The sequence below is a fragment of the Pantherophis guttatus genome, chromosome 1, assembly GCF_059756535.1.
Source record: "Pantherophis guttatus breed Tessera chromosome 1, ASM5975653v1, whole genome shotgun sequence".
Taxonomy (NCBI): Eukaryota; Metazoa; Chordata; class Lepidosauria; order Squamata; family Colubridae; genus Pantherophis; species Pantherophis guttatus.
The window spans coordinates 69,460,704-69,574,061 of NC_142063.1; the positions used below are offsets into that span (position 1 = coordinate 69,460,704).

The 113,358-nt window shown below is 38.0% G+C and overlaps 3 protein-coding genes across 3 annotated transcripts in view; all 3 read right to left on the reverse strand.

Annotated features, from left to right (window-relative positions):
• EHD4 (EH domain containing 4) overlaps window positions 1–2,562 on the reverse strand; it is a 26,365-nt gene extending 23,803 nt beyond the window's left edge. The window contains exon 1 of the mRNA XM_034417786.3: window positions 1,821–2,562. Within this exon, the coding sequence (XP_034273677.1) occupies window positions 1,821–2,053 (233 nt within the window). The 5' untranslated portion in view covers window positions 2,054–2,562. The remainder of the gene's footprint in view (window positions 1–1,820) is intronic.
• Window positions 2,563–7,990: 5,428 nt separating this feature from the next.
• LOC117665641 (cytosolic phospholipase A2 epsilon-like) lies at window positions 7,991–67,019 on the reverse strand. Its single transcript, XM_034417782.2, has 21 exons — window positions 66,942–67,019; window positions 66,365–66,439; window positions 59,069–59,141; window positions 43,003–43,139; window positions 41,895–42,023; window positions 39,028–39,068; window positions 33,915–33,957; window positions 32,434–32,506; window positions 29,112–29,281; window positions 28,866–28,961; window positions 23,813–23,850; window positions 22,290–22,425; window positions 20,221–20,357; window positions 19,212–19,437; window positions 17,794–17,908; window positions 14,368–14,505; window positions 13,347–13,454; window positions 11,731–11,916; window positions 11,276–11,442; window positions 9,728–9,911; window positions 7,991–8,774 (listed from the first exon to the last, which is right to left on the reverse strand). The coding sequence occupies exons 1-21, from the start codon at window positions 66,978–66,980 to the stop codon at window positions 8,467–8,469; spliced, it is 2,619 nt and encodes an 872-aa protein (XP_034273673.1). The 5' UTR covers window positions 66,981–67,019; the 3' UTR covers window positions 7,991–8,466.
• Window positions 67,020–79,668: 12,649 nt separating this feature from the next.
• On the reverse strand, window positions 79,669–113,137 carry LOC117666173 (cytosolic phospholipase A2 epsilon-like). Its single transcript, XM_087876031.1, has 19 exons — window positions 113,044–113,137; window positions 110,910–111,046; window positions 109,330–109,458; window positions 107,202–107,242; window positions 106,855–106,897; window positions 105,711–105,768; window positions 103,484–103,641; window positions 102,245–102,331; window positions 100,641–100,678; window positions 100,021–100,156; window positions 95,603–95,739; window positions 94,563–94,785; window positions 90,853–90,967; window positions 89,420–89,557; window positions 88,829–88,936; window positions 87,333–87,524; window positions 86,038–86,207; window positions 81,841–82,024; window positions 79,669–80,583 (listed from the first exon to the last, which is right to left on the reverse strand). Exons 1-19 carry the CDS (start codon window positions 113,120–113,122, stop codon window positions 80,381–80,383), a joined length of 2,376 nt encoding a protein of 791 aa, XP_087732157.1. The 5' UTR covers window positions 113,123–113,137; the 3' UTR covers window positions 79,669–80,380.
• Between the last annotated feature and the right edge of the window lie 221 nt (window positions 113,138–113,358).

The window sequence follows — 113,358 nt, forward strand, 5'->3', positions numbered from 1 at the left end:
ACGGTCACTCATGCCCTCGTCACCTCCCGTCTGGACTACTGTAATGCTCTCTACATGGGGCGCCCCCTGAAGAGCACTCAGAGGCTCCAACTGGTCCAGAATGTGGCCGCGTGGGTGATTATGGGAGCGACACGGCGCACCCATGTAACACCTCTCTTGTGAGCTGCACTGGCTCCCGGTGGTCTTCCGGGTGTGCTTCAAGGTACTGGTTAACATCTTTAAAACGCTCCATGGCTTAGGACCTAGGTACGTAAGAGATTGCCTTCTGCCACCGATAGCCTCCCACTAGCCAATACGCTCCCACAGAGAGGGACTCCTCAGGGTGCCGTCGGTCAAACAATGCCAATTGGCGATACCCAGGGGGAGAGCCTTCTCTGTGGGGGCATCTGCCCTCTGGAATGAATTGCCCCTGGAGATCTGCATGATCCCCGACCTACGTACCTTTCGCCGTGCCCTTAAGACTCTATTGTTTCAACAGGCTGGGCTGGCTTAGAAAATGAATATTAATTGGGTGTTTGTAGTTTTTTAATGTAAGGGCCAAATTTTTAATATATTTTAAACTGTTTTTAAATTTTATGGGTATATGTTGTTTTAGTATGGCTGTACACCACCCTGAGTCCTTCGGGAGAAGGGCGGTATAAAAATTTAAATAAATAAATAAATAAATAGTAAAAAGCAATTAAAAATATTACTCAGCTATCTTGAGACATTGATTCAGATGGAAATGTGTACTAGAAATATCTGTTATATCTGACTAGCTATCTTCAATACATTCTCAATAAGGCTATAAATGGAAAATCATCACGTTTGACATACCTCTATATGCACCACACTACTGATAACCTGTGCTACCAAAAATTCTTACCCTGAAACTGATCTTAAATTTATATAGCCAAACATTTACCAGATACAGTCTACATGGCAGGCTGCAAAGCCTGACCTCCAGACATCATATAATGTTCAATATTATGGAGGTTTTGGGGCTTTGGTTTCCTTATTTTTAACTTTTATTATGCATGAAGTAATATAGTAACCATTTCTTTAAAATGTATACTTTTCTGTGTACAAAGTCATATGCCACGTATCATTTTCTTCATTCAACTGTGGGAAAGATGCCCATTCAATTTATAAAACATTACAAATACTAGTAGATCATGCCCCTAGACAGAAACACTACCATAACAATCTAATCCTATTAAAGTTAAATGCCTCCAAAGGGCATATCCATTCACAAAGGGTGGTCTCCTGCTGCACAAAGCCATAATAGGATTTGCAAATCAAATTTTACAGTTGAGAATGTCATGTAAAAGCACCCAAGGCTAGTTAGTTAAGGAAACTGTAGTCAAACAACCCTGGCCTCACTGCAATACATGATGTCACAGGGGAACACTTTATTGTTTATTCCCTTGATAATGTTCATATACCTGACCACGCATTAAGCTATTGCTGATAAATTTTGATATTTGAATCCATCATCTTCTTGGCCTAGTCATCGTGTTTAATATCGCAGTTGGGATGGGGCAAGTGGAAGTCAAATAGAAAACTTGGTAGGTGTAGGACCATCCTTCACATACATGGTTTTCGGCTTAGCAAGGGAAGATAAACATTGCGGGTAGACCCAACACCTCCTCCCGACCAAAATCCCACCAGGTGAGGAGGGAAGAGAGGTGCGGCAGAGAGTCTTACTCTTGGGTTCTTCCAGAGAGTTACGGGCGGCTATTTACACCTGAAACAGCAGGAAGGCAACTCCCTGGCCCGGGCTAAACGCGCCATAATCGGTCCAGGAGGAAGCCGAGAGCGCGGTTTTTGTTTTTTTTTACCTGATAAAAGTGGTCTTCCCGGTGCTGTACTGACCCACGAGGAGCACCATGGGCTTGTTGTCGAAGTCCGCATCCTCCAGGGCGGGCGAGTGGAACTCATGAAAGCGGTAATGCTCCTCCAGCGGAAACAGCTTCTTCGCGTAAAGCTCTTTCAAACCGCCGGTCACCGTTTCCACCACGTCCTCGTTTTCGCCGGGCTTTTGGCCCCCGCTTTGCTTCAGCCAACTGAACATGGCGATGGTCGCTGTCGGCGGCCGGTCCCCCAACCGTTCGCTAGCTCGCTCGCGTTCCCGCCTGGGCTGCCACCAAGACTGAAAGGCCGAGCCGGCAAGCTGTGAACCCCGCCCTTCCTGCTTCGCTCTGCGGTGGCCTAGCTGAAGGGGAGGGACGTCCCGGGGCGGAGGCTGGAAACGCCACGGCGCTTTGCTCCGTCTGTATTTCTGTCTGTCTGTCTTCCTCCTTCCTTCTGGAAAGCGGATCCGAAGGCGACTTAATCAACCACCAATTTTATAGCATATCATAATTTTGTAGCAAAGCATAAGCGCACCAGCGTGCTTACCGTCCCTCTCCGAATGTTTTCTTTTATTCGTATCCTTTTCATGTATTTATAATTATGTTCTGTCATAAAATACATGCTTGACGAAATAAATAAAATAAAAATAAAACTATCAAGTGATAGGAGCCAGCCCGGGCATTTAGGTTATGGTTCGGTAGGACTTGAAACCAGGAAATTAGGTCAATTGAATTAAACCGTAAATTTAATTTATTAGGCATCCAAATGGAAGAAGGGTGCGCCCTCCTTCCCAAAAGCAGGATTGGCTACATTAGCATTCCCCGGACTATCCGGATATACCGGGAGGCGGGGAAGGTCAATTGGTAGCTTTGCTGCTTCTGCTCAGTGACCCGCGAAAGGGCGACCAGAGGTTCTCTGGAAGCGCCAGCCCTTCCTGTCACAGTAGAAGCGGAGGAAAGGAATCTCAGGTACGCTTTTGGAGCCCAGCTGTCTGAAAGTCTTGGGGAGTGTCGGTCTGAGAAAGGGCGGAGCAAACCAACCTCTTGAAGGGTATCAAGATTGCCATCAACCCAAGTGGGAATTAGTTGACGAATAATGTCACCTTTCAAGGTCTCCCCGGAGTCTTGTGAAGTTATCAAGAATCAAGAGGGAAACCAGAGCTGAGCTAAAATGGCATAAAAAGTACTTTCTGTCATCCTAAATAATCCAACTATAATAATAATAATAATAATAATAATAATAATAATAATAATAATAATAATAATAATAATAATAATAATAATAATAATAATAAGGCTCGGTAAAGGAGTTTCTTGCCAAACTCCATTATGGTGCAAGGATAGATAATTTAGAATAGTCCACTTTGATTAATAGCTAATCTTCAGTTACTGGCAATTATGGCATGTAAGGTGGACCTGATTTTGAATTTTACTGTGGCTTCAATAATTATTAAACTATTATTCATGTCTCTTGTCAATTCTGTGTGCATGCCTATGTTTCTGTAATTCACAGACTTATTTGTAACTTTAATTTTTGTTAACTTTAATGTATATTTTTGTCACTTTTTTGTGTGACCCTGGGCCTGTACTTAGTTTATAGGTGAATATATCAATGGTTAATCTATACCACGGGTGTCAAACTCACGACATCATGTCATTATGTGACGTATCATGACTTTTTTCCCTTTTGCTAAACCAGGGGTGGGCATGGCCAATGCGTGATGCATCCGGCCCTTGGGCTGTGAGTTTTGACACCTCTGATCTATATCATGGGTAAAGTAGAAACTGTAAACACAACTTAATTTGATCCGTATAGCATGGCAGTTTAGATCCCAATATTAGGTAATTTGCTACATATATTTAACATCACTTCTGAAGAGTTTAAAATAATTATATTAAGGACATTATAATAATTTGTATAGTATGCTTACAATCTGGAGTTTTCTATGCCCCTTCTAAACCCATTAGTTTAGAATATCTAGAGACTGTTCCACAAGGAAATACAATAGAAAATACTATTACTATACTATATAAGGAAACAAAATGCTTCCTTATTTCCTCTGCATTTTTATAAAGGGAATATGAGCTATGGTTATGCATGTTAGCATGTTAGTGCTCATTATATTACTACTAAAACCAACACACCTTATGAAAATTACAGAAAATGAAACCTTTCCAATTTAAAGGCTGAGGGCTGTGCCAGTGGCGTTTTCTACCTATTCATTAGGAATGTGTAACCTTTAGGTTCCAATACTTTGGGTTGGGCCTCCACCTCAGTCTACATACTTCCATTCATTATTCTTCTCTCCTTCTTAACATATAATCATCTTTCCTGAGATGAAAGGGAAGAGAGACAACCACTTACTTTTTTTTTTTACCAGTGAAATTATATTTCCTAAAGCATTTAATAAATGGATCTGTGCAGAGAGGCTGAAATAGGAAGAATTTATTTCCTTAAAATTTTTCCCATGTATCATTTTTTATACACTGGCAAAATAAGTGGAAACTAGCTAGTGCTATTACTATTCAGTGATAGGATCACATTTATTTTTATTTATTTATTTATTTATTATTGAATTTATATTGTTGCCTATTCGGACATGGCTATTCAAGGCGGCTTACAGAATATAAAACCTCATTTAAAACAATAAAACTAATAAAAAAGATCAACAAATTAATATAATAAAATCACCCCCCATGCCCCACCCACCCCCGCCCCGGTGACAGCAGATCATATGAGCCATTTAATGGGCTCCATCCCGCTCTGGGTTCCCCAGGCCCGCTGGCAGAACCAGGTCTTCAGTGCCTTCCGGAAGAGAGTTAGAGTTGGGGCCATTCTAATCTCTGGGGGAATGATGTTCCAGAGAGAGGGAGCCACCACGGGAAGGCCCTTCTTTTGGGTCCCACCAGGTGTATCTCCCTAGGGGATGGGACCTACAACATTCCCCGCCTCTCTGCTCTGATGGGCCGTGTAGATGTGACTGGCAAGAGACGGTCCCTCAGATAACCTGGTCCCAAGCCATGAATGGCTTTAAAGGTGGCAACCAGCACCTTGAATTGCACCCTGAAACAAATTGCCAGCCAATGCAGCTCCCGCAGGAGAGGTGATACATGTGCATACCGGGGTCTGCACAAAATCATGCGGGCCGCTGCATTTTGCACCAACTGGAGCTTCTGGATGCTCTTCAAGGGCAGCCCCATGTAGAGCGCCTTGCTTATGTACTTATTTACTAGACTTAATTTGGTGGCTACATCCATATACTGGAAATATATGTTGCTTGATTCAGCAAAAGGCTCCCAATAGAGGCTGGGCTTCACTTACTTTCTCTGCTATATAAATCTGTGAGGACAAAAGTTCAGAACAAAAGAAAGAAGCAAACAGAGCCTGCCTAAAAATGTCTAAACCGAAGGTGGACAGTCTCTTGCTATTCATGTCCTATGATAAATCTTGGATGCCTTTTGAAATCCAGTATTTTATTAAAGCATGTAATATGTAAGTGGTTTATTTAGACTGAGAGAAAAGAACATGGCTGATGTCAGTTCAAACAGCATCTCTGCGTTTTTGTTTTTTTTTCTAAAAGGCTTGGCTGAAAGTGCCTGACGAGCACAGCTGCTATCAACCCAAATGGTCCTCTTTGCTCCAAAAAGTCCGTGTTACAGTGGCCTGATAAGCCCTACCTAATTTCCCATCACCCACCCAATAAACATTAGAACCAAGCAGCTTTGCCAAGGCACAAACCCTTTCCCACAAATGAGCCTTGAATAGGAAAACCATTTTGGATCTTCCAGAAATGATGTTGGCTCTCACGGAGCAGATTCGGTAGCCCAGTCTTACCACACAGGCATCCACATTGATATTTTTAATTGACCATTTGGCTATGTCCAAACTTTGGAGGGATGCAATTGCATCTGGAGCAGTCTGGTTTAATTATACTCTGGCCCTTTCAAGGATGTGCCTAGGATAAGTCATAGATACTGTAAAAAGAGCTGGCTGAGAGTTTTTGTGTGTGAGAAACTAGTAGGAGGAGCAAAAATGATTAACTAAATGATAGAGCAACTTTATCAACCATAGTTACTACTGCTACCACAAGATAGCAAGGCTTACTAGGTCCTAAACAAGTGGCATACTAAGCAATATTGGTGCTTGAAACTTTGCCAAGAACTCAACTTGACACAGCCATTCTCCTTAGAGGTATTTGAAACGTGGTAGCAACCATACTTTATAGCTTGAAGGTAGACTCTGAAATTCCAAAGTGGATAAAAAAAAGCCTGACAGAGATAACAGTTGGGTCTCATATTAATATTGGAGAACCTAATGGGCCAGAAAGGGCTAAGTAAATATTCAGTTCAACTAATATTCAAACACATTTCAAGGTAAACCAAAGCCCAAGTACATATCTGGTCAAATGAGTAATATAAATGCTAGTTCAGATATACTAGACAATCCATTATCCATTGGGTCATCATATCAGAGATACTCCTTACTAAATGGAGAACAGAATCAGCATGGGTAGGCAAAAATGCTATGGGAGCAGGAGCAACTTCCGATTTCCTGCCAGCTTCCCCATTGAATTTACTTGTGCAAAGCTGTCAGGAAGCACCAAAAATCTTCCCTTCCTCCCTGGAAGGACGTTCTGAAGAAGCTTTTGCTCAATGTACTTTGTTCCCAGTATATCAGAACAATCCACTCACAATTCCTTTTTGCAACAAACTTTTTCTCTTTAGAAGTTTGGCTTAATTGTTTTTAGAAGGAAAATTCTCATTACAATCCTCCCAATATGCAAAATTTCAGAGCTTGCACACTTTTTGGTTTAACATTTAGTACCATCTGTATTGCTGCATTAGGTGAGAAGATCCAAAGCTCCTTCCATTTTTCTTAGAGCTCAGCTGAAGAGAACCACCCTCGGTTGAAAGACTAAATTAGGAAGTGTTAATGGGTTCAGCCTAAATGGTAACAGCCTATCATAATTATCTTCCCCATGGAAATTTTGGAAAGAGAAGAGCTGCTTGTAAGATTTACACAATCATCCTCCCCAAGTCATAAAAGGAAGTAAGATGACTTCTATTTTCTTCCAGTGAAGGAAGGACAAATCACTCTATAATCACCAGAAGCAAAGCACTTTTCTGTTCCTTCTCTGATCAGAACCAGGAAGTCCCAGTGAAGAGAAGGGGAAGGTTTTATGTTCCACCCACCACTGGCAGCAGAAACACACCAAAATTGCTTTTAGTTTCATAAAGTGTTTCCCTCTTATGTGGCTACAGTTCATTTCCATTATTTTGATAGTTGCTGAAATTAGCTAAGCAACAGAGAAAAAGAAGACAGCACTACTGAAATCAGAATAGAAAAAAGAAAGAAAAATGTTGCACGGTAGATTAATCCTATAATTAAAGATATTACAAGCTAGTCGAAATTAGAGATAATACAAGCCATTGGAAGTGAAAATCTGTCTTGTGTTTAGCTTTTTAAAATTTGTCAACAGAGATTAGAACAGACGCTTCTTGTAGAACTTTGTTTTTCTTGCTTTGATATGTTTTTTCTGAAAACTATTACACTCTGCCTACCTGCAAGGTTTACGCTTACATTTGTTAATTCTGCAATGAGGGAGTATTCTACTATGGTTTGATAGAACCTTTTGAAAATGTTAATATTCGGGCTATGAATTCTGCATAAATGTCAATGCTGGATTGTTTTACAAAGGAAACTTTGCACTTCATTTTTTAAATTTTATTTTTTATTAATATTGGGAAAAGTGACTTCTATGGATATTAGCTTATCTCTCTTTAGTGAGGAAACACATATTCCTAGGCCCTGTGTGTGTGTGTGTGTGTCTGTGTGTGTGTGTGTGTGTGTGTTATATTGGCTTAGTGGAGTATGTGAACATAGTTTTTGTGATTTGTAAGGTTTATGAATAATTTATTCATCTGACCATGAATAAACAAATCCTGACTTAATGCATGTAGTATGACTCTACTCTAGTCATGGATGATATGCAAATATCTCTCCCTCTTTATGATTGGTTGATGTTTGATAGTTTTGGTTGCTTGTATGCTGGCAGGGAAGGACAGAGCCCAAATTATAATGTTGCAACATGAAAATAATTCCAACCAATAAAACCAACCAGTAGCATGTTTGCAGTTGCCACCTGCCATATGCATGCTTTTAAACTGACATCATTATTTATTTATCAGAAACTGGTGCTAGATTCTTAAAAATTGTTTCTCACCACTCATATGGCACCAGACCAAAATAACTTTTAGGAAAGACATTCTCATATATTCTTCATACCTTTCTTTGTTACAGAAACAAAGAAAAAAATACATATCACATTAGAAATGGAAGTGTTTCAGAGAGAAAACCGTTTTTTTGATAAAATCTATAAACATCAACATTACAAGGTAAAAACAACATTTTTCACAGGGCATTTTTTGTGGTTGTTTAGAGGATCTTCCAAATTTATCAGTGTAGAAAGTTCTGTATCCATGTTTTATTCTGCCACTGTGCCTCTGTTGCCAAAAGACAACTAGAATTCATTAAAACAGCATTTCAGGTTTTACAATGTATTTATTTTCATAAAAGCAGCATTTTTTTTCCTTCATGGCCAGGATCTTAAATTTTTTTATTATTATTATTATTTTATCTTACTTTCCTTCTGGAATGAAATGCTTTGTTTTGTGGTGCAGGAAAAACTGAGGTGCCCTCTCCCCCAAAAGTTTTAGAACTCAGTATATGAAGGCTCTTCTTATACTGTTTTTTCCGTTCCACGGCTAACCGTAAAGCATCAATCAAAGTACTTTTGTTATTTTGGATGTTGTACTGGCTCAGTTTTACCAGTTTCTCAAAATCCTCTTCTGAATATTGCAAAGCATTAATGTTATAAGGACCACAGGTACTAGTCACATCAATATCACCATCATTCATCTCTTCAGGACTACGCTTCACACCTATGATTTTTCAAAATAAAAAGGGAAAAAAAACAAACAATCCAGATTGGTCGGATGCAGAAAATATTGGAGATTAGTCAATTTATTTTAGCATGTTTCTCCCTGATTTAAACTGCATTAGATACACAAATTGCTGCACTTTGACTGCAGATATATATGAGCATGGCAAACTAATCTAGCAGGAAAAAAGGTTTTCTTAGTGAGGGAAAAAGAAAGATTTACGGATTCATTCTAATGAAGAAAGATTTAGCAATTTTTCATTTGAGAGACCACTAAAATGCATATCAGATAAATTTGCTCAAGGCTAATTTGTGAGAATACCATCACTGAGATGGATTTAAAACTGCTGTCTCTATATTTCAATCTTGGAAAGAAATAATTACTTTGCAGGTGAACAAGAGACTCAGGACACCTCAGATTGGTCCTTGAGAACTGAGAAAACAACACAGATAATTTACTTGTCTTCTGAAGTCGTCGAATCCTCTACTTCCTGTACTAATGTATAAGAGACCTATTGATTACCGTCACTGTTTTCAACATATTCTTTACCAGATCTTACACCACAAACATGGACAAGGCTAAATCAAAAAATTGGACATAACTAGCAGAAAAAATATATTGCATCCAATTTAATTATTTAAAACAGTGGTAATAACTAGTTGCCTTGTTTTTTATTCTATCACATTAAATCTTAAAGTTAAAAAAGAAAATAGAATTTTTGAGAGTTCTATCTGCTGCAAAACATTTTATTGGAGAGAAAGGGAAAGCACATTTTTTGTATCCCAACTTTTCACAGTTTGCAAATCAACCGGTCCCTTTAAACCTCAGACCAAATTCTTTTTCTCTTTTGTATTCCATGATTCCTGGATCTCACATTTGGTTCAAACACAACACTAGACATAATTAAAGGGAGTGGGGCAAAGTAAAAAAAAAAAACATTCACACACACTTACCAGGTTCTTTATAAGTTTGGAAGGTATTACAAACCAGGGGATAAAGAAGAACTAATGGAATATTTGGACCTTCTTGATCTAGCAAATAGCATTCCTTTACATCTTTTTCATCTTGTTCCTGTGGGATAATTCTGGGAAAAGGAATTCCTTGTTCTGAGAAATAATTTGAGGCCATTTGCAGAGGCTGTATAGATTGAGGGAGGGGGGAAACAGTCAAACAAGCTTTTATAAGTACTTTATTTTTTAAATAAAAAGTATTAAAACCTTATCATAGCTGTCTCACAAGGGTTCTTATGAGCTACAGTTCGCTTAGTATCTCAATTCTGCAAACTCTAAAGGCTTATAAATGAACAAACAAGATATGAAAGAACACAAAAAAATGCTGATTGTTTCTTTTTAATGAAGAGAAATGGGTTCTCCACAAAACCAATTTTGCTCCTTAATCCTGTCCCCCAAATGGGAAAAAGACCCACCAGATTGAATATTTTGCTTTGTGCATTCCAATAATGTCTCTCTGAATTAGGGGTTTTCCTTTAAAATGTAGACAAGACCCTACTGATTTTAGGTCCTGATCCTGGTCTTTTAGAGGGTAGCTGTCAGCACAATATGTACAATGCGAATTGGCCTTAGAATTGAGGTGTATTGTGTACGTCTGCATACTGGGTAGATTGAAATGTGATTGAATTTTATACCCATTTCTCAGTCTTTATTCAAAGCGCTCTAAAATACCAATAGATTGGGAGCAAACCAGATCTCAGGGAGAAGCTCATTTAAGAGGGCAGGCCTTGCAATAGAGGCAGTGGTGGGATTCAGTCAGTTTGTACCACTTTGGGAGAACTGGTTGTTAACTTTCTGAGCAGTTTGGTGAACTGGTTGTTGGAAGAAATCATTAGGGTAGAGAACCGGTTGTTAAATTATTTGAATCCCACCACTGAATAGAGGTGTGCTCTTGGGGTTCTGATAGATGGCACTGTTTAGTCAAAGGAATGCAAGGCACATCATCCCTGTCAAATTAAATGAGCTGGGCAGATAATATGGGAGGTAGATGGTTCCTCATGTAACATGGAGAACATAATAATTGGGGCGAAAGATGCCCTGATTTAACATTCAGTCATTTTCTGGGCCAGTTAGCATCCTTTGAATAGCAACTTTGTTGGGCCTTTCTTTTATCCCAGAATCTTTTTTGTGTGTGTGTAAACCAGAGGACAAAAGGGGGCACTAGAAGTCAAGAAACTAAGATAGCTTAAACTGTGATTCCATAAGATCAGCAAGACAAAATTTCTTATTTATTAAAGGTGGCAAATAAAGGTTTCAGTAAGTTAATTGGCCCAATTGACAGTGCATCTGTCAACAGTGCTGAAATTTTTTTTTAAAATCAGTTTCTCACTTTCATGTGAGAAATGTCATGTGGCAGAAGAGGAAGCAGCTGCAAGAATAAGATTCTTGCTGAGGAGAAAACTGAGTTCTGACAGTCAACTTCCTCTTCGCATCAGAAAACAACAGGACTTATAAGCACAATTGCTGGGAATGGAGTGTCATGTTTCTCACCCGTAACTGTGAACCTGAGCTATAATTTAAATGTATGAAGACGTCCACTTTTCTCTCCGGCCTCATAAGTGGGGGATAGCTGGTATCGAGGGCAAATGCATTATCCACCAGATACAGATGCTCTTCAGCTCCAGTTAGCTGGTTAGGAAAACTGTCAAGATCACAATCTAAATGAAATATATTTATGGTTAAAAACAGGCCTAAGAAGAATTTAAAAACTAGACACAATCATGTAACTAAAGCTCAGGAGGGACAATAATGTAACTTTTCTTCTATGCAGTGGACAACTAGGCTTCTCTTTTCCAAATATCTGCCTTTCAGTAATTTGATAAAAGAATCTGTTTCATCTATCAATCTAGCTTTTGTAAACAAACAGCAAAGTCTCCAGTACATACTAAGAGTATCACTGGAGTACAAGCTCTCCAAAAGGATCTTGAATTAAAAGGAAACTATACCTTTCCAGTTTGCAAATCCACTCTCTAAATATTTGTCGTGCATTGGGCAACCTCTCAGAAAATTGGGGACCAATGACACAGCAGGTCGCCACATAATAACATCTTGCAAAATGCTGGCAAGGCTTCCTGGAGGATATTGGACTCGAACAGGTAGTTTATATGCTTTTGGACAGCACATAAGCTCTTCTGCAGACAAAATAATATACATTAAATGCATGCAGGGTTTTTTTCACAGCCATACCTATAATAACCTATTGGTATGGGACACTTGAAATGTGAATAGAATAAAATAGAGTAGAGTAGAGTAGAGTAGAGTAGAGTAGAGTAGAGTAGAGTAGAGTAGAGTACAGTAGAGTAGAATCTTTATTGTCACTTTAAATATACATTAGTCAGCTTACATTAAAATGAAGTTATCTTTTGCATTCAGCACTGAAAAGATAACCATTATGCATATAGCCACACACACACATATGACACAGAAAAACATCACAGTCTAGTGATGACTGATTGACTTTTTCTCATTTCATCTGGACTTTGTACTAGTTTATTTTTCTCTCTTATCTGGCCAAATTTTAAATAATCAAAAATAATTTACACAAGGGTTTCATTGCCCCAAAGGAGCTCTGACACACCCATTTTACTTTTTTAAAAAGCAGAATACAGCACAGGTATAATTTAGCATTTTGCTTTCAGCAATGGGATCTTGATGAGTTATGATATTTGTTTGCATGGAAAAAAAGTTTTTTCCTATATCACCTGCATCACCAAGGTTATGTGTTGCAAGTACAGGATTCATTGAACCGTTTCTATGAAACTAAAAACCTGTCTGATCTGTAGGTATGAAATGTATTTATTTATTTATTCAATTTATTGGCCACCCATCTTACCACAGGGTAACTCTGGGTGGTTTACAATATTAAAAAATAAAACTATATAAATAAAATGCTACAAAAGTATATAAAAATACAATAGCTAAAAGATGGAGAGAGAGGGAATAGGATGAATGAGGGGAGGTGGTATTTTGATATTAATCTAACAGCCACCCCCAACATGAAACCCATATAAAACAACTGCATTTATTTATTAAATTTCTACATTGTCCATTTTATCTAAATGACACTAAGTGACACATACTGAAAGTGCTGGACCACCTAATGTTATTTTTGGCAGCTACTGATAACTACTCTTACATTTTTTCAGTTGCACTGAAGGCTTCGGGGACTGAAGTGGGGACCTTCTTCAAAGAAACATTTGTTTTCCTACAGCCCTTGTGATGTATTTTATACAAAGGGAGTGTAGAGAACGGGCACTGTTACTATGTGAGAATAGGAACACAGCATGACAGGACATAACCTGATTGGTGGTTTTGAAAGCCGATCAAAAGGCCAGCAAGACTGGGTCAAACCTTGCTTTTTCTGTTTACTTACCAGAAGTCAAGGCAGTTTCAGTCCTGATACCAGAATGAAAATGGCTTTTTTATAATTATTATTATTAATTCTGGGTATTTTGTACCAGTATCTTAAACTATAAAATATTTATCAGATAAAAATACAGGAAGGATATAGCTTCAGTCCATATTGTCAAACACAGCAGAAGAAGATATAAAAGCAACTCACCAATTTCAGTTATTCTGTCTCGTGTCCAGATCTGCCAAAAATCTTCTGAATTGGTAGCCAGGAACCAGCCATCCATAATGTTCACAGAAAACACACTACTCCAGATTCCTGCAAGAGGCAAGACAGGAGTGTTTTTGTGCGATCTTAAAAACAATTGTGATGAAATGATTCTTTTCCTTTTCTATGTCATTGTTTCATAATATAATTGTTATATTTTATATTAGTGAATCATTTGGCCACGGTTACGTACACTGCCATGTTATTTTAAGGATTAACCCAGAATGTTGTGGGTCATACTCCAGCTGTGAACTGATCTGTGCCTCAGGCAGGATTTTACGCCCTAGAATACTGCATAGTGCTGTGATGGTGAACCTATGGCATGCGTGCCCGAAGTGGCACGTGGAGCCATGTCGCCTGGCATGTGTGGCATCGCCCGTTCCTCTTCCGGGTTTCTGGTGCACATGTGCATGTGACAATCAGCTGGCCTTTGTGCGTGCGGCAGTGCCGGAAACTGGAAGAGCTGGTCTTCCATTTTCCTGCGTCAGCATGCGTGCCGACCAGCTGATTGGCATGTGCACATGCACGGCAGTAACAGGAAAACCTGCTGGCCAGCGTGCATGCCCTCTGGACAGCTCCTTTTCCTGGTTGCAGCTCTGATGAACATGCAAGAAGTGCTCCCTTTTCAGCACTTGGTGACACCTGCGCATGTGCTGCGCTCCCTTCTCATTGGTACAGGTAAAGTAATTTTTTTATTTTATTTAATCTAAGTATTTATTAATTTTTAGATTTACTTCTCATGTAAAATAATGATATGCAACCCTATCTTTTTACACATTACCTTAAAAATGTGCATTGTCTTTGGTTTGGGAACACATTCAATTTATTTACTGTATCTTATTTCTTACGGGAAAAATTTGGTACTCATCAATTTTGGTACTCATTGTGTCTTCCAGAACCAGAGGTACCACTGCATTTGGTAAATTTCAGTGTGAGGCTACATTTTAATTAACAATTCAGATACCTTCTAAAAAGCAGATACGTGATTCTGGGATTTTCTTCATCAAACGACCCATGAAGAATTCGCTACCAAAGTGTTCAGCACGAATGTAGGCACCATATTTTTGGAATCCAACTTCATACGGTGTGAATTCCAACCATTCTAAAAATGGAGACATAAGAGTATAATATCCCAAAAATATTATTCATAACATTTTATATTATGTTCTTAATTATTTATTTAATAGGTTTAAGTATCTGCCCATCATGATATAATTCTATGATTGTATTCAATGTATACATTTAATAGGAGTTATCTTTAACACATGTCGTACATCAGAGAACTGGAGAGAAGCAACCCTAAATATTGGTAAGAAGTAAAGTAGTAGACAATTACAAATTTTCAAACTTTGCTAGAATATGTTGATCAGGGCTGGAGAAGTTTGCATTGGCTGGGAGGTGGGGATCCTGGAAAAAAAAAAAGCTTTGTGGTTTAATTCTATACCTTCCTGTTGAAACAAACTGAAGCAAGTCAAGTATTCTAGATCCTTAGTATCCAAATACACCATAGCCATTCCTGGAATATTTGATTTAGAGAAGCAATACCATCAGTAGGTTGACCAATGCTCACTGAACGTTTTAAAGCACCTTATATAGGGGATGTCTTTATAAGTGGAACTTTTTTTTTCTCTTATAGTGGGGGACTTTTACATCATCCAAACTGCTTCAACCAACTAATCTAGGCTTCTTTTTAAAATCTGTAAACCTGCTTTTAAATTTATTGAGTCTTATGTGGCTATTTATTTATTTATTTATCTATCTTCGGTGCCTTTGAGTCAGTCTTGGCAAGGCCCTGCAGTTTTCTTGACAAGGTTTCTTCAGAAGTGGTTTGTCATTGCCTCCTTCCTAGGATTGAGAGAATGTGACTGGCCTAAGGCCTAATTATTTCTGAATCAGACATTTGCAGCTTTTGGTTATGTATAACTTAAGGTGACCAGACGTCCCGCTTTTGGCGGGACAGTCCCACTTTTGAGCAATTTGTCCCGCGTCCCGCGGCGTTTTAAAAAAGTCCTGATTTTTCATTCTGCCTCCTGGTTCCCGGCTGCCTCCTGAATCCCCGCTGATGGCTAGAGGGAAAAAACCTGTTTAAACTCTTGCCGCGGGGCTTCAAAGGGCCGCCCTACGTTAATTAGCTCGGCTTCCCCCTCTCAGCTGATTTGTACAGGGCTCTGCTCTTGCTAAATTGCTCAGTTTTTTTTTCCTCTTTGTGCAAACCAAGCTCAAAACGAAACTGAAAGTAAAACAGGCTGTTGGCTTTGCGGTTTGCTTGCAACGTTGGAAAATTAGGCAGCAGATTTATTTTCCTTTTCCTCACCAAAAAAGGTAAGTGCAAACAATGGAAAATTATTTAGGGCAAAAGAGGAGAGTTCAAGATTTTAAAACACAAAAGAAAAAAAAGCTCTTTTTAACTAGGGAATTGTAATAATTGAGATATTATTAATTGTATACTGTGTTGAAAGCAGAAATGGTTAAGTTGTGGTTTGGAGGAATATATGGGGGAAATTATTTGGTTTATTATTATTGGTAAGAATAATTAATTGATTTGTAAGAAATTGGATTGCATGGAAATAATTGGAATATTCATGTTCATATTGATTAATATACAAAAAAGATAGTTATATAACTAATTGATTTATATTAAAATGTTGAATTTGTATTAAACAACTGTATTACATAATTACATAATTAACCAATGTGAGGATGAATATAAAAATAGATGACAATGGGAAGGGGTATAAAATAGAATAGAAGGGAAAAATTGAATTTGATTAAGCTTAGAGATGAGGATGAAGGGTAATATTGTTTTTTTAAAAAAATAGATGAGGAATAAATATGGCAAAAAGGAAATATAGAAATTGTAAATTTAATTGAAATGACTAAACACTGTTTAAATTTGTGAACCAGCCAAATATTCTGTTCAAAGAAAATACATTGTATGTATGTGTGTTTCTAATTATTGCTATTTATTCATATTTGTTCTCTTTTATTCTTTAAAGTTTAACAATTCATTCTTTATCTTAATATCTTTATATTTGTTTGGGGTTGGCTTTCTTCCCTTTCATCTTTTTTATTGTACAGCAATCTTTCTCCTCAAACCTACCACCTCTCTTTTCTTTCCTTCTTACTTTCTCTTCCCCCCCTCTTCTTCTCCTCCCTACTTCCTCTTCCTTTCTCCTTCTCCTCCTCTCTTCCTCCCTCTCTTAACCGTCACTCCTACTCTAATTTCCCTTCCCTTCCTTCATCCCTCTCAATTACTGTATCCTTTTATGCATATGGAGTACTCAGAGGGCTGAAAAAGTTATTTTTGACTGGTCCTCGCACTTTTGACCAGTCCTCGAACTTACCACTGTCCTCACATTTTACATTTTTGCCCTATCTTGTCACCATGGTGAAGAGAAGCAGTTGTGAAATGAGTGACATGGTTGTTAAGAATGCTGCACGGGCATAAATGTGAGGATGGTCATAAGTGTGAGGACCAGTCAAAAGTGTGAGGACCTGTCAGAAATGACTTTTTTCAGCCCTCTGGTTAGTCCTTTTGTGCATATGGAGTACTCAGAGGGCTGAAAAAGTTATTTTTGACTGGTCCTCGCACTTTTGACCAGTCCTCGAACTTACCACTGTCCTCACATTTTACGTTTTTGCCCTATCTTATCACCATGGTGAAGAGAAGCAGTTGTGAAATGAGTGACATGGTTGTTAAGAATGCTGCACGGGCATAAATGTGAGGATGGTCATAAGTGTGAGGACCAGTCAAAAGTGTGAGGACCTGTCAGAAATGACTTTTTTCAGCCCTCTGGTTAGTCCTTTTGTGCATATGGACTACTCAGAGGGCTGAAAAAGTTATTTTTGACTGGTCCTCGCACTTTTGACCAGTCCTCGAACTTACGACTGTCCTCACATTTTACATTTTTGCCCTATCTTGTCACCATGGTGAAGAGAAGCAGTTGTGAAATGAGTGACATGGTTGTTAAGAATGCTGCACGGGCATAAATGTGAGGATGGTCATAAGTGTGAGGACCAGTCAAAAGTGTGAGGACCTGTCAGAAATGACTTTCCAGCCCTCTGAGTAGTCCCTATACACATAGCCATGGCCACCCGGTCACATGACCAGCTAGCCACGCCCACCCAGTCACATGGCCTCCAAGCCATGCCCACACAATAAGCCACGCCCACAATGGTGTCCCTCTTACCAATGTTAAAATCTGTTCACCTTACCCTATACACATAGCCATGGCCACTCGGTCACATGACCAGCTAGCCACGCCCACCCAGTCACATGACCAGCTAGCCACGCCCACAAAATAAGCCACGCCCACAATGTCCCTCTTTACCAATGTTAAAATCTGGTCACCTTAGTATAACTCCAAATGTAAGTGCAAGTTACAATTACCTCTGAACCCTCGATTACTTAGTTTCTCTTTCACATTGAGGCAAAGATATATAGGTAGAGGATTCTGTCCATCAGTTAGGGCCTGCTGCTGATCTGAAAGTTTGTGAGGGTTTTCCTTGTTTGTGAAAGAAACAAGAACATAGTTATTGTAGCCGCAAAAGACAAAAAAAATCTCACTTAGCATTTGAAACCTTATTGAGGTGCTTCTTTGAACTGAAGCCCACCAAACATTTCACAGTATGCTAGAATATTTAAAATAATTTTCTATTAATTTGTTCATGCAAAAATTGGACTAAATATACTGAAATGCAGACACGTAATTCAAAGTGAATAAGATTTAAGGATATAGTAAGCTTTCTGAACTGGAACTGTGCTTATATTATTAACATTCATTTTTTTAGAAGCTTGAAACTTATTATTTGGCAGAAGTAATCACAGCAGATTTGTAGCCCTGTTAATGTTTATTCCACATAAAGAGGTTCTACATAATAGAGCCCTGGTGGAGCAGTGGTTAGAATGCAGTATTGCAGGCTAACTTGGCTTACAATCTGGAGTTCAATCCTGACTGGCTCAAGGTTGACTCAGCCTTCCATCCTTCTGAGGTCTGTAAAATGAGGACCCATACTGTTGGGGGCAATATGCTTACACTGTAAATTGCTTACAGTGTAAATTGCTTACATATGAACACCTTTCATAGGCGCTGTCTCTGACGTATTCTTGGCATCACCTGGCAGGACAAAGTTCCAAATAGCGCAGTCTTGGAACGTGCTGGAATTTCTAGCATGTATACACTATTGAAACAGCGACGTCTACGCTGGCTTGGGCATGTCGTGAGAATGGCTGATGGTCAGATTCTGAAAGATCTCCTGTATGGTGAATTAGTGCAGGGAAAGTGCCTCAGAGGGAGACCACAGCTGCGATATAAGGATATCTGCAAGAGGGACCTAAAGGCCCTGGGAATGGACATTAACAACTGGCAAACCTTGACCTCCGATCGTTCAGCTTGGAGGCTAAAGACGCAGCATGGCCTTCTCCAATTTGAAGAGACACTTGTTTGGCAGGCTGAGGCAAAGAGGCAGTCCTGGAACCAGTGAAATCTGGGGGCTGGGCAGGGGACAGAATGTATCTGCCCTCAGTGTGGAAGGGATTGCCACTCTAGAACTGGCCTTTTTAGTCACACTAGATGCTGTTTTAGGACCTCTTTCCAGAGCAAGATACCATAGTCTTTTGAGACAGAAGGTGGACAATAAATAAAATTGCTTAGAGAAGGCTGTAAAGTATATAAGTCTAAGTGCTATTGCTATAATCAACAATATAAATATAATAAATCTGTTGGTCAAACCACTGATTAATCAAATTTAACATGAACCAGGCATTCATTTTAAAAAAACAAAAATGAAAAAAAAATAGTAAAATACCTCACTGTGTAGCATAGCTTCAATGATCAATCCCCATAAGTCTGTAAAAGATACACTGTACCCTTCTTGATAACGTTGCCACAGTTCCTTTGCATAGTACTTCAGCTTTTCTGGGGCAAAACTGGCCAGAAACTTGTTTTTTGTCACATGGTTTTGCACACTCCTGAGTGGCTTTTCTAAATCATTTTGGGACCAGTTGGGATCCTGATACAAGCGTGACATTGTCCTGGAAATTAACACGGACACATTTAGGAACTGAAAAGCAGCAAAACATAAACCTATGAATCACGTTCAGAGGACTGGAAGGGATCTCAGATGCCATTTGATCCACCCTCCTGCTCAGTTTTAGTCAGATGTTTTGGACTCAGGAACCGTTTACACTTTTAAAAGGAGCTTTGGTTTATAGAGGTGAAATTTATGGTATTAGAAATTAAAGTTGAGAAATGTGTAAATATTTATTTGACTTTGTGCACCCCATGAAAGCGTCTGCAGATCACGCTTTGAGAAACACTGTTCTACAGCCTCTTTGACAGCAGGCACTTCGCTCAATTTAGCCTACTTTGAATATTTGTCAGTTTAAAGTCCTCCAATGAAGGAGAAATATTAATTTCACATGCCTACTTGTTTCCACATGTGGGCCTGGCATTTCTCCTGGTATGTAACCTGACCTTACTTTCTTGTGACCTTCCTTGGAAATGATACCGATTCTACAGTAATATGCAGTGGATTTGTGTCTCCTGATTTTAACTATGCTGTAGACTGTTTCATATCCATTGTATCAATGAATAAATTCTACCACAATGTCTCTTATACCAAACATCTCATTATTACTTGCAGAATACAGAATAACAGTGTTGGAAGGGACCTTGGAGGCTTTTTAAGCCAATCTTTGGCTCATGCAGGAGACTCATTCTGTCCAATCTCTTCTTAAAAACCTCCAGCGAAGAAGGTTAATAAAACTTTCATCTTATTGTTTTAGGAACATCTCACTGGATTACATGAAGCTTACCATGTTGTGCCAGACAATCCAGTGATATAGGACACACAGTCCAAAGCACCTAATTTCTGCAATGTCAGTAGGTGAGCATACATTGCTGTAACTGCTCTGATCCCACCGCCTGTTGTCATGATTGCCACCACTGGCACCTGAACACAGGGAAAACACAATTGTTCATCAAAATAGGTAATATATAATCACTGTGAGATGCTTAAACTTTTCAATCACAACACTTTAAATAGATATTCCTATGAAACATGCTCAGGGACCTGGCATACTTAGAGAACCTGGCAGAACCCTTTTTCAAAAGAAGATTCTCTAGGGCAGTGATGGAGAACCTATGGCACACGTGCCACAGGTGGCATGCATAGTCATATCAGTGGGCACGCCAGCTCAGCTCTGGTGCTCATGCGCACACTGGCCAGCTGATTTTTGGGCCTTCTGGGCCCACCAGAAGTAGGGAAACAGGCTGTTTCCTGCCTCCGGAGGGCCTGGGGGGTGAGTGGGGAAGCCCCGTTTTTCTTTCTCACCTGGCTCCAGATCCTCTCTATGCATCTGGGGAGGGTGAAAACAGTCTTTCCCACTCCCTCGGAGGCCCTCCGAAGGCCTGAAACAGCCCATTTCCCAACTCCTGGTGGGACAGGAAGTGAAGTCTCTGGAGGCTGGGGACAGCGAAAAAGTCACTTCCTATCCCACCGGGAGTTGAGAAATGGACCTTCCCCACCCACCCCGCCTGAAAATTAACTGGCTGGTGCGCGCATGTGCACCAGAGCTGAGCTGGCGTGCCCACTGATATGGCTACGCATGCAACCGGTGGCATGCATGCCATAGGTTCACCATCACGGCTCTAGGGAGTCAGAGACGATAATAAATCATTTACAGGTAGTCCTTGAGTTACGACCACAATTGAGCCCAAAATTTATGTTGCTAAATGAAACATTTGTTAAGTGAGTTTTGCCCCATTTTAAGACCTATCTTGCCACTGTTGTTAAGTGAATCATTGCAATTGTTAAGTTAGTAACATGCTTGTTATGTGAATCTGGCTTCCCCATTGGCTTTGCTTTTCAGAAGGCCGTAAAAGGGGATCACGTGACTTTGGGACAATGCAACCATCATAAATATAAGTCAGTTGCCAAGCATCTGAATTTTGATCATGTGACCATGGGGATGTTGCAACGGTTGAAAATGTGAAAAACGGTCATAAGTATTTTTTTTTCAGTGCTGTTGTAAATCGAGGACTACCTGTAATGGGAGAAGCTGATAGAGCATCTTATGCTATGTTAATAAGCCTATAAAGACAAGATGTAGAGCAGGAATGCCAAATGTATGATGCTTATGGACATCATACAGCTTGCCAGGATTCCTGCTGTGACCTCAGTTTCCCCAAATGTTTTGGGCTCAAACATTTCACTTTAAAAAGAAAATATGAGGAAGGGATGTAGGGGGTTGGAGAATAAAATGACTTCTGTAACTCTTGCATTCCTACCTTTGTCCCTGATGGGATCCTGCCACTGTTCACTTTTAGATTGACATGCTGGGCAAAGCTTAATGCTGCCCTTGAGCTAATGGAGGCTGTATGTTCTTGTTTTAGAACGTCTCATACTATGGAATGATGCAGTTCATCCAGGAACCTGAGGAAAAGTAATGGGGCTGTGTGTCTCTTCCTGTTACAAGACTAATAAAGTTAGCCTGATTATGAAGTTGTGTAGAATGAGAGTAAGAATATTAACACAGAAGTATTCTCTGGATCTTCAACCCATCAAATCCTACTTTCTGACCTTCTGGTTTGAACATGGAGCTACAAATCAGGCCTGAGTCTGAATCGGGCCTGAGTCTGACATCACCTCCCTGCATTGGCAATAATAAGGGAGGGGTCTGTTATAAATAGCCCAGACATGAGGGGAAAAAAATAACCCAGAATGGGTTAAGCAAGGACCTGAAACTGCATATGACAGCTTCAGTGCATTTCAAGAAACGAAGCTTGAAAGTTACAAGCATTAAACACTATAAACCTGTTTGTTTCCCAATTAGTAAACTGCTCACAGAAGAATTTCCTTCGATATAAAAACTGAATTCTTAACCTCATCTTCCTGCAGATCATCCTCAAGCTGGAGAATCTTTTTGAAAGCAGCAGCAGTCACTTTCTTCCGTCTTTTCAGGAAAGCCTCTTCTTCTGGACAAAGATCAAACCCTAAGCGTACATCTAAATCTGATGTGCTGGAACACAAATATTTATCAATGAAGGAGAATATTTGTAGCTCAGGGTTGAAATGAGCGGTCTTTGGTGCTCTGTGAGCCTGCTCGTTTTCTTGCAGATGTTTCATTACCCAAGCTAGGTAACATCATTAGATGTTGTTCATTTGGACAATGAAACGTCTGCAAGAAAACAAACAGGCACAGGGAGCACCAAGGACCCCACAAATATTTATCCTGGATCATAACTTATGTTAAAAGGAAGTTTACTCCATAAATAGATCCCAGTTACACAGGAATATTTTCAACACTGCTCTGCAAAAAGCTACAGCCCTGCCCAGATCTCTTCTTGTGCAAACTTTTCTGCTGCAGCATTGTGACACATCATATGGAAGTAGGCAGATCTATTCTTAATGCAATAGCATTCCTCCTCAAAAATCTACACTCCCTCACCTGATGTAATGGCGTGATATTGGATTTTGGTCACAACAATTGAAACCAAGATATTTATCTCGCTAGATCATACCCACATCCTCAGAGGATGAAAACTCAAAGCCATCCCATCCTAAGTTTAGAAAGTTAGGTTCATTAGCAAGAAGATTTCCTTCCACGTACACCAGGGGTCTGCAACCTTAAATACTCAAAGAGCCATTTGGACCCGTTTCCCACAGAAAAGAAAACACCGGGAGCAACAAAACCCTTTCCATGCCTGACTATTTCTTGAGCGGCCACAAAACTAGCATATGTAGTTGAATTAAACGTTCTGTTTTCTTCTGAAACTTTTCTTTTCTTGGATTTATCCATGGTTGGCCTACTGGGGGTTGAAAAGCCCAATAAACTGCATGCCGGCAGGTGTCACACATTGGCGGTTGTGACACATATTTTGAGTGACAGGGAGCCGCAGCAGAGGGGTGAAAGAGCCACATGTGGCTCCAGAGCCACAGGTTGCTGACCCCTGACCTACACCCAGGAAGTAGAGCACAATCTTGACAGAGACTTATACTTCTCAACCTTAGGAACAAATTCAATAAAATTAAACCCTTTTTATTAGCAAACTGCAGTGAAGAGGTGTTAATTTGGGATCACACTGTCGATAGCAAACATATTTTTAGAAATACGTTTTTAAACTGTCCAACAGATGAGAGCACCTAATCATCTCAGGCAGATCTCAAAAAACTAAGCAAGGCTAGACCTATTACTTGGATAGGAAGCCACCCAGAGAGTATCAGCACTGGAAAGTCAAATAAATACAATAAGACAGAAACAGATGGCAAATTAATTCTGTAATGATGACAAGAAAGCAACATGGATATGTTTACATAGTCAGCAGGTTGACTCCAGGGAGAGTTTGTTTTAAAAATATCCAGGACATCAGTAGTTAAATTTATAGAAGGCAGGAAAAGCATCTTACCAGTTCTGTGCTGTGAAGTATAAATTAAATTCTTTATCCTGAAAATCAAGAATGCACAGTACTAATTACTATTAATACTATTAATATCTTTACTGAAATCTCCCTACATTTCTTACAATGATGAGAAAAAAGAATATGTGTTGTAATCAAGGCTTGTATGTACTGGTACCAATGTTAAAGTTAAAGACAGGGCATTAAAACTATGCAGATCAGTGGTGGATTTCAAAATACTTTACTATCGGTTCTGTGGGTGTGGCTTGGTGGGCGTGACATGGCTTGGTGGGTATGGTATGGCGGGCATAGCAGGGGGAAGGATACTGTAAAATCTCCATTCCCACCCCACTCCAGGGGAAGGATACTGTAAAATCTCCATTCCCACCCCAATCCACCCCCAAGGGGAAGGTTACTGCAAAATCCACCTTTCTTCCCGATCAGCTGGGACTTGGGAGGCAGAGAATAGATGGGGGCGGAGCCAGTCAGAATTTTTACTACTGGTTCTCCGAACTACTCAAAGTTTCCACTATCGGTTCTCCAGAACTGGTCAGAATCTGCTGAAACCCACCTCTGATGCAGATGTTTGGATCTTATTAATTGAATTCATAATATCATGGAGATATTAGTTGCATCTAGGATCTTAAAAAATCTCACAGATTTATGCGAAATGCCACGGAGGATTGTCAGTGAGGATAAATGAGGGCAATTCTTTCTCCCTGTTTTAGATGGACATTTTTCTAAAGAAGCTTCAGAACTCCTCACTAACTCACTGTTGTTGAGTTCACATACAATTCTGGCAAAGCCACTTTTTTTCACCCATGGTTTCTTGGATAAATCATATGGTAGTAGCCTGATTCATAGGTGACCTGAGGTCGTAATAGTCTTAATGTCTGGCAAAGCCAAAATTTAAGCAATTAAATTTGTGGCTTAATATTAAGTAAATATTAGCTTATCCCTGTAGTGTATGATATATAAACAGTGCTACTTTGCCCTTAGGATTGACATGTCACAGCTGTTTTGTAATATTATCATATACTTTATCTCCAGTAGGGAAAAGAATATATTCAGAGGATGGGTGTGATATTTCAACCTCTGGGAAACATGCCTAAACGTTGCCCACACAGGAGAGGATCTAAGGTGCACTGCCTACTTTTACTGAAAAGCTATTACAAACAATTAACGTACTCAGTTTTAAGAACCACATGTCATTAAAAAAGTGACTCATGTAATGGCAAAGCTGCACCCCCACAATGGCTTTTCTCAAATGTGAAAAATTAAAGCATCGAAGACTGCATATGCGATGGCACTTAGCAATCAGCATCAACATCACTATCAGTATTAGTATCAGTATCAGTTGGAAGGGAGCTTGGAGGTCTTCTAATCTGATCCTCTGCTCAAGCAGGAGATTTATACATACCCCATATTTGTGGCACAAATTTTGTTTTTGGAGTTATAGCTCCTGTTGGTATCAATTAAGAACATCCTGCATTCAATCTGCTTTTTCCATTTTAGTGACTAGAACCAGGGGCTGACGAATGTCAATAATGCCCTAAGCATAGCCCAACAGTGGTGCCCCTTGGGCTCTTCTATTGCTTAGCTAACAAGATACCAATATTATGACTCAGTATGTGCTGAAAACCAACATCAAGCAATATACAGTATTATGTCAGATCCACTGTTTCATTTTTCCAGTAGTGATTTTTTTTTATAGAAAAGGCTACAGAGAGTCTAACTGGTATGTAGGTGGGAATGGTATCCTTGTTGTACTGCATAATAGCCAAAATATTTCATGTTTGAAATGAAACAGAGCAAGTGAACCAGACAGCACCATTTATGTTGGCACAAGTCAGAAAATACTACTTTAAACATGTTGCAGGGGGAGATAGGTAAAGATTGCCTTCCTTATAGTCTAGGATGACTAAAAGATGACATCAAGGATTTCTTCAAATGGGCGATGGCCAACTTTGGATAAACCTGCCTTTCAGATCAGTCATAAGCCATAGGTTATGTAATAACAATTTAAAATATAGTTGGTTGGTATCATACAACTCAAGGCTATAGTAAAACAATATATTAGGCCTTGAATTCGCAGCATGGCATCCAGGAAGATAAGGTGTCTGCTGATTTGTTATTTGGCATCCGTCAAGTTTCCTGTCCTATCTATTTTGAATTTTGAGTTTCTTTACATACATAGTAATTATGTTATTCCCTTTCAGGGAAAGCAACAAGTAAGGAGTAAGAAATACAAAGCCAAAGGAATTAAAGGCATGAGATATTAAAATGTTAAGGAAATATAGTTTATTGTAATACTTAAAATGTTGGTTTTTCAAATGTGTTGAATGCAGTGCATCAGCACAGTTTAAGAAGTAGAAAAAATGCTTGGTGAAATGATGAAGTGAAAAAGACCGGGGATAAGTAAAATGCAAAAAAGAGGATGATTATTTGGGATGAAGATAAGGTTTTGTATAACGTGTATAAAGAGAGAACAAGTTAGTTGCAAGGAATATAGTTGAAGAGATCAAGGAACACTTAAGATAAAAAGACAGAGAAAATGCAGAGTGAGTTTGATGGAAATAAAATAATTGTTTTGGAAGTGAGTGAAACGGGCTAAATGAGGAGCTTCTGGCAGAGGGAACAGAATTAAAAATACCATTGATGGAACCTTTAAATGGCACACAAATACTATGGTGAATCTACTTGATCATTGTAGGATATAAGAAGAGAATATTGTAATTCTAATAAGAGTTTCCCTATGCCCTCTCTGATTCCACACAGAATCAACTTGCATTTCTTTCTCAAACTCCTCTTCCTGAATGTTTACCTAACATTGAAAAGGAATTCAAAGCACTGTGCTGGAGAGATAGTTGGATAAGAATGGAAAGTTTATAGATGGTGCTATTGACCCTTTTGAGATTGATTTATTCTAATTTGGAAGCTGCCTGACTCCATGGGAGGAGGCATCCAAATTAAAGTGACAATAAAAGAGAACACAGGCAACCAAAGGGACAACACTAAGTACGAAGGGCTCCACAAACACCCTATCCCCAGGTCTGTGGGAATAACCAGATTTTAAATAATTTTTGGAATGTTTTAAGAGTGGAAGCCATATGAATCTCTGCAGGGATATCTTTCCATTAGGAGAAAGAGGAAAAATCATCCCCTGCTCCTAAAAGGCATTTGGACCATGAGTTTGCAGCAGGGATGAGTTCTACTTACCTTTACTACCAGTTTGCAATGGGGCAGTGCGCGCATGCGCAGAAGCTTCCTGATGATGTCGGGGTCAGTGGGTGGAGCCTCCTGCCGGTTTTACTACCGGTTCTAGAGAACCGGTCCGAACCAGGGGCAACCCACCACTGGTTTGCAGCCATTTAATGCCCAGCACAATGTGGACACATAAGAAAGCTCTGACACAAAGTGGCAATAATCCTGTACGATAATTTATTGTCAGTTGCAATGTTGTAGTATACAACTTCACCACTTTGAAGCACCTCCACAAGCATAGGTTTCTCTAATGGCTGTATGGGCCATTTATTAATAATTTAATAATTATTTAAATTATTAAATAATTTAATAAACTTTCTTTTCTTGCAAAAAAATAAATAAATAAACTGTTGCACCAAAGTCTCACCTATGAGATCAATACTTCCTTCAACTTCAATCACCCATCAATTAACACAACATTAGAACAGTTTTTTCTGGTAGGCCTTGCCTCATCAATTCATCTGTTAGCTCATCAGGAAGTACTCAAAAGTCCTCCTCAATCAGAGCCAGATCTTTTCACCCCACATCTCTGGCATATAATATGTAAGTACATATTGTAAAATCCAATATGTACTTACATATTCTGTAGTTGCTCCATTTCATCCTGTGAGTCTCTTGATTTGCTGCTTTCTCCTAGCTAAATTGTCAAATTTAGAGCTAAATTGTCAGCTCTAAATTTTTGTTAGTAATTATCTTGTAATAGTGATTGTCCTCAGTGAGAGGTATGGGTCACTTGGTTATTCTTTCCCTTAGCAGTTTCAGAACAAAAGTCACTCTGGAACAATCTGTGGGAAATTCTACTGGTTGACTCAACATAAAAAACAACCCAAAATCCTTCAAATTTCTCCATCAAACTCCATGACAACAAAGAAATATTAGTTGGCCCATAGGTTGTTGAATCATTTCTGGCCTAGGCAAGCCAGAAATGTCCCAAATATGTTAGTTATATCATGGCATTGGGCAAGTTTGTTATTTGTATATCCACTTGCTGTTGATGTTGTAACAATACTTCAGCAAGGTGTTTTTTGCTGGATTATGGACCTGATACCATCTTCACAATCAAAACCAAGATTGGATGCCGCTCTTAATAGAGAGTAGTGAAGCATTTAAGAATTGTGTCAGCCCTTTGATATAGAGGTCAGGTAAGGAAACAGATACCACAACTAGTCTCTAGAAGACTACTTTAAAAATGAAACAGTGAGTGTCTGCCACTCGTATCTGTCTGTTTTATTAACATATGCATATTTTGTGATTGGCCACATCCACTCTAGCATTATGTGAAAGTGCCATAACCTGCTCTCAAAATTCCAAATATGTCCCCCTCAAAGTTGATGAATCCTGTATTAATTCCATATTACTCCTTACTGTGCTACATCAACCAAACTAGTACCTTATTTCTGCATTTTTAGTGTATTCCTTACTGGTTTTTATTGGGGAGGAGGGTGTTAGGGTAGGAATTTTTGACTTATTTTTTTCCTCATGGAAGAGTATCTTGAATCTCTGATGAAACCTGATTTACATTCATTGTGATATCATCCAGTAAGAGCTGTCTGATGCAATTTTGATTCAAGGGAAAATAACTGCAGGGGTAAACATAAGATGGGTATAATGGTACCAAACTAGGAAAGGCATGGAAATTACCAGAGGTTAATTTAAAGTAACTTGAGGTTTGCTAACTTTAATATCCCAGGAAGTGATTCATTTGCATGCTATTTTATTTGCTCCCTGGGAAATTGATTGAAAGGCCCTTTAAAAAAAAGGTGAGGGGAGGGAATCTGAAAATTAGGCATGTACTCACCTCTTTGATTATTTCCTGATTTAAGGGAAATGAATGTACAGGCAAGGTCAACTTTCTGGTTTTGGCAGAATCAATTCCACATGACATACAAGAGCACTGGAAATAAAGATGCTTTTTTTAAAACAAACAAACAAACAAACAAACAAACAAACAAACAAACAAACTTTTAAACTTTTTAAATAACCCTCCCAACAAAATGACTACACAAAATTATCCAGATTACTACCATGCTTAGCTATGACATACAAAAGAGAGAAATGATCTCTTTCCTGGAAGAAGAATGTCCAGTTCTGCTGGATTATACTTGGCATAGTGGAAAAAGAAAGGTTCGGTGCATTGCAGCTTTTTGGCAGAAGTTAATGAAATGCTTTGAGTTTCTTCAAAGGATCCTTTCAAGGTACATTTAACATCTTGTTCTAAAAATAGAGCGCAAAGCAAAAAAAATTGTAGTATGCAAATTAATATCAATGCCACCTATAGACATGAATTATATACTGCTCAAAAAAATAAAGGGAACACAAGCAGAAGACATCCGAGATCTGAATGAATGAAATAGCTTTATTAAATATTTTGTTCTTTACATACAGTAGTTTATACACTGCTCAAACAACTAAAGGGAATACAAAACTACTGTATGTAAGGAACAAAGTATTTAATAAGGCTATTTCATTCATTCAGATCTCGGATGTCTTCTGCTTGTGTTCCCTTTATTTTTTTGAGCAGTGTATAATTCATTACAATCTTCCTTTTAAAAAAAAAATTATTAATTGCTTTGCACATTGCTGAAAAACGTGATCTGGATAAAGGATATAAATATTGTGATATAAATATTTCTGTGCAGCAGCTTGCGATCAGTGTGGCTTACTCCCAGAGAGAGGTCAATAGAAATCAAACTTATTTCTCAACCAAATAAACTTGGAATGCCTTGAAATTCCCTCATGGCCATGCTTCTTTCCAAAAAATGATTGGCTTTATGCTGATCTTGAGCAATGTACATTCTAGTCATGCAAATTTCTATTCCTGGCTATTTTGTTATTTTGACTCAGTTCCATTTTAATAGAATAACAGAGTTAGTAGTGACCTTGGAAGTCTTCTAGTCCAACCCCTTGCTCAACGAGGAAACCCTATACCAGTGATGGCTAACCTTTTGTGGACCGAGTGCTCAAAGTGTGTGCAAATGTGTGCGCACGTGCCCGAACCCCCAAAATGCAATGTGTGTGCCCCCTGTGCACATGTACGACCCGCCCTGCATGTGTTTCACTCCCCATGCATGCATGAGTGACCCCCCCCACATGCACCCTCCTGCATGTGGCCATGGCCCCCCACACACTCCCTGCCCCCTGCGCATGTGAGGCAGTGACCCAAAGACCAGCTGTTCAGCGGGAGGCACACGCATATGTGTGGCAGAGCTGAACTGGGATAATGGCTCACATGCCATCAGAGAGGGCACTACGTGCCACCTCTGGCACTTGTACCATAGGATCGCCATCATGGCCCTATACCATTTCAGTACTGGTGAAATGTAAAATTTGTTACTACTGGTTCTGTGGGCGTGGCTTGGGGGGGTAATGTGACCAGGTGGGTGTGGCCAACTTTTTTTTTTTTTTACTTTTAAAAGCATTTTTTCTACAACCTCTTCGGCCAAAGAGGCTGTAGAAAAAAATGCTTTTAAAAGGTTCTGACGATCCCAGCTGAGTTGCCTGATCGTCAGAGGCTTTTTTTCTTTTTAAAGCATTTTTTCTACAACCTCTTTGGCCAAAAGCCTCTGATGATCAGGCAACTCAGCTGGGATCGTCAGAGGCTTTTAAAAGCATTTTTTTCTACAGCCTCTTTGGCCGAAGAGGTTGTAGAAAAAATGCTTTTAAAACAAAACAAAACAAAAGCCTCTAATGATCGTGTGGCTCAGCTGCTTTTGGGGGGGGGGCACAGGGATTTTTGCTAGCGGTTCTCCGAACCACCTGCCGCCATCACTACTGGATCGGGTGATCTGGTATGAACTGGGAGCATTTCACCCCTGTATTTCAGACAAATGGTTATCCAATCTCTTCTTAGAAACCTCCAGTGTTGGAGCACCCACAACTTCTGGAGGCAAGTCATTCCACTGATTAATTGTTCTAATTTCCCCTTAGTTCTAGGTTGGTTCTCTCCCTGATTAGTTTCACACATTGCTTCTTGTCCTGCCTTCAGGTGCTTTGGACAATAGGTTGATCGCTTCTCCTTTGAAGCAGCCCTTTAGATATTGGAACACTGCTATCATGTCACCCTCTAGTCCTTCTTTTCATTAAACTAGATATACTCAGTGATGGGTTCAAGTAATTTAACAACTGGTTCTCTGCCCTAATGATTTCTTCCAACAACCAGTTTGCCAAACTGCTCAGAAAGTTAACAACTGGTTCTCCCAAACTAGTGCGAACTGGCTGAATCCCACCACTGGATACACCTAATTTTGAGATACTACAATAAATATAAAAGTATCAATGTTTTAAAATCCTCCTGGATTCACGGCTATCTTTAGAAGATCATTTGACGGCCATGGCCAGGGGTGCCTTTTATCAGGTTCGCCTGATCCGCCAGTTGCGTCCCTTTCTGGATCAGGACGCCTTGCACACGGTCACTCATGCCCTAGTTACCTCCCGTATGGACTACTGTAATGCTCTCTACATGGGGCTCCCCTTGAAAAGCACCCGGAGGCTCCAACTGGTCCAGAACGTAGCCGCGCGGGTGATTATGGGCGCAGCTCATTACGCTCATGTAACACCTCTCCTACGCGAGCTGCACTGGCTCCTGGTGGTTTTCCGGGTGCGATTCAAGGTGTTATTTATCACCTTTAAAGCGCTCTATGGCTTAGGACCTGGGTACCTACGAGACCATCTTTTGCCACCAATAGCCTCCCACCGACCAGTTCGTTCTCACAGGGAGGGACTACTCAGGGTACCGTCAGTCAAATTATGCCAACTGGCGACTCCCAGGGGGAGGGCCTTCTCTGTGAGGGCTCCAACCCTTTGGAATGAACTGCCCCCGGAGATACGGAATATCCCTGATCTCCGTGCTTTCCGCCGTGCCCTCAAGACTCTGATGTTCCAACAGGTGGGGCTAAACATATGAACATGTGAATGATTTTTAAATGTGATCTAATTCTGGGTTTTATTTAATTGACCAAACTAAGTAATAATTTTAATTAGCAATTTTATGATGTTTGTGTGTCTATATTTTTCTTGACTGTACACCGCCTTGAGTCCTACGGGAGAAAGGCGGTATAGAAATATGATAAATAAATAAATAAATAAATAAATAAATAAATAAATAAATAAATAAAGAATTTGAAAGGAAAATAATTTCTTTATTTGGGTATAAATTCTTACGACATTGAACTTGACCTGATCTGGCCCACCTTTTCAATCTTTCAATCAGATATTCAGAGCCCAGTGCTCTGAATACAGCAGTGGTATAATCGGGGTCAACAAGTGCCTGAATAGAAATTCCAGCAATTATACATAAAGCCTTTAGAACACGATACCTGAACCTTTAATCATTTGCTTATGAAGGTTGTAATGCAATATAGCCTCACGTTTAGAATGCTTTTTCTTTTTCTTCCGCTTCTTCCTGTCTACCTGAAACTCCAAGCAGCAGAATTCACGACACTGCAACGAAAGGAATTTCCTCACATTTTCCATCTCTGAGAAAGCTGTACAAGCAGTGAACTTTATTTCTTAGACCAAATGCTGTAAATTGTGTTCTGATGTACTGCTTTAACCAATTGAATGATACTATATAATTTTGAACAGTATATCAAGTTTATAAATTAATTAGCAAGCAATTAAGACATATATAAACTGAAGAGGAAACAGTTTAAAATTAGATATTGCTGGTAGAGGGCCTGTTTTGTAAGGCATGCTTTTACCTATTGTGGCCAACACCATCCTCAAAACCTCCTTTTTAATATTATCTGCTCTCATAGGCAGAATTATAGTTTCTTATTCCCATATTTACATAGATGAGCAGTCTGATTAATCGAATCAGTAATTTGTTAGTAGATTATACTAAATAATACAGATAACACATATAAACACCCATGGACAAACTCTGAAATTAACATCCCTAAGAATAAATTGGTTAGCCATAGGAGTTCCAGTTGAATATTTTTCAAAGGGCAGATTTTGAAAGGGTAGTCCAAAAAACACACACAGGATGCTCATGCTTGGACAACCATTAACAAGGATGGGCAAAACTCTGGAGTGACTTATGGCAGCCGAGGCTGGGTTAAACCATATGTGGCTACCAGAAAGCTATGGTTCTACTTCCACTTAATGTTTATTCAGCAAATTCAACTACAGTCCTAGTCTTGATGAAATGACAATTATCTATGTAGAAGTGAAAGCTAACCAACATCCCATGGCTGTAAAAGAGGAGGCAAAGGGTCCAGAAGAAGAAGCAATACAGTTAGTGTAAAGAAGCAGCTTTGAGGAAGTGCTCTGTTTCATCCTTCATTAAAACTAAGCACTGCTTCAGATATCTCCATAGTCCCAATATTTAACAGAATAAGCCTCTTCTGTTTTAGTCTGTATCCATGTGAACAAGCAATTTCAATCATTTGTTTATTAATGTATAAAGAGATGTGGGCATTTTAAGAAAGGATTGAATCAATTCATGTGGCAAACCAATTCAAATTCTCATGTAGGCATTCTGAATTTAACTATTGCAACTGAAGTGCCCTTCACAATTTAGTACAATTTTAATGCACCAGAAAAGATAAATTGCAAAGTATATGGATCAACAAATGTCTGATTAGAAATTCCATAATCATGTCAATTGCTGTAATTCGTTTTCTTATAATTAAATTTAATCAAGTTCCCTTTTTATTTTGATGTCACTCACTTCCTTTCTAGCCTCTGCCTACTTTTAGGAAAGTGGACAAGGCATGTTTTTCAATAACAAAGGGGACTCTTGGCCAACCAAAGATTGCACAATCCTGTTCTAGGTTGAGTAGGTTCATATTTTTCTAATTGGAAAATAAAGGATTAAAGAAACAAATATATAAATAAAAATTACCACCACTGCTCCATTTGTAGCTATTGTTTCATGTGGACCCTCTCTGGAAAACAGAAATATGGATATAACATTACAATTTGAGAAGACACAATGATTCAATATGAGCTATAGCTTAGCAGTTACAGCTATATTAGCCTATATATTTCAAGGAAAATTGTATTTCTTAATGTCAATGCCTTCACGATTCACAGTAATACACCTTCCAGTATGCCAAGCAGCTATAAGCCAGGCACTAGTTAAATTAGTTCCTATGAATTTCCTAGGAAATTCTGACTCCTAATAATTAAAATCTTCTAGCAGATTCAACTCAAGAGGAAAAACAAGCATCATTCAAAGCCATTCCTGAAAAGACCTGGTATTGAAATCCTGCCTTGGTGTTTGAAGGCTGTTAGAATCTGGATAAGGAAAACCATCAAAGCTTACTCTCAGAAAGATGAATGAATATGGGTTTTGAAGCCAATTGACTCTCTCTTTTTTTTTTTTGCAAAAAGTTTTTTTTTTTTTCTAAACATACAAATTACATCTTTTCAGAACAGAGCTTTGATCCGGTCATCAATTTGTTCAATTTTTGGTCATTTTTAACAAAAAAAAATTATATTCTATTTTGCCATAACACTTATTTCTTAAATCTTAAATCACATATTCAACTAATACCATCTTTAAAAAATTAACACATATTTACTTAATCAAAACAATTACCCTTCTATTAACCCACCTTAAATCTTAATTCAATTAATAACTCATAATACATTTCAGTACAGTTCAAACATACTCATTAAATCCTTATTCCATTACTACTTTATTGAATTTAAATCTTATCTTTAATCTTAAAAATATAGCAATTTAACATTTAAACATAGTTCTTAATTCAAATAATGCTATTTAATGCAATTTCCCAATTATCCCAAATTCTATCTATTAAACCATACCATTTATATAACACCAATTAAGTAATTTTTGTTTATAAATCATAATCATATATTGTTTCAATTTTCTTTTCTTTTTTACTTAAGTAAAAAATGTTCAATTTATTACAATTGTTATATCCCAATTATTGTAGCTGTCAATTTTCTAATTTAACCTTTTCTTTTATCCTTCCACTGTTAATCCCAGTATACTCGTCTTTATTCCACTATTAATACCAGTATGATCCTCTTTATGTTTCTCACTGCTAATCCCAGTGTTATCATCTTTATTCCACTATTAATCCCAGTGTAATCATCTTTATTTTTCTCACTGTTAATCCCAGTGTAATCATCTTTATTTTTCTCACTGTTAATCCCAGTGTAATCATCTTTATTTTTTCACTGTTAATCCCAGCATAATCAGCTTTAACTTTTATAAATGTATTATTAAAAGTATTCAAATTATACCAATTGTTATAGGTATTTAAGCAATATCTGAATTATTATAACCATCAATTATTTCAAATAGTACCTTCTAACATTTTAATAAAAAATTGGTTCATTATGTCCATTGCTATATTTTCTTTTAATATAGTCTAATTTGCCTATATTTTAGCTTCAATTCCTATTTCATTTCTAAATATCTATAACATATTTCTTCTCATATTTATTAATCTCAGTATAGTCATTTTATAAATCCAGGTCCTGGACTTTTTTATTTTCCTTAATATTTTCTAACCTTTTATTCTCTTATCATTCACTGTTAATCTCCATGTAATCATCATTGTATTATTGTTAATCTCAATATAATCATTATTATGTTATTGTTAATCTCAATATAATCTCTGGAGACCTCCTTTATTATTATTACTATTCACATGTTCAATTATTTATTCACATTTAATCACAATGTCTTTATCTTTTTTATTTTCCACTTCAATGTCTTATTTCTCCATCTTCATTTTCTTGTCCGCTCGTGTATATCCATTTCAATTTTTATATCCTCGACTTTTTATTCTTTATGCAACATTATAGTTATTTTTCTTATTTCCATTCTCCAAGTCAAATATTTATTCCAATTATACAAGTTCCATTGTGTTCCCTTCTATTTCTTTTTTTTTATTCCTCCAAAAGTCAAACCTTCTGTAAACAAGAAAATCCTCCTCCACAAATTCTCACAGTTGTTATCTGTAAAGTTCACAATTTTCCAAAACAAAGAACCAAATTGCAATGTTCCTTTTTACTCCAGATGGTGTCACTCTGCAATCCACAATTTCCAATTGCTTAACAAGTATCCATTTTGTTGCAATTACATCATGATCTTACTTAGTTTCTCTTTCTCTTTCTCTTTTTCAGTTTAAAAATATCAGATTACACTTAAAGTCCAGTCCAAATTAAAATAGCTCTTCTCACTTCTTTTTTTCTTTTTCCCCCTTTTATTTATACATCACCTTTTTTCTCTCCTTTTAAAGCTTATTAGCCATTCTTTTTGTTTTTCTTCCAATTTAAAAAAGAAAAGGGAAAAGAAGGTCTCTTTATTTCTTTCCAATCCTTTGACCATATCTAATTTTTTAAAGTTTCCAAATAGCTTATTCAAAAATCAATTTTCCATTGGGTTTTTATTTCTTCAAAGTTACATTTCAAAATCTTCTTTGCCCCCGTGCTCTTTAGCCGCTATTACACATTAGGGGTCTTATAAGATGTTTCTCTTGTTGTTATTCAAGCCTGAGTTGGCTGTCACTCACCTGGCTTTAAAAAGACTCCATTCCATTTCTTTCTTCTCTCCAGCTCTACACTTAGTCTGGTTGGCCCAGCTTCATGGCAGCTGCCATGGCGGCTGCCCCCCGCCGCCGCCTCACAGAGAGTTCCCTCTGACCTCCGAGGAACTTGCCTATTCCTCTCGGTCATCTGAGGTGCCTCTCTTTCTTCCCTGTCCCTACAGGATGGTTCCGGTCTGAAAACCCATCAGGAGTGGTTCATCAGCCGGGGTTTTCGTGGTGCTCATCAGAGCCCGCTAATTCCCCGACTGTCTTGCCACGACGCCAAACCAGAAGTCCGAAGCCAACTGACTCTTGACTCCATCTTTCATTTTAGATAGGTTGCACTCAATAGTGGGTTTCAATTTCGGCCGCTACCAGTTTGCTCGTGGGCGCATGCGTGCTCGCAATGATGCAGAGATGTCCGGGTGGGTGGGCAGAGCCCGCCGCCACTACTGATTCGCCCAATCTGGGGCGAACCGGTAGCAACCCACCACTGTTTGCACTCCTCTGGATGGACATCATTCATGGTTTGAGAATCCTCATTGACAAGAACAACAGGTGGAGGTGTGATCAAGAGGTTTAATATAATTATATCAGGTGCACTAGCTGCCACAGAAAAAAATGCTGACAGTTCCTGCTTTTATCATTTTCCATCTGAATTATTGTAATCCTCCATATCTGAGGCTGTCATTGAAAGCTATTTTGAGGCTGCAGCTGGTCTAGGGTGTGACAGCCTGGGTAGTTATGGGTGTGCTGAGGTTTGTCCATGTGCATATTTTTAGCAGGAACGTCAATGGCTGCCAGTTAACTTCCAGATGCTATTCAAGGTGCTGGTTGTCTCCTTTAAAATTCTGCATAGGTTAGGTCTTGGATAACTCTGACATCACTTGCTTTGTGTGGAATATACTTATCCAATGAATTCAGGGCAAGAAGGCTTGCTAAGTATTCTTCTGTCAAGAAAATATCTTCAGGGATCTTGTACTCAAGGCTTCTTGGTGATGACCCCTTTATTGATCCAAGATACAAGGATTGCTCCTCCCTTACTAAATTTTAGAATACTCTTGAGTATCTGAATCTTCCAGAGGCATTAGTGAGATGAGACATTAAATATTGTAGGAGATGGACAACTTGTGATCCAATGTACATCTCCACCCCAGACCACCCCAATGATGCCCTTGAAGTGATGTCCTGGTGCCTGGAGGCCGTGCGGGTCTGGATGGGGAGGGACAGGCTCCGACTCAACCCCTCCAAGACCGAGTGGCTGTGGTTGCTGGCATCCCTATATAGCCAGCTGGTGCCATCGCTGAGGGCTTGTAACTTGGGCATCCTCCTGGATACACGGCTGTCTATAGAAGAGCATATGATGTGGCCAGGGGGGCTTTTTATCAGGTTCGCCTGATATGCCAGTTGTGCCCCTTGCTGGATCGGGACTCCTTATGCACGGTCACTCATGCCCTTGTTACTTCCCGCTTGGACTACTTGGGGCTCCCCTTGAGGAGCACCCGGAGGCTCCAACTGGTCCAGAATGCAGCTGTGCGGGTGATTATGGGGGCGGCATGGCCTCCCATGTAGCACCTCTCCTGCATGAGCTGCACTGGCTTTCGGTGATCTTCCGAGTGTGCTTCAAGGTATTGGTTCTCATCTTTAAAGCGCTCCATGGCTTAGGACCTGGGTATCTACAAGACCACCTTCTGCCACCGATAACCTCCCACCGGCCAATACGCTCCCACAGCGAGGGTCTCCTCAGGGTGCCGTCAGTCGACTGGTGACCCCCAGGGGGAGAGCCTTCTCTGTGGGGGCACCCGCCCTCTGGAATGAGCTACCTCCAGGGGTACGACTGATCCCGGACCTCCATACTTTCTGCTGGGTGCTGAATATTTTTAATGGGATAATTTTATAGGTAAGGGGTTTTAAATTGGGGAAGCCAAACTGATTTAATTATTTTTAAACTATTTTAATTTTTGTATTGTATGTATTTTAATCCTGGCTGTTCACTGCCCTGAGTCCTTCGGGAGAAGAGCGGTATAAAAATTTAATTAATTAATTAATTAATTAATTAATAATAATAGCTCATGCTGTTGCATGGTTGCTGCTCTTTAAGGTCTGTAGAAGAGCTGAAAGCAAGCAAGCAAACTTTAACAAGATTGTTTTCTGATTTCCTCCCCAATTTGCAGGAACCATAATAGAGAAAGTTAACTTCTAAAAATTGGATTTGAATTGAGACTCATGCAGTTGTTATGCAAGAAATAATTACTTCACTCCATGACAATTGTTTTAATTTCTTTGCTTATTAGGCCAGAGAAGAGCTATTATTTGAATGACATGATTTTGATTTTTTTATGGACAGCAAGTGAAAAAAAATGAGTCGCTCTGCTATTTATACAATATTGCATTTGTATTGTTATGGACTTTCCAATAATTTATTTCAATGTTATTTGGGTTACTCACATATTCTCCAAAGTAAATTCAACTTCCATTTCTTCATTTTTCTGAAAATTAAAATGTAACGCGTATGACAGACATTTGGCAAGTAACCAGTAACCTCCCTTCAGCTATCACATGAGAATTTTTCTCAAGTCCCATTTTCTTTCAGTAGAAAGACATGTTCGCTTCAAAAGACACATGAATGTACACAAGTACATTCAATTACTCTTCTTTAGAACAACATTATTGTTTCCCTTATCTGCACAGTTAACAGTTTACTAATAATTAGATCAACTGTTTTGCAAAATTCAATATTCAAACTAATTATTTGCTGTAATCTAATAGCCTGAAGTAATTAAATCCAGTTCTTAAAACAACAGATTCTGGTCTTGATTAAATTTCAGTCAAAATGTAACAAAAACTTTGGTTGATATTGTGGTTTTCATAGAAAAATTAAAAAAAAACAACCCTCTTTTAAAACTTAAGGTCAAAGTAGACATTGTGCTTTTGCAGATTGAGTCAGAGTGGAAGAATCTTTCCGGACCAGTCCAAAAACCTATATAATATAGCATTCAATTACATAGAGTGAGTAGACATTTAGAAGTCCCAAAGTTGCTTTTTTCAAGAGGCAACTGGACTTTATGTTTTTCTTTGAAGAGGTTCCACTTCTCATCCAAGAAGCTTCTTCGGCTTCAAAGAAAAAACAGAAAGTCCAGTTGCCTCTTCAAAAAACACCTTTGGGACAACCATGATCTGGATGACTGAGAATCTCGATAGATATTTAGGCATTTAGAATTATGCCAGACAATCCAGATGTTTTACATGGTCTCGTATCTCCTCAAAAGGTTCAGGTTTTGGGGGACTTTTTTGCCCACTCTACTGGCCTACAAAGCCCTGAAAATCACTAGAGAGGAACCAAGAGAGACAGTAACTCTGCATCTTTTTGTTGAGATGCTTGTCCAGATGTTTTCTATTCAAATACAAGACTGGAATTTTTTATTTATTTAGCACATGACATCTACAGAGATCATGCATTCACTGATATACAAATTTAGTTTAAATAAAGCATCAGAAATCTTTCTCTCTCTTGCTCTCTCTCCATGATATGTGGACACTGCTATAGATTAATATAAAGCTATAATAAAATCACCATAATATGGAGCCATAGAATTGCAAAGGAATAGATGTTATAATTTGATACCTAAGGAAGCCAACTATCTAATTGTTTCTGCTGAGGATGTGGACAGGTGCCTTGAAATTTCCTGAGGAGATATTCTTGAATTTATTATATGTCTTATAGTTTGTTATAGTTTTTTCCAATGCATCACAGTGGCATTGCAGGCTCTTGGCCATTCCCCACATGGTCTGTCTTGATTCTATTCAGGTGGCTCCATATTTTCTGGGGTAACTACATTCCTGGAAGTGGTTTTGTTGCATCTATGTAATCTGTTTGGTTGTGGTTATTAAACCACAACCAAACAGATGTTATGATGGGGTATGAAGTATAGACTCCTCCATAATGGCTTACCCTGGGCAACATTCTGCCTTAATAGAGTGGCTAAAAGTCTACGGACACATCAACCAAACTGGATATTGCATCCCCTATAGTAAAAATCTATAGAGGCAGCAATTGAACTTGAAGGTAGTATCAGGGCATGTAGGTGTGAGACTGAGGAAGCTGCCCTGAAAGAAGTCTATATACATAGGGTGAGATAGGATGGTTTGGTTAGGAAGGGAGGTAGGTAGGAAGGAAGCAAGGAAGGAAGGAAGGAAGGAAGGAAAGAAGGAAATAAATAAATAAATAAAAAATGGAGCCTTCAGACAAGCTTTCTTTTTCCTCTTGGAAGCTGCCAGTGAAACTTTTTAAGATTGGTTGCAAGGACAGCCAATACTCCTTTAACCAGACCCCCCTCCAAAAAACCCCAAAATCCCATGGGTGTGGATGAGAGGGAGGGGAATGGAAAACAAAGAAAGCTGAGTCAGTATATGAAAAGAAAATGTGTGTTTATATGTGAGTCTGCCGATAAGACTGTCCATAAAGGTTTTGTGAGTCCATATATAACAGTTATTCTTTTTTCCTTTTATTTCCTCTTTAATTATATTATTTCTTGAGGTAATAGTAGCACTATATTTCTGTAGAATGTATTGCATATTGTCAGTTCCAAGAGATTCTGGAGATATAAATGAATTCTGACTAAAGTACCATATCACAGAATGGGGAAAAAGCAAATGATTATCTTGCATTCTATATAGATAGAAAGTTGAAAGAGAGATTCAGTGTTGATCTTTAGAATATTTCTGCCTTTTCAAGGCTAAAGTATGACAAAGTAGATACAGGGATATTTGCCACTATTGCACATGATAACAATATAGTCTGGATTGGGTTTGGTTAAGAAGTCCAGGTTACTTCTATGTTCTCTCATTATGTTTCTGATTCAGTTTATCTCTCTCCTTCTGTAGTTACAGAATTAAACAGAAAGCAGATACAAAGGCATCTGTTTACTTTCTATGGAAATATAGTGGCTCTTACCCAAGAAAGGATGAGAAAGAAAGAGGGGGGGAGGGAGGGAGGGGGGGGGGAGGGAGGGAGGGAGGGAGAGAGAGAGAGAGAGATTATTTTTTATGTGAAAAATTTGTTTGGTACTCATTGTTTTTGGTACTCATTGCTCCTCCAAGAACCAATTACGGATGAGTACCAAGGTATCAATGTGTGTGTGTGTGTGTGTGTGTTCCTTGTAACTAAACTATTTTAGTCATTCAGTAGTTTCTCATAAAAGAGACAGTATATCTTTATTATATCTAGTCTAGATCAGCCTTCCATATCTCGATGCCTGACTTGATTTTCCATAATTACCATCCAACAGAAAGCATTTGAATTTATTCACACTCACCAGGTGATCCAATTCAAATTTGACCATTATTGATTCTCCAAGTGGGATTTTAGCTACATCAAAGTAAATAACTCGGTTGTCGTCATTTCGATAGAAATCTTCATCACATATTGTCAGTTCCAAAACATTCTGAAGACAGAAATGAATTCTGTTATGATTCAAGTACAGCATCACTTCCCAGAACAGGGAAAAGGCAAATGTTTATTTTGTTCTGCCTTAGGTGGCAAAATACTGTAAGTCCAAATCATACACTCACTCAGAGAAATGAGAGTAACACTGTACTCTCTCTCTCTCTCTCTCTCTCTCTCTCTCTCTCTCTCTCTCTCTCTCTCTCTCTCTCTCTCTCTCTCTCTCTCTCTTCTTCCCTCCCTCCCTCCCTCCCTCTCCCACTCATGTGTTCCTTTTCTTCCTCCCCAGTGTCCTTTATCCTAGTCCAAGCCTTTGTGGTTGGTTAGTTTTCATAAAAACGGCACTTTGGGAAAAGGGAATATCAAATTCTAGGCCCTGGAAGCATCCTGAGTTATTAGTTATTTACCTAGAAATCTGAAATATAGGAGCTTTGTAAAAAAATATTTACACAGCCAATTTCTCCAAGATTTTTGGCTGGTCCTTTAATTCTTTAACCAGCATAATAACAGCTGACTGATGGAAATGGGTGTGGAAGTCCAATATTGAAAATGGCAAAAATGAAGATATAAGAAGAGGAAATGGTAAGAAAATGCCATCCTCTAGCAATGCCCTTCCAAAGGAAACTAGTGTGGGGTAAATACTGTGAGACCAAATTGTAGACTTACTCAGAGTAGTGAGAGTAACAAAATAATATATATAAAATCAAAGATTTTAAATGAATAAAAATAAATAAAATAATATATATATAAAATCTTGCTATACAACGGAAGCATCGTTCTATGTAAAAGCTCATTGGATTGGAAGGATTACCTAAACATTGACTAATTATATAATATAAAATAAATGAGACTGAGAGAAAGAATTGGATGAGAAATAAAGTTCAGATAGTACAACAATAAACAAATACTATTATCTATTATCAAATCCTATTATAAAAGCTCATTTAGAGGGGCAGAAATATTGACACATTTCATCTTACCTTGACTTGACTCTGGATCCTGAAATAGAATATTTCATTCCATATTGGATCTTTGCAGTTTGTAACTGTTTTGGTTCGATATTTTTCCAGTGAGGAAGTAGGAAGCCACAAGGTCACATAACAATCAGAATCACTGACTGCATGTAAAAATAAAAAATGAGTTACGGTCAGAAATTATTATCATTCCAGCATAGAAAGACCATTTATCTTAATCTTGAAGTGAGATAAATCTCAAATAGCAGATTCAAAATCTTCAGCGATTTTAGTAGGACTGTATTTCATATTTCACCAGAACTTGAATCCTGAAGTGATTATAGATTGCTTTTTCAATTTCCAGAATGGAAAGGTTGGGTTCAGTTCCCAGGATGAAGAGGATTCTGATTCAGTCAAATTATGGTTGAAATTTAAGTTTTGAAAGTTTCAGAATGCTGCATTTTATTTCATTTCTATATAAAATGTTACAATGAGGGAGAATATATTTAATGTTAATTAAGTCTTCTGTCGTGCTGTTTTTTATAATAATTGTATTAAACATGACAATTAAAAAGATAAAAATCAATACAAACTAAAAATCAAAAGAATAAAAAAAATAAGTGAAGAGAACAAATAAAAATATAAAAAGAAAATAAATAATAAATAAATATAAAATTAAAAAATATATAAATAAATGTTTTCCCCCTTCATCACAAGAATAAACAATTTTGGTAACATCATTTTTTCTTAAAATGCAACAAATGATCTCTTCTTCCCCATATCTCATCTCTTATCTATAAACAAAACAATAAAGTCGTATCATTTAGTCTTGGTAAACAAAAGCTCATTAAAGGTCATCAGAGCTAATAGCATACTTGTTTGAATTTTGATGAGATAAACTTTATATTCCCTTTTAACAACCTTGATCTTTAATCCCTTGAAATAATGTCCTATAACTTGATTTTTTCTTTTTTCCTTTGTCCTGTCTCACCAAATCCTTCAAACTTTTGACAAGTTTATTTAGTAAACCCAATATAAAAAAGTTATCCAGTCACTGTTTTGATTTGTTATTTATATACTGTATTCACTTTAACTATTAAGACATTAGTCAGTTTCATTTGTATATTCTGTATAGGATCTTTTCCCATATAATTCTTGTAGCCTTTCATCTTTAATTTCATTTTCAAATCAATCTCAGTCTTGTCCAGTAGAACTTGTTCCTGTTCCATAGTATCTTTTAAATACAGTCTCTCTACAATGGCAGACACGCTTAAACTTCTGGCTCCACTGTTCACAAATATCCCTCAATATATCCAATATTAAGCTATTTTTCTGCATTCTGTATTTGTAGATCAAATTTAATTTAATTATTTATTATTATTATTATTATTATTATTATTATTATTATTATTATTAATTTATTTATTTTATTCATTATTATTATTAAATTGAAACGTCCCAAAATCAATATTCTAATCATCCTTTTGCTGCTTATACAAAAAGTTTATTTTTTAAAGTCCCTAAAGTTGTATTTAAACTTATTCTGCTAAGGATTGAAAAAAATTCACCTGGTGCTCTACAAACTGATGATCCAAAGGTTTCTAATAGCTGAAAAGCAGTTAAGAAGCCATTTCTGAAAGTGACTAAGAAATTAGACACAGGGAACCTTTTGTCCAGAGGTGGGCGTCTTAGCCATTCTTTGAGAGCTCTATTTAACCACATGTAGAAGGGGGATGGTTAGGGAATATTGCTGAGGTGGAATGCCTTGAGATCTTCTGCAGATTTTTGCAGGAGTTCCCAGTAAATCAAGCCGATAATGCAAAGGCATTGCATAAAGTTCAGACAGTAATAAATCTTTAACACTTCAGACTGTGACTATGTACAAAACTCTTGTGGAAAGATTTTTTTTCTTTGTGACATTCTCATTTTCTGCATGTGAAAGTTCCCATTACATCCAACACAGAGGAGCATTCCAAAACTGGATTATAATACAAAGCTAAGCAGCTATGATGGCTGATTGCAGTTCTCTAGGTTCTGTTTTAAAGAAAAGTAGGCCTCTGTCCAAGAGATGGCTTGGGCATCCCAAAACAACCATCAGTGATAAACACCTCCATTTACACAGGTGCCGCACTTAATGATAAGAGGGTTTTTTTGGCACAAGAGAAGCAGTAAAATCCCCTTTACCAGAAATGGACAAATGGAACCTGGATATCTGTTGGGGATGCTCTAATTTGATTCCTGTTCTAAAGCAGGAAGTTGGTCTTGATAACCTCAATGGCCTGTTTATATTCAGTTTATTACTTGCAACAAATGGTTCTTGAACAGAAGTGACAAGTTCTCTGCAAATGATTGAAAAAAATCTGTGTAAATGTCTTATTGATTTGTCCTCTCCAATACACAGAAGCAGCAGACGTGAATGCAACATGTTCTTTCCTTACAAACCTATATACATGCCCCCCCTCCAATGCATGAATGTCTTAGTTTAGGTGATTTAAATATGCTACTGAGATTATTACAAAAGAGATGGAATAACATCTGTAATAGCGAGAATATAAACAGTGGACAACCTTGTTGGACTTGATTGTTCAGATCCCAAAATTGTGGGAGTTTATATAGCCAGAGAATATTTAAATCTATGGTGAAGCCTGCTAAATTGCCCATAGCATACTTAGGTCATTTCGTGGAAAGAAAGAAACTACATGTCTTCTTCCCAAAGAAATAATATTTGGTTCCTGATTTAGCCAAGAGAATGTTTCAAGGTAGCTAGCTCAATCTGCTGTTAGATCAAAATACTTTTTAAAAAAATCTGAAAGACTGATGCTATATTAGCTTTTTCAGAGATGTAAACTTATAAATTCTTGTATATATCTTGAAATAACACCCAATTCCTTCCAACTGTTGTGTATTTCCGATTCCCTCAAAGCTATACGTCATGTTGGCTATGGTTGAAAGGAGATGTTTGGAAGCGTCTGAGAGGGATGGGAGGAGAGAGGCCATGCTGGGAAGATTGGGTAAAATTGGGCTGATGAAAATGCACACTAGCAGCTATTGAGGGGTGAAAGAGAGAGAGGATCCACATGCAGTAACCTTGCCCACCTTTCTTTGTAGATGTGGTTCCATCCAAACCCAAAACAACCAAATTTAACTGGTTTCACTTTTACTAAATCCAAAATTGTTTCAGAAAGTTTCCAGATCATTACAGTTTATTCTTGGTTTGAAACAAAAGCATTTTTCATTTTGGAGATATTCCTATGTCTAGTTAAACAGTTTTGCTGCGTTTTCTCTGATGCTGACCTATACAAAACAGGGAGAAACCCCCCCCCCCACACCATGTCTGAGTCATCGGAATCAGCTTCTGTTTTCAGTAGAAAAATGCTGGCATGGGCACACAGTAAATGCTTGGGGAAATGATTCACTGAGGTGAAATGTACCTAGGAAGAATTTTTTTAGAAGGCTCTTGGAAATATTGAAAATAAAGCTGGATGTGTGCATGTGAAAGTTAGCACAAAAGTCTCACTTCTCTTGTTATCAACTGGACTATTGCTAATTCTATTTCTCTTCATCAGAACTGTGAGTGTTTATACAGAAAACACTCACAGAAAAATATCACTCTGCTACATGTCTTATAACACCTCAGTGTTACTCTTGACCAGTGAATTTTCTTGGGAAAATCAAGAATTTCAACTGGAAAATAATCCAACCAGAAAACTGTGGATTAATATTAATCAGACAAGGAACGAATATATTACAGGTACAAATTACCATTAAGTAGTACAAGGAAGAGCCAATTCCCCCCCCTTCTTTTTTTTTTTTTTTAAGTTTTCAGGAATGATTCTGAGGAAAGAGGGAAGATAGAGAGCAACTTCTCTTCAAGGTTTACATTCAGAGGATTTAGACTAGAGTGAAACTTTATTTAAATGGATTATTGGGGGGAGGTGTGCTATTATTCACAAATATCATTGCATACGGTTATTATAACAATTTCTGTCATTTGCATGATTACATCATTATGAAGAACTCACATCAATGAGTAATGATATCCTTATGCAAATGAAGTAACAATGGTACATATGATGCTTGTGTAACAATATTAGTATATATAAATCTTGTGAAGCAGAAACTCATTGCATTAATTGCAGAGTCCAATGAAGTGAGATCTACAAATCAATATTTCAATGTACTATGCTTTATTTAGTTTCTTTCTCCTTCCCACAGAACTATAATGTAATGCTTGTGGAAGCTAAATCAACACTATATCAATAATATATCAATTTCTTCAAAAGATGAAAAGTCTTTTTTAGATACTGTGAGATCAGCAATGTCACGGATGGCTGATACTACTAATTCAGTTTTATTCCTTGCTTAAAATAGTTCTTTTTTTTTTTTTTTTTTTCCGCAGAATTTGAGGGAAAATTTTTACAAAATGTTTTATAGATGGCATCTAGACCCTAAGAAACTGTCGTGTATGTATCCTAATGTTCAGCCAAAATGTTGGAGGTGTGATTGTACAGATGCTACATATTTTCATATTTGGTGGACCTGTAAGAAAGTTAAGGCTTTTTGGATAAAAATTTGGTGGGTTATGCAGAATGTTTTGAAGAAAAAAATTCAATTTTCTCCACAATTGTTTTTATTGGGTATAGCTAAGGGTTTTACAGTGGATGAAACAAAGTTGATTTTGTATATGATTACAGCAGCGAGATTGTTGATAGGTAAATATTGGAAAAATGCAGCTTTGCCCACCGTTCAAGAATGGACTTTGAAGATGGCCAGTTTCGCTGAGATGGCGAAGATTTCAGCATATTTAAAAGACCGCTCACAAGAGACTTATGAATGTGAATGGAAAAAATGGATAGATTATGTGCAGAACAAATATCAAACTAGGAAGTATCAAATAGCTTTTTATTGATAGTATTATATTACATTAAGATAGAAATATTTGAACTATGTGAAGATGAAAAATGATATGGGGGTTGGGGGGGTTTAAAGTTCAAGGGTTTTTTTTTTATATAAAGGGGATAATGATGGGGAACACTCTATGGAAGTCCGGGGGGGAGGGGAGGGATAGGGGGGGTTAGGGAGGATGGGATGGGGAGTTTGGGGTGGGTTAGGGGGGTGAAAATGGGGTGAAAATGTAATTGTAAAACTTTTACAATAAAAAAAAAAAATAGTTCTTTTTTTTTAAAAAAAAATGTTTCTTGAAAAGATTCCTCAACTTGGTTCCATCTAGATATATATAGATATAGGAGCCCTGGTGGTGCAGTGGTTAAAATGCAGTATTTATATATTTATTTATTTTTCAAATTTCTATACCGCCCTTCTCCTTTCGGACTCAGGCGGTGAACAGCCAAATAAAACACTTTATATACAAAAGTTAAAAATAAAGTTAAAATAATTAAATAATTTGGCCCATAAATTTAAAACATTTCAATTTAAAACCCAATTTCAAGTTTTAAATTTCAAGTTTTCAGGCAAACTCTGCCTACAGCCTGGAGTTCAATCCTGATGGGGCTGAAGATTAACTCAGCCTTCGATCCTTCCAAAGTTGATAAAATGAGGACCCAGATTATTGCGGTTAATATGCTGACGTTGTAAACCATCCAGACAGCACTATGGGATGGTATATAAACCTAAATGCTATTGCTATTAATTATGTCTGGGATTATAACTCCCGGAATTATGATTGGGGATTCATCTAATCCAGCATAATTAGAAGATACAAGTACCAGGAAAGCAAAGCATATACTAGCATATATGTCATTATTTATATTAATAGGTGAAGAATATTAGATCACTCCCATCATGATTATTAATGTGGGAAGGAACCATAATCCATATCCATGTATGTTAAATGTGGGCCAAAGGGGTCATTTTAATTGCAATTTCTTATTAATGCTTTCCCTTTTTCTAGATTACGAAGTTAACAGATTTTTGGGGGGTGGCAAGAAAATTGCCTTCAAATTTGTACATTCACAGAATACTTAGTTCTTTTCTTGGAGGAACAGAATATACTTCAAAGAGAAGAAGAAAAGGGAAAGGACCAAGCAACAGACATTGCATTCTGCACTAATAGCCATGCCATTAACATTAATTCATATGTACAATGCTGACTGTGCCAGCATACCATTAGTTTGGTCTACTCTCATCCTGGAACACTAATGAGAAGTTGCCATAACTACCTCTTTATACTCTCCCCCCTCTACCACTAAATTGTGATTTCCTGGTTTTCTTTTTCTTCATAATCTAGTAACAGCCCTCCGGTTTAAACAATGCCACATAAGACTCTTTATAAATCACTGCCTTCTACCATTTGTCTGGCAGGATAGTTTTCCAATCCATACTGTCATTCAAGAAAGAAAGAAAAAAATCCTTTAAAAATCTTTTTAAAATACATTGGCATGTCAGTTAGGGCACCTTTAAGGCTGCAATCACTTTCCATATTTAGTGTAGAGTTGAACTGCCAAGTTACTGTTGTTTTCTGTCTCTTTAATTAAATGACTCCATTATCAGTTTATCTATAACCCGCTGCTGAACACATCTATCTTTGCAGAAGACACAAATCATGGATTAGAAATAGTCACTGGCCCTGATGTTTATGGTAGTATACAGGAAAAAAACACAGCCAATATTCGAAGCCACAATATTTCTTGCACTATGGCAACCAGGTAGTGGCATTTTATCCTTTTGTAGAAAGGGAGAGGGGATTCACAGGATTTTCCTAGGTGATAATCTGAGCACAACAAAGGGACAAGCCATAATCACATGAATTTTTTATCCCAAGTGCAACTCACCTTGTAAAATGACAAAAAAAAAAAAAAAATCTGAGACCAAACACAGAGTTTGAACATGCATCCACCTGAGAGTTCGCAAGCAGCAATGCCAACTTTCAGAAAATATCAGATGAATTGGGCCTATTTTCCTACTCTTCATCTGAATTCCAACATAAACCTCCTAAATTACTACAACTGATTGGTGTTGCTCAATATACTCAGGACTAGTCCTTCTAAGGCAGTGATGGCGAACCTTTTTGCCATCACGTGCCAGGAGCAGGGGGGAAGTCACGTATGCCCCCCACCCCTGCGCATACTCGCGTGACCCCCCGTCCCCCCCGCTCCTGGCATGCAATGGCCTTTCTCTCTCTCTCCCCAAGCTCCAGAGCCAACTTCCAGACCATTTTCTGCCTCCAGAGGGACTCCGGCGGGGGGGAGGGGGAAGGCCGTTTTCACCCTTCCCAGGCTCCTAGAAAGACTCTGGAGGCTGGGGAAGAGCAAAAAACAGGCCTTCCGGTCCCATCGGAAGTTGGCAAATGGGCCTTTCCCACCCACCCCCCAGGGCTTTCAGAGGCAGAAAACAGCCTGTTTCCCTACTTCCAGTGGGCCCAAAGGCCTGAAAATCATTTGGCCAGCATGCGCATGCGTGCCAGAGCTGAGATCGCGTGTCCTCCAATATGGCTATGTGTGCCACCTGTAGGTTCACCATCATAGTTCTAAGGTTTTGTCTACTCATATATTTATTTGTGCATGCATTTGTATCCTGTATACTTTATAGACAGCGATGGGTTTCAGAAATTATTACCACCGGTTCGCCATGTGCTTGGTTGCTTTGCACATGTGCGCACCTTCTGCATCAGTGCCCAGCCTTCCGCACATGCACTTTGCTCTCGCATGCGACTTCCGCACATGCACCTGGCCTAGAAAACGTAGCTAAATAGGACGGCATAGCGCCGGGGCAGGTGGGTGGGCCCACCTGCAATCTCCACTACTGGTTCAGGCAAACTGGACTGAACCGGCTGAATACCACCTCTTTATATATTATAAGAAGTTTACACCACACAATTAAAACACATAAACATATAAAAAATGATCAAGCACCATACCCCTCTCTTCCACTGCACTTGATACTCACCATCCATCTCAAAGTCTCAATGAAAGAGAACAGCTTTCTCTATCTTACAAAAATTAGAATAGAAGGGGCCAATCCTAAATGGGAGTGGGGGTGGGGAAGGCAAACTTTGTTCCTGAACAAAGGACTGCCATCAAGAAGGCTTAATTTTGAACTTCTTCCCCCTACGTCAGGGGTGTCAAAGTCACATCGTCACGGCGGCGTCACGTGACGTATTGGGACTTCCCCCCCCTTCACTAAACCGGGGGTGGGCATGGCCAGCGCGTGACGCATCCGTCTCGCAGGCTGGGATTTTGACAGCCCTGCACTACGTTAAGAAATAAGTTGCAGCCACTTCTTGTGCTTGAGGTTTCTGGGCTGCAGCCAAGATGCTGTCGTTGGTTTGCTGCTCTATTAATAATATCAATAGCAGTTTATCTGCCCATTATGGAAAAATGGTTCCGGATTTGAAGGCCCATAGGCCTACATCCCATATGACTGCAGCATGTTTCATGAAAATGTGATGTGTGTGAAAAGGACAAATGGTTTCTTCCATTTTTTTTTAACTTTTAAAAAAGCCCTACGTGCTTGCATAGTCACATGGTCAGTCCAGGGGAGAAAAAAGTTTCCTTGAAAAGATGCTGTAGGTATACTATCCTTTTTTAAAAGAAAGAAGTCAGTTGGAGGAGCTACTTCAGCCACCTCACACAATTTTTTAGAAAAATAGGCACAATTCTTAATCCATTCCAATCCATAGATTGGAATTTCTTCTCCCCAAGCCAGTTGGGTTTCCCTTGTGGCCATCATTCATCCCATCATTTGGGGGCAAAACCACCAAATCTGTTTTTAAAAGAATTCCCTACTCTAAGTATTCTGCTACTCGTATTATGCTCTAGCCCAGGGGTGTCAAACTCAATTTCATTGGGGGCCACATCAGAGTTGTGTTTGATCTCGGGGAGGTGGGGAGGGCGTGGCCAGGTGGGCGTGGCTAGCTCAGCATCACTCATGTCAGGGGCACCTGTGACAGCCCAGGCACTCTGCCAGTGAAAACGGGCTCCTGAGCTTCATTTTTGGCTGCAGGGACCTCTTGCAACCTTCTGCCAGTGAAAACGGAGCTCGGGAGGGCTGCAAGCAGCCCTCCCAAGCTCTGTTTTTCTCTGGCAGAGGCACCATGGGCCAGTCCTTCACTGTTTCCAAGGCAGCCCCACGGGCCAGATTTAAGCATCCCACGGGCCGGATGCGGCCCACGGGCCTTGAGTTTTACATCCCTGCTCTAGCCTCTCATTTTTATTTTGTTCTTTCTAGTGATACCTTGATTAGCCAATAACTACATTATATCTACATTTACATTAAAACAGACATATGGTAATACAGATAGTCCTCAACTTAACAGCAGTTCATTTAGCAACCATTAGAACTGAAAAAAAGTGACTTATGAATATTTTTCACACTTAGGACCATTGCAGTATCCCCATGGTCATGTGATTTACATTCGGATGCTTGACAACTGGTTCATATTTATGACGGTTGCAGTGTCCTGGGGTCAAGCAAAGTCAATGGGGAAGTTAGATTCACTTAACAACACCTGCAGTGATTCACTTAACAACTGTGGCAAGGAAGATCGTAAAATGGAGCAAAACTCGCTTAACAAATGTCTCACTTAGCAACAGAAATTTTGAGCTCAATTGTGGTCATAAGTCGAGGACTACCTGTACTTGTTGGATATATCAATCTGGGGTTAATAAGAAATTAACAAACAACAAAAAAAGAGGATCATTTTCTGTATCAGCTGAAGTAACTATGTAGGTCACCACTACAGAAGAATACAAGAAGAAAAAAAACAAAACAGGTAGAGGCAGTTATATCTCAATGAATAATTTGCAAAACAATGTACCTAACTTAATTAGGGGAAATGATTCAACAATAAAACCTATGAACTTATAATATAAGCCCTGAAAAGAAATTAAACTATTTTGCTTATGTATTTATGCTAACATTCTACCTTGACTTTCCTTTTCAAATGTAGCACTCATAACAAATAAACAAAATTCAGCCAACTGTATCAAAGTTAAAACCACATTATTAAGTCATGAAATAAATAATAAAACACCTCCGTAAAATCCGCTCAAGGCATCTTTCAAGGTAACATAAGTGGCTAATAGAACCAGCAAATGATCAGAATTAAAATAACAGATCCATTCCCATCACTTACGTTCTATGAGACACAATACTGACCATAGTCAATAAAAGAAAAAAGAGAGAGAGATAAACATAAGCAATCACTAACACTTAATTCAAAAGAGCAAGAAAACCAAAGGAAGGTTTTAGTGTACTAGAAGGCCAGCAAGGGCAAAAATCACGATTACATTGGGAACAAAGGACATATGCACAAAAAAGGCCCTCCACACTGCCAGCAAACATACAGTATATCACAAGGCTGTTAACAGATCTTACGGAAGTCACTTGAGGAAGAAAATGTTCCCCAGCTTACTTGAGTTCAGCCTTCCAGCTCTATTCTATTCTATTCTATTCTATTCTATTCTATTCTATTCTATTCTATTCTATTCTATTCTATTCTATTCTATTCTATTCTATTCTATTAAAATAATAACTAGAACCTTGAATTTGTTTGCAGAAATTAATGGTTATCAAACACCATTGATACATAAAATATTCCAACTAATTCACTCTAATTTTTTTCTAATTTTGGACACAATTTCTTGTACCAGCTGATGTATCAAAGTACTGTGATGAGAAAGGTAGCCATTTACAGAGATTATTTACAGTAATTGAAATACAGGTAATGTATCTTCCATTACTTCCACAACTGATTATGTGAGAAATGGACACAATTGGGGCAAAATACTAATTGAACAATCCAATCATCTAGAAAAATTGGGTCTAGCCAGATCTAGGAAGATTCAGACCTGCTCAAATCAGACTGATATCCTGTCCCTGGATTATATATTTTCTAACCAATCATGCTTCTGACCATCCAGATTTATTTTCAGTTTTTTAACATTTATATCCAACCCCTCACTAATTTTAAAGAGCCAAATTTTCTGTATTTCCCCAAGTAATATGAAACAAAGATAAATAGCTGAATTTCATAAATGTATTTATGAAACTGTTTGTATTCTTATTGAAGTCCATGAAGTGTCAAAATAGGGTTACCATATTTGGATTGACAAAATCTGGATGACCTTGAAATTGTAGAAAGGAGCTATAAAAACCAACATGTTTGCAATAACTATATTTATAAGGATTTTTGTCTTGGTGTAAATTCAATTAATGGTTACTTTTATACAGAGCACAGATTTTCATAACTTCTATTTATTGGTGAAATGAATTATAGGTAATATTGTGGTAGACAAAACAAAAATGTACATATCCATTTGCAAGAGGGACAAATAAAAAAATGTCCATATGATGTCACAAAGCAAAATATCCTTTTGACCTTATATTACTATCAGATACAATCTAAGTCACAGGACTTGTGCTATAATATCATAATGCATATTTTGTAACTTTATATGCCCCCCTTATATTCTCATGAGTTTATTTATTTATATAATTTAGATGTCAACCAACTCCAAAGGATTCTGAGCAGCTTGAATGCTTTTTAAATGAGAAATGATATTGAATTAAGAAGCAGATCATGCATGTCCAGAAAAAAAACACCATACATAACAACAAAAGAATAACTATAGAAATACAACAGCCATCCTGCCCAAGATGTGAGAAAACAGCCAGGTTTTCTAGACATACATAATCATTGCTTCACAAAGCCTTCGTTAAGCCACTTCACTAATTATGGCTTGATTGACAACACTATTTAAGTATACCATCAGTTGACATGATGAGGAAATTTATTTATTTATTTAATTTTATTTTGTCATATTTCTATGCTGCCCAACTCTCAAAGGACTCTGGGCAGCTTACAACAATGAATAAAACAATGCGAACAATCCCATAAAAAATGTTAAAAAGAAAAACATTAAAACATTAAAAACTTTAAAAACTTTAAAAACGTTAAAACACATGCACTCCAATTCGTGGCCGGGTCTCGCAAGATCATTATAACGAGATCAACGGCCCCAGGCCTGCCGGAAGAGCCAGGTCTTCACTGCTTTGCAGAAGGCCAATAGGGTGGGAGCAGTCTGGACCTCAGGAGGTAATTGGTTCCAGAGAGCCAGGGCAGCCACAGAGAAGGCCCTCCCCCGCGGGCCCGCCAGCCGACATTGTTTAGCTGACAGGACCCAGAGGAGACCGACTCTGTGGGATCTTACTGGTCGCTGGGAACTATGTGGTAGAAGGCAGTCTCAAAGATAGCCTGGCCCTGAGCCATATAGGGCTTTAAAGGTAATGAACAATACCTTGAATTGCACCTGGAGACCAATAGGGAGCCAGTGCAGCTCGCAGAGAATTGGTGTAATGTGGGTGTATCTAGGCGCACCCACTATAACTCGCACAGCTGCATTCTGGACCAACTGTGCAAATGGTTGGTACATTTTAGAAGACTGAGAACTCCTTTATATTCTTGCTGCCATTATTTGGCGTATGACTGGAGCTTAGTTCAAGGAAGTCCAAATGTATAGCAATTAACTTGGCTAATGTATGAATCAAGCTTGAAATAACAGTTGGGAAATATTGGCTGAGTGAAAGAAGCTTCCCCCATAACTCAGGTGACTGAAACTCTTTGGAACAATGCTGATAATATTTGGAAATTCATAGTGTGGATAAGCTTATTACATGCATGCTCAAACCACAGTTGAATTTCAGGTAAGGTTAAAGTGCCATAGCTATAGTGTGTACTCACTGGTGAGTTTGATTTAAGTTGTTTATCCTTTTGGTTTCTGTAGAAGAGGAAGTAAGACTGAGCTGAAAATAAGGCAGTATCTCTTCTGCTTTATCTCTATACTTTAATCTAGGCATGCGGGGGTTGAAATGGGTCAGTGAAAGGTAGAAACATACAGTTTTCCCCATGTTCAAATTCCTACACGATTTATCTAAACTCTCTCTCTCTCTCTCTCTCTCTCTCTCTCTCTCTCTCTCTCTCTCTCTCTCTCTGTGTGTGTGTGTGTGTGTGTGTGTGTATGTATGTATGTGTAGTGTTTATTGGCCATGAACTGCCAGGTTGGTTGAGATACTATCTAGTAGGAATGCTGACTAGCAAATAGGCTGGCGCATAGGGAAATTCCTTATTCTTGGTTTAAGCTAAGTCAATCTCAGAGTTTCTTCTCAGGGCTAAATTAGATGCTATCCACCTGAGTCCCTGAGCCAGCAGAAAACTATACGGACATAAAAGTTTACTGTTCCCACTGGCGATCTCTTTTCAGGTGTGATGCAGCAAAATTATTCTGTCATTCCTGTTCCAGCATACAGCCAAAGGTGTTATTACTATCCAACATCATGTATTTCAATTTATTTTAATAACAATCTCTCCAATGTTCTTTTCATATGAAAAGAAGCTAGGCCTTTACACTTGTAGCATTATTTCAATAAGCCTCAGTTTCTCATTCCTATAGTCTTCTATGTTCAAAATTAGTCAATCAGAATAGAGTTGGAAGGAACCTTCCAGTCCAACCCCCTGCTCAAGTAGGAGACCCTATTTCAAACAATGACTGTCTAGTCTCTTCTTAAAAACCTCCAGTTGAAGCACCCACAGCTTCTGGAGGCAAGCTGTTCCACTGGTTAACTTGATCTTGCTGATCCAAGACACTTGGAGATCTGGTGGGTACAATATGCCAATTTGGGGGTCCAATTTGAAATAATCAATATTTTCTACTCCACAAAACAAAATGCCCCTAGAAGAGAGTGCTCAGGGACTGGAGAGGAAGAGGGTGCACTGACCACAGCCAAAAATAACCACCTGGAGCTGGGCTGACCCCATGGATGTCAGCTTCCAAGCTGCCATAAGGAAGGGGAGGAGAGGCTTGAACTTTCACCTACTTAATTCCCCTGAAGAACTGTCTCCACAGAAATGGGATGGGAGGGGGGACTGTGAACTGATGGAGATGGGATGAGAAGAGTGGCTTGGAAGATGGCCAATGAGACGCAGAGAATTGGGAACCGGAAAGGGAGGTTTTGGGAGGGCTAAAGTTCAGTGCTAACTGCACATTGAGTCAGGGTCAGTTTGTTATGCTCAATAAAGAGAAAAATTTCCTCAAAGATCGGGCATTTGGAAATTCATTTATTTGAAGATAACAATGAATCTTGACAATGGCTTGATCAAAGAATAATCACTGAAACACATCTAATTGTATCTGTGAGAGTAGCATGCGTGAGTTGAAGCGCAAATTTGCAGACAAGAGTTTTCCCTGGCATCTTTGGATATGGCAGCAAAGATTCTTATCAACAAACCTGGCAAACTGCTGCCAATGTACTCAGATCTTACTGTGTATCAATTACAAGTGATCTGATAAGCTGCTGCAATTATAAAATTGTAACATTTGGATGAACCTTGGAGTTCTTTATATGTTTTGTATATGTTTGATACATGCTTTTAAAAGGCTTCTTGTATATTTAGCAAGATAGCTAAATTTAGCTGACCAACTGGCCCCCATCTTCACCCGCATCTTTAATAAATCACTAGAGATGTGCTATGTTCCTTCTTGCTTCAAATGGTCTACCATCATCCCAGTGCCGAAGAAACCCTCCATCAAGGAACTGAATGACTTCAGACCGGTTGCTCTAACATCTGTAGTTATGAAGACATTTGAAAGGCTAGCGCTCGGCCACCTGAGAACAATCACAGATCCGTTGTTAGACCCCTTGCAATTTGCTTCCTGAGCAAATTGATCGACAGATGATGCTGTTAATATGACTCTGCACTACATCCTACAACATCTTGACTCTCCAAAGACCTATGCAAAGGTCCTCTTTGTAGACTTCAGCTCAGCATTCAATACCATCATTCTAGATATTCTTCTAACTAAACTAAATCAGCTAGCTGTACCTGACCACACCTGTAAATGGATCATAAGCTTCCTAACAGACAGGAAGCAGCAGGTGAAGCTAGGCAAAATCACATCAGATACCTGCACAATTAGCACAGCCCCTCCCCACCCGAGCTGTGTGCTCTCTCCACTACTCTTCTCTCTATACATCAATGACTGCATCTCAAAAGATCCCTCTGTTAAAATACTGAAGTTTGCAGATGATACAACAGTGATTGGTCTCATTCAAGACAAGGATGAATCTGCATAGAGATGGGAGGTTGAACAACTAGCCTTGTGATGCCACCAGAACAATCTTGAACTAAATGCAGTCAAAACCGTAGAAATGGTGGTGGATTTTAAAAGAAAACCTCCTATACTAGAAGAAAACCTCTTATAGTATTAGACAACACAGTATCAACAGTAGAATCTTCAAGTTTCTAGGTTCTATCATATCTCAATATCAAAAACATCATCAAAAAAACACAACAAAGAATGTTCTTTCTGCGTCAACTCAGAAAGCTCAAACTGCCCAAAGAGCTGCTGATCCAGTTCTACAGAGGAATTATTGTAACTCTGCAGCCAAACAAGACAGACACAGATTTCAACGGATAATTAGAACTGCAGAAAAAACAATTACTACCAACCTGCCTTCCATTGAGAATCCGTATACTGCACGAGTCAAAAAGAGGGCTGTGAAAATATCTACAGACCCCTCACATCCTGGAGGGGTGTGGAAAACGACGCTATAGGGCACTGCACACCAGAACAACTAGATACAAGGACAGTTTTTTCCCGAATGCCATCACTCTGCTTAACAACTAATTCCCACAACACTGTCAAATAATTTACTAAGACTGTATTACTATTATTCTTCTCTTCCTTACTAGTATATATCTCTTTCCACTATAGCCATGTTGCTTGCATCTTTCGATTTATATTATTTTTATTTGTTTCCTAGTACAATTTGATAGCTTATTAGTAACCTTGACTATCACTAAGTGTTGTATCTTTTTATTCTTGATTAATGTATTTTATTCTCCTTATGTACACTGAGAGCATATACACCAAAAACAAATTCCTTATGTGTCCAATCACATTTGGCCAATAAAGAATTCTGTTCTGTTCTGTTCTGTTCTGTTCTGTTCTGGTCTATTCTGTTCTGTTCTGTTCTGTTCTATTGACATTTTGGGAGGTAATATTATTGTTCAGACATACAGTATACCATACTTTCAGTATATCATGAAACCATGATCAGGAATGAAAATACTCACACCAATCTTCTGGATGGAGATTCCTCATTCGAATAATTCTTACAGTTAAGATATAACATGGTGACTCCATACTCTGCAAAAAAGGAAGGAAGGAAGGAAGAAATAAAAAAAATACAAGGATGGATTCTTCAACTGATAAATGTGAAATCTGAGTTATAATTAGAAATGCTGGTGAAGTTATCTGGACTTTGGTTTGGAAAAAGTAACTATTTTCATTTGGAAACCCCCTATCACAAAGTATTTACGCTTTTGAAAACTCCAGATAGATACATTTTAGGGCTTTCCCCACTCGGTTCGGTTCTCTCGCCCCTTCTGTTCAACATTTATGTAAAGCCGCTGGGCGAGATCATCCGTGGTTTCGGGGTGAAGTACCATCTGTACGCTGATGACACCCAGTTGTACATCTCCACCCCGGACCACCCCAACGATGCCCTTGAAGTGATGTCCCAGTGCCTGGAGGCCGTGCGGATCTGGATGGGGAGAAACGGGCTCAGGCTCAACCCATCCAAGACCGAGTGGCTGTGGTTTCCGACGTCCCGATATAGTCAGCTGGCGCCATCGCTGGCTATTGGGGGCGAATCATTGGCCCCCACGGAAAGGGCTCGTAACTTGGGCGTCCTCCTGGACTCACGGCTGTCTTTAGAAGAGCACTTGACGGCCGTGACCGGGAGGATTTTTCATCAGGTTCGCCTGATTCGCCAGTTGCGTCCCTTTCTAGATCGGGACTCGTTATGCACAGTCACTCATGCCCTCGTCACCTCTCGTCTGGACTATTGTAATGCTCTCTACATGGGGCTCCCCTTGAGGTGCACCCGGAGGCTCCAACTGGAGCAGAGTGCGGCCGCGCGGGTGGTTATGGGAGCAACATGGAGCTCCCATGTAACACCTCTCCTGCGCGAGCTGCACTGGCTCCCGGTGGTCTTCCGGGTGCGCTTCAAGGTTCTGGTTACCACCTTTAAAGCGCTCCATGGCTTGGGACCTGGTTACTTACGGGACCGCCTACTACCATCAACAGACTCCCACCGACTAGTACGCTCCCACAGAGAGGGGCTCCTCCAGGTGCCGTCGGCCAAACAATGTCGGCTGTCGGCCCCTAGGGGGAGAGCCTTCTCTGTGGGGGCACCGACGATCTGGAATGAGCTCCCCCCAGAGATACGGAGGATTCCGGATCTGCGCACCTTCCGCCGCGAGTTGAAGACGCTTTTATTTCATCAAGCTGGCCTCGCCTAAATCTTCTCCCTTTTAAGTGTCAATTCTAAATTTTTAATGGATTTTAAAATATGGGTATTTTAAATTGGGTATTAATTCAGCCAAATTTATTTAATTCATTTTATTCGATTTTAAATTTTGTATATCTATGTGTTTTATTTCATGGCTGTGCACCGCCCTGAGTCCTTCGGGAGTAGGGCGGTATAGAAATTCAATAAATAAATAAATAAATAAATAAACTTGCACAAACATGTCATGGCAACATCTTTATCTGCTGTGTCCCCATGATGTTACCTTGTCTTCAGCCCATGCACGACACAGCCTTACGTGACTTTTAGATGTGAAGAACTGGGTCGTTTTCCATCTTTTTCTGAAAAGGTCCAAGTATGTGAAAGCTGTTTAAAAGCTGTTTAAAATGGCTACCTCAAAAGAAAGTGATTGGTAATGACTTGAAACATGACCAGGATAGGGACTGGCATCAAGGACATCACGTTTCAGATCAATATTCTCTGCTGACTCAAGGATGCATGAATAACCTTCAACTCAGTAGAGTTTAGGAACAATGTGATATTATTGTGATTAGGCATAACAAATTGGTGGTGGTGGTGAGGAAATTGAATGAAAGAGGAATGTAGGAAATGAAGAATAAAAAATGCCTTGTGTTTATAGAAGTTAATTAGCACTTAGTTGCTTCCAAAATGCAGCTTCTCTCTTATTTAATACAATCATCTAACTGGATAACCAAGATAAAAAAATGTATCATACAACAAATCAACCCAGAGTTTTTATTGGGTGGACAAATACCAGGCTCAAATGACACATTATGCAAAGACCTAACCCTTGGAAAAGAGGTTCCTTCCAAGATTCAAATGGCCCCCATCCTACTAGCATTTCAAAGGACCCTGAGATTGTGGCTCTTCACCCAGGCCTTTGGTGAGGATAACTGATGTCCCTTTCTTCCTGTTCCCCACCAGCTTTGTTTTCTTTTCTTTTTCTTTTTCTTTTTATTAAATTTCTATACTGCCCTTCTCCCAAAGGACTCAGGACGGTGTACAGCCAGAAATAAAACCATGACAGTAGAAAAATTAAAAACAAGTTAAAACAATTAAATCAATTGTTAGTACAGTGGTAGTGCAGTGGTTTAATGCACCCTGTTATTAACACAGCTGCCTGCAATTTCTGCAGGTTCGAATCTTACCAGGCTCAAGGTTGACTCAGCCTTCCATCCTTTCTAAGGTAGGTTAAATGAGGACCCAGTTTGTGGGGGCAATAAGATGACTTTGTATAAATATACAAAAGTATGAAGGCTATTGCTTAACGCATTGTAAGCCACCCTGAGTCTCCGGAGAAGGGCGGCATATAAATCAATTAAAAAAAAAAATGGCCGAAAATTCTAATGAAACAATCCATTAAAATAGTAAAAATATTATTATTATTTAAGCCAGCCCTGCTTGTTGGAATAGTAATGTTTTTAGGGCACGGCGAAAGGTACACAGGCCGGTAATCCTATGAATCTCCGGGGGCAGCTCATTCCAGAGGGTAGGGGCCCCCACAGAGAATGCTCAGTGGGGGCCCCTACAGAAGAGCATTCAGGGGGAGAATGCTCTCCCCCTGAATGCTCTTTGTCATCTTTGTTTTTGTTATCTTTTATTAGCTTTGTATTTTTTATATTATTCTTTGTTTTTAAATGATTTTAACAATTGAATACCAGTTTTCTGGAAGTAAGCTAGCATAAACATTAAATATATTGTTATTGGTTGCATGGTCAGCCAGAGGTTTAGACTAGATTTGGCATTTTGAATCCTTCCAACGGGCAGATATTGTTATTTGATGTGTTAAGGGTGTCAGCTCTTCCAAATAAAGCTATCTTTTGCAATTGATTGATTGATTTTGTCAGTGTCAATGGTGTTCAACAAGTGCTTCAGTTGTTTTGGGATTATACCTAAACCACCTATTCTATTGTCACTATTTTCACTTTCTTTGCCTACACTTGTTCTACTTTAATTTGCAGTTCTTTGTCTTTTGTGATTTTCTCCAGTTCTTTCTCTTCTATTCCACTGTATCGAAGTACTGCAATGTCCCACTATCCAGACTTTTTTGTTTTTCTTATCAACAATTGTTAAATCTGTGGTGTAACGTGGCAGGCCCTTGTCTGTCTGAATACTAAAGTTCCAAAACATTTTAGCTTTATTTTCTATTCCTTTGTCTATTTTGACAAGTTCTTGCCTGCAGGCAAATCATATTTCTTGCAGATATTCCAATGCACTTTGCCATGCCTTTGTTTGTAGTCAGTTTGTGCAATCTTCCTGCAGCTGCTAGCTAGGTGGTCCATGGTTTCTTCAGCTTCAGCAGTGTTTGCTTCTGTTATTGTCTTCTCAATTCTGGCTGTATATGCATTTGTTCCTTAGGCTCATCTTGTACAGCCATAATTACCCAGTTGTCTTCAACTTTCCTGCTCTCAGCCAACAAAACCTTAGGCAACAGTTTTTGTTGTTATTTAGCTCAATACTTCAAATGTATATTGAAAATGTGGGCAACATGAAGAGTCATTTTATCATGCTTAGATTTATAGAAGAACCAGAAATTTCTGTGTTAAAATACATCTGATGATACAAAGAATTTTAAAGATCAACATTCAACTGAAACCAGAATTTTCTTTGCTGTGGTTAGCGAACAATCAATTAGAAAAGAGACATAGATTGCACCAGGGGTGAAATGCTCCCGGTTCAGACCAGATCGGCCAATCCATTAGCGATGGCGGCGGGTAGTTTGGAGAACCAGTAGCAAAAATCCCTGCACCCCCTCCCCATGCCCACCCAATCGCTCGGTCCCCACTTGCCCACTTGCTGCTTCTTTCATGCTCTCTCACATTTCCTGCCTTGCTTCAGCTGCTGCAATCCATTGCATCAGCTAGCAACTCAATCTGCCTGCCTGAAATCAATGCAATCAGTGAGCAACTCAATCTGCCTGCTTTCTGCCTTCAATTTGGTAAGTAACTGGTTTTTTATTTTTTTGTGGGGAAGCTTTAAAAAAATAGTTAATTGGTTTTTTTTAGGAGTTTTATTTTTTTTCCTTAACTTTAAATTAAGGAAGTTTTAAATTTAGCTGCTTTTATCTAAAAATATAAATAAAATAAAATAATAAAATATTTGTGCAGCTTTCTGAGATTTGGTGTGTTTCTGTAGTGTTTCACTCTAACTACACAAACTCACAAAATCTCACAAAGCTGTATGTGGCATTTTGTGTGGAAAAAGTGTGAAAATTGGTTTTTGAGCTTTTTGTGGCTGTGAGGTTCCTGCTTGTTGCAGGGGCCATTTTGGGTGAAGTGCAGCTACTTTTACATTATGTGTGAGTCAGTTGTGTTGTGTTGTGTTGTGTTGTGTTGTGTGTGTGTGTAAAGTGTAAAAGTTGGTTTTTGAGCTTTTTGTGCCTCTGTGAGGTTCCTGCTTGTTTCAGGGAGCATTTTGGGTGAAGTGCAGCTGCTTTTACATTGTGTGTTAGTCAGTTGTGTTGTGTTATGTGTGTGTAAAGTGTGAAAGTTGGTTTTTGGTAACTCTTATTGTTTTGTGTACTTTGTTTATTATTTTTATTATTTTTTATTATTGGCCACACCCACCCGGTCACCTGACCACCAAGCCATGCCCATCAATTAAGCCCCATCCACAGAACCGGTAGGGAAAATTTTTAGATTTCACCCCTCGATGGCACACACACAAAAAGGAAGACTCTGATGTTCTCATAATGGAGGAATGGTTGTCAAAAATATAGAACCGATTCCTTACACTGTTGCATTTGAAAGGTCCAGGAAGTGGAAGGAAAAGGTGTTGAATCACAATTCCTAACCATTGCAGAACTAGGATCCACTTTGGACAAAGGTTGTTGGTTGCAGTTAAGTAAAAATATCAATCAATCAATCAATCAATCAGAATAGAGCTGGAAGGGACCTTGGAGGTCTTCTAGTCCAACCTCCTGCTCAAGCAGGAGACCCTATACCATTTGAGACAAGTGGCTATCCAGTCTCTTAAAAACTTCTAGTGATGAAGCACTCACAACTTCAAAAGGCAAGTCATTCCACTGGTTAATAGTTCTCACTGTTAGGAAGTTTTTCCTTAATTCCAGGTTGCTTCTCTCCTTGATAAGTTTCCATCCATTGTTTCTTGCCATGTCTTTTGGTGCTTTGGAAAATAAGTTGATCCCTCTTGTTTGTGGCAGCCCCTCAAATGTTGGAATACTGCTATCAAATGGTTTTTAATGGGATTTTTAAATTTTATAGACTTGCGGTTTTAAATTGGGTGGCCGATTGATTTAATCTCTTTTAATTATTTTAACTTTTGTATTGTATGTATTTTAATTTTGGCTGTTCACCGCCCTGAGTCCCTTTGGGAGAAGGGCGGTATACAAATTAAATTAAATTAATTAAATAATAAATAAATGTCAGTATTCCAATATTTGAAGGACTGCGACAAACAAGTGCGATCCACCTATAAAAACATATCTTCCTTAAATGGTCTATTAGAATTCTTCAATCTGACCAACAGATTTTTTATTGCATTCATGAAATTTTAATATTTATGTATGCCTAACTTCCATAGAAATGGCAATCTCTCACAACCTCAAGTCATATTGAAATTAATAAAAGTGGGAAATGCTTGTGGGGGAAAGTTGTTTTATTTATGAGTTTAAACTTCAGTCAACTTCAACTTCTCCTTTGATGCCTAGAATAATCCAATATTGGCATCCCAAGATCTACAGAAAGAAAAGAGGGCAAAATCTCTCCCAGTCACTAGTGTTGCAGCAGGAGTTGGTGTGTGTGTAAAGCATTGAGAACACAAACCAGTGGTTCTTAGCGGTGGTAAAATTCAAATTTTTTTTACTAATGGTTCTGTGGGTGTGGCTTGGTGGGTGTGGCACGGTTTGGTGGGCATGATTTGGTGGGCGTGGCAGGGGAAGGATAATGCAAAATCTCCATTTTCACCCCACTCCAGGGGAAGGATACTGCAAAATCCCCATTTCCACCCCAGCCAGAGGTGGTATTTGCCGGTTCTCCGAACTGCTCAAAATTTCCACTACCGGTTTTCCAGAACCTGTCAGAACCTGCTGGATTTCTCTCCCGGTTCTTAGGTTAGAAAGGACTGTTAAGTCAGCATATGGCTTCCAATATCATGAAGAGAATAGACAAGTAACTGTTGCTTTGGACAGGCAAGAGGACAAAGTCTAGAATTCCATCCTGAATCATTAATCTTTCTATATATACTGCTCAAAAAAATAAAGGGAACATACAGTAGTTTTGTGTTCCCTTTAGTTGTTTGAGCAGTGTATAAACTATTGTATGTAAAGAACAAAGTATTTAATAAGGCTATTTCATTCATTCAGATCTCGGATGTCTTCTGCTTGTGTTCCCTTTATTTTTTTGAGCAGTATATTTTGAATTTTGTCTCTTGCCATAGGAAGCTTGCTATATCTGTGGCTTCGTTCCTGTCTGCAGGAAAGAAAGTAATTGGAGTTATGATTGAAAGTCTTCCATGGAACCATTTCCTGATTAAAAGGCTAAGTGCTTGGTTAGCTGAAATTTACTGTCAAGAATTAAGTTTGGTATTAGTACATGAGGAAGAATTCAATAATTCATTTCCTAAAATACTGTAACTAGTCCTTATGCTAGTGAGGAGCACAAATCACCTAATTTCATACTGTCAGCAACAAAATTATATTTTTTGCTGACATTGTTAATTGGCAGTTTTCTGCAATTTAGTGGGCATGATTTCCAAGTAAAACCACAGCTAGCTGTGATGTGAGGCACAGAGAAACATGGATTCTAGCAAAGACAGTAATACCCCTTTGCAAACTAATATTTAGTTGACTGGGAAGGTAGTAATAAAAAAAAGCAGATATAGTAAATTCTTAGGCAATTTGTCTAAAAAATTGTTCTTGCAATTTTCTTGCTCAAGAAAGACATTAACTCTTTATTAAAGAGTTAATAAACATTAACATTTAGTTTATTAACTAAATGTTTATTTATCCTATGCTCATAATAAAAACTCTTGCCCAGTTAAACCATTCATTTTTAATTTTCTGTTTTAGATTCATTACCTTACATCCTACATGTGCTTGAACAGCATGTTGACTCTCTGGTATTTCCCAAAATTTTGTTTTTCTGTTTGGAACCTGCCAAATAAAATAAGTGTATAAAATACAAGACTGCCAGAGGGACAAGAGATACTTTTGTTGTAGTACATTTTAATAATTACAGGCATTTCTTCTAATTCACATTCTGTATACATTTACAAATATTCCTTAAACAGTAGAAATAGCTAACCAAACAGCTTAACCAACACAAATCGCATCAGCATACCCTACAGGAGGATTTTTCTTTCTAAAAAAAAATCTCAGTAGAAAAGAAGAACATTCAGACATACTTTCTCATCAGGGTCTTTCATCTCCTACATATACATATCTCTCAGCAGCAATTTTCATATCTGGATTCAAACAAAATTTACTCTGTATGATGACGATGAGATCAAAGCCATGCATGACAGCTTTTTACAAGTCTTGTTTTCAACTAACTTGTTTCTCCTTTTTTTTTTTCTAGATAAGATAAAAATAAGTGCATGTACGCCAATATGAACAACCTGTCCAGTGACTCTTTTTCCAGTTGTATAGTTCTTACCTTCAGGAAAGTAGTGAGTGATTCCATTCTAGAAACCATTATGTCCAAGTGAGGCTCTATGAAGAACACATCTAAGATAATAATGGCTCCTAAAAGATATTTACAAGCTTTGAAATGGTAAAAGTAGGTGTTACAAACATTGAGTCAGAGCCCCACCTCTTGCAATTTCAGCTGCAGAAAGAATCCGTAGGTATGTAGCAAGAATGGAATTGCCTCTCTCAAAACTCCTAGCAAAAAATAGGGGTAAAAAAACCCCAATGTCTAGCAACTAATTTTTTTTAAAATTAGCCTTTATCTAATTAAAATCAGATCAAAGCTATTCAGATGTTAAGAACCTGCCAGGCATAGCACAAATCTCCAAAACAGAGTATTCCTTACTGAATGGCGTCTCTTTCCTTGATTACTATCTGCCCGAATGTTGGCAATGAAGCCACCAAATCTGTTTCGCTTCAGCATAGAAAGTGGTGCTGCCTCTCAGATCAGTCATTCAAAGTACCTGTTGCTCTTTGATTACAATTCTTTCTGTAACACCTCCAGGTTGGTAACCCTGCTATCAGTCCTACTGCCAATCTCGGTTAGTCAGACTTAGTCCTTCTGATGTCACTGAGAATTACATATCGGAATGCAGTCCTGGTCTCCTGAAACATCCTGTGTGTATTCTGTGTACATTCCAATGGTGCTTCCAAGTCTTAATATTTGATGCAATTAATTACATTAATGCCATCTGAGATTAAAAATGGTTAGTATAGCTGCACCCACCATCACTTAGATCTGAAAGAGAATAAATGGTGAGTTCTATGAAACTGTCATATCCTGTCATATTTTAAGAGCCCCTGATTGCTTGATAAAGAGTCAAAGAGAAAAAAGTTGATTTTCATAGAACCCTAAACCATAGCAATGCATATTCCACAGTAAAAGGTCATTATGCTTTCAGGGCCACATAACTTCAGAATTAGGATTAATAAAGCATTTCATTAGCTTCCCAATATCATAAAAAGCTTAATGGAGCTTAACAACCAATGGTTACAATTTCAGCCTTCTCTATTATATCAGGACCATGATATGGTGATATTTATATGCGGTGCAGGGGTAGGTTCTAAATTTTTTTACTACCAGTTCTGTGGGCGTGGCTTATTTTGTGGGCATGGCTTGATGGTCATGTGACAATTCTTTAGGATTTAGCAGAGGTACTGGTCTACCAGGCTTTTAACTGCTTGCAGAGCTGTACCGGTCTACCCATTTGTTTTTGCAGGCACCGGTCTACTCATTTGTTTTTGGAGGCACTGATCTACACATTTATTTTTGCAGGCACTGGTCTACTCATTTGTTTTTGGAGGCATCGGTCTACCACCAAACTGCCTTTTACCATTGATCAGCTGTAGAGCGGCCTTTTGAAGCCCCCCGGCAAGAGTTTAAACAGTTTTTTTCTTTCTAGCCGATCAGCTGGGACTCAGGAGGCAGCAATAGATTGGGGGTGGGGCCAAATAAAAGGTAAGAATAATGTGGGGGGGGGCAGCAGGGGGGCAGGGGGGCAGAACCGGTTCAGTATCGTCACTGCTACTGGCTCGGCCGAACCGTGCCAAATCAGGAGGAACCCACCATTGATGTGGTGTATGATTCTGAGTGACTTGGCATGAGGTGGTCATTGGAATAAGGAAAAGGAGAAAAGAAGATCACATCTGTCTTTGAAAGGAGGCTGTGCTTTTGGGAGTCTGATGAGTTGTATTAGGTACTGAGGCAGCAGCTCAGTATCTATTAGCCCAGCCTAGAATCTAGATTTTGGGGTGTAGAGCTCTGGAAGGACACTCACCTCCTCAATTGCTAAAAGACAAGCTGCCAATCTAACCTAAAAATTGGAGGAAGGGAGGGAGAGAGAGAGAGAGAGAGGAGAGAAGGAGATGAAAAATACAGGTACTCCTCAACTTACAGCAGTTCGTTTAGTGATTGTTCAAAGTTACAACGGCATTGAAAAATATGACTTATGACCATTTTTCACAGTTATGACCTTGGCAGCATCCCCATGATCATGTGATCAAAATTCAGATGGCAACTGGTTCATATTTATGCCCGTTGTTATGTCCTAGGGTCATGTGATCATCTTTTGCGACCTTCAGATATGCAAAATCAATAGAGAAACCAGATTCACCTTAAGAACCATGTTACTAATTTATCAACTGCAGTGAGTCACTTAACAACTGTGGCAAGAAAAGTCGTAAAATGGGGCAAAGCTCATTTAATAAACTTAACAATAGAAAGCTTGGCCTCAATTGTTGTAGTAAGACAAGGACTACTTGTATGTGCACAGAGTGAAGAGATTGACTGAAGAGAAAAGTTAAGTGTGTAGAACATCTGTCAGTTCCTGGATGGGAAGGGAGAAGAAAGGTCCAGAAGTGAAGATCCAGAGGGCATGAGCTCCACCCAAGACTCAAGAATGTGAAGGAGGGACCTGACTGGCTTCATGAGGTGGTGATTTCATCCAAGATCCCAGAAGGGAAGTAGGGATATCCACTGCTGCTGGAGAAGATCTGGTCTTTGAGGAAGGACTGGGCAGAAGACACAAAACATAAAATGTCTTCTCTGACTTGTTTACTGTGTTAATTGCCATCACTGCAAAAGCAATGTACCTCCAGTTCAAAAAAAGAACTGTACCAGAGTAACATCAATTATCCCATCCCAAAAATCTTTTGATGAAGAGTACTTTCACCTAAGATTGTTCACCATCTTATTAATGGCATCATAAATTACATATTCATAGTTTGTTGAGCTACATTTCTCTGGATAATACTACTCTATAAACAATGACTTATAAACCACAATAACTGAATCGATACCATCTGGTGAATCGAAATATTATGGCTTAGCTCAGGGGTGAAATCCAGTAGGTTCTGATAGGTTCTGGAGAACTGGTAGCGGAAATTTTGAGTAGTTCACAACCGGTAGCGGAAATTTTGAGTAGTTTGGAGAACCAGCAAATACCACCTCTGGCTGGCCCCAGAATGGGGTGGGAATGGAGATTTTGCAGTATCCTTCCCCTGGAGTGGGGTAGGAATGGAGATTTTGCAGTATCCTTCCCCTGCCACGCCCACCAAGCCACACCATGCCCACCAAGCCACACCACGCCCACCAAGCGATGCCCACAGAACTGGTAGTAAAAAAAATTGAATTTCACCACTGTTTTAGCTTCATTTGTAAATTTCCTAATTCATTCTAGTTAAACTGGAGTAATAGGAGTGCAGGTTGGACTTAAACCAGAGAGAATTGAATTAATTGTTGAATCACGTCTATGCATCCGTCTCTAAATATAGTATTGTAGGTATTTCTTATTCTGAAATGTCCTTGGTTGTATCCCTCATGTATCCTAAGAATGGAATTTTTTATGATTGCACCAGTCTTTGCCTGGTAGTGACTAATTTATTACGGAGTTGAAAGGCAGCATGATTCAAGAATATCTGCTGCTGGGCCTCCTTATTCCTTTCCTCTTCCATGGTAAAAGCAGTGTCAGTGAATTATAATAACAATTTAAGACTTAGATATGCTCTTAGTCACAGGGTTGAGAAGGATATCCATGTTTCCCTTTGTAGTTAGAATTTTGTTTCCTTATTAGTAGTAAAGCCACTTCTGTATTTGGTAACTACCACTGGTTCATTCACGTGCTTGAACTTTGATCGACAATCAGTAGAGGACCTTAGAATATTATAGCTCTTGCTCAAGTACAAAAGATCGGTCACTCACTGTAACCCACCAGCTTTCGAAAACAACAAGATCTTTTCCAGTTGTTGATGCTTTGGAGATGAGTTTTCCATCACGTTCATGGCATCGCAAGCAGAAAACACCTTCACAACTCTTCCTAGTCAGAGTCAGTTCCATAAAGTAGGTCTGTCTACTCACCCCATGGATTGATTGGATTAAACATTGCACTGAGCTGCAGTGGCGCAGTGGTTAGAGTGCAATGAAGTACTGCAGGCAACTTCTGTTGCCTGCTGTCTGGCTGCAATTTGATAGTTCCAATCTCATCAGGCTCAAGGTTGACTCAACCTTCCATCCTTCTGAGGTCGGTAAAATGAGGAGCCATTGGGGGCAATGTGCTGACTCTGTAAACCGCTTAGACAGGGCTGTAAAGCACTATAAAGCAGTATATAAGTAAGTGCTATTGCTATTAAATAAGGGCCTCAAACATTTTGGTCTGAAGACACACTGAACTGTTGAGACTATGTTGTGGGTGAATGATTTTGAAAAATAGCTTACTTAGGAGATATGTAACTGGTTATTGTAATGTTCATAATGAAGATATAATGTGAATTGTTGTGCTCAGCCCAACGTGTAAATCCAAGGTTTACTATGAAGCATGAAAACAGTCTTTAAAGGTCAGTAACTTTGTTGTTGTTGTTGTTGTTGTTGTTGTTGTTATTATTATTATTATTATTATTATTATTATTATTATTATTATTATTATTAAAATTTATATGCCGCCCCTCTCTGGAGACTCAGGGCAGCTCACAATACATTTAAAAAAAACCATTCTAAAAACATTTAAAAGATTAAAAAACATTAAAAACCTTAGAACGCATTCACACCATTCATGGCCAGATCTCGCCAGATTGCAAAGCGAGATCAACGGCCCCAGCCCTGCCGGAAAAGCCAGGTCTTCACAACTTTTTGGAAGGGCAGTAGGGTGGGGATGGTCTGGACTCAGGAGGTAACTGGTTCCAGAGAGCTGGGGCAGCCACAGAGAAGGCCCTCCCCCGCGGGCCCGCCAGCCGGCAATTGTTTAGCTCATGGGCCCCTCAGGAGACCAACTCTGTGGGATCTTACCGGTCGCTGGGAGCTATGTGGTAGAAGGCAGTCTCAAAGATAACCTGGCCCTGAGCCATGTAGGGCTTTAAAGGTAATAACCAACACCTTGAATTGTGCTCGGAGACCAATAGGGAGCCAGTGCAGCTCACGGAGAATTGGTGTAATGTTGGTGTATCTAGGTGCACCCACAACAGCTCACGCGTCTGCATTCTGGACCAGCTGCAGTCTCCAAACACTTTTCAAGGGTAGCCCCATGTAGAGCGCATTGCAATAATCTAACCGTGAGGTGACAAGGGCATGAGTGACTGTGAACTGAACTGAACTATGTCAACTGAACTTGACATAGTCACCAGTGTATTTAGAACACAATTGTTGTTACTGTTGCTTTCAAGAATCTTATTTCTGGTCTGATAACATCATAGTATTTCAAGACTTTACAATGGAAAAGGCATAAATTCAACTGTTAAGTCCAATGCTGTATTTATTTATTTCTAGACACATTGGTCCATTAGAAAATCAATCAAATAAAGAAAATAACTTTAGTAGGACCACTCAAAAACTTATTTGAATCAAGTTTTACATGATTTTTCTTCAAACTGAACCTTAGAAACTGGTTAAACAGAGGTGGCATGGAAATATTTATTAACTTAATGCTCTGTTATTAAATTCAAAATGGTTTATATTTTTGACAGCATTAATTTACATTTATAAGTTGCTTATAATATTATTTTGAATTGAATTGATTTTGAATAATTGATTTTGATTTATTTTAGTTAATTTTATGGATACCTGTAAACCTTTCTGGCAGTTTTATTAGCAGCAAGAAAATTATTACAGGCAGTTATGGAGCTTGTAAGAGATTAATGCTACATGGGACACTATCATGTTATCAGTCTGTATAGTATTAATTGCAATAGACAGAAATGAATACTGATCTGTGAATGAAAATGCTGCATTCTGGTGTAAACAAATGATGCTTCTAGTACTAAAACCTATTTTTATTATTTTTATTTATTGAATTATTATTATTATTATTAACTTTGATTCATTAAACATGAAACTCAATCAACTGATCATTTAAAAATGTACCAAGTGCCCCGATGACAATGGGTATCACTGTTACATGTTTCATCCATAGCCATGTAGTTTCGATGGTCAGATTGCAATATTTCATGATTTTTTCCAGTTCTTTTTCTTCGATTCTGGCATCTCCTGGTACAGCGATATCAATAAACTGTATGATTCGGCCCTCGACAACTGTGATATCTGGCGTGTTATGTTCCAAATCATGATCTGTCTGTATTTGAAAGTCCCACAAGATCTTCACTGTCTCATATTCAGTAACTTTTTCCACTTTGTGCTCCTATGATTTTTTGGATACAGGTATGTCGTATTTTTTACATAATGACCAGTGGACTAATTTAGCAACTCGATCATGTCTAGCTTTGTAATCAGTTTGTGTGATTTTGCTGCACTCACATATTAAGTGTGAAACAGTTTCAACTTTGTCATTGCAAAGTCGGCAGTTTGGATTGTCAGTGGATATTTTTATCTTCGCTTTCATGGCATTAGTTTGTAGTGCTTGTTCATGAGCAGCGAGTATTAAACCTTCCGTTTCTTTCTTGATGGTTCCCATCTTAAGCCATGTCCATGTAAAGTTGTCATCACATTTTCCTTCAATGTTTTTCAAGTGCTGTCCATGCAAAGCTTTGGTTTTCCATCCATTTAATCTGTCATCCAGCTGTTTTTCCTTATATTCTGCCTTTGTTTCTGTTGTTTTTATAATGTTCTCCATTTTCACAGCCTGCAGCAATTTTTCTTTGGTTCACATAATCATTCAAATTTCATTTTTCTTCTACAGTTTGATGGATTTGTAATAGCCCTCTGCCTCCTATTTTGCTTGGCAGGTACAACCTGTCGATGTCACTTCGTGGATGTAAAGCATGGTACATATTGAAAAGTTTGCGCATTTCCCAGTCCATGTTTTCCAGTTCAGCCAAAGTCCAGTTGATGATTCCAGCTGAGTAACGTATCACTGGAACTGCCCGTATATTAATGGTTTTAATTATGTTTCCAGCATTCAGCTTTGATTTTAATATTTTGCGGACCCTCCTGATATATTCCTTTTGTGTTGACTCGTTGACTTTTCCATTCAAGATGTTATCTGCTTCCAATATGCCTAGGTATTTGTAACTGTCATCCTTTGCTAATGCTTTCACCATGCTTCCATTTCCCAGTTCTATTCCTTCTATTTTTTTAATTTTTCCTCACTACATGGATAATATAGCACATTTTTCAAGTCCAAAGTTCATTTTGATGTCACTGCTGAACAGTTGAACTGTGTTGAGTATTGATTTAAGTTCAGTGGGGCTTTTTGCATAAATTTTTAAGTCATCCATGTATAGTAGATGGTTTACTTTGCCATGTTGGCTTGAGATTTGGTATCCCAGTTTTGTGTTTCGTAGGATTATTGTCAGTGGAATTAATGTGATGTTGAACAGTAGTGGTGAAAGTGAGTCCCCTTGGAAGATTCTTTGTTTGATGTTGACTTCAACAATGTTCTCCCCATTTGCTGTTAGAACTATTTTCCATTTTCGCATATTTGCTTTCAAAAATGTATAGATATTTTTGCTGATTCCAAAATTTTCCAGATAGGTGTTAATCCAGCTTTGGGGTAAAGAGTCAAATGCCTTCTTGTAATCAATCCATGCTATATTTAAATTCATTTTTCTTCGTTTTGCATGTTTTAGTACCATTTTGTCAATGAGCAGCTGATTTTTTGTTCCTCTTGATTTTTTATAATTTCCTTTTTGTTCTACTGGATACAAACTATTTTCCATCAGATGATTGAATACTGAATTTGCCAATATTCTTGTAAAAAGTTTGAACATTGTTGGCAGACAAGTAATTGGGCATTATTATTATTAATATATAATTAATATATTATATTAATATTAATTAATTAATTATATAATTAATATAATATTATTTTTTATTCATTAAACATGAAACTAGTCAACTGAACATTTAAAAATGTGTTACAAATACCATTGACTGGTGCTAATGGTTGTTACGGGTTGCTGCCAGCGTCCTAGGTATCAACCAAGTTGTTGTTGTTGTTAGTATCATCATCATCATCATCATCATCATCATCATCATCATCATCATCATCTCTTAGCTGTTTTGATTCAATGCAGCATATTCATGCAGCACTATGAAAGTATGGATCACATTTTGAAAAAAAAAAGGACAGCAGTTCCCAATACATTTATTCCATTTTGTTATTTAAAACTAGCTATCATTCCACAATCAGTTGGCTGAAATTTAATAAAGTTAATTTGTAGGAAATCCAGTGGGATACAACTTTTCTTGAATGACTTACTAATTAGGATTGTTTTCTTCCTGCCATTTACTTTTAATTACCATGAGTTCTAGAAAAATATTCCATCAAGGAAGTTGTTTTAGGAAACTAAGTACTTTGATTACACAGTTTCTTGTAATCATTTTCTTGCTTGCAATAAAGAGAAAGAAGACAATTCTGAATATTAATATTCATTTTGACTTGTCATAATTATGGTTGTTAAAGGTTCGGTTACAGAGATTATCCAATTATTCTTTTATTTCTAAGCTTGTATACCCAGAAATTCCATTTTAAAATCTTATTTCAAACCTATCTGGGCCCTTAGTCTGTTTGAACTTCCCAAAATCAGCATTTTAATCACCCCTTTGCAATTAAGAAAAAATAACAATATAAACAATACAAACATTAAAAACAATTAAAAGCACACTATAGAATCACCAGGAGACCACAGTCATTCACAAACAGCGCAGCTCCACATCAATTTCTGATCTCCAAGCCAGACCGGAAACGAGGTCTTTGTGCCATTCTAGAAGACCAGAAAAATCAGGGCCAGCCTGACCTCTGGGAGGGGGAGCAGGATGATGTTCCATAGTAGGTGAAAAGGCCCTCCTCTTGGGTCCATCAGATGGCATTCTCTAGTGGATGAAAGAAGTTTCTTCTGCTGGATCTGATGGGATGGGTCGAAGCCCCTGGGTGAGGTGGTCACTCAAATAACTTGGCTCCATGCCATACAGGTTTTTCTAAGTCCTCACCAGCATCTCGAATTGGACCTGGAAACAAACTGGTAACTAACGCAGCTTGTGGAGCAGAGATTTAACATGACCATAACTTCCCACATTGCTGCATTTTGCAGCTCAGATATGATCACCTGAGTTATCATAAGATAAAATATGATGACTCTTCCTTTGTACCTACTAGTTATGTCTTTATTGCACTCTAGTGAAGGGGTCACCAATCTTTCGGACCTCAGGGACCACTTAATTGATAATTTTAAATCCTGCGGACCAGTAATATGATTTTTTTAAAAAGATAAATAATATTTAGCGCAATATAAAAAATGCAAATAAGTTTTCTGCGGACCACCAAAATTTTCTTGTGGACCACCAGTGGTCCACGCACCACCAGTTGGTGACCACTGCTCTAGTGGGTGTCCAAAAATTGGCAGCCAGATCTACAGCTTTGGATCACCGTTTTGTAGTCAATCCCACATGTTCTAAATCTTAAATCTACTGTGTTATTGTTTGAGATATATTCCGGATGATTTCAATTTATTTAGGTTGATTGCTTTCCCATAACTACAAAATGTCATATTTAATCTCTCACGCACATCATACCCTCCCATACTGTAATGTTTAATTAATTTAACAGTCTGTGGTATTGTGAAATATGTAATTATAAGCATAATGAAAGAGCAGTAGTGTACATAGTTGACATGCAAAAGATTTCTTGATATCTTTTCATGGGGATGAAAAAGAGGTTTGTGTAAACCTGGAAAATTGCTTTCAATTCATGTAGTTCCGCCTTTCTTAACCCATTCCATTGCAGTTGCATAACTTTCATCAGCCTTTGTGAAGATTCTGCAGTATTGGGTAATGTGTTAAATAGACAGAAGGTGTCTATTTAACAGATTTTAAATAGGTTTTTAAGACACATATGCTATATTTAACATATTTAAATATATCATTATCATTCCTGCCTTTTATACTGAGATTTAGCATTCAAGAAGTCATCTTACATCTTTATGCAATAGATAAAGGTAGGGTATTCATTTAAGAATACATAAAAAAAAATAAACAGCAGGACCCAGAGTTCTTATTCTCTCTCTCCCTCCCTCCCTCCCTCCTCCCTCCCTCCCTCCCCCTCTCTCCCTCTCGTCTGTCTGTCTGTCTGCCTGCCTGCCTGCCTGCCTGCCTGCCTGCCTGCCTGCCTATCTATCTATCTATCTATCTATCTATCTATCTATCTATCTATCTTAGTGTGGGGACCCTGTTGGAATTTTTTATTATGATGATGTTTGTCTCAGTCAGATCTGTCTATGTAGTTGTATGTTTTATAACTTTTTGTAGGCAATCCTGGTTTTTACCAGAGTAGATGGATGATAAATTTAAATAAATTATTAGCATAGCATAGCATAGCATAGCATAGCATAGCATAGCATAGCATAGCATAGCATAGCATAGCATATCATAGCATAGCATAGCATAGCATAGCATAGCATAGCATAGCATAGCTCCTGTCTCTGGTCTATTCTGTTCCTTTCCTGTCCAAGCTTTTAGCCCGTATTAGTTTGAAAACTTAGATAATAAGGATATTCAAGTATAGTTAGAGGTCTACCCAGCAGTTCAAAAGCATGCAAATGCAAATAGATTTAAAGGTACCACTTTGGTGGGAAGGTAACAGTATTCTGTGCACCTTTGGCGCATAGCAATGCTGGCCACATGACCACAGAAATTGTCTTTGGACAAAGCTAGCTCCCTTAGCCAAGAAATGGATATGAGCACCGTGTCCTAGAGTTTCTTGACAGGGAAACCTTTATCTTTACCTTTTTACAGTTAGATATAGCTTTCATATATAGTTCATGACAAAAAGCAGTCACTTCAGATTTGGACAACATGCTTATTAGCTTTGGTTAAGCCACAACTTTTTTTAACTGCAGTGCCGCACAAGCTGGTGGAGGAGGTAAGATAAAAGTACATGTGTGTTTGTATTAAAGCACCAGAGAGGTACATGTAGCTTATGATTGGTGTGTTGTGTTGTTCTCTGAGCTCTGCCTATGTTTCATTACCGTATTAATGTTTGTATTAACCAAACAGTATGGTTTAACATCTTCTATGATCATGACCTAAACATTGGGCATTATATTATCTTACTGATACTGCATACTGATTGTGTGATTTGTAGAACTCAGAAAATAATTTCTAAAAGGCTATTCCTTGAGTAACTGAAAAATCCTCTTTTTCTGACTTCTCCAAAAGGAGAACTTCAGCTTCCATCTATATTTTTCCAACTTTAATAGTTGCTTAAATATACACATTTTGACATTTGGAGTTGTTACAGAACAACAGGGAAATCTTTTCAACATTTTGGCACTGGTCTGAAAAACTATCTTCACTTGCATTTATGTTACGCTAATAATTTCATGTTCGCTTTTGTCACAAGTAGCATATTGCCAAACAGAAAAGCAGAAGTCTCGATTATCAGTTTCCTGTCTAACACTATTTCAACCTTCCCGCCTCCCAGCCACAAAGGAAGTTTAATTGCTCTACAATGGAGTCAGTACAAATATTCTTCTTTCTTGAGGCAAGTGTTGCTTCTACTGAGATAAATAAGTCATCAAGTGACTTGTTGCTTTCCTCAAGAAGTGAGACACATTGTGAGGTATATGAAAGGCTCCAGTTATTTTAATCTGTCTTCCCTATGAAATAGCTCAAACAAACTATATCTGACCGGAAGCAGCTCCTTTGCTTCTGAAGTAATCATGGGGGAATATCTTTGGTGCATGTTCATGTATTCTCAGATGATGGGGCTGAGCCTTAAACATAAATGGCAGCTCAGCTTTTTAAGAACTCAGCACTTCAAGAGAGGTGTAGGGTCCTTACTGCTTTCTGAACTTGGCTGTTTTCTTGCAAATGTTTCATCACCCAGCTAGGTAACATCATCAGTGCTGGAAATGAGTCAACACATTGCTTGTATATAAGCAGAGAACTAATCCAACAACAAGACGTTGACTTACTTCTTTAGTTCTATATGAATTCCTCCCACCTGCCTATCTTCCTTCTGCCCCACACTCCATCTCTGCCTTTGGCTGCCCTGCACAACATGGCCAAGATGAAGCTGCTGCTATATTCTGCCATTACTGACTATGAGAGGTCATTGGTGCTCTCTGAGCTTGGTTGTTTTCTTGCAGATGTTTCATTACCCAAACTAGGTAACATCATCAGTTCTGATGGGTAATGAAACATCTGCAAGAAAACAACCAAGCTCAGGGAGCACCAAGGACCCCTCCCTTCAACTCTGAGCTGCAAATATTCTCCTTTATTGGTATTACTTCCTATCCACTGCCTATCTACCAAAACAACTTACAGCTTGTGGAAGTTTTGTAAACTCCATCATTTAAAGAGGAAAAAAAAACTGATTTCAGCCAAGGAAATATACATTTCTTCCCCAACCCTGACTTTTGTGAATGAGAGCATCTTTAAAATGAAATTCAGATTTCAGGGATTATGCAAAAGTACGCAGGTTCACCCATCCCATTAAAAATGTGGCTTATTATTTTTCTTTGCTTATTTCTAATATTTTTAAACATTGACACAGTATTTTATAAATACAGTTGTACATTTCTATTATTTATTTGATACAGAAAGTATCAAACATTAATGATTAAAAGTGGTATTTTTAATCCACTGTAATCACAAGAAAATTAGTAATTTTGTTGAGTTTCGTTTTCTCATTGTAGAGACTCACAGTATTATGAAGTTTGGGAACTCCTGCTTTAAGATTACAAGGATTGCATGCCAAATCTTTAAGGAAATAGAGGATTATTTCATAAAATAACACTGGGACTCGGAACAATTTTTTTATTTATAAAAACATTTAATATCTTACCTTTCTAGTAATTGAGGACCCAGTTTGTGGGGGCAATAAGATGACTTTGTATAAATATACAAAAGTATGAAGGCTATTGCTTAATGCATTGTAAGCCGCCCTGAGTCTCCGGAGAAGGGCGGCATATAAATCAAATTAAAAAAAAAATTGTGTATCACATAGGATGGATAATTGTGTAGCATGCTGTTAATCAGATGTCCTTGATCTTTGAAACTTGGTAGTATAAATAACTTTTTCTGAATTTCCATTTCAGATGAAGGGTGTCTTATATCTGAGTAATGTGCTATAAGCATCAAGAGTGATTATTGAAGACAGCTTCTAATTTACCCCATGGTAGCAACAAACTTAGACATAAAGCTCAGAACTGGTATCTACATCATAAAGAGCACAGTATTATACTAATGATACCTCAAAATAAGGAAATTGATCAGACAGATTCTTGTTTGTAGAAGTCTGATACATTGACTTGCACCACTAACTATTCCTGAAAAAAAGTAGGAAAGGAGGACCTCAGGCAGTTTCTTGTTGGAGTCAAAATGGAGTTGGCTTAGATTCCTGAATTCTTAACATATGCACAACTACATGTATCCAATCACACTTGGCCAATAAAGGATTCTATTCTGTTCTATTCTATTCCACCTCACATTCTGCACAGGGACACAGAGAAATTGATTATTTCTTAAGGATGTTTTTTCCGTTCCACTGCCCTATCCAGTGCCTGCAGGATCAGATGTTGGTTATTTAGAACATTGTATTCACTCAGTTCTATCAGCTGATCATATTCTTCCTCAGTGAATGTCATTGAGTATGTTGAATATGGAGTGCTGTTACTGGAGATGTCAACCTCACCATATTTCATTTCTGACTCAGAGCGTTTGACACCTAAAAAAAAAAAGGGGGGGGAGGGGAGAGAATTGAAATATAAGTTGCCCAAACTAAAACTTACTATAAAGACAATTTAGATTTTTGTTAGAAGTTCATTTGATACATATAGAAAAGAATTATTTGTACTCAGGGTTGAACTGTGGAGTCCTTGGTGCTCTCTGAGCTTAGTTGCTTTCTTGCAGACATTTCAGTACAAAACTAGGTAATATAATCAGTGTTAGTAGGGAATGGGGTAGCTACTAGTACTGATGTTATCTAGCTTGGTAATGAAACTTTTACAAAAACAAATAAACAAAGCAAGTAAGCTCAGAAAGAACCAAGGGCCCAAAGTTCATTTGAGCGTGCAAGCACTCTTGAAATGGAGAAGAGGCAGGTCTGTACACAATGACAATACAGCCTGTGTTTTCTAATAAAGTTTTTTTAAAGATGGATTTTATTTAAATCAGATTATCATCAGTGTCGACCAGGGCAGAGGTCTTCAAACTTGGCCGCTTTAAGACTTGTGGACTTCAACTCCCAGAATTCTCCAGCCAGTGTAGCTGGCTTCAATTCTGGGAGTTGAAGTCCACAAGTCTTAAAGTGGCCATGTTTGAAGATCTCTGGACTAGGGATATAGATAGAAGTACTGCATCTACTTGGAATAGCAATTTGAGGCCATTCTATTTTAGACTTTTACTGAATATTGTTAATATAATATGAGAACTGTCTTTTTCAAAAGAGTGTTTTGAAAACAGGATTTATGTATGTATTTTGTTAGATGGATGAGAGAAAGAGGGAGAGGGAGAGAGGGAGGGAGGGAGAGAGAGAGAGAGACGGAGATGTCTTTCAGTGTACAGTTACATGTGGATATTTCAGGAGGCTTTGGGATTTTTGGTTTTTAGAAGATGTTTTGCAAAAGAAAAGAACATGATCTAAAATAGAGGCTCTGTGCACCTTTCTCCATCCCATTTCTCTTTGTGTTCCTTTTGATTCCATGAATAATGAATAATGAATAATATTCATATTCAAACTAATCTTAAGGTGCTTGAGTTAGAATGCTGGATTATGGGTCAAAGTCAACATGTTTGACATGTTTGACAAAACATGTCAACATGTTTGACAAAACAACTATGTTTCAAAATATGATATTTTATATAGCATTTTTTTGTTTGTTTCATCACTCTTAATCATTGCTACACTAGCAATGTAGTGTGTACATTAATAACCTTGCTGGGCTACATTAATAATAAAAAATAATTACAACATTGAACTTACCTGGGGCTTTATAGTAGCGAAAAGTATCATTAACTTGTGGGAAAAACAATAATATTGGTGCTGCTGGATTCTCAGCATCTTCAAATAAATAGCATTCCTTCAGATGTTTGTCATCATCCTTCAGGACAGCTTTGGGAAATGGGATTCCTTGAGCTGCATAGTAGTTGCATGATTGCTGCAGGGGCTAGATTAAAAAAAAAGTAAATATAATAGTTAGTGCATGGATGTGTTGTTAAATCTGACTTTAGAAAAGTAATAGCAATAGCACTTAGACTTATACACTGCTTCATAGTGCTTTACAGCCCACTCTAAGCGGTTTACAGAGTCAGTATACTGCCCCTATCTGGGTCAATCTGGGTCATCATTTTACCAACCTTGGAAGGATGGAAGGCTGAATCAACCTTGAGCCTGGTGAGGAGCAAACTCCTAGCAGTGAACCAATGGTGGGTTTCAAAAATTTTCACTACCAGTTCAGTGGGCATGGCTAGGTGGGGGGCATGTGACTGAGTGGGCATGGCCAACTTGACATCACTCACGCATGACTCCCCCACCTAGCCACACCCACAGGAAAAGGTAGGAAATTTTTGGGAATTTCCATCTATCTACCCCCACCCTCCCTTCGCCAGTCACCCCCGTTTCCCCTCCTTTAGTGGCCCGGCCCTAGCCCCACTTTCTTCCCCACCATCGCCTCTTTTTTCGGGCTGTTTACCTTCTGTGGCAGCTGGTCCAGAGTCCGGAAGGCAAGCTGACCAGAGTTTTCAGCATCCATCAGCCAGCCGCTGCTGCTGGAAAGCAGCTGGTAAAGAAGCCTCCCAGTTGCTGCCTCTTTGAGAGCCACTTTGCGGCTGCGGCGACTGGCTGCAGGCTGCAGGCTGCTGAAAAGTACTGGAGATTGCAGAAAAAGCTGCTGTCGCCGCCGCCATGTTCTTTGCACATGAGCATCCCATTGGATTTGCAAGGCAATGGGATGTGCGTGTGCGAAGAATATGGCAGCAACGAACATGGCAGGCAGGGTGAGTAAGTGGCGACCGGGGGACCAGTTCGGGGGAGGCATCTCTACCGGTTCGGCAACCTTGGCCAAATTTCCACCAACTGTTTGCGCGAACCAGTGCGAGCCAGCTGAATACCACCCCTGCGGTGAACTGAATTAGCCAGCAACACTGCATTCTAACCACTGTGCCACCACAGCTCAAGACTGAGGAACATGAGACATTATTGCTGATGTATGCTGGATAATTGAGAAAGTCAAAGAATACCTAAATAAATCAATATACTTCATTGATTATAGAAATGCCTTTGATTGTATCAATCGTGTCAAGCTATGGAAAGGGCTCAGAAGAATAGAAATCCCAGAGTATCTCATTGTCCTCGTGGGAAACTTACAGTATATAAAAGTCAGGAAGCCACATTATTGATAGGACATGATAAAGAAGATTGGTTCCAGGTTTGGTAAGAAGTATGACATGACTGTATACTCTCCCCCCTTTTTTTATTCAACCTATATGCTGAATATATATTATCGGGAAGATGGATTAGAACAAGAGACGTGTGGTACAAAATTGGAAAAAGAAACATCAATAATCTGTGTTATGATGAGGATGCTACCATTATCACTGGAAATCTGCAAGCTCCAGTAATAAATGTCAATAAGCATAGTGAAAAAATGAAACTAAAATTGATTATAGAGAAGACCAACTAATGACAATCCAGTAGGTAGAACAACATGCCCTGAAACTGATAATAAAGGTATCAAAGTGGTAGATAGCTTCTGTCTTTTAGGATCAACCATCAACAGTAAAGGAACAAGGAGGCAACAAATATGCTGTAGACTAGTATTAATAGAACAATCATGAACCCTTGGAAAATATATTCAAATGCCATGCTTTGTCTACATCTACAAAGATTAGAATCGTGCAAGCAACCCCTCTATGGAAGCAAATTTGGACTCTAGATGAGCATGGTGCTCATCTCTGTTTCTTGGCTGAGGAAGCCAGCATTGTCTGAAGACAATTTCCGTGGTCATGTGGCCAGCATGACTATGCACCAAAGGTTCACTGAATGCTGTTACCTTACCACTGAAGTGGTACCTATTAACCTACCTGCATTTGCATGCTTTTGAACTGCTAGGTGAGCATCATGTCTCCAGATGGTAGCTAATATAGCATTAACAGCCAGAAGGTCAAGACTTAACTTCACTAAAATAATTATCACCCAATATCATTACTGAATAATCATTATAAATTGCTCACAATGATTTTAGCTGAGAGAATGAAGATAGTTTTATAGAACTTTATTCAATAAGATCAGTGTGGAAGGGAGATCTACCTAAAATACAGCTGAAGGACAAATTCAGAAATGTATCGGATGTATTGAATAAGCATCGAACATTGATTTTTTTTTTTTGATGCAGAAAACTCTTTCTCTGTTTGAACTGCACTTTTTGGTTTAAAATTTTGGAAGATATGGACATTGACAGGAATTTTAACAAATGGCTAAAATTGATTTATACCTCACAAAAGATACAGATAACTGTTAATGGAAAATTAACAAACTCCTGTGAGATATAGAAAGGAACTAGACAGAGATGTCCCTTGTCATCATTGCTTTTTATTTTATCTTTGGAAATATTGAACAGAAATATAAGATGAGATGATAGAATTACTGGAATGCAGATATGGAGAAATATATAAGTTATGCTTGCTGGTGACCTGGTGATAATTTTGGAAGACCCACTGGAAGGAATTGAAATATTAAAAGAAATATTAAAGAACTTTGGGGGGGAAGAGTTAGCTGGTTTTAAAATTAATAAACAAAAGAAGAAGATGTTAACAAAGAATGTGAAAATGGAAAAAACAAACAGAATTGATTGAAAAAATGGTTTTCAAATCAAGAAAAAAGTGAAATACCTGTGTAGCACTATGACTAACGGGTGGCATTGTGGCTCAGCAGTGAAGACACTGGGCTTATTGGCTGGAAAGCCAGCAGCCCAGGTTTGAGATCCAAGCATCATATGACAGGATGAGCTCTTGTCCTCACCCAGCTCCTGCCAATCTAGCAGTTTGAGACGATGTGAATGTGAGAAGATAAATAGGTACCACTTTGATAGGAAGATAATGGCGCTCTATGATGTCATGTTGGTCACATGACCATGGAAATATCTTCAGACAGTGCTGGTTCAATCACCTTGAAACCAAGATGAGCACTGCCCCCTGCAGTCTAGCAACACTAGAATAATTGAATAATTGTTGTACCAGATTATGTTCAGTCATGTAATGAAATCAAGAAGGACATGTTAAATTGGGAGAAATTACAATTGTCATTGTTGGGGAGAGTTTCTATAGCCAAGAATAATGATTTTGCTTCAAACAATACCGTTTATAATAACTGATGTATCCATTAAGCAATGGCAGCAAGATATATTTAAGCTTGTATGTCAAGGGAAAAAACCCAGAGTTAAATATAAAATATTTTAAGATGCAAAGGAATGGGGAGATTTGGATTGCCTGGTTTGAAATTGAATTTTGTAGCCTGCTGTTTAGTCTTAAAAGTTGTATTCTAAAGAAAACTGGTTATGAAACATACCATTGGTATATGACTCAAGAAAAATTATCTAGAATACATAAAGATTCTTCAAATTTACGTAGAAAATATGGACAACATAGAGATTTTTTTTTTCCATATTTGGTGGACTTTTTTAAAAAAAGCCAGAAATGCTTATATTCATACAATGGTACAAAGAGTTTTAACAATCAATATTCAACTGAAACCTGAACTTTTCTTGCTGGGATCAATGGCCAGTCAATTAGAAAAGGAGCATGGAAGATTGTTTTTATATACGAGTAATTTGTGATTTATGGGTTTGAAGATTAGAAAGGATAGTTTATGGAAAGAAGGAAAGTATGATGTCACTTTAGACAGAGCGTGAAATACAAATGCATAACCACTGTCCAAGAGATCAGAAACTGCTTCTTTATCATCTTTTCTCCCCCCCTTTTTTTCTTTTTCTATTTTATTTTTACATTCACCATTCTTCCTTATTTTCTGTTTCTTTTCTAGTATTTGTCTAGTTTTCAGTTTATTTAAAAAATCTTCAATAAATGTTGAAATATTGAAAAGAAAAAAAAATAAGTGAATGAAAACAGAGAATCCCTACTGAAAAATAGGATGAAGAAACAAGAGTTCAAAAGAAATTCTCACCCGTGACTGTGATCCTGCACTGTAATTTAAATGTAGGATAACATCCACTTTTCTTTCTGGTCTCAGCAGAGGAGCAGAGCTGGTGTTGATGAAGAATCCAGTATCTTCCAGAGACAAATATTCTTCTGTTTGTGTTAACTGATTGGGTGAAGAAGAGTCCAGTACAGTGTCTAAAAAAAAATAAGAGGAAGCTCAAATTCTTGTAATGTGTCATGGTTTGAAATTGCCCAAACAAATCCCACCTCCAGCGTCCGAAAATTGCCAGGTTGGATAAAAATCCATGCAACCTACTTGCCACAAATGAAAAGTTGGTTCTGATTAGATTTTCAAGCAGCCCTTATGTGTACTGAATTGCTGGAATCTGCTGCTTGAAAAGACATGCAGATTATTTATTTAAATAATAATTTGGATTTTATACTCTGTGGTACATGAATCTCACCATGTATGTGTGTTTGGGGCATAACTAAACCAGAAATACTTTACTTGTTATTTTAGCTTTAAAGTTGAACATATATATTTTCAGTTCACTTGTTTTTTCAGCTTCAGAGTGAACTGAAAATATATATGTTGATCCTGATTAAAGGCAGAGTCATGCTATGGCCCATTTAATCTATATAGGTAATCCTTGATTTATGACCACAATTGATCCCAAAATGTCTGTTGCTAAGTGAGACAGTTATTAAGTGAATTTTGCCCCATTTTACGACTTTTCTTGTCACAGTTGTTAAGTGAAACACTACTGTTGCTAAATTAATAACATGTTTGCTAAGTGAATCTAGCTTCCCCATTGACTTTGCTAGTCAAAAGGTTACAAAAGGTAACATATGATACAATACATAAAATACGACCCATGGACACTGCAACCAACATAAACACGAGTCAAGCATCTGAATTTTGATCATATGACCATGGGGATGCTGCAATGGTCGTAAATGTGAAAAATATGTTCATTAAGTCACTTTTTTCAGTGCCATTGTTAATTTTGAACAGTCACTAAATGAATTGTTGTAAGTCAAGGCCTACCTGCAGCTACTGTGGCTTAAGGCATGAAAGCTTCACCAACACACAAATTGTGATTTCATGTCAACAATGCAGAAGTGCTCTGCTATTGCCATCTTTCTGAATATTTATTTTCACCTTCCTGGTGAATAGCCACTTGCTATTTTCAGGAGTTTCTAATTTAAAGTACTAACTGGGCCCAGCCCTGCTTAACTTTTAGACATCATGGAAGTTCAGCTAATTTACTGAATCTATTCTTGGATTAAAATACTCATTTAAGAAACCAATGAAATTACCTTTCCATCTACAGAAGTTTTCATTCTCAAGGTAACGATTGTCTAGCTGGAGACCTTTGATGAAATTGTGGTATTGGGCAACTGATAAGCGATCTGTTAGGACATCTCTAAAAGCATAGGATAGCGGTCCAGCTGGGGTGTAGAGATGTGTCTTCTGCTCATGTGTTTCCATAGTTAAATGAGGCTCTTCATCTACAGAAAAGAAATTATGATGAAAGAAACATGTTATTTGTCTACATTTGGGTTAGATTTTTAATCCTTTGCAAAAGTAAAGATAGTCCTCGACCTACAAACATTCGTTTAGTGACTGTCCAAAGTTACAATGGCACAGAAAAAAGTGACTTCTGATCCCTTTTCACACCTGCAACACTTGCAGCCTCCCCATCGGGTGATCAGAATTTGGATGCTTGGCAACTGGCATGTATTTATGATGGTTGCAATGTGCTGGGGTCATGTGATCACCTTTTGTGACCTTCTGATGAAGATAGTCAATGGGAAAGCCAGATTCACTTAACAACCATGTAACTAAGTTACTAACTGCAGTGATTCACTTAATAACTGTGGCAAGAAAATGGAGCAAAACTGTCTTTCTCTTTCTTAGCAACAGAAATTTTGGGCTCCATTGTGGTCATATATCGAGGACTACTGTAATTTATGTAAATATTTAATCATCAAGAAGAAAATAAATTCAATGTGATGGTAGCACCAATTTTAAAAATAAGCCTTGTTCAACTATGGACTATTTCATTTACCTAATTATGCAGTAAATTATATGTCATAGGAATTGAAAATTCCTTTATCAGTGCAATATTTTATGGTTTCTGAGGGTTTTTTTCTGTATTGTATACATATGGTTTAAAAACATCAGTAACATACTTATTGTATTCAACCAATCAGCAGTTGATAAGAGATGGTATTAAGAAACAAATTGGGATATTTGATCCGAAACCAAGTAGGGTTAATATTTGGGATGATTTGGGATTGAAGCCATGGTAAATTTTCTATGAGTGGATTACAAAAACAGTTTGTTAACAGAGGACACTGGAATTTCAATTTTGCCTTTCTTTTATGATTATTAATAATTTGTATTATTTTTATATTTTTATATAATATGTTTATTATTTAGTTTGTTATTGTTATTGCTATATTCATTGTTATTAATGTAGTATATAGATGACAGGTTAACAATCTGTAAACATTTTCAAATGTTTTTTGGCCTGTTTTGCAAGGGGTAGGAAATTAACACTGCTGAATTACATTAATCAGCATTTAACTAGGGAAGATATTATGTGTATATGTGTTAGTCTTTTTTAAAAGACACTTTTTCTTTTTAATGTCTTGTTTGCTGTGTTTTTTTATTCTTTTGTCTTTTTAAATTTTTTGGGGCAGTTTGTATTTTAACTTTCTCTGAATAAACCAAATATTATACACACACACACACACCCAAAAAAACTCCATTAGTAACAAGAAATAAGAGTGGTATGAGAACAACCTACCAATATTTACAATTTGATCTTGAGTCCATTTGTGCCAAAAATCCTCGGAACTGTGACTTATATTCCAGATATACAGCAGATTAAAGGAAAATAAGCTGCTCCACATGCCTGCCCAGAAGAATGTACAAAAATGTATTTTTTTGGTTTCCTTTCCCATCTCAGTAATCATTAAGCAATTCTTGGAGCCAGTAGAAAACTATCACGGTACAATCAAATTATTTTCTCTTTTTAATTCTGTGTGCGGTTTACTAATATTTCCTTAATATACCACTACATATTTCCTCCAGATACTACTGCGATCATTGTAGTTATTGATGGGTGTTTTATCTTGGTTGAGGAAGAGTTCTGTAGAACTGAAAAGCTCACACTCTATTTTGTGACTTTGAGCCACTCATTAAGATGTCTTCTTAATATGAATGTGAAAACTTCATGTGAGCATTTGCTTTATGTTAAGACTCACTTGAACAGTTGTATAATGATTATTATTGAATATTTGGATGGAATTACAGTACATTCCAATTTTCAACTATGTTTTACTTTTTAAATTAAAATTGTTAGTTTACTATAAAGTACAAACCTGTCATTTGTTACCTTGCAAATAAGACATCCGAGTCTCTGGTAGCTTTTTCATTAGATGCCCCATAAAGAATTCACTACCAAAATCTTCAGTCCGAACAAAAGCTCCGTATTTTAGTATTCCCACTTCATAAGGTGTGAATTCCATCCATTCTATAAAAAAAATTACAGTCACACAAATAAAAGCAAGATCTTCCTTGGTACATTATCTCCTGTATTAGGTAAGATCAGGTATCTGCATATAACAACAGGGTTTTTTCCCCCTGAACTTTTCTGTGTTTTTCCTCCCCTTTTTTGTTAATATTGTTTATTCTGTTTTAATTATAGTGTTTTTCTTTAATAAAGGCTTAAATGATGTGGCATATATGAGGTTCATTCTGAATTGCTGTTATTTGTATTGGTTCAAAAATTCAATCTAAAAATGTAAGAAAACTCAAGGCCATAGGCCATAGGTTGAAAAAACACCCGACATCGGTGAAAAACCTGTTTTAATGTTTGCCAACAGTATGGGTGCGTACATACAGTCAAAAGGATAGAGACATGACAGATTTAAATGTAATAACACAAGTAATTGTGTGGTCTTAAATATTTATTTGGGAGCATGGAAGAGACATGGCCCAGCTATAAACTGCTATTTATTATTTTTGCAGCTGCTATTTATTCAATTAAAGATGTAAGGATTAATAACACAATGTCATATTTTATTTGGTTCTAAAACTGGGATGCCCCAAATGCAAAAGCAGTCTCATCACTGACCATCTACTGAGCAATTGTGCACCAGCCTCTATTTCTTAGCCTGGATTAAACAAGTACAGCAGACTCCAGCTGAGGATTTCAGACTATTAGACTAATCTTGTGTATTATTATAAAACTATGTCTACATTATCAGTATATATATGAAGAGCCGTGGTGGCGCAGTGGTTAGAGGCTACTTCTGCTGACTACCAGCTGCCTGCAATTTGGCAGTTCAAATCTCACCAGGCTCAAGGTTGACTCATCCTTCCATCCTTCTGAGGTGGGTAAAATGAGAACCCAGATTATTGGGGGCAATATGCTGACTCTGGAAACCGGTTAGAGAGGGCTGTGAAGCAGTATATAAGTCTAAGTACTATTGCTATTTATCATAGTCATCATTTATTATTTATTGGATTTATACGTCATCACAGTCATGGAGGCTTGTAAACAAAAATTAAAAGATCCACAGTGTAACAGTAAAACTATAAACAAGCAATAAAATATTACAATGAATCATTAAAATGCCCATGACCATACTTTCTTTGGATTTAATATACTAAGACACATTTGCATCCAAGGGCCAGGAGGTGGCTTTCAATCTGAGATTACTAATATGCAATTTATTTTCCCTGCCTGTTTCATCAAAGTATCAAGAAATCTATATCTAGCTAATCAAAGATCTCTTGGTATTGCCACTTTAAATTTGGTATTACCCTTGAAATCGATACAGCTGTACTTCTCCTTTACATTGATGGCAGTGTAAATAGGGAAAGGATTCTGCCCCTCATTCACTGCTTGTTGTTGATCAGAAAGTTTATGGTTGTCTTTCTGTATTTTAAAAGGAAATATAAAACCAATTAATGATAGAAAATAAATTATTTTTTTGTAATAAAAGTATATATAACCTGTTCTGAAATTGTTTATGTTGCAAATGTTGACATCCAAATATTAATTAGGTTTCCAAGAGAAATGCCACTGGAATACCCTGTAATCTTAATCTTCAAAGCATAGAATGGAACAATTCTATGAGAAAATTGAACCAGATGTTGCTGAAGGAGGGGAGACGACAATATGGGCTTGTGCTTCAGACAGCAGCTCCTTGCAAGGAGACATCAGGACAGCAGTCAACCCATGGGCTAGAATGCTGGGAGAAGCTACAAAGCTCTCAACCCTGGTGGAGCATTTAAGCATTATTGGCTTTCTAACCATTTTAAAGTTACAAGAGGTCTTTCAATCAACAAGTTTAGAAAACTATCTGCTGAGTAAATCTTCATTGCAATAGAGAGCTTCAAGAATGTAAAATAAATGGCAAAAAGCTAAATAAGAATTTAATTCAAGAAAGATATAAATGTATTAAGAGACCAGATTATTTTAGAATATTAGGATTTTTGCTAAATTTTGAAATAAACAAATTATTATCTTCATGTAAACACAACTTGTTTAATCTATCAAGAAAGAGATGATTGGTTTAAAATTTAAAAATAAAGAAACCTGAGTGGGGGTGGGGAGGCAGTGGTGGGATTCAGCCAGTTTGCACTACTTTGGGAGAACCGGTTGTTAACTTTCTGAGCTGTTTGGTGAACTGGTTGTTGGTAGAAATCATTAGGGCAGAGAACCGTTGTTAAATTACTTGAATCCCACCACTGGGGGGAGGGATTAATGAACTAAAAGAAGAGCAATGAAATTTATAAAATGACAGATAACAGTATGATACATAAGACATTTCAAAGGATATTTGAAGAATTGGGGAAGGAATTTATAGCTCAAGTGCAACAATAAACTCTGTATTTCAAAATGCAGTTTTAAAAAAGACTGTAAAGGAAAAAAAGAAGTGAAAGAGAATAATGTATGGTGGATAGATAGATAGATAGATAGATAGATAGATAGATAGATAGATAGAAGACCAACAGGATGAAGAGGAGAAACAAAGTCAAACTAATGGAAACAATGGAAAATAAAGAAATTGTGGATTATAAAACAGTGGAAATGACAGATATGACAGTGGAAATACAAATGATTAGCCTAGAGATGACCTGGGCAAAGGCCTATTACTGGACTTACAAAAGACAGTTTCTAAAGCCAGGATGAAATTTTTGAGATGGAGATTCAATCCTACAGTAGCTACACAATGGTTTAAAGACCATGATTGTTAGAAGAAAATTAATATAAAATCACTTGTTTGATCAGGGTTAAAATAAGAAATATTTCTATAAAAATTTTGGAGATACTTTAAATTTATGGATTTTTTGTCAACATTTGGACTAAAATGATAACAATTTTTGAATTTGCAAATGGAGGGAGTGTTATGGGAAGTGGTGAAGTATATGAAATTTATAGGGAGTGGGGAAATATTATATTTGTCTGTACTTGTTGCATGGAAACTGGGAGTCACTTCTTTAAATATTTTTTTCTTGCACTTTGTATTTCTTTTCTTTCTATTTTGTCCTTGATTTCTTGTCCTTTGACTTTCTAATTTCTGTACTGCTCAACATATTTATGAATTACTTATATGAGGGATTAGATAACAGGATTATCAAATTTACAGACAAACAGAAATAAAACAGAAAAGACCATAAGGGTGGCATTAAATTTCAAGAAGACACTAAGAATGCCAAACTGTGAGCAAAAATTAGCATGTCAATAGGGACAAATGCAAAGTCCTACAACTGAGTAGGAAAATCAGAGAGGCAGCATTGAGCAGTATAGGTGGTCCTCATTTAGCAACTGCCCTGGCTACCTGTCTCATTCAGTTAAAACTCTCTCATAAAGAGACCTGTGCCTGACCTGTGCTCTGCTCTGTGACCTTGATTAACTGATTAAACCCCCCCCAACAGCTGCTGAGTGAAACTGATCTGATCTTAATCAGTTTTGCACTGAAGGCTTATGATGATGTGAATGGGTGCACCGGTCAGAAAATGATTTATTCTTGTTTATTACTACTGTATTTGTGAACGGTCACTATCCAAGGCAGTTGCAACATTTATTGAACATTTCTCTGGAACTACTTGTAGTCACTAAACAAAGACTACATATCCATCCAAAAGGACCTGTATACCTTGATGGATTGCAGTTATTTACAATTAAACATAAGCTAGCAGAATGAAGCAAATGCTTCCTGGGCAGCATCAACAGAAATATAGTGTCAACATCAGTGGTGAAATTCAGCCGGTTCTATCCGGATCGCGTGATCATCACATCCCGTTTTTGACCCTCTGTGCATGTGCAGAAGGCTCTGCGCATGTGTGGAGGAAGCGTGTGCGCTCACATTTGTGAACCGGTAGCGAAGGTAAGTGAATACCATCCGTTGTCAACATCAAAAGATGTCATCGTTCTTCTATATTCTGCATTGGTCAGACTGCACTTAGAATATGGATGTAATATAAGAAGAATATTAATACATTGGAGTAAAAGAAACAAGATGATAAGAAGCTTGAAAGGGAAAAAAAATCATAAGAAATGACTGGAGGCACTGGATATACTGTATTTTTCGGAGTATAAGACACACCTTTCCCCCCCCTAAAAGGGGGTGAAAATTTAGGTGCGTCTTATACACCGAATGTATCCCTACCCACCCACTGGTCCCCACTCTTTGGCCTCTGCCTCGCAGCAGTTACCTCCTTGCAAGCAAACCGCAAGAAAAAGCAGCTCCTTTCAACTTCAGCACAGCCTAATTAGCACAAGTTGATTGGATCGGCCTCCTGACTCAGCTGATTTGCTCGCAGCTGTTTTGCACAGGTTCTGCTGCTTGCTGCAAAGAGGTAAATAGCTGGAGCAGATTTTTTTTCCTTGTGCTAATCAAGCTATGCTGAAAACGAAAATGAACGTAAACAGTTGTTAGATGTTTGCTGCAACGAGGCAAAATTGCTCAGAGGCAGAGGGAGATTTCTTTTTTTTTCTTTTCCTCATCAAAATAGGTAGGTGCGTCTTATACTCTGATGCGTCTTATACTCCGAAAAATATGGTAGTTAGTTTGAAAAAGGGAAGACCATGTGAAATATGTGATAGTTGTTTTCAAGCATCTGAAGGATTGACATGTTCCAGAGGACAGGACAGAAAATAACTGGTTAAAATTATAAAGAAGTAGATTTCACTTGGACATCAGAAAATCTTTCCTAATGGTAAGAATTGTTTAGCGATGGACCAGACTGCCTGGTGGACTATCTGTTCTTGGAAGTGTTTAAAAAGAAACTGGATATCCACCTTCTGCACTGGACAAGGTTTGGATTAGATGATCTCCAAGGTACCCTGCAATCCTTACAGTCCATGATTCTAGGAACAGCAAATGTTATCTATACCATACAGCCGAACATTGATCTGCTTGCAGGAGAAAAACAATGGGCAAGGCTTCTTAGAATTCAGAGTCATACAGAATATGCCTAAGAACCAGTAGTTTCAAATCATATTATTAAAAAAAGTACTCTACCCCGTCATTCAATGTATATTCAATAAGGAGACCCCACAGATCTATGGAGGATATTTTTTGTCCTTCTTGTTTCCGATGTCGCAATTGCCTGTTGTAATACTTCAAACGCTCCATGGAAAAACCATTCAGTTTGCTCTTAGTTACATGTCTTTTAGCCTCATTGATTTTTTCATCTAGATTCTTTCTTGACCAGTGCGCATCTTTGTACAACTTTGCCATGATCCTAAGAAAAATATTTCAAGACTATAAACAATATCTGATTGGATTAAATATCAAATATCCCACAAGATTCCTTTAAGATACCCCATTAAAGCAACAGCTCCCCTATTGTAATATAATTATATTCCAAACAAAGGAATCCATGTTAGAGTCAGCCAGCGGAGCCAGTATAGTCAGGAATTATGGGAACTGAAGTCCAATATACAGGTAGTCCTTGTATATTGTATATTATGACCATTTGTTTAATGATTATTCAAAGTTATGACAGTGCTGAAAAAAGTTACTTATGACCACACATGATCATTGCAGCATTCTGCATGTCACATGATCAGAATTTGAATGCTTGGCAACTGGTATGTATTTATGATGGTTGCAACATCCCAGGTTCACTTGACCGCTATTTGCAACTTTCCCAGGGTGCTTTTGGCAAGCAAAGTCAATGGGGGGAGCCAGATTCACTTAATAACCGCACCAGAAAGGTCATAAAAAAGGACTACCTGTTGTATTTATCAATACAGAATTTCTATTGCATTCTTACAATTAATTGTAGGCAGGTAATTAGATCAAAAAAGATTTTTCTCAATATACATTTCAGCTCCAAATCTCCTTGGCACATTATATCCCCAGACCTCAAATGGATCTCTTTTCTTAATTCAAATAAAGTTAAAATGAAAGCAGGTTCTTTTTTTAAACAAAGCAGCAAGTCATAGACTTATTTCTCAAGTAGGTCAGTAATTTCATGTCCTACCCAATTAATTATAGAGCACAGAGACTGAACAATGTTTATTTTTCTAGCATCAAATATGCCTTAATGTCCTTACCAGGTTGTGCCCGACAATCCACTCATGTATGTAGCACAGTCTAGGAGATTAAGCTTCTGAAGACCTCGGAGACTTCCAAAGCATGCAGTCAGTGACCGCATACTGCCCCCTGTTGTCATGATTGCAACTACCGGCACCTCAAAAAATAAACAAGTAAGTAACTCTCAATTTTGAAAGGGGACAATGAAATTCAGGATTTAGACTCAGGCTTCTTCTGTACCTTCCCATGTTTCCCTTTAACAATACCCCTTGCTGCTGCTGCTGTTGCTGCCTGGAGGTGGGAAGAGAGGACATTGTGTCCAGAGGTGGGATTCAGCCGGTTCGGACAGATTCTGCAAACTGGATGTTATTTTACATCTGGTTACCTGAACTGGTAATTGCAAGGACTGGCTGGCCCCTTCCACCCCTCTATATTGTGAGAAAGAAAATCTGGTCCGGATTTCCATGGTGACAGAAAAGAAAAATGTTGGCACTACTTGAAGCGGAGGAAGTATTATTTTCAAGAATCAAAGCCCATGGAAGGTAGACTACAAAATATGAAAAATTCTAGCAACAATATTTATAGTATCCTAAATCAGTTTCTTAACTGGTTTTCCTTTTTATTTTTGACATTCTTATTAACGTGGAAAAAGAGCTGATTAAATGAAGCAATGATTGAATCTTTTCCTTTAAACTATAAGGGTTATAATTAAGTTTACATAGTGAAATTAAGTTTTGTGTGTTTCCTTGTTTGTTTTTATAATTTAAAACAAATATTTAATTAATTGTTATGTTTGCTTGTGAGTTTAATGGATTTCCTTTTTATTATCGCTTGTCAACTTTTCCCCCTCTTCTCTCCTGAACTCCTGTCAGCTATTACCGTAGCAACTTTCTCTCACTGATTGGTAAATATATAATTATATGTTATTGTATCTTTATAAAGAATAAAATTATTTACATTATATTTAATTTATATTGCATTATATCATGTACACTACACTATAATAATATAATTCCCAAAATTTATTTCTTTATTTATGTATTGCATTTATATTCTGCCATTTTAGGATGCCTCTGGACAGCTGTAGTAAAATGTAATTCTATTCTTTTAACCACTGGATGTGAAGATGTGTGAAAAGGGAACATGTTATTAACTCATGACATATATTATGTTAAGGTGTCCTACTGAATTTTATTTGCACATCAGAAATGCTTGCATTATTAATATATCAAAAGCAGAGGAGTTACTGTACAATAGTGGGGCAAGTCAAAACTATTATTGTAGGGCATGTGTTTGACCACAATATAACCAAAATGAAGCTATTACAATTTCAGCTATCTGCCATCTAAAAAGTTTGTAGAATTACGTGGCTGATTAATATACTTAGTATAAATATTTGCTTATTATAAATATGTTAGGAATGTGAACTATTCAGAGGTGCTAAAGGGTGTCAGTAATTTACAATTTAATATGTAAAAGTTGTATCTCATTTTAAGAAAGAAGCAGCAGGTTCAGCATATTGATGTAGCTGTATCATAACAACACAATTCAACATAACCATCATATCCAAACGAAAATACCCTTGCAATCAAATAAGTGTGCCCTTAAATTCAATCCTAGTTATTAAAAATGGATCTTTCCACATAGACTAGCACTGGTGTCTATAAAATATTAATGAAAAATGTATGTAACTATGGAGTTAAACTTTTAGCACCCATCATTTTTTAGTAAGTCTCTTTGAGTTCTAAAGGGGAGTTTCCTTAAACAATTAGTTTATCAACTATTTATCAAATTACTCTCAGGAGTCATAGCAGAGACTGTAATGCAGCATCTAGAAACCATAGCACACCCACCCACCCACAAGCAAAAGTATGGGTCCAGCAAGTGGGTGACATCTCATAGTAACAAAGGAACAGCTGCTGAAGACATATGAAGCAATCAACATCTTCAAAGGAATAAAAATCACTAGGGAAGAGGAAAACAACACCATTCTGCGCTCCCTGAACATCCTCATCAGCAGAGGCAATGATGGCAAATTAAAAACACAAGTCCATTGAAAAATCACCCACACTAACCAAATGCTCCACTACCAAAGAACCTACCAACCCAATCTCCCACAAGAGGAGCTGTGTAAGGACATTATTCAAATGAGCACAAATGCACTGCAACACCAGAAGAAGGAAACAGACAGCCTCTTTAACATCTTCCAGTAAAATGGATGCCATACTACTTCATCAAAATGTTATCTGACACTCAATTGACTACAGTACAACCAATCCAAGCTAGGAAAAGGATAACACTGCCACATATAAAAAACATCTCGGAAACAATCAACAGACTATTACAACCACAATGCATCACTGTAGCACACAAGCCCTCCAAAACATCTTAGGTAAACCAAGAAACTGAGCACCCTCTAGTGGTGAGAAGACATGATGAAAATTCCTTAATTTCCCAACACATAGATTCAACAAGGAAATTGTGAGCATCCTAGACCAAGCTAAATCCAGAAAACGCTAGCAAATTCCCCGCAGCTTGGCCCTCATCAACAGGCATATAGCGATAAACAACATTTACACATCACTGTTTTAATTCTCCCTTCTCTGTTAAAATGTCTTTATATCTTACAGTCTTGTCCATGTTAATCATATTTGGATGTGTCAACGCTTCTATTGTTGAAAGCCACATTGGTACTTCCATATAATGTTCCATACAACACCCCTCACTAACAGAAGAAGGAATTGGTACTAGGATTAACTCCAGATAAGCAATCAAGCATAAACAATAGTCTAATCAAGGAACTACCAAAATGGAAATAACACCCCTAAGGTAAAGGTTCCCCTTGTTCCCGACTCTAGGGGGCGGTGCTCATCTCCGTTTCAAAGCCAAAGAGCCAGCACTGTCCGAAGATGTCTCCGTGGTCATGTGGTCAGCATGACTCAATGCCAAAGGCGCACGGAATGCTGTTATCTTCCCACCAAGGTGGTCCCTATTTTTCTACTTGCATTTTTTTACGTGCTTTCAAACTGCTAGGTTGGCAGAAGCTGGGACAAGTAACGGGAGCTCACCCCGTTAAGCGACACTAGGGATTCGAACCACTGAAATGCTGATCTTTCGATCGACAAGAACAGCGTCTTAGTCACTGACTATCCTTAACTCCCCTACCTATCTATAAATGTTTCTTATTTGGGTAATGAAACATCTTCAAGAAAAGAAGCAAGCTTAGAGAGTACCAAGGACTCCACATTTCAACCTTGAGTTACACATATTCTCTTCTCTTGTTATCTAATTACAGTGTAACTGCAATAGTTCTGACTTTTCAAAACTTGATAGTTTCCAGGGCACAAGGTGGCAGTAAGATGTGCACAGAGTTAAGTGTCTCTGTCTTCTCTTTGTCTATCACTGTGCCTGCTGCTTGTGTATAAAAATGTTATTTGTAGTCACTTCCATCTGTCTTACTTCTCAGATGCATATAGAGCGCATGTTCCTTTGACTTACTCTCTAGTATGATTAGCAGTTTAGATGGTAATCTTTGCCTATCTACATTATATATTTGCTGTAAATAAATCTTTTTTCCCCTATTAGTTATAAACCCTGCTTCATTAGTCCTTGTACAGATTGGATTTCCACTCACAGGAACCTTCATCTGTAAATACACAGCCCTTTAACCTCAACTAGAAGGTTAAATATCTGATATGTAGTATGGCATTATTACAATTATAATTATAATATAATTGTTGGAGATACCAGATTTAAGTTAGAATTAAGACAGACTGAAAGAGGCAGAAGAAGAAATGTTGCTTCCCATTCAGTTAAGCTAATTTTAAAGTTACTTCTCAAACCATACATTATTGCCAATCTTAACTTTAGTTTGTTCACAATGTTTTCTTTATAAGCCACAATGTGATTTGTTTATTTAAATTAACGGAAGGCAACATTCATTGTGCTTTGCACAATAAATTAACCACAACAAGTTTGAAAATGAGCCTCATTAATCCAACATGGTAGCAAAAGCTAGAATTGGCTACCTTCAATTCTAACATCATAGAATTCAAGGCAGCCACTTCTGCCATCAGGTTTGACCTCTTATACAATGAAGGAACCCAGATTAATTAACCCCACAAATGTCCGTGTAATCTCCAATTAAGCATCCCATGGGAGGTAATCCACCATTTCCACCAACTGGTTCTTTCACTGAATCCATTTCCTAATGGTTAACCAAATGTTTCACATTCTGAAATTAAGGAATATTGTTTCTAACTTCCTTTCAGGTATTTGGTGAGTGCTTGCCCACAAGTGGTAATTCTTATTACTGGATGAACAGCTGAAAAAAATGGAGACACACAAGACGAGAGATTAGATTAATCCTCATCATAATGTCTATATGTCGTCAATTGGAATCCTTCAGTTAATAACTGACATTCTGAATCATACACACCTCATGGTCCTGCAGGTCCTTTTCTAGTTTGAGAACCTTCTTCAAGGCACTAGTGACAATGTTCTTTCTTTTGTGTAAAAAATCTTGCTCTTGTGAACAAAGGTCATATCCCAAGCGGAGGTCAAGATTGGTCTTACTGAATTAAACACACAAGGAAATACATGTCAGCATATCTGTTCCATCTTCATATTTGGAATCGTCTTCATTACTTGAAAATGCTAATGATCAAGGAAATCTTCAATAAACCAAAGTAACCATATAATAAATGTGACATGAGAAGAACAATTTATAAAGTGATTTGTTTTTAAATGGCAAATTACAATATTTATACAATGTTTTCCATAGTATTTATTTTGAATATCATGTGTACAAAACAGAATGCCATCATCTATTTTGCTATGAAAAGTGACATTAGAATTCATACCACATCCCTACGTATATAGTACATGTAATTACAACAGAAATGAAAAATACTTGGCCTTAAATAATACAAACACTACAAATTCCTTCAGGAACATGTCCCCAAATAAAGGTTGGGGAAATAAAACAGATTAGAACAGAAATAAACAGAACAATTAAAATTGTAGCCATTACCATCCGAGACTGGATGGATGTCTTACCAGTCTTCTGTCTTCACATGCAAAGCAAATTTCTTATTCTGAAAATTCAGAATACAAATATAGGTTTCTTTATTTTATCAACATCTTTCATTCCAGGAGTCATCTATAATTTCTAGCACACATATAAAAAAGTGGATATGTATACACATTTCACCTGCTGGGCCAGAACCCATAAATTGGTTACTGGATAGTCCATATTATTCTGATGGGACATATGATAACAAGTACTTATGCTTATGGTTTAAGAGTTCATTTTTGAGACTGTGAATATTTCATGGATATTTTAAATAGTTAGGCAACACAGTTTTCAGCAGGATATAGGCTGTCAACCAAATAAACTTTGTAGTCAACTGAGAACAAGTTTGATGTAGTGATTAAGGTATCACTACAAGCTAGAAACCAGGAGACCGTGACTTCTAGTCCCGTGTTAGGCATAAAGCCAGCTGGGTGACCTTGGGCTAATCATTCTCCATCATCCTTTGAAGAACACAATAGCAAACAACCTCTAAGAAACTATGCCAAGAAAACTACACAGACTTGCTTAGGCAGTCACTAGGAGTCCAGATTGACATGATGATATACAGACACAGGCACAAGCACAAACATACAGTCAAACAACTATGCAGTTTTTAATGAAAGAATGAACTGTATTTACATCCATCTGCATATTACAACATTCTAGTACAAGTCCTTTTCTCAAAATCTTGAAGAAGAATCTTCAGTTTAAGAGTGTTTAAGTTTAATTTTGCATTTGAAGCATAGGTTAGTGATAGCAATTCCTGTCTACTGTTTTTTTTTTATCATACTTGGTCATTAATACAATGATGTTTCTAACTTGAGTGTTGTTTTCTGAGATAAATCAGTAAAATTTGTTTGACGCAAAGAACTTAGAATTCAAGTTCAACATACAATTGATTATATTGAGATGGTATGTTGATCTTTCCACTACTATGTCTAAGATCCGTAGGATTCAACAGAAGAAACAGAAAAGTACAGAGGACTGCAGCCAAAAAAGCAAAATATTATCCATTTCCTCTGCATGAATAGAAACACAGTCCATTCGCCAAAGCAACAAAATCTTCTGATTAGATTCTATGGTTCCACATTCTGTTGCTTTACTTAACTAATATATTATTACATGATTCTGAGCATGCAGTTTATTGAGCATATAAAAAAATCTTTGGTAAAAATGCATACCTACATTGTTCTTTTTGGAACTTTTATATTGCAAAAACATTTAAAAAACCCAATTGATAGGAATTAGAATAGAATAAAATAACAGAGTTGGAAGAGACTTTGGAGTCCAATCCCTTGCTTAGGCAGAAAACCCTACACCACTTCAGAAAAATGGTTATCCAACATCTTCTTAAAGACTTCCAGTGTTGGCGGATTCACATTTGGTGCAGATCTCCTATTCCAGATTATTTTCATACACATTTGAAATTTTTTTTTCCATACAGATAATACCATCCTAATCATAGTTCAGTTAGAACATGTGCTGTGGCAGAGATTAAATTACCTTTCCTCTCACCTCAGATTGTGGAGAAGTCAATTTAAAACATGGAAGCAGTTTAAAGCAATATTCAGCAAAATTCTACTCTTACCTCAGCTAATACTAGTTTCTTGTTCTGAGGAATTGAATTTACTTCCACTTTTACAGATTTTTCTTCTTTATTATAAGAACATGGCCCCTGGAAAGATAATTACACTTCTGTACCCAAAGGAGTAGAAAGTTGCATGATATGTAAGCAATCAACACCCATATAAGCAGAGATTAACACCAAAATTAATATTAGACCAACAATCAAGCACTGTAGCCCACTCAAGGAATTACCAACACAAACAAACAGTAAACAACAATCTAATAACAGAATCATCAAGACCACGGTCATCACCACTTACAGGACAAGCTACAAGAATATAAACTGAGAAGAAAGCCCCACTCCCTTCTAGGTTTGATGATGTTGCCTAGCTGAGTAATGAAATGTCTGCAAGAAAACAACCAAGCTCAGAGAGTCCAAACAGTTGAACCCTAGGCAATAAAAATTCTCTTCTATCAATATTGTATACTGTAACGCTCTCTACATGGGGCTCCCCTTCAGGAGCACCCAGAGGCTCCAACTGGCGCAGAGTGCGGCCACACGGGTGGTTATGGGAGCAACATGGTGCTCCCGTGTGACACCTCTCCTGTGTGAGCTGCACTGGCTCCCAGTGGTCTTCTGAGTGCGCTTCAAGGTTTTGGTCACCATCTTTAGAGCGCTCCATGGCTTAGGACCTGGTTATTTACAGGACCGCCTACTACCACAAGCAGCCTCCCACCGGCTGGTACGCTCTCATAGAGAGGGGCTCCTCCAGGCACCGTCAGTTAAACAATGTTGACTGGCGGCCCCCAGGGGGAGGGCCTTCTCTGTGGGGACACCCACTATCTGGAACGAGCTCCCCCCAGAGATACGGAGGATCCTGGATCTGCGCACTTTCCGCCATGCTCTTAAGACTCTCCTATTCCAGCAAGCTGGCCTGGCCTAATTTTCTCCCCTGTTTTAAAATTCTTTTAAATCAAAATTTTAATCTGTTTTAAATTATTGGGATTTTTATTGTCTCGGGCTAAATTATTTAATCTGGTTTTAATTATGTTTTTTAACTTTTGTATCTATGTATTTTATTTTGTGCCTGTTCACTGCCCTGAGTCCTTCAGGAGTAGGGCGGTATATAAATCTAATAAAAAACAAACAAACAAATATGCAAGTTGTGCTATTCTTCGGAATAAATGTATACAAAACTGATACAATAAGAACAACAAACAGAGCCTTTAATAAGAAAATGACATTTGATAATAAACTCACAAATAAATAATCTAGATCCTCCTTTGGTAATCTAATATCCAATGTTGGGTGGTTATATTTAATATAGTGAAATGTAGTTTTCATACAGAAGTCAAAACCCAAACTAAATTCCTTATGTTCTTCATGAGATCCTTTTGCAATAAGATATAGTCTTTTTTCTATAAAAGAAAAGGAAAAGAGTGTTCACAAAAGCAATTGCATATGTTTTTAGTGCCACTTTTTTAAAAAACAAAACCAGTCTACAATGGAAGAATCCATCTAGAATGCATTACAGCAATCCAGTCAGAAGATGCCACGAATGGATCAGTAGTTGCTGATAAAATGACTAATTTAAGACAATCATGTGCTAGGTAAGATTATGCCACATTAAAGGAATGCTATTCTTAATTTAAACTGGAAGGAAGGAAGGAAGGAAGGAAGGAAGGAAGGAAGGAAGGAAGGAAGGAAGGAAGGAAGGAAGGAAGGAAGGAAGGAGGGAAGGAAGGATCAATCTCTAAAATGCAAATTTCCCCATCTGGCTAATGTAAACTGCCAACTTGAGCTGAAGCTAATCCTGGAAATTTACCATCTACCCAAAGTGTATAATGAGGCCCACTTGTATAGATACTGTATGTGCATATGGATAGCTATACCTGTCAGAAACCACAACCCAACAAATTCATTGAATGAATCTCAGTCACTTATAAACCATCCCATTTATAAAATAAGTTTATCTCCATCTTTGCATACCAATCATTCTCTCACATGGAAAAACTGAAATACACATATGTGAATGCCTATCCTTCCCTACTCCCTGCGGAAACAGGAAACAGAAACAAAAGTGTTAGCAGTGCTAAACAGGAAAGAGCAAAGACAAGAGAGAAGAAAATGGGTTCAAGATATGCCAATGAGAGCTTCCTACTGACTAAGAGTGACAGGAAATAAAGAAATTCTGTTTAGACTTCACCTGAAAGCTTAGGATTTACCAAGGAAGTAAGCAAACAACCTTTCCAAATTAAAGTATCCATACTTTTCAGCAGAGAGCTCTACAGTTCATTTATTCTCAACCTGGTCTTTTATTCTTCTCAGCAGATCAAAGACCACCCACCAGTCCCAATTCACAAGTAGTGATGTACTGTAGAAAGAAAAATCCAGCTCCACGTTCTTGTAGAGGAAATACAATATACCATGTTACCTGGTACTTCACTCATTTCAAATGATGATATTCCGTTATTAGTAATATATTTTTCATAGAACTTGAGTAGAACTGCAGTAGGTTAAAGAGATCATTCTTGATGAATCGTATTTATTTGTTAGATTTACTGGGCACCCAACTCCAGAGCAATTCAGTTAACATTTTAAAAGAGTAGATCGGTATTTCTTAAACCTTTTTCCTCTCCAGAATCCTTCCTAGTTAAAAAAAAAAAAAACCCATAGAGGACCCCCCTCCAAGAGACCGTTTATTTGTATGAGTTATATTTATTGATAAGGACCACATCAAAAATTAAAACTGACACATTTGCTGCAGCTGCTGCTTTCCATGTGCTAGGGCTGTGATGGTGAACCTATGGCGCGTGTGCCACAGGTGGCACACAGAGCCATATTGGTGGGCTCACAAGTGTTGCCCTAGCTCAGCTCTGGCATGTGGGAAACGGTCTGTTTCCTGCCTCTGGGGGGTGGGGAAGGCCGTTTTTGCCTTCCCCAGGTTCCTAGAAAGGCTCTGGAGCCTGAAAAATGGGCCTACCAGGCCCAACGGGCCATCACCTGCCAAAAGCAGGGAGAGTGTGGGGGGTTGCACACACATGCGGGGGGGCACATTGAATTATGAGTGTGGGCACGCGCACACATGACCACCCCTCCCCCCACTTTTGGCATGCAATAGCAAAAAGGTTAGCCATCACTGTGCTAGGGATTTTAATGCTGTTTAGGCTGGCAAAATGTTGAGGGTCTTGGAGCACGCTTTAATTGGAGGAGATAAATAATGACAAACAGAAGACATCGTAAAGTTGCTTAGTGTCGCCAGTGAGATGGGCGACATAGAAGTTTAATAAATTAAATAAATAAATAAATGTCTGTACAGGAAAAACTCCATGTAGTACCAGAAATGTCAGGGACTTGGCAGCCACCCTACTCCAAGGCGTGGAAGAACAGCCAGGTTTTTTTAAAAGATACCATCAGGGTGGGAGCCACACCCTGCATGATTACAGATGCTACACCTTCTCTGAGTTTACAGAAAAAGTAATATTACTTGAGTTTCGCGCCTTTTTCTTCTCCACCTCGACCTCCAAACAGCGGACTTGTCGAGACTGTAGAAATACAAGGAAATACAAGAGGACATTAAATTTAAAATTAAAGTGTAAAATTCCTGTATTGGTTTTCCCTCTGAATGATAAAATGTTTGCCAATTAGCATTCAAGGGTGGGTGGGAATAATACCCTTTTCCTATAACATGATATGACTAAGAGTAACTACTGAAATGTAACTCTTCTGCTAATGTTTTTAAAGGCAAGTGACAAATGTTTTGTATGTATGTATATATGTATTTAACTATACATAAAATACACACACACAAATGTTTAAAATCTAGGTAAAGATAAAGGTTCCCCTTGCACATATGTGCTAGTCGTTCCTGACTCTAGGGGGCAGTGCTCATCTCCGTTTCAAAGCCGAAGAGCCAGTGCTGTCCGAAAATGTCTCCATGGTCATGTGGCCGGCATGACTAAACACCAAAGGCACACGGAACGCTGTTACCTTCCCACCAAAGGTGGTCCCTATTTTTCTACTTGCATTTTTTACGTACTTTTGAACTGCTAGGTTGGCAGAAGCTGGGACAAGTAATGGGAGCTCACCCCGTTATGCAGCACTAGGGATTCGAACCGCTGAACTGCCAACCTTTTGATCGACAAGCTCAGTGTCTTAGCCACGTCCCTTAAAATCTAGTAACAGTAATAAAACATTTTATATTTATTAAGCTATCCCACTGATCTATCAGCTATATTTTTTTACACATTTAAAATCTCTTTTTTTATGGCGGGATATCCATATTTATAGCATATGGTGTTATATATCCTATGTGGTATACAGTATACACTCTGTGCATAACTATATACAATTGTGTGTAATTGTATATTACTGATGTAATTATATTTTCAGGAAATGGAATACTGCCATAATTCTAAAATATTATTCACTTTGACAAACAGGATAGAAGATCAACTGTGAAAGTCATAAGGTTTAAGTATTAGATACTTGAAAAAATCATGATTCCTTAATCAAAAGTTTCAGATATCAGTTAGGAAAAAGAAAAGGTATCAGTTGGAAATTGCATTCATTTCATTCCATTCCCTTTTCAGAAAAAGTAGCAGAGGAAAGAAAGTAGATAAAATACTTACCAGAAGAACTCCATTTGTAATGACTATTTCAGAAAATCTTGATCTAAAAAAAATCATATTATCATTACTTTATGCAGCAAGGCAGAATTTTTAAAGTTACTGTTAAAAAAAAAAAGCAATTCCTAGAAATGTTGAAAACAACAGGGGAAACCAGTAGTAGCTCAGGATGTTTAAAATGCAAAGCTTCTTATGAGGTTTTGTCAAAATGCAGAGCAGGACTGCTAAATAGTAGAATATTGTTAGATCTTAGTATCAGTGAAGGAAAATGTTGCCCAGTATTTCATACAGATGACAAGCAGGGACATAATAGATTCTGCAGAGATTATTTAGATTCTGATTTTACCCACCTATGCAGTAACTCAAATTCTAATTCCAGCTCCTCGTTTTCCTGAAATTAGAGGAAAATAATTGTAAAGTTTCCTACCGAAACCATTCTAAAAGGTTTTTTTTTTAAAAGGAATTCTGAGAATTGTAATCTCACCACAACTGGCACAAAGAATAGAATAGAATAGAATAGAATAGAATAGAATAGAATAGAATAGAATAGAATAGAATAGAATAGAATAGAATAGAATAGAATTTTTTATTGGCCAAGTGTGATTGGACCCACAAGGAATTTGTCTTGGTGTATATGCTCTCAGTGTACATAAAAGAAAAGATACATTCATCAAGAATCATTTTATTTATTTATTTATTTATTTATTTATTTATTTATTTATTTATTTATTTATTATTCAAATTTCTATACCGCCCTTCTCCTTTCAGACTCAGGGCGGTGAACAGCCAAAATAAAACATTTATACATAAAGTACGATTAAAAATAGATTTAAAATAATTAAATTTGGCCCATAGTTTAAAATTTATCAATTTAAAATCCATATCAAAATTTAAAATCAACCATAAAATCATAAAATCAAGAGAGACCAGCTAACTGAAAGAGATGAGTTTTTAGGGCCCGACGAAAAGTCCGGAGGTCGGAGATCACTCGTATCTCTGGGGGTAGATTGTTCCAAAGGGTAGGTGCCACCACAGAGAAGGCTCTCCTCCTGGGGGTCGCCAGCCGGCATTGTCTAGCCGACGGCACCGTGAGTAGGCCCTCTCTGTAGGAGCGAACTGGCCGGTGGGAGGCTATTGGTGGCAGAAGGCGGTCCCGTAAATACCCTGGCCCTAAACCATGGAGCGCTTTAAAGGTGATCACCAACACCTTGAAGCGCACCCGGAAGTCCACCATCATAAGGTACAACACTTAATGATAGTCATAGGGTACAAATAAGCAATCAGGAAACATTCAATATAAATATAAATCGTAAGGATACAAGCAACAAAGTTACAGTCATACAGTCATAAATGGAAGGAGATGGGTGATGGGAACGATGAGAAGATTAATAGTAGTGCAGATTTAGTAAATAGTTTGACAGTGGTGAGGGAATTATTTATTTAGCAGAGTGATGGCGTTCAGGAAAAAACTGTTCTTGTGTCTATTCTTTGAATTGCTGTTATGTTCAAGCTTAATATTATCTGGATTTTAACCATAGTTGTGGAATACACTCATAACACTAAATCATAGCGGGTATTCAGCCACATCAAATGGAGCTAATAGTAAATAAAAAGACATTATTTTAAATATCTTTCTAACAGCTCACGCTTAATATCACTAGCATGTAAAATGATAGGTTGGGCTTCATAAGCAGGTTTGTATGGATGTGTGGTTCACATTTTCCTTGCTCTGAGAATGATATGCAAGACTGCAAGTTAGCTTTTCTACTAAAACTCCATGCCACTCTCATTATATCCACAAACAGAAGGGCTAGCCTCAAGAAAGGAAAGACTAAAGCTCATCTCTGTCTGTCTAGCTCCCTGGTCTGTAATTGATTGTTAACAAATGCTACAATTCTTTCTAGAGGATTTTTATTTTAGAGGTTATCATATTGAGCTCCTGTATTTCAAAATGTATATTTATTTATATTTATTTTTAAAAGTATATGTCAGACTTCTTTATAGAAACATTATAAAATGGGTTTCAATGATGGTAAAATGATGCTAGAATAAAACACAGTAAAAACAAAAGAAAAATAAGATAGAAACAGACTTCTGCAAGCAACTGTTCTCTCCATGATTTTGGATTCTAAAAATAAATGCCTGCAAACCAAAACAATTGTCCCCCCCAATATGCTTAAAAATTTGTGTAGTTTTCCGCCAATTTTCCCAAACATAATTTTTTGCAAGACATTTTTCACAATATAAACCTATCTATAATATATTTTTACATGTGCATTTTTTTTTTACTACAGTTTTACTATACTCTTTAGTAAAGTGTGAAAATAAAAGGATAGCTGCATTCTAGTTTGTATATTAGTTCAGGGTGTATAATGATTACATCGGTTTGGTTTGTGCATGTGCATGCAAAATAATTGATTACTCTTGAGTAAACACACAAAATTGCTCTGTTAAAATGTTAATTAAGGTTACACAGACCTTTTTGTCGCAATTAAAATTCATGAGCACTTTTTCATTCAGTGGGAGTTTTGCTATATCAAAGCGTACAGTGAAAAGATGGTCATCTTGACAGACATCGTCATCATGAATACTCAGCTCCAACACATTCTGGTAAAAGAAATAAAAGGTTGTTAAAAGGTCGATATGTCATAAAGGGTAGAATATACATTTGGATGGGGATAGCATTGGGCAAGGAGAGGTTGAAAGATTGAAGGTTCTTTAGTTTAGGTAAAAGGAAGTGTATGATGAGATGTGCTGTACATTTCATTCTTTGCTGTTATTAAAAAATAGGAATCTGGTTGAACTGATAAGAAAGCAGTTCTGTAGGATTGTGGGAGTAGATACCCTTTGCATGGTAGGTTTAACAGCTGCTCAGAATGTCAAGTTTTGGAAATGAAGGCTACAAATTCGTTAATTATGGGGATCTACAGAAGTACCAAAGGTGCTTTTTCAAGAGGTAACTGGACTTTCTTGTTTTTTCTTTGAATATGTTTTGCATCTCATCCAAGCAGCTTCTTCAGTTCTGATGGAAGAACAGAACAGAACAGAACAGAACAGAACAGAACAACAGAACAGAACAACAGAACAGAACAGAATTCATTATTGGCCAAATGTGATTGGACACACAAGGAATTTGTCTTCGGTGCATGAGCTCTCAATGTACATAAAAGCTATAAGTGATAAATTATGATCATAGTCATCATAAAAATACATTCATCATAAATCATAAAATACAACACTTAGTGACAGTCATAGGATACTCAATAAGCCATCAACATAAATCATACTAGGAAACTAAATAAAACAGTATAAATCGAAAAGATACAAGCAACAAAATTATAGTCATAAGTAGAAAAGGAGATAGGTAATAGGAAAGATGAGAAGAAGAAGAATAGTAATATAACCCTTATTAAATAGTTTGACAGTGTTGTGAGAATTAGTTGTTTAGTAAAGTGATGGCATGAGGGGAGAATTGTCCTTGTGTCTAGTTGTTCTGGTGTGCAATGGATGGTGGGGAATGTATATTCCTTTCAGACAGCTGGTCATAGGAATCTAAATCCTTCCAGTCCCCACCATCCAAACAGAGCCAAAGAAGCTTCTTGGATGAGAAGTGATGGATTTCTTGGATTTCTCTGACAAAAACAACAGAAGGTTGGTATTTTTACCAGAGAAATTAAGGCTGCATTTGGCTTCATGCTGCAAGCTCCGCCATTTTGTGCACGAGTGAGGTTTCGTGCTGAATATTGAAAAGGAACAGGGCTTGTATTGCCCTGTTATAACTTCCATTGTTATCCCCTTTTGCGCCATTAAGCTTCCACTCTGTCAGTGCTTGGATCCAATGCATGTACCAACTACATAGAATTCACAAACTTAAGACACAGCATTTGAAATATAAATAAATATTGCCTTCAAGTCTATGAAGGAAAGGAATGAGCTTGGCCCATGAGTCTCGGAGTATACTAACTTTTGACTGGCCATAGCTTTCCTAATCGTTCACCTCTCCTGGCCTGCCATGATCACACAGCCGCTAAAACTAAAATTAACAACGAGTTGCTTACCTTTACTTTGGACTGCACCATGAAATGAAAGGTTTCATTCCAGACAGGGTCTTTGCAGTTGTGAATGGTCTTTGTTTGGTACTGTGCAGAAGAAGCAGCTGGCAGTTGCAGCTTCAAGTAGCAGTCAGGAGGGCTTACTATTGTAAAAGATCAAAGTATAAATAAATATGTGACAGGTGATATTACTCTGTAGCATACATTACAGAGAAGATCAAGGTCGCATTGGGATACCTGAAGAGGAATAGCAGGTACACTTTTCTGTACATATACCGTAATATCTCTTAATCCTCCTTCCTTTCATCTGGCCTATATTTGCAATCTAATGTTAGAGGGCATGGTAGAATGATGTACAGGTTGTCCTTGACTTACAACAGTTCATTTAGTGACCGTTCAAAGTTACAATGGCACTGAAAAAAGTGACATGACCGTTTTTCACACTGACAACCGTTGCAGCTTCCCCACAGTCACGTGACCAAAATTCAGATGCTTGGAAAGGGACTCATATTTATAAAGGTTGCAGTGTTCCGGAATCATCTGATGGCCTTTGGCGAACTTCTGACCAGCAAAGTTAATGGAGAAGCCAGGTTCACTAAACAACCATGTTACTAACTTAACAACTGCAGTGATTCACTTAACAACTGCGGCAAGAAGGTCATAAAATGGGGCAAAATTCACTTAACAACTGTCTCGTTTAGCAACAGAAATTTTGGGCTCGATTGTGGTCATAAATCGAGGGCTAACTGTATATTGAAAGAAGATTAAAAAACAGAAGAATTTTTTAATCATAGTGTGGTGCATCTATGTATAAACTGAGTAGGGTTTGTCCTCTATTTATGTTGGTTTGCCCTAATACAATAATTGTTCCAATTGCTTCTTATGACTGCAAAATGTGGAGTCTAAAAAAGGCAGATAGGAGAAGGGTGGACATGTTTGAACTGAAATCCTGGAGGTGACTATTACCCATCCCACAGACTGCAAAAATAACAAAGTAGTCCTAGACCAAACCTCACCCAAAGTATCGCTTGAAGCCAAGATCTCCAGCTGTCATACTTCGGATGTGTCATGAGAGCCAACTCGCTCAAAAAGTCAATTGTGCTGGGAGTGATCAGCGGAAAAAGGAGAAGGGGCCTCCCTAGTACTTGCTGTCTGGACACTGTAAAGCAGGGGTGAAATGCTCCCAATTCGGACCGGATCACCCGATCCGGTAGCGATGGAGGCAGATGGTTCAGAGAACCGGTAGCAAAAATCCCTGCCTCCCCTATGCCCAGCTGAGCCACGCAATCATCAGAGCCTTTTTTAAAAAAAATTAAAAGCATTTTTTCTACAACCTCTTTGGCCGAAAAAATGCTTTTAAAAGTTAAAAAAAAAAGTCTCTGATGATTGTGCGGCTCAGCTGGGATCGTCAAAGGCTTTTAAAAGCATTTTTTCTACAACCACTTCAGAGGTTATAGAAAAAATGCTTTTAAAAGCCTCTGATGATCCCAGCTGAGTTGCCTGATCGGCAGAGGCTTTTTTGCTTTTAAAAGCCTCTGACGATCCAAGCTGAGTTGCCTGATTGGCAGAGGCTTCTTTTCTTTTAAAGGCCTCTGACGATCCAAGCTGAGTTGCCTGATCAGCAGATGCTTTTTTTCTTTTAAAAGCCTCTGACGATTCAAGTTGAGTTGCCTGATCAGCAGAGGCTTTTAAAAGAAAAAAAGCCTCTGCCGATCAGGCAACTCATCTGGGATTGTCAGAGCCTTTTGAAAGCATTTTTTACAACCTCTTTGCCGAAGAGGTTGTAGAAAAAATGGTTTTAAAAGTTAAAAAATAATTGGCCACACCCACCAAGTCACATTACACCCCCCCCCACCAAGCAATGCCCACAGAACCAGTAGTAACAAATTTCACCACTGCTGTAAAGGATGATGCCGGGATGACCATGGTGGTGTGGGGCAGAATGGCATGAAGAATGCTGATCCATAGAGTGGCCGAGGATCGGACATGAATCAGTGACTAAGTTTGAATACCTTAGTTTTCTTTGTTTAAGTTAGGAAATGGTGAAGAATAATTCTTAATGAATCTCCTTAAGCAAAATAGTCCCAATGCCAGTTTAGTACTATTCTGAAATGGGGGAAAATATACAAAGGGTACTCACGCATATCTGCTTTCCGAAGATTCCTTGCCCTGATCACTCTTATGGTAAGGAAACAACAAGGTGATACCTCTCCCTGCATAATAATAATATATTGAAAACAACATTACAGTGTGAATTGCAGGTTAGAAGTTGGAACTGTTGGAAGAGAGAAGGACTGAGCAGAAAAAATGTCATATAGTGGATCTCAAAAACTCAAAGTAAACTTGACTATTTCTTCTAGCAAATATTGAAAGGGCTAGGCAATAATATTAAGAGGAGATACAAATTGGCTTGTAAGCATCTGAGAATCATTTAATCTTATCTTCCATTGCAAGA

What these genes read in the sequence shown, in the direction of transcription:
- LOC117666173 (XM_087876031.1), bottom strand. Translation starts at nt 113,122, where the DNA reads ATGCAGGGAGAGGTATCACCTTGTTGTTTCCTTACCATAAGAGTGATC. An exon ending in TGGTGCAGTCCAAAGTAAAG is followed by an intron (nt 109,459 to 110,909) that starts GTAAGCAACTCG and finishes TTCTTTTACCAG; the next exon opens with AATGTGTTGGAGCTGAGTAT. An exon ending in GAATTTGAGTTACTGCATAG is followed by an intron (nt 106,898 to 107,201) that starts GTGGGTAAAATC and finishes GATTTTTTTTAG; the next exon opens with ATCAAGATTTTCTGAAATAG.
- LOC117665641 (XM_034417782.2), bottom strand. Translation starts at nt 66,980, where the DNA reads ATGGTTTCTAGAATGGAATCACTCACTACTTTCCTGAAG. An exon ending in AAGTAATCGAGGGTTCAGAG is followed by an intron (nt 14,506 to 17,793) that starts GTAATTGTAACT and finishes CTCCATTTTTAG; the next exon opens with AATGGTTGGAATTCACACCG. An exon ending in GCTCAGGTTCACAGTTACGG is followed by an intron (nt 9,912 to 11,275) that starts GTGAGAAACATG and finishes CAATCTATACAG; the next exon opens with CCTCTGCAAATGGCCTCAAA.